The sequence below is a fragment of the Salmo trutta genome, chromosome 25, assembly GCF_901001165.1.
Source record: "Salmo trutta chromosome 25, fSalTru1.1, whole genome shotgun sequence".
NCBI lineage: Eukaryota > Metazoa > Chordata > Actinopteri > Salmoniformes > Salmonidae > Salmo > Salmo trutta.
Genome location: NC_042981.1, coordinates 13,504,928 through 13,649,106, shown reverse-complemented (window position 1 = coordinate 13,649,106; position 144,179 = coordinate 13,504,928). Strand labels below are relative to the sequence as shown.

At 43.2% G+C, this 144,179-nt stretch overlaps 2 protein-coding genes, 1 long non-coding RNA gene and 1 other non-coding gene across 4 annotated transcripts; all 4 read right to left on the bottom strand.

Annotated features, from left to right (window-relative positions):
• Positions 1-54,317: 54,317 nt before the first annotated feature.
• On the bottom strand, positions 54,318-111,770 carry LOC115161783 (endoribonuclease Dicer). The gene is made up of 35 exons (XM_029712564.1): positions 111,588-111,770; positions 99,313-99,370; positions 99,113-99,180; positions 98,281-98,469; positions 97,855-98,017; positions 97,404-97,534; positions 96,938-97,072; positions 96,446-96,606; positions 95,950-96,118; positions 95,404-95,562; positions 93,405-93,712; positions 93,062-93,194; positions 92,729-92,850; positions 92,416-92,536; positions 91,996-92,150; positions 91,699-91,831; positions 91,306-91,381; positions 90,866-91,005; positions 89,551-89,730; positions 89,106-89,319; positions 86,779-86,932; positions 86,250-86,432; positions 85,698-85,803; positions 85,322-85,497; positions 79,379-80,750; positions 78,875-79,027; positions 78,365-78,517; positions 70,859-71,008; positions 68,606-68,856; positions 62,843-63,098; positions 62,262-62,514; positions 61,766-62,034; positions 59,801-59,963; positions 59,525-59,600; positions 54,318-56,573 (listed from the first exon to the last, which is right to left on the bottom strand). Exons 4-35 carry the CDS (start codon positions 98,392-98,394, stop codon positions 56,408-56,410), a joined length of 6,495 nt encoding a protein of 2,164 aa, XP_029568424.1. The 5' UTR covers positions 98,395-98,469; positions 99,113-99,180; positions 99,313-99,370; positions 111,588-111,770; the 3' UTR covers positions 54,318-56,407.
• On the bottom strand, positions 84,434-84,506 carry trnaa-ugc (transfer RNA alanine (anticodon UGC)). Its single transcript has one exon. It is a non-coding gene; the product is annotated as a tRNA-Ala (tRNA).
• A 9,473-nt stretch (positions 111,771-121,243) lies between the features above and the next one.
• LOC115162045 (uncharacterized) lies at positions 121,244-122,629 on the bottom strand. Its single transcript, XR_003869475.1, has 2 exons — positions 122,155-122,629; positions 121,244-121,841 (listed from the first exon to the last, which is right to left on the bottom strand). It is a non-coding gene; the product is annotated as an uncharacterized LOC115162045 (long non-coding RNA).
• Positions 122,630-123,145: 516 nt separating this feature from the next.
• LOC115162044 (calmin) lies at positions 123,146-131,752 on the bottom strand. Its single transcript, XM_029712966.1, has 5 exons — positions 130,348-131,752; positions 129,433-129,629; positions 128,107-128,197; positions 127,901-127,959; positions 123,146-123,815 (listed from the first exon to the last, which is right to left on the bottom strand). The coding sequence occupies exons 1-5, from the start codon at positions 131,524-131,526 to the stop codon at positions 123,674-123,676; spliced, it is 1,668 nt and encodes a 555-aa protein (XP_029568826.1). The 5' UTR covers positions 131,527-131,752; the 3' UTR covers positions 123,146-123,673.
• Positions 131,753-144,179: the final 12,427 nt, after the last annotated feature.

The following is a 144,179-nucleotide window of genomic DNA, read 5'->3' as shown; positions in this document are numbered from 1 at the left end:
CCTATTCATACACTCCTTACAGTCGGAAAATATGCGATATGACGGGGCCGACAAAAGCTGTGTTTGTGGTGCACATCATGTTACTGAATGTAATTCTTTGATTTGAGCTGCCAAACATCCCAGACTGGCTTAATACTTTATATCAAATCCCTCTAAAAGCGGATCATTTCCAGTGATTGCTCACACTTGCGGCCTACTTACAAACACATTGACAACCAAGCCATGGCACGCGTCCATAGCACACATTCTCTCTCTGTCTGGTTCGAAGTGTTTCCTTGTGTTGCCAGCGTATTTATTTTTCACATTTTAAGTGTAGGAAAAAAAGAGCCATTCTCAAACCATGTGTAAAGTAAATATGGATGTTTTTTTCACACTGTCCCGAACAGTGCAGAGTGGGAAAGAACACTTTTAGTTTACACATATTCCATTCAGTCAGAATTGAGAAAGTGCAGACATTTTATATCATAGATTTAAAAAGATCAGACTACACCAAAGTAAGCCGTCATATTTCAGTAAAATATACGAAACCCTAATGAGCACGTTTGATCTAAAATGGCAAAGACCAATCGTAAAATAGTGAGTCAAAATCCATTGATTCCTTTAAGAAATGTAACATATGCATAGTCAAAACAACCCACAAAGCTTTCCTTCTCTCCCAAAATACCAAACAAAGGCTATCAGACCTGTTTATATTTGGACATATTTCAGTACCATATGTAATGTACTGTATACTGAACAAAAATATAAACGCAACATGCAACAATTTCAACAATTTTACTATGTTACAGTTTATGTAAGGAAATCAGTCAACGGAAATAAATTAGGCCCTAATCTATGGATTTCACATGACTGGGCGTCAGGTACACCCACTGGGGAGCCAGGCCCAGATTATCAGAATTCGTTTTTCCACACAAAAGGGCAGAAATATTCCTCAGTTTCATCAGCTGTCTGGGTGGCTGATCTCAGACAATCCGTCAGGTGATGAAGCCGGATGTGAAGGTCCTGGGATGGCGTGGTTACACGTGGTCTGCGGTTGTGAGGCTGGTTGGACGTACTGCCAAATTTTCTAAAATGAAGTTGTAGGTGGCTTATGGTAGAGATATTAACATTCAATTATCTGGCAACAACTCTGTTGGACATTCCTGCAGCCAGCATGCCAATTGCACGCTCCCTCAAAATTTGTAACATCTGTGGCATTGTGTTGTGTGACAAAACTGCACATTTTAAAATGGCCTTTTATTGTCCCCAGCACAAGGTGCACCTTTGTAATGATCATGCTGTTTAATCAGATTCTTGATATGTCACACCTGTCAGGTGGCTGGATTAAAATGCTCACTAACAGGGATGTAAACAAATCTGTGCGGGAAACATGTGCATATGGAACATTTCTGGGATCTTTTCTTTCAGCTCATGAAACATGGGACCAATACTTTACATGTTGCGTTTATATTTTTTCAGTACAGTATACATCAGAGGTAATCCTGGTAGCGTTACCAAAGGGCTTGTGTGTGTGTGTGTGTGTGTGTAGTAGGTCGAAGCTCAAGTGGAGACGGGTCACTATAGACTTCCACCAACCACATGCCCTGGCGCCCAGAGGAACCCCCCTGGAAAAGACAAGAAAGAACCCCACTTTAGAATTCGGCCCAGCCTCTTCTCATTTCTACAGTCAGGCCGGGGGAAACTAGAGGGTTATGTCCCAAGCGACACCCTGGTCGAAAGCAGTGCGCTACAGGGTGGATAGGGTAATAGGGTGCCATTTGGGACGTTCACAGAGCCTGTCGACAGTTACATTACACCAGAGAAATACTAAGTTGCCGGCCGGGAACCTGTGATTCAGAGTTCAAGTGGTGTGGGTTCATGTTGGTCCGCAGAGGGACTGAGTGAAGATGGGGCTAGCGCTAGCTAGTAGGAGATTACGCAAAGAGCTCCACCCTCCGCTCTCTGGTCGTCTTCCCACTTACTCAGGGAGGGATTAATGTGTGTTTGTTCACTATTATGCTAAGTACCAACCCATACAACAGACCCCTGTCTTTCCATGTGACACCAGTACCCCTGTTTTCATCCGCCTAATAGCCTTAGCTAATTGCTAAAGATTTGTACGCTAATGAACGCGTGATTAATTAAAGAAATGCTCTGAGCATGGTGATGTGTGGGTAAAGATGTCCAGGGGCTAGCTCGAGGTTAAAAAAGTCACTGGCAGCCAGGCTTGCTACTCCAACTCCTTCCCATTACATCATTAGAAGGCCAGCCTGCCATACCCTCTACTCACGCTGAGCAGGGAGGTCATGACAGCTTCCAGAGGGTTTGTTTTCATATCAGTCATCCTTTTGGTTTTTAATTCTGAGTATCCTTACAGTTTTACATCTTTCTAAACTCAATTAGCTTCTTGACATGCCATTTTTTTCGCTTCTTGAATTGAGAGGTAGACAAACTGTATAATCGCTCAGTTTAGTTTTTTTATAGAAGCGGTTAAACTGCTGTTTAGGATGCTTTGTTTGCACTGGAGGTCTTAATTAACAATACACCAGAATGTTCTATATGACTCCTGGCTGTCAAAGTTCAAGAGCTCCTAGGGGTTAAATCTGTCATTTTACTTTAGTTTTATAAGAGAAGCCTTGGGGGAGCTTGACACTAGTGTCCAGCCAACACACAACTCCCCAAGAAATGGGAGACTTTGGTTTTCTGGACTCCGGAGACGTAATTTCCAGAGGACAACCTTCCTCTTTCCTTGATAACTCTTCCCCCAGGGACGTTGGTAGTTAAATGGTAGATACAGTACAGATGGATTCCACGACCTTATGAGAACATAGATATCACAACCTGCCTCCAGGAATACTCCAGTAACCTCTCAGACTGGAGCCGTCTTGATGACTTAGGATGTCAAACTGATAAGATTCTGTGACAGGGGAAAATATATGCCTACCATTTGTAATAGTGAAACATCATCAGGAGGGGGGAAATAAAAAGTAGACCCTTCTCTATCATAAACCAGTTATTCTGCCTCTTAATCAGACGCCATTTTAAAGATTCTACTGGGACTTTTTTGTTGTCAATACATCAGCTTCATGCAATAAATTCTACCTACGTGCGACGCAGCTAGAGTAGTGGGGGAAAAAATAGTAAATGTTGGACCGTGTTTTATGAAGTCCAAGTTCAGTGAGAGTGCAGGATAAACTGGGGGCCCAGCACAGTCTGGGTTTCATCTGATTTGCGGTGGCAATAAAATAAAACAAAACGTAAAGATCCCGGGCCCACATGCCGGTTGTCTCAGATGTGTTTTGGATTGAAAATAGGATTAATGTGCTAAAGTGTGATTAGAATGGTTAAACACGATTAATTGGAACGGACTCCTATCGTCAGGGGAAGCTGGGGGCCCCGCTTTCTGGAAACACTCCAGCTCCACCAACCAAGTGAACAAAGCACACCAACTGTCCAGGATTTTCCATGTCTCCCTCCGCCTGTGTGTGTGCCTTTTCCCCCTTTCCTTTTGCATTTTCTCATAGCCAGCTTGTCTCAGAGCAGATTAAGTACAGCTGAGAATGTTGGTCTAGGCCTGCAGCGCGCCATCCTCTGGGAAAAGGCAGGAACCGCGAGCCTGGACTTGGCTGGGCCTGTCAGTTGAAAACTGCCATGCACCCAGGGCAGAGGTCCAGGTGGATCGTCTGGGGAGAGGGGAGTAATTTGGGGTTATTTAAAATGATCTATTAAACCCTGAACTTTAATCAGGGTTGCTACTATACTGACAGCCATGATTTACTTACAAATCAGTAGGATAGGGATGGGAGGGGACGAGAGAGGCTCAGAATAGAACACTTGATTTGAATAATTTTTGGGGCTATGGTGGGGTGGAGTGGGGTGGGGTCAGGTCGGGCAGTGCATTAAGAGGGTGGAGGACGAGACTGGTGGTATTGGCATAGTTAACATTCCTTTCCAATAGATCCGCCTGATCATCACCACTTAAAACCTACTATTAACATTAGCCCTTAGCCTTGGTTTATAGAATAGGTAGAAGTAATCACCCCCAATCACTGATACAGGGTCAGATATTTTCTATCAACCAAATGGTTAAAGCTAGGAATGAAAAATGTGCAATCTGATCCTAGATCTGTGGTTAAGGGCAACTCCAGTTCTACCTACTACATATAATACACTAGCCCCAGTAGAGTCTATAGGAACATGTGGAGTCAAACGTGGTTTCCATATGTTTGATACCGTTCCATTAATTCCATTCCAGCCATTACAATGAGCCCGTCCTCCTATAGCTCCTCCCACCAGACTTTTCTGACTAACCCCCTACTCTATATAATATATGCCCTATCGGCCCTGAATAAAAGTAGTGCACGATATAGGGAACAGGGGGTCATTTGTGACGCACTCGAGTAGGGGTACACCCAATGGGCCCTTGTTGTCAAAAGTAGTGCACTATATCTGGAAAAGGATGCCATATGAGATGCAGCTTCTAACCCACTCAGCATAGTGTAGTGTGTAGGTGGTGACCTTGGTAGTGTCACAGAGAGGGCCGGAGCACTCACTCAGGGAGCAGAACCACTTGTTTGAGTTATGTGTAAACACAGCTGCCCTCTGACAGACACCCAAAGTCAAACTGGTTTACCGTGGTTCTTCAGAGTCATAAAGCAGGACCCAGTGCTCACAGGTCATTAGTGCAGGCTGTCTGTCAGTCTGCCCTGGGTCCTGTCAATGGGCTTGGGGCAACACAGAAGTGTGTGATGTAATCCACAGTATGCAAAGATATATAAATACTGAATGTGCTGGATAACATGAATGAAGAAAACAAGTACATGTGTGGATAATGAAGGAATGATTGAACAGAAATGAATTTACACAAATATATTTTTATATTAGCATTATTGATCTGGGTAGATTATTGAGAACATATTATTTTACAATAAAGACCTGGCAAAAACATACATAAATAAGGCATCATGTAATAGTTATCTCAGCTCAATCTCTGGTAACAGTGTTCAAATTACTATATGATTATAACGATCTTTTAAGTACAATGTAACAAGGACTGTCATTTCTCATTCTTACACTGTACTTAGAGCAGTAAAAACAGTCATAAAGTAATTTTGTAAAAATGACGGTGTGTATAACATTGCTCTTAGACAGACACACAGAGAGAGAGAGAGAGAGAGAGAGAGAGAGAGAGAGAGAGAGAGAGAGAGAGAGAGAGAGAGAGAGAGAGAAGCCGTCTGTATTAGGTCTCTTTATTACATTCCAATGGATGGTTACAGTGCACCTTGAAAGGTCAGAGGTTGAGAAAAGACAAGATGACAAGTGTCCTATAAGTGTGCTGTCCTTAGCGGTTACGTAACCTATAGCTATGTCCCAAATAGTGCACTACTTTTGACCAGGACTCATAGTGCTCTGGTCAAAAGTAGTGCATTATATGGGGAACAGAGTGCCATTTGGGACACAAACAAAAGCCTTGACCCTCCTACGCATTCATCTGCTGCAGTAAGGAACTTGCTCTAAGGACAGGAGGAAGATCCTGACTATGGCATGAAAGTATATGGTGTCTGACAGCTAAGGCCAATAAACGGCTGTTGAACCCCGTAAAACCTTTATGAGTTCCTACACCGCACGGACGGGGTGAACCAACGGGAGAATGGGAGTGAAACAACCCAGAACATGAACAAGGAGAAGGCACAGACAAACCTGAGAGGATTAGGCTTGAACAAAAAGGGATCATACATTTACTGTCAGACTGAATCGGCTGTGTCCTTAGTCTTCTCTGGGCTATTTACTGTCAGACTGAATAGGCTGTGTCCTCAGTCTTCTCTGGGCTATTTACTGTCAGACTGAATAGGCTGTGTCCTCAGTCTTCTCTGGGATATTTGGTGGATGAGTGGAGATTGAAAAGTAGGGCCTACTGACCACACAGAGAAGCTGACAGACCCAACATGGGTTTTTAGAATGGCCTTTGACCCCTGATCTAAAAATAAGTGTTTCCATCAGTCAATAAGTCCATGTACGCATCCCTAATGACACCCTATAACGTGCAGAAGTGCAGTAGTGCACTATATAGGGAATAGAGCTCCATTTGGTATGCATCACGTCAAGGATCTAACCAGTTACTCGTATGAACAGTCCAAGCCAAATACTAAAACCATCTAACTTGGCAAACAACTGTCTTGGTATAAATCATGGCTTCATGAGCGTGTTAGCTGAATTAACTAATTGAAAAGAAAACGAGAAACACGCTTACAGTACAAACAAACTGAACAATCTCTGTCAGATTTCCAACGCTGACACCCCTGGATTCTCCCTCCAGCCCTAATCCTGCCGTTATCCCAAATGGCATCCTATCCTCTATATAGTGTACTACTTTTTACCAGGGCCCAAAGGGTGCCATTTGGGACACAACCCCTGACTCCACACTAAATGGACGTCGGTGCCGTATGTGTATGTGAAGGGACAAGCCACAATTTAAAGCTGAGGTGTTTCTACATATTAGATTTAAAAGGTTCTGCAGTTTCCTAAAGAGCCAAGCATTAGCAAGTTATAGGCTTTGGCCCCAAAGCCAGTGGTTGCCCTGGCTTAACAGCAGAGTAATATGCTCTGTCAGGAGAATTTAGACAGGCCCCGACTTAAAGGAAGGCTCTGTTGATGCCTGTCTGTAAATGCCTGGGTCATGGCCACGGCTCCACTACAGACGACTGAGGGACTTCAAAACCTCATAAAATGAAGTATCAAGGGTATTTCTCCCACCTCTGGATTTTGTAAAAATCAAGATCTGGTTCCTACTTTTTTTTCTTTCCTCTCTCAACAGTGGTACTTTTCATGTGAGTGAGAGCAGAGCAAGGCGAGGCTCACTCAGCACGTGGTGGGGAATGACTTTGCTAAGTATTTTTTCTGCGAGGGATCTAATGATGACCTGGCTAATGGGTCTGCTAGGGAAACATCTTGACTAAAAGCACTACAGCCTTGGGTCTGCTAGGGAAACATCTTGACTAAAAGCACTACAGCCTTGGGTCTGCTAGGGAAACATCTTGACTAAAAGCACTACAGCCTTGGGTCTGCTAGGGAAACATCTTGACTAAAAGCACTACAGCCTTGGGTCTGGGTCTGCCTGAGTGACTGAACTGAATGTCTTATGTAAGTGTTAATGCTAAAATGTCACACAAATTGGCTCATTCCAGCATAGGCCACAGTATAAAATAACACAGTACATAAGCCCGAATGAGACTGCTCACTCTCTCTCTCTCTCTCTCACACACACACACACACACACACACACACACACACACACAATGAGTTTGCTTCTTCACAGAAATAAAGTATAATGTCTGTTTCAAACAGTACTTCTCATTTTACGAAAATTGAATTAGAAAAACTGTGACAAGAACTGTGGTTTCAGGGGAAAGTCGCAGGGAACAAAACTAATTTAAAAAACATGTGAAACAAGTCAAATTATTCCAGAAACCAAGAATTTTGATGAGGTATTTGGAAATAGTCATGAAGAACATGTCTACATCGACATGATTAATGCAGGAGGTTAATGATTTTCCCCTTCCAAAGCTCAGGTTCACCAAACAACAATGCATGGGCTATGTCCCAAATGGCATATGTCCCAAATGGATTCCTATTCCCTATGTAGTGCACTACTTTTGACCAGAGCCCCTATGGGTCAAAAATAGTGCACTATAAAGGGAATAGGGTGTGATTTGGGACACAGAGAGTGGGTATGATGTACTGTCCATTAGCGATAGCTTTAGCTTGTTGTAAAGCTTTACCATTAAGAGGATAGAAAAAGCCCAGAGAGAGATATCAGATATTTTATATTTCACCTTTATTTAACCAGGCAGGCTGGTTGAGAACAAATTCTCATTTGCAATTGCGACCTGGCCAAGATAAAGCATAGAAATACGACACATACAACAACACAGAGTTACACATGGAATAAACAAAACATACAGTCAATAATACAGTAGAACAAAAGAAAACAAAAAGTCTATATACAGTGAGTGCAAATGAGGTAAGTTAAGACAATAAACAGGCCATGGTGGCGAAGTAATTACAATATAGCAATGAAACACTGGAATGGTAGATGTGCAGAAGATGAATGTGCAAGTAGAGATACTGGGGTGCAAAGGAGCAAGATAAATAAATAAATACAGTATGGGGATGAGGTAGGTAGATAGATGGGCTGTTTACAGGTGCAGTGATCTGTGAGCTGCTCTGACAGCTGGTGCTTAAAGCTAGTGAGGGAGATATGAGTCTCCAGCTTCAGAGATTTTTGCAGTTCGTTCCAGTCATTGGCAGCAGAGAACTGGAAGGAGAGACGACCAAAGGAGGAATTGGCTTTGGGGATGACCAGTGAGATATACCTGCTGGAGCGCATGCTACGAGTGGGTGCTGCTATGGTGACCAGTGAGCTGAGATAAGGCGGGGCTTTACCTAGCAGAGACTTGTAGATAACCTGTAGCCAGTGGGTTTGGCGAAGAGTATGACGCGAGGGCCAACCAACGAGAGCGTACAGGTCGCAATGGTGGGTAGTGTATGGGGCTTTGGTGACAAAACGGATGGCACTGTGATAGACTGCATCCAGTTTGTTGAGTAGAGCGTTGGAGGCTATTTTATAGATGACATCACCGAAGTCGAGGATCGGTAGGATGGTCAGTTTTACGAGGGTATGTTTGGCAGCATGAGTGGATGCTTTATTGCGATATAGGAAGCCGATTCTAGATGTAATTTTGGATTGGAGATGCTTAATGTGAGTCTGGAAGGAGAGTTTATCTGTTGGAAAAACATTTCTTTTTTAAAGCTAAGCTTTAATTCCTGTTTTTCCATTAGGCTATGGGACTACTTCATGACTCCTGCCTTGAGTTCTCTTTATGTTCTTCCTTTCTTTATTTGAGAGACAGTTTTGGTGCTAATGGTTTTAACTAACTTGTGATCAAGGATTTAAACAGAGACTGTAAAATAAGTTGCGAGCTGAGTCAGGGTTCAATGAGAGAATCCATCTAACACCTACATTGTTGCCATTCCTACAAGTTCCCTCCATATACCTTAGGCCAGGGCTCTCCAACCCTGTTCCGTCCCGTAGGTTTTCACTCCAACCCTGTTCCTGGAGAGCTACCATCCCGTAGGTTTTCACTCCAACCCTGTTCCTGGAGAGCTACCATCCCGTAGATGTTCACTCCAACCCTGTTCTTGGAGAGCTACCGTCCCGTAGGTTTTCACTCCAACCCTGTCCCTGGAGAGCTACCATCCCGTAGATGTTCACTCCAACCCTGCTCTTGGAGAGCTACCGTCCCGTAGGTTTTCACTCCAACCCTGTTCTTGGAGAGCTACCATCCCGTAGATGTTCACTCCAACCCTGTTCTTGGAGAGCTACCGTCCCGTAGATGTTCACTCCAACCCTGTTCTTGGAGAGCTACCATCCCGTAGATTTTCACTCCAACCCTGTTCCTGGAGAGCTACCATCCCGTAGGTTTTCACTCCAACCCTGTTCCTGGAGAGCTACCATCCTGTAGGTTTTCACTCCAACCCTGTTCCTGGAGAGCTACCATCCCGTAGGTTTTCACTCCAACCCTGTTCCTGGAGAGCTACCATCCCGTAGATTTTCACTCCAACCCTGTTCCTGGAGAGCTACCATCCCGTAGGTTTTCACTCCAACCCTGTTCCATCCCGTAGGTTTTCACTCCAACCCTGTTCCTGGAGAGCTACCATCCTGTAGGTTTTCACTCCAACCCTGTTCCTGGAGAGCTACCATCCCGTAGGTTTTCACTCCAACCCTGTTCCTGGAGAGCTACCATCCCGTAGATTTTCACTCCAACCCTGTTCCTGGAGAGCTACCATCCTGTAGGTTTTCACTCCAACCCTGTTCCTGGAGAGCTACCGTCCCATAGATTTTCACTCCAACCCTGTTCCTGGAGAGCTACCATCCCGTAGGTTTTCACTCCAACCCTGTTCCTGGAGAGCTACCATCCCGTAGATTTTCACTCCAACCCTGTTCCATCCCGTAGGTTTTCACTCCAACCCTGTTCCTGGAGAGCTACCGTCCCGTAGATTTTCACTCCAACCCTGTTCCTGGAGAGCTACCATCCTGTAGGTTTTCACTCCAACCCTGTTCCTGGAGAGCTACCATCCCGTAGGTTTTCACTCCAACCCTGTTCCTGGAGAGCTACTGTCCTGTAGGTTTTCACTCCAACCCTGTTCCTGGAGAGCTACCATCCTGTAGGTTTTCACTCCAACCCTGTTCCTGGAGAGCTACCATCCCGTAGATTTTCACTCCAACCCTGTTCCTGGAGAGCTACCGTCCCGTAGATTTTCACTCCAACCCTGTTCCTGGAGAGCTACCATCCTGTAGGTTTTCACTCCAACCCTGTTCTTGGAGAGCTACCATCCCGTAGATGTTCACTCCAACCCTGTTCTTGGAGAGCTACCGTCCCGTAGATGTTCACTCCAACCCTGTTCTTGGAGAGCTACCATCCCGTAGGTTTTCACTCCAACCCTGTTCCTGGAGAGCTACCATCCCGTAGGTTTTCACTCCAACCCTGTTCCTGGAGAGCTACCATCCTGTAGGTTTTCACTCCAACCCTGTTCCTGGAGAGCTACCATCCCGTAGGTTTTCACTCCAACCCTGTTCCTGGAGAGCTACCATCCCGTAGATTTTCACTCCAACCCTGTTCCTGGAGAGCTACCATCCCGTAGGTTTTCACTCCAACCCTGTTCCATCCCGTAGGTTTTCACTCCAACCCTGTTCCTGGAGAGCTACCATCCCGTAGATTTTCACTCCAACCCTGTTCCTGGAGAGCTACCGTCCCGTAGATTTTCACTCCAACCCTGTTCCTGGAGAGCTACCATCCTGTAGGTTTTCACTCCAACCCTGTTCCTGGAGAGCTACCATCCCGTAGGTTTTCACTCCAACCCTGTTCCTGGAGAGCTACTGTCCTGTAGGTTTTCACTCCAACCCTGTTCCTGGAGAGCTACCATCCTGTAGGTTTTCACTCCAACCCTGTTCCTGGAGAGCTACCATCCCGTAGATTTTCACTCCAACCCTGTTCCTGGAGAGCTACCGTCCTGTAGATTTTCACTCCAACCCTGTTCCTGGAGAGCTACCGTCCCGTAGATTTTCACTCCAACCCTGTTCCTGGAGAGCTACCGTCCCATAGGTTTTCACTCCAACCCTAAGCTAGCACACCGGATTCTAATTATTAGCTGGTTGATAAACTGAACCAGGTTGATTACACATATGGCAAAAAAAACAACATCTCTTTACATTGCAGGACATTAATGTAGGATCCCTATTTCTGGAAGATAGAAGCTAGATAAACTATGATATATGTTAAACAGTGGTGTATTCAAGTGGAGGGTAAGGTAAGCGTACATGAACACCGGTTACCCACTTTTTTTATTTTGGCACATGCGGTTAACCACCTATTGAGGAAAAATGCTTTGAAAATATAAAGACGGTTATTCACCACAAATGGCGATCAGCGTTTACCCACCAATTTTCTTTAGCACTGCATCACTGACTGTCCTTTATTTGAGGCCGATTTTGCTAGATTATGTTTGTAATTTAACGCGTCAGACACAGCAGCATCACCTTTCCAAGTGATTCTACACTAGTAGGCCTATACGTTCATCGTTCACTGTAACCACTTCCGCAGTGACACAGCCCAGTCACCTGCCTGTCGACTCCAAACTGGAAACCATCGCTTTTACAAAATGGGTTTTATTCCTCTCAGCAGGCTGCACTGTGAAAGGAGGCTTGTGACAGACACACAGGGAGATACTGTGACAGTGATGGTGAGCTGAGGGGGTAATTTCCATGACTAAAATATCAAGCCCCTTGTCAGACTTGTCATCCTATACAAACACAGATGCAAGTGCGCACGCACACGCACACACACACACACACACACACACACACACACACACACACACGAGAGAGAGAGAGCGCATGGTGGAAAGGCTCAGAGTTGCCCATGTCTCCAAGTATTCTAGAAGTTTCCGTTTTTAAATGCAGCTGTTAAAGTGGATAGGATGGTGGTCTCCCTAGCTGTTAAAGAGGATGGTGGTCTCCCTAGCTGTTAAAGGGGATAGGATGGTGGTCTCCCTAGTTGTTGAAGGGGATAGGATGGTGGTCTCCCTAGCTGTTAAAGGGTATAGGATGGTGGTCTCCCTAGCTGTTAAAGGGGATAGGATGGTGGTCTCCCTAGCTGTTAAAGGGGATAGGATGGTGGTCTCCCTAGCTGTTGAAGGGGATAGGATGGTGGTCTCCCTAGCTGTTAAAGAGGATAGGATGGTGGTCTCCCTAGTTGTTAAAGAGGATGGTGGTCTCCCTAGCTGTTAAAGGGGATAGGATGGTGGTCTCCCTAGCTGTTAAAGAGGATGGTGGTCTCCCTAGCTGTTAAAGGGGATAGGATGGTGGTCTCCCTAGCTGTTAAATGGGATAGGATGGTGGTCTCCCTAGCTGTTAAAGAGGATGGTGGTCTCCCTAGCTGTTAAAGGGGATAGGAAGGAGGTCTCCCTAGCTGTTAAAGGGATATGATGGTGGTCTCCCTAATTGTTAAAGGGGATTGGATGGTGGTCTCCCTAGTTGTTGAAGGGGATAGGATGGTGGTCTCCCTAGCTGTTAAAGGGGATAGGAAGGAGGTCTCCCTAGCTGTTAAAGGGTATAGTATGGTGGTCTCCCTAGTTGTGAAAGGGGATAGGATGGTGGTCTCCCTAGCTGTTAAAGGGGATAGGATGGTGGTCTCCCTAGCTGTTAAAGGGGATAGGATGGTGGTCTCCCTAGTTGTTAAAGAGGATGGTGGTCTCCCTAGCTGTTAAAGGGGATAGGATGGTGGTCTCCCTAGCTGTTAAAGAGGATGGTGGTCTCCCTAGCTGTTAAAGGGGATAGGATGGTGGTCTCCCTAGCTGTTAAATGGGATAGGATGGTGGTCTTCCTAGCTGTTAAAGAGGATGGTGGTCTCCCTAGCTGTTAAAGGGTATAGGATGGTGGTCTCCCTAGTTGTTAAAGAGGATGGTGGTCTCCCTAGCTGTTAGAGGGGATAGGAAGGAGGTCTCCCTAGTTGTTGAAGGGGATAGGATGGTGGTCTCCCTAGTTGTTAAAGAGGATGGTGGTCTCCCTAGCTGCTAAAGGGGATAGGATGGTGGTCTCCCTAGCTGTTAAAGGGGATAGGATGGTGGTCTCCCTAGTTGTTAAAGAGGATGGTGGTCTCCCTAGCTGTTAAAGGGGATAGGATGGTGGTCTCCCTAGCTGTTAAAGAGGATGGTGGTCTCCCTAGCTGTTAAAGGGGATAGGATGGTGGTCTCCCTAGCTGTTAAATGGGATAGGATGGTGGTCTCCCTAGCTGTTAAAGAGGATGGTGGTCTCCCTAGCTGTTAAAGGGGATAGGATGGTGGTCTCCCTAGCTGTTAAAGAGGATGGTGGTCTCCCTAGCTGTTAAAGGGGATAGGATGGTGGTCTCCCTAGTTGTTGAAGGGGATAGGATGGTGGTCTCCCTAGTTGTTAAAGAGGATGGTGGTCTCCCTAGCTGTTAAAGGGGATAGGATGGTGGTCTCCCTAGTTGTTAAAGAGGATGGTGGTCTCCCTAGCTGTTAAAGGGGATAGGAAGGAGGTCTCCCTAGCTGTTAAAGGGGATATGATGGTGGTCTCCCTAATTGTTAAAGGGGATAGGATGGTGGTCTCCCTAGCTGTTAAAGGGGATAGGATGGTGGTCTCCCTAGCTGTTAAAGGGGATAGGATGGTGGTCTCCCTAGTTGTTAAAGAGGATGGTGGTCTCCCTAGCTGTTAAAGGGGATAGGATGGTTGTCTCCCTAGCTGTTAAAGAGGATGGTGGTCTCCCTAGCTGTTAAATGGGATAGGATGGTGGTATTCCTAGCTGTTAAAGAGGATGGTGGTCTCCCTAGCTGTTAAAGGGGATAGGATGGTGGTCTCCCTAGCTGTTAAATGGGATAGGATGGTGGTCTTCCTAGCTGTTAAAGAGGATGGTGGTCTCCCTAGCTGTTAAAGGGGATAGGATGGTGGTCTCCCTAGTTTTTGAAGGGGATAGGATGGTGGTCTCCCTAGCTGTTAAAGGGTATAGGATGGTGGTCTCCCTAGTTGTTAAAGAGGATGGTGGTCTCCCTAGCTGTTAAAGGGGATAGGATGGTGGTCTCCCTAGCTGTTAAAGAGGATGGTGGTCTCCCTAGCTGTTAAATGGGATAGGATGGTGGTCTTCCTAGCTGTTAAATGGGATAGGATGGTGGTCTTCCTAGCTGTTAAAGAGGATGGTGGTCTCCCTAGCTGTTAAAGGGTATAGGATGGTGGTCTCCCTAGCTGTTAAAGGGTATAGGATGGTGGTCTCCCTAGTTGTTAAAGAGGATGGTGGTCTCCCTAGCTGTTATAGGGGATAGGAAGGAGGTCTCCCTAGCTGTTAAAGGGGATATGATGGTGGTCTCCCTAGCTGTTAAAGAGGATGGTGGTCTCCCTAGCTGTTAAAGGGGATAGGATGGTGGTCTCCCTAGCTGTTGAAGGGGATAGGATGGTGGTCTCCCTAGCTGTTAAAGGGGATAGGATGGTGGTCTCCCTAGCTGTTAAATGGGATAGGATGGTGGTCTCCCTAGCTGTTAAAGAGAATGGTGGTCTCCCTAGCTGTTAAAGGGGATAGGATGGTGGTCTCCCTAGCTGTTAAAGGGAATAGGATGGTGGTCTCCCTAGTTGTTAAAGAGGATGGTGGTCTCCCTAGTTGTTAAAGAGGATGGTGGTCTCCCTAGCTGTTAAATGGTATAGGATGGTGGTCACCCTAGTTGTTGAAGAGGATGGTGGTCTCCCTAGCTGTTAAAGGGGATATGATGGTGGTCTCCCTAGCTGTTAAAGGGGATATGATGGTGGTCTCCCTAGCTTTTAAAGCGGATATGATGGTGGTCTCAAGCGGAAAGAAAGAAAGCATTCTCTTATTCACATCTGCGACACATCAAGGAAGCAGCGGGATGCAAAGTGGACATGTCTTCACTCAGTGTCAGGTGAGGCTCGGCTGGCTGGCTGGCTGAGGGGAAGAGAGAAACGGCAGCACTTTGCTTCATTGCAAGTCATTTGGATTGCAGTTGGCACCATTTACTGACGTTGATGGCGACGTGTTAAAGTCCGCATCCCAAATAGCGCCCTGTTCCCTTTTTAGACAAAAGTAGTGCACTATGTAGGGAATAGGGTGTACTTTGGGACGCAAGCATATATGTTTGGTTAGAAAAATGTATTTGCCTATTTGTTTTTGCCTCTATTTCATCTTTCACTTTTTTTCCGTAAACATGTTTGTTTTTTGGTGTCTTAACATGCTTTTGCTCAAGTCAAGACTAACCCTCTGTCACAACCATATGAAGAATATACATTTTATATACAGGGACCCAAAACATATGAATGTTACCATCAGTGGGTCATTGTAATCACTGTTAGTCTCTACCCACAACACTGAGAAGAAGCTACTGATATGTGATAAGATTATGATTTAATGTTATACAAACAAACAATACGGATAGGTTTGCACCAACATGGTTTATAAGAAATCAGAGATCATTATCATGTGTCATAATCAATTACCATAGCATTATCATGTGTCATAATGAATGACCATAGCATTATTATGTGTCATAATGAATTACCATAGCATTGTGTTCTAATTCTAATTCTGTACACTTCTTTCTGAGGATGACCTTTGGATTTTACCAAACAAATTCATGAGTGCATCCCAATAACCTATGGGCCCTGGTCAAAAGTAGTGCACTAAATGAGGAATAGAGTGCCTGTTTGAGATGAGTGGCTTACTGAAGACAACACAGCTAATAATTGAATGACTTTCTCATGTTGTTTGGGTAATTCGACCGTTATTAAATTTCATCAGATTACATATTATCCGTTTATAAAGTCACCTTCCAAAGCAGATAGTGTGTATGCCCCAAATGGCACCCTATTCCGTAAATAGTGCACTACTTTTGACCATAGAGCTCTGGTCAAAAGTAGTGCACTATAAAGGGAATATGTTGCCGTTTGGGACAATCAATATCTGTGTACAATCCATAAAACTAGGTGTGAAGAAGGATTTAACTGTCACGTCCTAACCAGTAAAAGGGGTTATTTGTTATTGTAGTTTGGTCAGGGCGTGGCAGGGGGTGTTTGTTTTGTGTGTTTCGGGGTTTTTGATTTATGTTCTATATTTTCTATTTCTATGTTTATTCTAGTTTTCTATTTCTATGTTGTGTTTTTTCATTGACCTCCAATTAGAGGCAGCTGGTTGTTGTTGTCTCTAATTGGAGGCCATATTTAAGTGTGTTTGTTTTTCACTTGTGTTTGTGGGTGGTTGTTTCCAGTATAGTGCACCTTATTGGACTATTTTTGTTGTTTGTTTTAAGTGTTTTTCCTTTAATAAATAAGAAGATGAGCACTTTACCCGCTGCATTTTGGTCCACTCCTTTAGAGTGTGTGCTGACCACAACCATATGAATCTAAGAGCAAGCAGTGATAGTTTTACAGAATACCTATTTATTTAACACGAAAAAAGGACAGATATTCATTATGAAGAAAAGTTTTTTAATTTCTCATGCAAATACCAACTTTCTTTCCCCAGATGTTTTGACTGTCTCTACAAAACCGAAACAGATCTTGATTCATAATCACTGTCAACAGACATGATGCTTGTATACATTTCTACTGCTTGCAATCTTTGAGAAACGTTACAGATAAACCAAAGGCCTAGTCACAAAGTATACAGAGTAGTACTGACTGAGACTGCCTCTTATACAAGTAATGCATGCATTTCCTTATCCCTGACCTTTGACCTTCTCAGTCTAGTGACATATCTACTGTGTGTTCAATGTTAACGCTCCCTTAAGGCTACATAGCAGTTCCACAGAGACACGCTTTATCAGGAACATATTAGTTATTCTGATTGATTTGGAGGCTTTGCGTACCAAACATCCTCTGTTGTGACAGTGCAAGACAGCCTCATCCCAGACATGCAGACACTGTTACCCCTAAATGACATCTCCTAAGATGTCTGCAGCTGAGTTTTAGAGAGCACCGCACCCTTGACTTGAATATTAATCCAGCAGCTATGGAATGCAGATCCACATTGCCCCTCTTCCTTCCTCCCTCCATCTGTCCGTCCATCCTTCCTTCTCTCCGTCCCCCTGCTGTTCAGCTGAAGGAATTATCCATAACCTGAGATGGGGAGATTAATTAAAATGAAAAGATGCTGGGGCCCACGCTCACTATATATTTACTCTGGTGCTAGGTCCCCAACTCACAATATATTTACTCTGGTGCTGGGTCCCCAACTCACAATATATTTACTCTGGGTCCCCAACTCACTATATATTTACGCTGGGTCCCCAACTCACTATATATTTACTCTGGTGCTGGGTCGGTCCCCAACTCACTATATATTTACTCTGGTGCTGGGTCGGTCCCCAACTCAGTATATATTTACTCTGGTGCTGGGTCGGTCCCCAACTCAGTATATATTTACTCTGGTGCTGGGTCCCCTACTCACTATATATTTACTCTGGTGCTGGGTCCTCTACTCACTATATATTTACTCTGGTGCTGGGGTCCCCAACTCACTATATATTTACGCTGGGTCCCCAACTCACTATATATTTACGCTGGGTCCCCAACTCACTATATATTTACTCTGGTGCTGGGTCCCCAACTCACTATATATTTACGCTGGGTCCCCAACTCACTGTATATTTACTCTGGTGCTGGGTCCCCAACTCACTATATATTTACTCTTGTGCTGGGTCCCCTACTCACTATATATTTACTCTTGTGCTGGGTCCCCTACTCACTATATATTTACTCTGGTGCTGGATCCCCACTCACTATATATTTACTCTGGTGCTGGGTCCCCAACTCACTATATTTTCTCTGGTGCTGGGTCCTCTACTCACTATATATTTACTCTGGTGCTGGGTCCCCAACTCACTATATATTTACTCTGGTGCTGGGTCCCCAACTCACTGTATATTTACTCTGGTGCTGGGTCCCCAACTCACTATATATTTACTCTGGTGCTGGGTCCCCAACTCACTATATATTTACTCTGGTGCTGGGTCCCCAACTCACTGTATATTTACTCTGGTGCTGGGGTCCCCAACTCACTATATATTTTCTCTGGTGCTGGGGTCCCCAACTTACTATATATTTACTCTGGTGCTGGGTCCCCAACTCACTATATATTTACTCTTGTGCTGGGTCCCCTACTCACTATATATTTACTCTGGTGCTGGATCCCCACTCACTATATATTTTCTCTGGTGCTGGGGTCCCCAACTTACTATATATTTACTCTGGTGCTGGGGTCCCCAACTCACTATATATTTACTCTGGTGCTGGGTCCCCTACTCACTATATATTTACTCTGGTGCTGGGTCCCCAACTCACTATATATTTACTCTGGTGTTGGGGCCCCCACTCACTATATATTTACTCTGGTGTTGGGGCCCCCACTCACTATATATTTACTCTGGTGCTGGGTCCCCAACTCACTATATATTTACTCTGGTGTTGGGGCCCCAACTCACTTTAAATTTACTCTGCATTTGCCCCTAATAGGGAAACAAACACACATATCGCTGCTTCTTATTTTAGGACAATTGTTGCAACGGGGAGGAAATGGTGCTCGCTCCAAGCTCTTTCTCTCTTTCTCTAGACCCATGAGGAGGCTGGAGCGAGGCTCCTGGGTAAAGCTTGAATAACAAATGAGTGTTGCTGTGGATTTGGCTAATCATCCCGGCGGGGCCCTGCCTGCCTAGGTTGCAGCCCCCCGCACAATTCTCGACTTATCGCAGAGCAGAGTCCGAGCACTTGAACTGCAGACCCCTGTCCCTAATTAACGACGGCCGCAAATGAAAAGCAGCTGGCTGTAATTACATAATTAAAGTGCCTTTGGGGGGAAAGAGGCATAATTTCAGCAGCCATCGCCATAAATCTTGTGCTGTCCAAATCTATAGTTTAACATGAACTTTTCCCCAGCAGGTTAATGCATTACTCATAGAAAAAACAGTATCCCTTTGTGTTTTGGTTGGACCTGCTTAATAACAAAGAGTAGGTTGGGCAGGCGGGCGGCGGGCCGGAGAGGGAGCTCTCTTTACCCGTGAACGAATCAGAGGTTCTAACGCACGGTGCACTGACACCTTCACTTAGCTCCATGTGTGAACTTTTTTTTCTTCTGTTTTAACACAAGTCAGGTCTGCTGTTTGACTGGCTGTGCTATGTGCACCAAAGAAAACCTCACTTCTGATAATACTGAGTTGTCTGGATAAAGCATGTTCCAAAGCTGGAACATGTGAGCTTCATAAAACACACATTATATTACAGTATGCTAATAAGAATTATAGATTTTTTATATAAGAATGGAGAAATAGATAAAATATTTTAATGTTCATTGTTATTTTTCTTATTTTTACACTTTTTATTTGATTTAGGGACAGGTCCAAATTCACTGGGGGGCTAACTATAGCAACCATGTGTTTATAAGTGTGGCACAGTCGATGCCATGCAGGGCTAACGGGCCAGAAGTTTAAGGGTTCACTGACCACCACGGACAAGCTCACTTTCATTACACTACAATCAGAGCTGGCTGCAGACAATGATCAGCCAGGGGAAAAAGATTTAACATTTTGGTGCTATATTTATAATTATATAAATTATATGCAACAGATTTTCCACCAGCAGGTTTCTACACCAATACACCACACACAACCATTAAGCAACACATAACTGATAACTGATTACTGACTTCGAGCACTTATCATCATGGTTTGTGTTTTCAACACATCAAGTTTGTATGTCAATCTCAACAAACAGAAAATACATCCCTCCCTATTTAGTAGTGAAGGCTTGGTTTGACAATATCCAAATGTCATTAAACTTCTGAGTGTTTTGTAACAGATGTCTCTTTCCTTTAATCGAATGGGGGTTGCGTAGTTTGAATGCTGGAATTACTGTATATTAGAGTGGAGCGGGTCAGCAGGTAGCCCACAGGAGACTATTGAAGGAGCCTAATTAGATTAAAACATTGTGACTAGATGTGTTTATGCCACACATAAAAAGTAATACATTTTAAAACTTAAATTAGAAATATTTAGGCTATATTGAAGCGTTAGGTTCTAGGTTGAGGAATGGCCGCTCTGATCAGAAAGGAGGCAGAATGTGTGTTAAGCTTTCCTGAATAACTGGGACTGCTGGGGGCATAGGCCCATGTGGCCACACTACATAGGACAACTTGGGAGAATGATGATCAACAACAGACAGCGCATCAGTATCAGAAGCAAAACTACAGCCAGACTGGCCTGCTACTGTGCCTTTCTGTAATCTGTCCAGAGTACACCCACAACAGCCTAGAGTAGAATTGTACTCAATTGTACTTACTTGAAAACGATAATGCAATTATTCATTGGATTGCTGTGTCGCAGGCTAATCTAGGTAGGATAATTGTATTGTCCCTAAAGATCCATAGGGGAGCTTTTTGAGCTGCATGTCTTCACTGTTCTTTAACGTGTAATGACACACCTGGACTCTCATGATTGTATGTATGATATGATTGCTAGTTAACCTATTGTAGACCTGGACAAACAATCCACCGACCACTATTGTCACTAAGGATAGAGGGCAGGATGGGCAGTTGACTGGTAGACTAGTAAGTGGGTGGAAAAGCGTAGTGTATAAGGGAAGTACCAAAACACCTAGGTAGTAGAGGAGCAGGCAAGCAGTTGAGGAAATGTGGCTATATGGAAGACATTACATATACTGAACAAAAATACAAAACAATTTTTAAGATTTTACTGAGTTACACTTCATAGAAGAAAATCAGTCAATTGAAATAAATCCATTAGGCCCTAATCTATTGGTTTCACATGACTTGGTAGGGGTGCAGCCATGGGTGGGGGCCTTGGAGGACACACAGCGCATTCGGAAAGTATTCAGACCCTTGACTTTTTCCACAATTTGTTACGTTACAGCCTTATTCTAAAATGTATTAAAATGATTTTCCCCTCAATCTACACACAATACAAAAAGTTTTTTAGAAATGTTAGCAAATTTATTTAAAAAAAAGAAAAACTAATTTACACAAGTATACAGACCCTTTACTCAGTACTTTGTTGATGCACATTTGTCAGTGATTTCAGCCTCAAGTCTTCTTGGGTATGACACTACAATCTTGGCACACCTGTATTTGGTGATTTTCTCCCATTCTTCTCTGCAGATCCTCTCAAGCTCTGTCAAGTTGGATGGGGAGCATCGCTGCACAGCTATTTTCAGGTCTCTCCGGAGATGTTCGATCGGGTTCAAGTCCAGGCTCTGGCTGGGCCACTCAAGGAATTTCAGAGACTTGTCCCGTAACAACTCCTGCGTTGTCTTGGCTGTGTGCTTAGGGTCGTTGTCCTGTTGGAAGGTGAATCCTCGCCCCATTCGAAGGTCCTGAGGGCTATGGAGCAGGTTTTCATCAAGGATCTCTCTGTACTTTGCTCTATTCATCTTTCCCTCGATCCTGACTAGTCTCCCAGTCCCTGCCGTTGAAAAACATCCCCACAGCATGATGCCGCCACCACCATGTTTCACTATAGGGATGGTGCCAGGTTTCCTCCAGATGGGACACTTGGCATTCAGGGCAAAAAGTTACATCTTGATTTCATCAGACCAGAGAGTCCTTGAGAGTCCTTTAGGTGCTTTTGGCAAACTCCAAGCAGGCTATCATGTGCCTTTTATTGAGGAGTGGCTTCTGACTGGCCACTCTACCATAACTGCCTGATTGGTGGAGTGCTGCAGAGATGGTTGTCCTTCTGGAAGGTTCTCCCATCTCCACAGAGGAACTCTGGAGCTCTGTCAGAGTGACCGTCGGGTTCTTGTTCACCTCCCTGCAATTTCGAGTCTCATAGCAAAGGGTCTGAATACTCATGTAAATAAGGTATTTCTGTTTTAAATTTGTATACATTTGCAAAAATAAAATAACTTGTTTTCGCTTTGTCATTATGGGGTATTGTGTGTAGATTGATGACAATTTTTCTTTTTTTTAATCAATTTTAGAACAAGGCTGTAACGTTACAAAATGTGGAAAAAGGGAAGGGGTCTGAATACTTTCCGAATGCACTGTAAGCCCACCCACTTGGTAGCCTGGCCCACCCACTGGCCCAGCCAATCAGAATTAGTTTTTCCCCAACAAAAGGGCTTTATTACATACAGAAATAATCTTCAGCACCCCCACTCAGATGATCCCGCAGGTGAAGAAGCAGGATGTGGAGGTCTTGGGCTGGCATGGTTACATACGGTCTGCGGTTGGAGGCCGGTTAGACTTAGTGCCAAATTCTCTAAAACAACATTGGAGGCAGCTTATGGTAGAGAAATGAACATTCAATTCTCTGGCAACAGCTCTGGTGGACATTCCTGCATTCAGCATGTCAATTGCACGCTCCCTCAAAACTTGAGACATCTGTGGCATTGTGTTGTGTGGTAAAAACTGCACATTTTAAAGTGACCTTTTATTGTCCCAAATGTAATTGTCCCCAGCACAAGGTGCACCTGTGTAACCACCATGCTGTTTAATAAGCTTATTGATATGTCACATCTGTCAGGTGGATGGATTATCTTGGCAAAGGAGAAATGCTCACTAACAGGGATGTAAACAAATTTGTGCAGAACATTTTAGAGAAATAAACTTTTTGTGCATATGGAACATTTCGGGATTTTCTATTTCAGCTCATGAAACAACACTTTACATGTAGCATTTTGTTCAGTGTAGTTAATCCTGCAAAATGGCAAATATAAATCAGGGAAAAAACGAACTACCCTCCCCAAAGCAAAACACATTTGTTAGACAACTTTCCCCTATTTTGGTCCATTTCTACGTTTTGGAGAAAAAATATATAAAGATAAAAAGTTCTACCTGATGACATCATCAAAACTTAAAACATTTTAAAAGCAGTGATTTGAAAATGTAAAAAGGCACTCGCACATCTGAGCTATCTTTTTTGCAGGTGCATGGTTACAGTTGAATAGCATGAGAAAAACAGTGGTTTTCAAATAATATGAGATTCACCATGATGTGGGAAGCCAAAATATCCTCCCTTGTGCTATAAACTCGTTACATGTTTTGAAAATCACTGCTTCTACCTGTGATGTCACGAGAGAAGCATTTTTTAAAAACCTCTTATCTTTTTAACAACGGATCATAGAAACGCTCTGTTTTCACGTACTGTATATATACACTGGTTTGGTGCTGGAGATGATGAATATGACGTTGAAAAGTGGCGGATATTAAGACCATTTTACAGAATACGCTATAAACCTGGAAGTGATGTTCTGACAGCCGTCAGCCTGTGTCCTGAATGATTAATAGTTACTTTTTTCTAAATTATTTCTGCGACACAAATAATTTCATACAATGAGGGGCTACTATCTTGTAATGGACCCGTTACCATGATGAAAGCTTTCATTTGTTTTCGGAACACTTAAAGGGTTAAAAAAGCCACTCTGCTCCCCATCATCAATCATGTGTCACTTAACAGAAGGGTTATATTATGGGCGTAATGAAAATATGCTCGACTTTAAATGGATCCAGTTGGACAGGCTTTGAATCCCTGCTTACTGTTTTCAGTGTTAAGACAATTACAAGTAGTCCTCTGGTACATGACTTGTCCAGTTAGACATGAAGGATATTATTAGCACCAAGCACAACAGTTATTATGCTAGTTCTCAGACATATGTAATTGAAAAGGACAGTGTCGTTTCAAAAAAGAAAAACAGATTTATGGTGGTTCTTATAGCTTATGTTGTGATTAGCCAAGAAGTCTGAGAAGGTCCACAAATTAGACAATGTTCTTCCTCTTTTTTTATGAGTAAAAAAAAAATCTGAAAATCTATCTGGACAATATGTTTAAGGAGCAGAGTGGATAACAAAACAAATATGCAAATATTTCTGGGCAATGGTATTCCATGGCAGAAAAATATATACAGTGTGAAATGATTCACCCCCTTTATAAAGATGAGAAAAAACGACTGTATAAAATGGTAACACTTTACACATTATGACATGGTCATAACCAGCAACTTGCTGACAAGTTGTCAGAACCTGCTATAATATGGTCATAACACTGTCATGACACATATTTAGACTTGTTGTGAAATATAATTGAGTTATTTTATGGCTGGTTACGACACCTACGTTAGAGTGAAAAACTGGAAAGAAATTACCTGTTTTCAATACCTCAACCTTGTCATACACGTCGATCCAGACCATCCCAAACTTGCTCAATGGGTGACATGTCTGGTGAGTATGCAGGGCATGGAAGAAATGGGACATTTTCAACTTCCAGTAATTGTGTGCAGATCCTTGCGACGGGGTTGTGCATTATCATGCTGAAACATGAGGTGATGACGGCGGATAAATGGCACGAGAATGGGCCTCAGGATCTCGTCACGGTATCTCTATTCAAATTGCCATCGATAAAATGCAAGTTTGTTTGTTGTCCGTAGCTTATGCCTGCCCATACCATAACCCCATGGGGCACTCTGTTCAAAACCTTGACATCAGCAAACCCATGTCATACACGTGGTCTGCCATCTGCCCGGTACAGTTGAAACCGGGATTCATCCGTGAAGAGCACACTTCTCCAGCATGCCAGTTAACATCGAAGGTGAGCATTTGCCCACGGAAGTTGGTTACAACGCCAAACTGCAGTCAGGTCAAGACCCTGGTGAGGACGACGAGCACGCGGCTGAGCTTCACTGAGACGGTTTCTGACAGTTTGTGCAGAAATTCTTCGGTTGTGCAAACCCACAGTTTCATCAGCTGTCCGGGTGGCTCGTCTCAGACCACTGTATGTGGAGGTCCTGGGCTGGCGTGGTTAAACGTGGTCTGCGGTTGTGAGGCCGGTTGGACGCACTGCCAAATTCTCTAAAATGACATTGGAGGCGGCTTATGGTAGAGAAATTAACATTCAAACATTCCTGCAGTTAGCATGCCAATTGCATGCTCCCTCAAAACTGAAAAACATCTGTGACATTGTGTTGTGTGACAAAACTACACATTTTAGAGTGGCCTTTTATTGTCCCCAGCACAAGGTGCACCTGTGTAGTGATCATAATGTTTACATTTGTACATTTTCATTTTAGTCATTTACAGCCACATATCACAGGCATAGAAAATACATTTTTCCTCAATAACGTAGCTATCAGTAGAGTCAGAATTAGATGGGGGGGAAGGTCAAGTGCAAGTGCTGGTTAATTATTCTATTTTTCGGGGGGGGGGGTTTGAGGTGAGGAGGAGGATCATTTACTATACTGTTTAAAGGTAGGGTTTCAGATGTGTTCGGGAAGATGGGCAGGGACTCTGCTGTCCTAGCATCAGGTTGAAGCTGGTTCCATCATTGGGGTGCCAGGACAGAGAAGAGCTTGGACTGGGCTGAGCGGGAGCTTCCCTCATGTAGAGGTGGGAGGGCCAAGAGACTTGAGGTGGCAGAACGGAGTGCTCGGGTTGGGGTGTAGGGTTTGAGCATAGCCTGAAGGTAGGGAGGGGCAGTTCCTCTTTATGCTCCGCAGGTAAGCACCATGGTCTTATAGTGGATATGAGCTTCGACTGGAAGCCAGTGGAGTGTGCGATGGAGCGGGGTGACATGAGAGAACTTGGGAAGGTTGAAAACCAGGCGGGATGCAGCTTTCTGGATAAGTTGCAGGGGTTTGATGGCACAAGTGTGGAGCCCAGCCAACAGCGAGTTGCAGTAGTCCAGACGGGAGATGGCTTTAGCAGTCGATACAGAGGGAGAGAAGGTAGAGAGGAGGGAGTGAAAGGATGATAGGTCCTTCAGAAGTAAATGTTTTCCTCCCTTTTCGTACAGCTGCCTGCAGCCCTGTTTTGTAAGCTCGCAATGAGTCACTCAGCCACGCAGCAGGAGGGGAGGGCCGAGGTGGCCGGGAGGAAAGAGGACAATGCGAGTCATAGGATGCGGAAAGGGAGGAGAGTAGGGTCGAAGAGACATAATCAGTAGACAGGCGGGAAAAGGATTTAGCAGAAGGGAGAGATGATAGGATAGAAGAGGAGAGAGTAGTGGGAGGGTTGGAGGAAAGGGAGACAGAAAAAAAGGAAAAAAAGTTATCAGAGACCTGGAGGGGGGTTGCAGTTTAATCAGTAAGAACCCACATTTGTTATGAAATTGATATGACCGAAGAAAAGTAAGGACCCACATTTGTATTGAAATTGATATGACTGAAGAAAAGTAAGGACCCACATTTGTATTGAAATTGATACGACTGAAGAAAAGTAAGGACCCACATTTGTTATGAAATTGATACGACTGAAGAAAAGTAAGGACCCACTTGCTATGAAATTGATACAACTGAAGAAAAAAGCCAATTCCTCCTTTGGTCGTCTCTCCTTCCAGTTCTCTGCTGCCAATGACTGGAACGAACTACAAAAATCTCTGAAACTGGAAACACTTATCTCCCTCACTAGCTTTAAGCTCCAGCTGTCAGAGCAGCTCACAGATCACTGCACCTGTACATAGCCCATCTATAATTTAGCCCAAACAACTACCTCTTCCCCTACTGTATTTATTTATTTTGCTCCTTTGCACCCCATTATTTATATTTCTACTTTGCACTTTCTTCCACTGCAAATCTACCATTCCAGTGTTTTACTTGCTATATTGTATTTACTTTGCCACCATGGCCTTTTTTGCCTTTACCTCCCTTATCTCACCTCATTTTCTCACATTGTATATAGACTTATTTATCTACTGTATTATTGACTGTATGTTTGTTTTACTCCATGTGTAACTCTGTGTTGTTGTATGTGTCGAACTGCTTTGCTTTATCTTGGCCAGGTCGCAATTGTAAATGAGAACTTGTTCTCAACTTGCCTACCTGGTTAAATAAAGGACTTGTTCTCAACTTGCCTACCTGGTTAAATAAAGGACTTGTTCTCAACTTGCCTACCTGGTTAAATAAAGGACTTGTTCTCAACTTGCCTACCTGGTTAAATAAAGGTGAAATAAAGAAATAAAATAAAGAAATAAAGAAAACTAAGGACCCACTTGCTATGAAATTGATACGACTGAAGAAAAGTAGGCTACTTTTGAGGTGTAGTGTGGTGAGACTCCAGAATCATCCATTTCGCCATGTATTGATTTTTTCCTAATATTGAAAATGGCCCCATTAGCCATTTCTAAACACACAGATAAATAGGCTGAACATATTCAGAAGGAAAGTACAACTCTGGGAAAAGACGTGAGGTAAACGGTGTGCAGTTCAAGGGATTATGAGAATCGTAGCTGTTCAAGGTTTTAACTCTTCTCTCATCTATGACCAAAACAAGGGCAAATGGTGGTCCCATTTTCTGTGTTCCAATTTTTTTGTAATTTAGGAGGCTCTCTTATCCAGAGCGACTTACATGAGAAATTCAGGTTAAGTGCCTCGACAGATTTTTCACCTAGACGGTTAGGGGATTCGAGCCAGCGACCTTTCAATTACTGGGCCCAGGAATAGAGTACCTTCTGGGACAACGTCACTGATTTCCTTTGGCTCTTTGTTGAACTGTTCTCTGTGTGTTTTCTTTCCCCTCATCAGTAATACCCACAATTCTAGGTGATGTTATTTCTATTGGAAAGCAGTTCAAAAAGGTGGCTCAGTCAAGTACAATGCTATGAGGGGATCCTACATAACGGTAACCATGGTGGCAAGGGCCAAATGTGAAGCAGATTTCCACTTATTTATGTTACGTTACTTTGTGACTTTAAACAGCGCCAGCCCAATTACAAGCCCAGTGCACGTTCTCCCGTATGGAACGGCTCGGTGCTGCGCCTGAACGCCGCCCGCTCGGGTCTCTCTATCTCCTGGACTGACGGTGTATTGTAAATGTGTTTTCTCTGTTAAGGTAGAGCTGTTTTTGTAACCACGCTTGTTGACACATCAGCATGCTGCTATGCGGAGGACCTGATTGGGATCATGAGTGTTCCATCGACGGCGGTCGTTTCAGAGGCCTGAGAGACTTCAGGGAAGATGTTCTGAATTAGATTTGAATTACAACCACTAAATGCCCCTGTCACAGCTCGTTATGGTTGACACTGCCCATGTGCATTTAGCTGACTCGGGTCTTATAGGAAGGCCCACAGCTTAAACAAATTCCTACTCCAAAGGCATAGCCCCTGAAATTGTCACTGTGTAAAAGGTTAATAGAGAGGTATTTCTCAGCTCACAATCCTAATCCTCACACAGCCTTAGCTTGGAAAATAGGCCCTACAATCCTGGGTGGAACATTTTCAGAGGTTTTTTTAAAGATAAAAGCAAATGGAATTAGTTTGATTTTCGTAAAAAAAAGTCTGTTTTGATTTTAAAACCTATGTGTAAAAGAACAGTTTTTTTTTTTAAACATATGAATGTTCTTTTCCATTGAATATGAGACGAGTACTTTTCTTTTGATCTTAGTACACAAAAGAGGGGAAGAGGGGAATAACATGTCTTTAGTATAATCAAAAACATGTTAGACAATTTAATGAAAACTACACACACAAGAAAACAAGACAAAATGGCCTTCATTTGACCGATATCAACAAAGTTAAACAATTCTTTAAATTATAGATTAAATAATAATTAAATAATAACAAAAATCAGAACCATAATTTTGCCAGACTGGGACAACTTGTCCCCTTCATCTTCCTGTCCTGACATGATGAGAGACTACCTCGCTCTTTGCCACAGAGCAACACACACAACTCTCTCAAAGCGAAGATCTTTCAAGATGGAGCTAAATCACTCTGCCTCAGCTCTACTCAGCATTTAGCTACAAATGTTTAAACTCCAGCTCCATGACAACTTAATTGACCCAGGGCTATACACTAGGGGGGAAGAAGCAGGTATCCTTAAACAGTCAAAGTCTCCCAGAAAAATGAAAGGACAAATAAATACATTAAAATTCTAGTGTGAAATGGTGAAAATAAACAATGCGCCTGAGCAGGGATCAACAATCCCAGAGTGGACTCTGCAGAGTATCAGGCCTCTGGACTCCAAACAGAGACACAGTTTAGACCCGTTCTCTCACCCTCGCACTCCTCTCTCGCATTCTCTCCCTCTCCTCCCTCTCTCTCATACTCTCTCATGTTCCCTCCATCGCTAGTGACAGCCCAGGTGTTAAAGGTTCCCTTTTGGCAAGAAGTCTTCTGCTCTCTCTCCCCCGCCGCTTTTCTGTGTTGGAATGATGTGGGCGTACCCAAACAACAGAATGGTGTGGGCGTATACCGGTCATTACAAATATTAATGTGATTAAACCACTGATTGGCCTGCTCATCCTCCTCAGGAGGATGACATCATCCTCTATGAGGAAATAGGAAGCATTTTTGAAATGTCAGAATTTGAGGTGGGGTTTTTGAAGGGTTTTTCCCCCCCTACAATTTATGCTTTGGCCACAAATAAGATTATAGCATGAGTCATCAACATAATTTTTACGAGTTAACAGAATATGAACTTTTAAAAGTTACTTTACTGGACAGTTACTTTAAAGTATGCCTTTTAAAGGGGGACTGCACTTCCTGATTTGGCTCATTAAGAAATGCTAGAGGCCATGACTGATGCGAAGAGAGAGTTGTCTTGGGGTTGTGGTTTGATGTGGGTGTTATGTTCGCATATCGTACCCTGGCAGGTGCTGTTGTTTTTCCCTCGAGTCACCATAGTGACAACATAGCCACTTCCTCAAAATAGTCACTTACTTAAAGTCAGAATGAATCAAAGATAAATCAAGAAATCTGTAATATTTTTTTTAGTTTTTTGGCTGCTCGCTCAGGACTGATTTCTGAGAGCAATAACGTCTACATCAGGGGTACTCAACTCTTACCCTATGAGGTCCGGAGCCTGCTGGTTTTCTGTTCTACCTGATAATTAATTGCACACACCTGGGGTCCTAGGTCTAAATTAGTCCCCTGATTAGATGGGAATGATGAAAAAATGCAGTGAAACTGTCTTCAAGGTCCAGAGTTGAGTTTGAGGGGTCTGTTATGTCATCATCTGCAAGCTGTCAAACTATCGTAAAACAAGCACAAGTCACACGCTGTTTATCAGTGCCCAAAATCATTTGCTAGCTAGCGGAGATCCAACTCTGTGTTTGTCAATGAAGCTAGCAAGTAGTAGCTAGCAGGCACATTGAGCAGCCAGGGCACAATCAGCTTGTCAAGTCACTGGGTGGGACACAAGATGCTTGTGAATGGGTTTTGGAATATTGACAAGTTGCAGTTGGGATACAAGTGCGCTCTGATTGCCACTTTTTTTTACAAAATGAGAATTGAGACAGACTTGATTGATTGACAGCATCAAACACACCAGTAGGTTGTCACTCCATAAAGGGCTTAGGGCCAAGGCATTGCTGTAAAAAATAAAATAGACATTTTTACAAAATTATTAGCGGCCCGATATAGCCGTCTTCAGCACTGGAAAAGTAGTGCACTGGGCCTTTACTACTCCTGTATTAGCGGACCGATACAGCAGTCAGCGAAAAATTCTCAACACCCCCAAACAAGTTCCACACGGCTATGGGCCAAGGGTTATTCAACATAACACTGGCGACGTGTTGTCTTATCTAAACTAGTCTGAGGCGCAGCGTAATAGGCAGGTCTGGCTCACTGTCGGGAGGTTGTGGATGCTATGATTGGATAGAGAATGCGCAGCTGATAGAACGCAATCAGCACTGCTGCTTCTCTCGTGTTAGTGAGCACTGGGCAAGATCGCAATCCATACCCAACTGTCCAGTAAGTCATGACGAACTCACTCACAAAACTCTATCAAAATTATCGAAATTACACTTTGTAGTACAATGTTTCTGTCGATGCCACATAGGCCATTTAAAACCAGAGAAGTTGGTTTTAAGGAGCAGTTGACCTTTAAAGCGTCAGTCCTACTGGGTCACCGCTAGGACTGACAGTGTACATATGCAGTTTCATAAGGCTTTATAAGAGCTATTGGGTTCCCCTAATTCAGTTTATTTGTGTTTATAACAGCTCTTAAGAGTTCTGATGTAATTCAAGTCTAAAATACGGCTCCAGCAACACCTCGTTACTACCTCAGGTAACCCTCCGTTTAAACCTGCCCCCCCTAAACCTAACCCTGCCCCCTAACCCTGACCCTAACCCAACACCTCGTTACTACCTCAGGTAACCCTCCGTTTAAACCTGCCCCCCCTAAACCTAACCCTGCCCCCTAACCCTGACCCTACCCAACACCTCGTTACTACCTCAGGTAACCCTCCGTTTAAACCTGCCCCCCCTAAACCTAACCCTGCCCCCTAACCCTGACCCTAACCCAACACCTCGTTACTACCTCAGGTAACCCTCCATTTAAACCTGCCCCCACTAAACCTAACCCTGCCCCCTAACCCTGACCCTAACCCAACACCTCGTTACTACCTCAGGTAACCCTCCGTTTAAACCTGCCCCCCCTAAACCTAACCCTTAACCCTGCCCCCTAACCCTGACCCAACACCTCGTTACTACCTCAGGTAACCCTCCGTTTAAACCTGCCCCCACTAAACCTAACCCTGTCCCCTAACCCTGACCCTAACCCAAAACCTTGTTACTATCTCAGGTAACCCTCCCTTTAACACTAACCCCCTAACCTCCTCGAAACAAGACCTCCTCCAACACTAACCTACTCCAACCCTAAACTCCTCTAACCCTAACCTCTAACCTCCTCTAACCCTAACCCCCTATAACCTTAACCTCCTTTAATCCCAGCCTCCTCTATCCCTAAACATCACCTCTATCCTTAACCTCCTCTAATCCTGACCTCTTCTATCTCTAACCTCCTCTAACCCTAACCTACACCATCTCTAACCTCTATCCCTAACCTAGTCTAACCATAACCTCCTCTAACCCTAAACTCCTCCAAACCTAACATCCTCTATCAAAAACCCTTTCCTCATCTAACCCTAACTTCCATGAATCCTAGCCTCCTCTATCCCTAAACCTAACATCCTCTATTCCTATCCTCCTCTAACCCTAACCTGCATCAACATTAACCTCCTCTAACCCTAACCTCTTCTATCCCTAACCTAGTCTAACCCTAACCTCCTCTAACCCTAACCTCATCTAACACTAACCTCATCTAACACTAACCTCTATCCCTAATCTCCTCAAACTGTAATCTCTAACCCTAACCTCCTCTAACACAAACCTCCTCTAACACAAACCTCCTCTAACACAAACCTCCTCTAACACAAACCTCCTCTAACACAAACCTCTATCCCTTATCTCCTCAAACTGTAATCTATATCCCTAACCTCCACTAGCCCTAACCTCCTCTATCCCTAACCTCCTCCAACCCTAACTTCCTCTAACCCTAACTTCCTCTAACCCTAACCTCCTCTAACCCTAACCTCCTCTATCCCTAACCTCCTCTATCCCTAACCTCCTCTATCCCTAACCTCCTCTATCCCTAACCTCCTCTATCCCTAACCTCCTCTATCCCTAACATGCTCTATCCCTAACCTGCCCTAACCTTAAACTCCCCCAACCCTAACCTCCTCTAACCCTAACCTCCTTTAATCTGAGCCTCCTCTTTACCTAAACCTAACCTCCTCTAAACTTAACCTCTTCTAACGAGAACCTCCTCTAACCCTAACCTCCTCTAACCCTAACCCTAATCTCCTCTAACACTAACCTCTATCCATGCACTCCGCTAACAGTAACCTATATCCCTAACCTCCTCTAACCCTAACCTCCTCTAACACTAACCTGCCCTAACCCTAAACTCCTCCAATCCTAACCTCCCCTATCCGTAACACTAAACTCCTCTAACCCTAACTTCCTTTAATCCGAGCCTCCACTTTACCTAAACCTAACCTCCTCTAACCCTAACCTCCTCTAACCCTTACCTCCTCTAACCCTTACCTCCTCTAACCCTTACCTCCTCTAACCCTTACCTCCTCTAATCCTAATCTCCTATATCCCTAACCTCCTCTAACCGTAACCCTAACCTCCTCTAACACTAACCTCTATCCCTAATCTCCTGAAACTGTAATCTCTATCCCTAACCTCCTCTAAATCTAACCTCCTCTATTAGTATCCTCCTCTATCCCTAACCTCCTCAAACCCTAACCTCCTTAAACCCTAACCTCCTTAAACCCTCACTTCCTCAAACCCTCACTTCCTCAAACCCTCACTTCCTCAAACCCTCACTTCCTCAAACCCTCACTTCCTCAAACCCTAACCTCCTTAAACCCTAACCTCCTTAAACCCTAACCTCCTTAAACCCTAACCTCCTTAAACCCTAACCTCCTTAAACCCTCACTTCCTCAAACCCTAACCTCCTCAAACCCTAACCTCCTTAAACCCTAACCTCCTCAAACCCTCACTTCCTCAAACCCTCACTTCCTCAAACCCTCACTTCCTCAAACCCTCACTTCCTCAAACCCTAACCTCCTTAAACCCTAACCTCCTTAAACCCTAACCTCCTTAAACCCTAACCTCCACTAACTCTAACCTCCACTAACTCTAACCTCCACTAACTCTAACCTCCACTAACTCTAACCTCCACTAACTCTAACCTCCACTAACGCTAAACCTAACCCTAACCTTCTCTAAACCTAACCTCCTCTAACCCTAACCCTAACCTCCTCTAAACTAACCAGCTCTAGCCCTAACCTCCTCTAAACCTAACACTAACCTCGTCTGTCCATAACTTCCTCTAACCCTAACCTCCTCAAACTGTAATCTCTATCCCTACCCTAACCTCCCCTAACCCTAACATCCTCTATCCGTAACCCTATCCTCATCAAACCCTAACCTCCTCTATCCTTATCCTCCTCTAACACTAACCTCTATCCCTAATCTCCTCAAACTGTAATCTCTATCCCAACCTTCTCTACCCCTATCCTCCTCTACCCCTAACCTCCTCCAATCCTAACCTCCTCAAACCATAACTTCCTCTATCCATAACCCTAACCCACTATAACCTTAATCTCCTTTAATCCTAACCTCCTCTATCCCTAAACCTCACCTCCTCTATCTCTAACCTCCTCTAACATTAACCTCCGATAACCCTAATCTCTTCCAACTCTAATCTTTTCTATCCCTAAACTCCTCTAACCCTGACCTCTGATAACCCTGACCTCTGATAACCCTGACCTCTGATAACCCTGACCTCTGATAACCCTGACCTCTGATAACCCTGACCTCTGATAACCCTGACCTCTGATAACCCTGACCTCTGATAACCCTGACCTCTGATAACCCTGACCTCTGATAACCCTGACCTCTGATAACCCTGACCTCTTCCAACTCTAATCTCTTCAATCCCTAACCTCCTCTAACACTACCTCCGTTAATTATAACCTCCTCTATCCCTAACCTCCTCTAACCTAACCTCATCAAACCCTAACCTCATCAAACCCTAACCTCATCAAACCCTAACCTCATCAAACCCTAACCTCATCAAATCCTAACCTCATCAAACCCTAATCCTAACCTCCTCTACCCCTAACCCCCTATACCCCTAACCCCCTCCAACCCTAACCATTCTATCCCTAACCTAGTCTAATCCTAACCTCCTCTAACCCTAAACTCCTCTAACACTAACCTCCTCTAACACTAACCTCCTCTAACACTAACCTCCTCTAACACTAACCTCCTCTAACACTAACCTCTATCCCTAATCTCCTCAAACTGTAATCTCTATCCCAAACCTCCTCCAACCCTAACCTCCTCCAACCCTAACCTCCTCCAACCCTAACCTCCTCCAACCCTAACCTCCTCCAACCCTAACCTCCTCCAACCCTAACCTCCTCCAACCCTAACCTCCTCCAACCCTATCCTCCTCCAACCCTAACCTCCTCCAACCCTAACCTCCTCCAACCCTAACCTCCTCCAACCCTAACCTCCTCCAACCCTAACCTCCTCCAACCCTATCCTCCTCCAACCCTAACCTCCTCCAACCCTATCCTCCTCCAACCCTATCCTCCTCCAACCCTATCCTCCTCCAACCCTATCCTCCTCCAACCCTATCCTCCTCCAACCCTAACCTCCTCCAACCCTAACCTCCTCCAACCCTAACCTCCTCCAACCCTATCCTCCTCCAACCCTATCCTCCTCCAACCCTATCCTCCTCCAACCCTAACCTCCTCCAACCCTATCCTCCTCCAACCCTAACCTCCTCCAACCCTAACCTCCAACCCTAACCTCCTCCAACCCTAACCTCCTCTAACCCTAACCTCCTCTAACACTAACCTCTATCCCTAATCTCCTCAAACTGTAATCTCTACCCCTAAACTCCTCTAACCCTAACCTCTTCTAACCCTAACCCCAACCTCCTCTAACCCTGAGACAGCTTCCTCCCTCCATTTATAAGTATACATTAAATACAGATTGTGAAAATTAGATTACTCAGTAATAATATACACAGTGCGATGGCCTTGTTGGTTCCTCGCCAGCCCTGGTGAAACATGTTTAACAAAACAGTTACTGAATTTAACGCACAGCTGAATTATCAGGGGCAGCATTAGCCTGGGGTTGAGCCAGCCATTAATATAGCACAACTTCATTAAAACACCACGGAGGACAACACTGTACCATAACACACAGCAAAATGGACGAGACAGTCCAAGTCAAGGAAGGTGTGTGTGTGAAACACAGGGCTTAGTTAATGCTCTTATTCTGTATTTGGGGAGCAGTAGGTTGTAGAGAGTCATGAGCTGGTCCCAAAAAGCAGCCTATTCCCTATATTTTCACCTAATAGTGCACTATAATAAATAACAGGGTGCCATTTGGAGTGCAGGGGTGGTAGTAGGGGTGTTCAGTATGGGTGTTGTAGGGGAACCATTGCGTTTCAGGGCTGCAAAGCCATCCCATCTGAAAACACTTCATTAATGCCTCCCTGAGCCATGTCAGCCCTGCATCCCCCATTCCCCCCATGGCCGCTCCAAACAGGCATTAAACAGTTGAAGTCGTGAGCTGAGCCGAGAGGCCCAAGAGTCTAGTGGGGTGAGTGAATTTGCTGAAAGTGGGTCTGATTTGGCTTGTTTGTGCCTGATCATCAACTAGTGCAGTCTCAGCTTACATTGTTGTTGGTGAGCTGCGGTCGGCCAAATGAGCTTTGATACAGTTTAGGAGTATTGTATCAACAACCAATTGGGAGTTTAGAGGGATTAACTGAAAAGGCCAAACGAGGCCTGCTGTTTTGAAAACGCAAAGTTGGTTTGAGCTCTGAGGATTGAAAAAACATATAGTTTGGGGGGAAATGCATTAAATTGGTATTATGTTTTTGTTGCTGGTACCGTGTACAATATCCTTTTCAAATGAATGTTTGTAAAAATGTATTTGTAAACTCGGAATAGTATCTTCTTTCATATTCAAATCCCTGCCACTGCAGGCCCTTTTCAATCCCCCAAAAGCTCTATAATTATGATTATTATACTAAACATTTCTGCAGTACTCATTCTAAGTTCTAGTAATTCTGAACTCCACCTTGATTCATCAAATTAGCAGAAATAATGGAACAAATTCCTACCCTGAGTGATGATATAACCTGCATAGCAACAGTCAGAGACCTCACGCAACTGCTGCACCCACCCACAGCAAATCAATCCAATATCCCAATGTTATACGGGCCAACATGGAACACTCTACAGTAGGGAAAATGTAACTTTAATAATACTGTAATTTTATACATGGAAATATTTTTCTTTCAAATAATGCATCTGTGGTGTTAGGCTCCCCCAGTGAGGGTACTTGAATGTGTATCTGTGTCTGGCTGGCACACAGACACTCCTAAATCTATCCCAGGTTGGGTCTCTCTACTCTCTCCCACAAAAATGCATGGTTGTTAAAGAGAAAAATACATAGACGAGAGGCTTGGATATCAGATTAACATCAAGTAGCACCAGATCCCCTGGTATTTTGTTATTATTGAGATTTTGGTATTAAATCGCCTCTTCAAAGTAGCTAATTACACTAAGTCCTGATTTCATGGTCACAGCTGTGTTGCATTACCAATCACAACAACTATACTTAGAGAGCGGTGGTTTTCTCCCTCTGCTTGCCATGGAGGAGATGTTGTGGCTTATCACTGTGGTATCCATGTCACTGAAGCCCAGGCTCCATCCCAAATGGTAACCTATTCCATACATAGCGTACTACTTTTCCTAAAGTAGTGCCATATTTATGGAATAGGGTGTCATTTGGAATACAGTCCAAAAACCCTGGGCAGAACCATCCAGTCTAACTGATCACCCTCCCAAATGATGAACTGCCAGCTCCAGTCAAAGTCAAATAAAACAGACAAGGCAGGGCCACGTTGTTTTGTTTCATCCCTGCATGGATTGGTTTCAGAACAGGAGGATGACAATTGAAAACTGCCTTCTGGCAATTGCTTTCTATACCTCTCGAGATATTCTGAATATTGTAGAGTTCCCAGGAGCGGTTGATCATACCACCCCTGACCTTCCCTTCACACCCAAGTACCCCTCCCCCCTCTCAGATCCAATCACAATGACTTGGGCTGTATACCAAACTGCACCCTATACACTATTTTTTGACCAGAGCACTGTGTAGGGAACAGGATGCCATTTGGGATGCATCCAAGATGTGTTATGAACCTCTCTTAACCACAGAGGCTTGATGTTAGGCATTAATGCTGATCCATTCCAGTGACAGTCAAGGACACAGGTTGGTAGTTCTGTGTGTGTGAGTGTGTGTGTATATTCACTGGACACTATGAGAGAGAAGGGATGGAGGACATGAAAGGATAACATCTTCAAGAAAAAAAACTCCTTTCCATTCATTATTAATCTCAATTGGACTTCCTGGATTTAATAAAGGTTCAATTGTTCAGCTCTGTTCATACCGTTGCATCTCTCTATAGACAATCTGAGCCTTCTGTGCAGTCAGGTAGATTTTCTGGCATTGGATTTTCAACTGTGGGCTGTTCAGTGTCACAAATGATCAGACTACAAGCATTAAAATGTCTGCACTGGTTTCAAACTGTTCATTTCTCCTACAAACACAAACACCTTACAAACTATTCATGTACCCAAGTGTTAGGTGTAGCCTTGTCCTTGGATTTTCACAATTGAGCATACATAGTAAGATATGTCTGAATGGAATGCACGGTTCAAAACACACACACACCAGTGAATATGCATGCAAATCTCCATCTCCATCAGCCAAACGGATTTCATCATTTAAAACTGTGTTATTCACTAGCCAGTCAAATGAGAGAGACATGCCTGCGTACCTAAACACCCGTCATTACAGACTAGTCATCTGTGGGACGAACGGTGGGGGCAATTTACGGTCCGCTCAACTCAGGCCATCTAAAAACACTAACTGCAAATTGAAATAAGGCAACCAGGGGCAAAAGGTGTCTATTTCTTATTTTGTGCCTCTCTCTCCTTCATCTCCACTTTGTGTCCAAAACTTAATTTCAATATTTCTCAGATTGCATTTGTGCTTCATCAGAGATGGAATAAAAGGGTTGATGTGGAAGGGAGGAAGGGGAGCGAGGAAGGGAACAGGGCAGCGAGGGAAGGAAAGAGGGGAGCGAGGGAAGGGAACAGGGCAGCGAGGGAAGGGAAGAGGGGAGCGAGGGAAGGGAAGAGGGGAGCGAGGAGGGGGGAGGAAGAGGGGAGCGAGGGAAGGGAGGAAGGGGAGCGAGGAGGGGGGAGGAAGGGGAGCGAGGAAGGGGGGCGAGGGAAGGGAAGAGGGGAGCGAGGGAAGGGAACAGGGCAGCGAGGGAAGGGAAGAGGGGAGCGAGGAGGGGGAGAGGGGAGCGAGGAGGGGGGAGGAAGAGGGGAGCGAGGAAGGGGGGAAGGGAAGAGGGAAGGGAAGAGGGGAGCGAGGGAAGGGAAGAGGGGAGCGAGGAGGGGGGAGGAAGAGGGGAGCGAGGAGGGGGGAGGAAGAGGAGCGAGGAGGGGGGAGGAAGGGGAGCGAGGAAGGGGGGAAGGGGGGCGAGGGAAGGGAAGAGGGGAGCGAGGGAAGGGAAGAGGGGAGCGAGGAGGGGGGAGGAAGAGGGGAGCGAGGAGGGGGGAGGAAGAGGAGAGCGAGGGAAGGGAACAGGGCAGCGAGGGAAGGGAAGAGGGGAGCGAGGAGGGGGAGGAAGAGGAGAGCGAGGGAAGGGAACAGGGCAGCGAGGGAAGGGAAGAGGGGAGCGAGGAGGGAAGAGGGGAGTGAGGAGGGGGGAGGAAAAGGGGAGCGAGGGAAGGGAGGAAGGGCAGCGAGGGAAGGGAAGAGGGGAGCGAGGAGGGAAGAGGGGAGCGAGGAGGGGGAGAGGGGAGCGAGGAGGGGGGAGGAAGAGGGGAGCGAGGGAAGGGAACAGGGCAGCGAGGGAAGAGGGGAGCGAGGAGGGGGAGAGGGGAGCGAGGAGGGGGGAGGAAGAGGGGAGCGAGGGAAGGGAACAGGGCAGCGGGGGAAGGGAAGAGACGATGAATGAGGGAGAGATAAGGGGTATTGGTTGTCTTCAAACAAACCAACTGTGATACTAAACAAATCACCAGCAGCTGAGGCCTCATTAACAGACTACATTATCTCCTAAACAGTCAGCAACCTCATTCTCTCATTTACTAACTACACTAACAGACTACATTATCTCCTAAACACAGTCAGCAACCTCATTCCCTAACTACAGTAACAACTCATTTACTAGTTACAGTAACAACCTCATTCTCTCATTTACTAGCTAGAGTAACAACCCCATTCTCTCATTTACTGTACAGTAACAACCTCATTCTCTCATTTACTAGCTAGAGTAACAACCCCATTCTCTCATTTACTGTACAGTAACAACCTCATTCTCTCATTTACTAGCTAGAGTAACACTAATTAAGACTTATGATACATTGTTAATTCTCATACCTCAGCGTTTTAGATTAGTTGATCATTTAGGTGTGTTAGCAGAGGCTGAGGCAAAAGTGTCACCGGAGTTCCAGTGACCATCCCTGACGTAGACAGAAAGGAAGAGATGAAGCGAGAAGTTTTACTCAGCCCAAAATCTGTCAACGAAAATAAGTCCACAAAGTGAGGAAGTTTTGGTAAAGGTCAATTAGACAGTATCGAATTAGGTCAACATGTTTTCTTATTGGTCATTTGATCAAAACAGAAGTTTCGTAATGGTTAGGTTGTTATGAATGCACTGATATGTGGACGAACGCGGCATTTCGTCAACTTAAAATGTTTTCATAAAAACATAGAGTTGTGCTTGTTGTCATAGAGATAAGAGGACTCATCATGGATATAATCTGTTTTAGCATGGATATTGCCATTGAGGGCTTTCTCCATTTTAAAATAGTCAACTGGGTAGAGATTTGTATGAGTTGGGAGCAAACAGCCAATGAAGAAGAACTTTAACTACTTTAAAATGGAGATAGCATGGGCAGTGCCATTGAGGCTGTCACAGATATTAAGATGAGTCCTCTATCTATACTTGACACCTTGTAGATTCCATGCCCCGACGGACTGAGGCTGTTCCGAGGGCAAAAGAAGAACTCTTTATTTCTAAGAGTGTAGACATCCCTCCCTTCCAGTCAAAATCTAAAGCCACAATGACGCCCAATCTTCAAACACATTGGCTGTGTTCCAAACGACACCCTGGTGCACTGTAAAATAGGGTGCCGTTTGGAACACAACCATTGAAATGAAGACAATTCTATTTGCTGGCTTCAAGATTTTCTACAGACTGTAACTCACCCTCCCCCAAACACAGTACACACAGCTGCCCCTGCCCTCTGAACTGATTGGCCAACAAATGACATCTCATGGGTATCTTTTTAATTGAGGTTCTAACCAGTTATAAGTGCACAGTATGAAGCTGCTAAACACTCTCAGTTCTCCAATCCCATGTATATCTTTATTTGTCACTCAACATGAGGTTGTCTAATGATAGATCATGCTGTTATTATAGAACAACAAACAGTGTGTGTTTTTGATTGATAGGCTGATTGGTTTAGTTTGTTATTGATCCAATCACAGAGCAGATGGTGGGATGACAGTACTGTTGAGAGGCTGATCTCTGCCTGCCCCCTGGACTGTGTGTACTTGGTGTGCATGCACACACCCACGCAAACACACCCACGCAGAGAAACACACGTCTGGATGTGGTTAGCAGTGAGGAAGGCCAGACCTACTATAACTGAAGGGCCATCAGTAAGCCTGGGAATTAACAACCCATTTCTGGTATGTGCATTGTATTTGTCAGACTGCGATTTACTGTATTCCTCCAAAGAGAGGGAAACAAAGACAGAAAAATGAGCAAGGCTGTCCTGTCTGTGTTTATTTGTATCTATTTAATGTATATGCGTACAGTGTGTATGTTGGAGCCGTTCTTGCATGCAGAACGCCGGTTACTCTCAATTTGGGTTGTCGCAGCACAACCCCAGCCTTTGAGGAGAGAAAAACAAGATGCCGGGTCGGGAGGGCAAGTTGTGCAAGTGCGTGCTCGCTGAGTGACAGACAGTTCAGCACTAGCAAGGGGCCCGTGTTGCAGAGGTCAGAGCAAGGTTTTGGCAAAGGAGCGAACATAGAAACAATGTACCCCCAAACCCCCCCTGCATATTTATTCCTCATCTGTTTTTACAGCGTAAAGTATAAATGGGTCAGATGACACGGTGAGAGCCTGCACATTGTCAACACGGGTAATAAGTCACTATAACCCTCTCATTCCCACACACAGCCCCTTCAACAAATCACACTGCCCTCAGATAACGCCACAGAGTAGACTGCAGCATAGAGATGTAGCCTAAATGACACCCATAGGGCTTTGGTCAAATGTAGGGCACTATATAGGGAATAGGGTGCAATGTGGGACTCACACCTGACACAGAAAATAAACATCTACACTCCAAAAGGACAAGTATGGATGTTAAATCCACGGCAGTATTTCAGACATTTTAAAAAGCTGTGCTCCAATTCCCCTTCCAACGAACCAGGACACCCAAACGTACCTGACGAGTCTCCTCGCGCACTCCATCAACAGAGGAATATTATTTGTTCTTCCTTTCCTTCCCCCTGCCTGATACCTCATTCTGCAGTACACACCCTTCAGGCTTATGCAGAGATCAGTGAGTGCGTCTCAAATGGCACCCTATTCCCTATGGACCCTGGTTAAAAGTAGTGCACTATATAGGGAATAGGGTGCAATTTGAGACTCATTCAGTACCTTGTGGCCTCTGCCTTCCACCTCTGCTCCGAGGTTTAGGGCTGTAGTAAATAGCGTCAGCAGGCACCTCATGTAGGCCTCACGGCCCAGGAAGGGTAGACTGTACAATATACAGGGTGCTAGTGACGAGCCTCAGGCCGGTGTGCGAGAGTGAGCACAAAAAGCAGGCCAGAGGGAAGGAGAGGGAAAGGTAGAGGAGGGAGGACAGGATAAAGAGGGCCCTTTAAAAAGAGACAATCTGGAATTGGTACATACATTTTTAGCAGTTAGAATGCTTTGTTTGAAAAACCAGATTGTCCCTTTAATCGGCTGTAAACGCAGAGCATCAAGGTTAGGTGAACGAGGTCTGGATTCTGTCCTGCATAATTGCATCATGCCTCAAATAGAAGACCCTCCAATAGGGATAGACACAGGAAATGGTGGGCTTAGGAAAAGTATCTAAAGTGCCTTCAGAAAGTATTCATACCCCTTGATTTATTCCACATCTTGTTTTGTTACAGCCTGAATTAAAAATTGGTTATCTATACAAAATACCACATGATGACAAAGTGAAAAAAATGTTTGACATTTTTGCAAATGTATTGAAAATGAAATACAGAAATCTGATTTACATAAGTATTCACACCCGAGTCAGTACTTTGTAGAAGCACCTTTGGTGGTGATTATAGCTGTCTACACCTGGATTGTACAATATTCGCAGATGATTCTTCTTAAAATTATTCAAGCTCTATCAAGTTGATTGTTGATAATTGCTAGACAGACATTTACAAGTCTTGCCGTAGATTTTCAAGCCGATTTAATCAAAACTGTAGGCCTCTAAGGAACATTCAATGTCGTCTCGGTAAGCAACTCCAATGTAAATTTGACCTTGTGTTTTAGGATATTGTCATGCTAAAAGCTGAATTAGTCTCCCAGTGTCTGTTAGAAAGCAGACGAGCAGGTTTTTCTCTAGGAATTTGCCTGTGCCTATAGCTGTAATCTGTTTCTTTTTATCCCCCCCAAAAATAAAAAACTCTAGTCCTTGCCGATGACAAGCATACCCATAACATGATGCAGCCACCACCGTGCTTTAAAATATTTTGAGTGGTACTCAGTGAAGTGTTGTGTTGGATTTGCCCTAAACATCACGCTTTGTATTCAGGACAAAAAGTAAATTACACATTTTTACAGTATTGCTTAATTAACTGCCTTGTTGCAAATAAGATGCATGTTTTGGAATATTTTTATTTTGTACAGGATTCCTTCTTTTCACTCTGTCATTTAGGTTAGTATTGTGGAGTAATTACAATGTTGTTGATCCATCCTCAGTTTTTTCCTACCACAGCCATTAAACTCCAACTGTTTTAAAGTCACTATTGGCCTCATGTTGAAATCCCTGAGCGCTTTCATTCCTCTCCGGCAAATGAGTTAGGAAGGATGCCTGTATCTTTGAGGTGACTGGGTGTATTGACACACCATCCAAAGCCTAATTAGTAACTTTGCCATGCTCAAAGCGATATTGAGCGCCTTTTTAAAAAAAACACATCTACCAATTGGTGCCCTTCTTCGCGGGGCATTGAAAAACATCCCTGGACTTCGTGGTTGAATCTGTGCTTGAAATTCACTACTCGATTGAGGAATCTTAGAAATAATTGTGTGGGGTACAGAGATTGGGTAGTCATTCAAAAATTATGTTAACCACTATTACTCAACACGGAATGACTCCTTATGTGATTTGTTAAACACATTTTTATTGCTGAACTTATTTAGGCTTGCCATAGCAAAATGGTTTAATATTGACAAAACTTTTCAGCCTTAAATTTATTATTAATTTGTAATATTTTCTACAAACAAAATTCCCGACTTTATCCTCTATGGGACCGGCGGGACGAATTCGTCCCACCTACGTAACAGCCAGTGTAATCCTGTGGCGCGATTTTTAAAACGTTTGAAATGCTATTACTTCAATTTCTCAAACATATGACTATTTTACAGCTATTTAAAGACAAGACTCTCGTTAATCTAACCACACTGTCCGATTTCAAAAAGGCTTTACAACGAAAGCAAAACATTAGATTGTCAGCAGAGTACCCAGCCAGAAATAATCAGACACCCATTTTTCAAGCTAGCATATGTCACAAAAACCTAAACCACAGCTAAATGCAGCACTAACCTTTGATGATCTTCATCAGACGACACACCTAGGACATTATGTTATACAATACATGCATGTCTGTTCAATCAAGTTCATATTTATATCAAAAACCAGCTTTTTACATTAGCATGTGACGTTCAGAAAAAGCATACCCCCCGCAAACTTCCGGGGAATTTACTAACAATTTGCTAAATTACTCACGATAAACGTTCACAAAAAGCATAACAATTATTTTAAGAATTATAGATACATTACTCCTCTATGCACTCGATATGTCCGATTTTAAAATAGCTTTTCGGATGAAGCACATTTTGTAATATTCTAAGTACATAGCCCAGCCATCACGGGCTAGCTATTTAGACACCCGGCAAGTTTAGCCTTCACCAAAATCACATTTCCTATAAGAAAAATGGTCTTACCTTTCCTGTTCTTCGTCAGAATGCACTCCCAGGACTTCTACTTCAATAACAAATGTAGGTTTGGTCCCAAATAATCCATCGTTATATCCAAACAGCGGCATTTTGTTCGTGCGTTCTAGACACTATCAGAATGCTAAATCACGGTCGCCGCATGGCGCAGAACGTGACAAAAAAATTCTAAATATTCCATTACCGTACTTCGAAGCATGTCAACCGCTGTTTAAAATCAATTTTTATGCAATTTATCTCGTAGAAAAGCGATAATATTCCGACCGGGAATCTGCAATTAGCTAAACAGCCGAATGAAAATACTCCACGGGGGAGAATCACGCACGCGCCTAATTCTATTGTCCACTGATGGGACACTTGGAAAAGGGGATTCTGTGTTTCAGCCTGAGGCTGCCTCGTCATCGTTCAGGTTTTTCCCGGGTTCTGAGAGCCTATTGGAGCCCTAGGAATTGTCACGTTACAGCTAAGATCCTGACTCTTCAATAAACAGAAGCAAGAACAACAACACCTTGTCAGACAGGGTACTTCCTGCATGAAATCTTCTCAGGTTTTTGCCTGCCATAGGAGTTCTGTTATACTCACAGACACCATTCAAACAGTTTTAGAAACTTTAGGGTGTTTTCTATCCAAACCTGAACAATAATATGCATATTCTAGCTTCTGAGGTGGTGTAGGAGGCAGTTAAAAATGGGCACATATTTTTTCCAAAATTCTCAATGCTGCCCCCTAGCCCGTAGAGGTTATGGGGTATTGTGTGTAGATCAGTGACACATTTTAAATTCAGGCTGTAACACAATAAAAAATGGAAAAAGTCAAGGGGTGTGAATATTTTCTGAAGGCACTGCCTTGAAATGGGGGATCTGGCTCTTCAAGAGCCATGTTCTTAAGACAACCCTTAAACATTTGATCTGATGTGACGTTAAGCATCTGATGTTACGTTAAGCAAAAAGTGCATTGTTGTGGAGCGAGAGAAAGTAACTCCAAAGCTCAGTTAAAAATAATAAAAATACAATTCTGAGTAAACGTAAGATGTATATCTTGGATTAATACTGTGCAGGTGCAATAAAGTGTTTATCAAAATGTCTGGTGAGATGTCTGTACGAGGTCATTTCTCTCCTCACCAAGCAGGAAAAACACTTTTTTCCCGAGCTTGGCAAGCAGGATCACAACACACAACCCCATAAAGAGGCCAGAGAAAGTGTAAAAGTAAACAGAAACTCACTAGCCTGTTTATTAGGTACACCACCCCATTCACCAAAATGGATCGCTCCTACAGTGAGTCACATGGCCGTGGATGGCTACATAAAGCAGGGAGAGGCGTTCGATTGAACGTTGGAATGGGAATCCTGGGCTTTTTACACACAAGTGTCTAGGGTTTACCGATAATGACGCAACAAATAAAAAAACATCCAGTCAGTGGCAGTCCTGTTGTTGAAAACAGCTTGTTGAAGGAGAATGACAAGAATCGTGCAAGCTAACAGGCGGGCCGCAGACAGACAAATAACAGTGCAGTACAGCAGTGGTGTGCAGAACGGGCAATTGCAGCAGACGACCACACCGGGTTCCACTCCTATCAGCTAAAAACAAGAAGACGAGGCTCCAGTGGGCACACGGTCACCAACACTGGACAATTGAGGAGTGGAAACACATGGCCTGGTCAGTCCCCAGACCTGGTCAGTCCCCAGACCTGGTCAGTCCCCAGACCTGGTCAGTCCCCAGACCTGGTCAGTCCCCAGACTTCAACCCAATAGAACATGTTTGGGATGAGATGGAACGGGCTGTTCACAGCATAAATGTACCGCAGTCAAATCTGCAACTGAGTGAGCCATCACGTCGGCATGGACCAACATACCTGTGGAACGTTTGACACCTTATAGAACGCCCTGGATAATGCAGACTGTTCTGGAGGTAAAGGGGGGTCCGACCCAGTGCGAGATGGGTGTACCCAATGAACTGGCCGGTGAGTGTATAGTTAATAGCTACTTAATCTATTCCATAGGCCCTGATGTGATAAAGTGGGGAAGGTGGCGGTTTGGGAGCAGGCCTGACTGAAGCCTCACAGCATCCATAAAGAGTAGACAGAACAGTTCCCAGAGCGGGGTTGTAGTACTGATGTCAGCTGTGCCCACTAACACACAAACACAGAGCAACACGCACACATAGTCACCTGGAATGCATTTCAATTAACAGGTGTGCCTTGTTAAAATTTAATTTGTGGAATTTCTTTCCTTCTTAATGCGTTTGAGCCAATCAGTTATGTTGAGCCAATCAGGTATACAGAAGATAGCCCAATTCGGTAAAAGACCAAGTACATATTATGGCAAGAACAGCTTAAATAAGCAATAACAATAAGAAATGACAGTCCATCATTACTTTAAGACATGAAGGTCAGTCAATCTGGAAAATGTCAAGAACTTTGAAAGTTTCTTCAAGTGCAGTTGCAAAAATATCAAGCGCTATGATGAAACTGGCTCTCATGAGGACCGCCACAGGAAAGGAAGACCCAGAGTTACCTCTGCTGCAGAGGATGCGTTTCTTAGTTACCAGCCTCAGAAATTGCAGCCCAAATAAATGCTTCACTGAGTTCAAGTAACAGACACATCAACTGTTCACTACGTGAATCAGGCCTTCATGGTTGAATTGCTGCAAAGAAACCACTACTAAAGGACACCAATAAGAACAAGAGACTTGCTTGGGCCAAGAAACACGAGGAATAGACATTAGACAGGTGGAAATGTATCCTTTGATCTAATGAGTCCAAATGTGAGATTTTTGGTTGCAACTTCTGTGTCTTTGTGAGATGCAGAGTAGGTGAACAGATGATCTCCGCCTGTGTGTTTCCCACCGTAACACATGGAGGAGGGGGTGTGACGGTGCTTTGCTGGTGACACCGTCTGATTTATTTAGAATTCAAGGCACACTTAACCAGCATGGCTACCACAGCATTCTGCAGCGATACGCCATCCAATCTGGTTTGCGCTTAGTAGGACTATCATTTGTTTTCTAAAAGAACAATAACCTAACACACCTCCAGGCTATGTAAGGGCTGTTTGACCAAGGAGGAGAGTGATGGGGTGCTGCATCAGATGACCTGGCCTCCACAATAACCCGACCTCAACCCAATTGAGATGGTTTGGGATGAGTTAGACCACAGAGTTAAGGAAAAGCAGCCAACAAGTGCTCAGCATTTGTGGGAACTCCTTCAAGACTGTTGAAAAAGCATTCCAGGTGAAGCTGGTTGAGAGAATGCCAAGAGTGTGCAAAGCTGTCATCAAGGCAAATCTAAAATACAAATCAAAATATATTTATTTAACACTTTTTTGGTTACTACATGATTCCATGTGTTATTTCATAGTTTTGATGTCTTCACAATTATTGTAAAATGTAGAAAATAGTTAAAATAAAGAAAAATCCTTATCGGTGTGGCCAAGCTTGACTGGTACTGTACATATATATTTATTTACATTTCGGACTCTGACATTGCGCGTTCTGATGTCTTAATTTCTTGTTATTTTTCATGTATTTTTTAAAAACTTTTGGATTAGGTGTGTGTTATTGTATTGCTGCATTGTTGGAGCTAGAAACAAGCATTTCGCTGCAACTGTGATAACATCTGCAAAACTGTGTACGCGACCAATGAACTTATTTGATTTGAATCATGAAACTGACTTGACTTAAAGGGAAACGCCACAACTTTTTCATTAGTCCAGTGTTGATACAATCCACAAATATTTTGCATGTCAGCAGTCAAGTTTTCAAGATATTGGACTTTCAAGAAGCAAAGTGTCACCGGCAACATCATCATGATGCAAAATAAACGGGACAAAATACATCATGCAAAATACAACAAATATTTAAAGCATCACAGAGGGAAACTCACTAATAACAAAAAAAAACTGAATGAACGACCATACCATAACTTTATTGTAGATAAACTCAGCTACAATTATTACAAAAGAGAACCAAAACAAAAAATGAATGTTAAAGGTAATTGTGATCCATAAGGTGCAGACCTCAAACCACTGCAGCATGATATTACAGCATGAGTGAGAAGTTTTTATTATTTTCGACGTCCCTTAAAATTCCGCTGCAGGTTGTGATGGCCCATATTTCCCCATACTGAAATCAGTGCATCAACAAGTGTTCCACTCCATTCCGTTCCATTCTGCTGGTGTTCCGCTGTTTGGTGACAATGACATTCTCACAAGTTTTCCTAAAAGTCCCTGTCGGTCCAGACTACCCACCGGCTTCGCTAAAGCAACTTGCTGCTATAAAGAGTGCATTTGATTTTTTTCATTTCATTTAATGTATATCTTGTCATCCAAGAAGTTATATATTTTTTTCTTTAAAAGAAAACCACAACACTTTACTCCTTGTCCAATACACCAGCCCTTGTTAAAAATGTATAGGGTCTGGAAAATGTAAGTTTTTTTTTTTAGATTGAAATCATAATAGTACATTACGCAAAATAAAAAATGTGGAGTAGGGGTACCTCTTTCTATTGGACATGCACTACTCCATGTGGATCTAGTCAAACATAATCTAGCTAAAGGGGGGTAGGGGGGGATAGTGGACTAAACATAATTCAAGTCATGCCTATCAGAGGACATGGTAGTTTATGGGTTACATTACAATTCAATATTCAAATAATTACATTTAAGGTATACACAACATACATTTTAGCCCCTGATCTATTACAGATATATTTTACTACAGTGCTTTCATCAGATGGTATCCTGCTGTAGGCACATTGTATAATTCTCATCCATTGCCTCTTAAATACAATTGTAAAATACCAGCAATTGAAACAGAAGCAAAGCCTAAACCACAAGTTATCCCTCCTCTTCACACAACCATGATATATAACTTACTTAACATTTTTTTTATTCTTTCTCTGACATGAGGTAAAGTATGGCGCCCAAGTGCAATGCTCAATTGTGCTACATGTACAAAAAGAAAAAGAAAACAAAAAATGATTATCCGTTGCCAGTTCGCAATTGATTGAGGCCTACTTTATAACTACACTTCCATAAAACACCTTTACATAAAACACCTTTACTAAGACTCACATTGGAGGCAATGCATCATGCCGCAACATTTAGCTTGAATTAGCACTTCTTAAGGGTGTAAATTCATCAGTGACAAAAAAAGCAGTGTGGTTGTGGCACCATATGAGTGATTTCACATTCTTGTTAAGTAATCTCCCCCACATGAAACATTGTGTACGCACTTTGAAATTCCACATTTTGGGAACAAATTTTATAAACTAAAAAAGAGAGCTATATATATATATATGAATGTTACATTTGCTGTTGTAGTTCGGGGTCACACAACTGTTGCTTGAGCGCGTGAATCCAGATTGCACTCTATACGATGTCAAACTATATGATATAAAACAAAAACGGTCAGAATGTATACCACTGTAGTTTTAGTAAAGCCTCCCCCTTTTAGTCACACATGAGTGGAATGATGTTGTCAATAAAGTATACATTTAGCAAGTATAGTATATTTTCACCTATTTACATGGCTACACCAAAGTTCAGAAACCAAATGATGTATGGCACCAGGTTAATAGTAATGCAGACATACACATACCCACTATGAACAAACAGTGCTTGGCTCGTTGCAGCTACTGTAGGCAAGTTTTCTGAACCTTCGAGAGAATAGTTGTAGTATTCGCTTGATTAGGATACGATAAGTTGAAAGCCACCGTTTTAGTTTGCGTTATTTGTCTGTCAAAAATATACGTCATCAAATAGATACAAGTAACTGAGGGAATGTTGTATATCAGTGCAAATAATTACGATATATAGATATATATATATATATACACACCTACATACACACTATGTTCAAAAGTTTGGGGTCACTTAGAAATGTCCTTGTTTTTGAAAGAAAAGCTAATTTTTCGTCCTTTCAAATAACATCAAATTGAACAGAAATACAGTGTAGACATTGTTAATGTTGTAAATGACTATCGTAGCTGGAAACATCAGATTTTTTATGGAATATCTACATCGGTGTACAGAGACCCATTATCAGCATCCATCACTCCTGTGTTCCAATTGCATGTTGTGTTAGCTAATCCAAGTTTATAATTTTATGTTAGCACAGCTGAAACCTGTTGTCCTAATTAAATAAGCAATAAAACTGGCCTTCTTTAGACTAGTTGAGTATCTGGAGCATCAGCATTTGTGGGTTCAATTACAGGCTCAAAATGGCCAGAAACAAAGATCTCGTACAATCCTGTGTACTACTCCCTTCACAGAACAGCGCAAACTGGCTCTAACTAGAATAGAAAGAGGAGTGGGAGGCCCCGGTGCACAACTGAGCAAGAGGACAAGTACATTAGAGAGTCTAGTTTGAGAAACAGATGCCTCACAAGTCCTCAACTGGCAGCTTCATTAAATAGTACCCGCAAAACACTAGTCTCAATGTCAACAGTGAAGAGGCGACTCCGGGATGCTGGCCTTCTAGGCAGAGTTGCAAAGAAAATGCCATATCTCAGACTGGCCAATAGAAAGAAAAGATTAAGATGGGCAAAATAGCAGACATTGGAGAGAGGAACTCTGCCTAGAAGGCCATCATCCCGGAGTCATCATCCAGGCCAGTTTTATGGCTTCTTTAAATCAGTACAACAGTTTTCAGCTGTGCTAACATAATTGCAAAAGGGTTTTCTAATGATCAATTAGTCTTTTAAAATGGCAAACTTGGATTAGCTAACACAAAGTGCCATTGGAACACAGGAGTGATGGTTGCTGATAATGGGCCTCTGTACACCTATGTAGATATTCCATTACAAATCTGCCGTTTCCAACTACAATAGTCATTTACAACATTAACTATGTCTACACTGCATTTCTGATCAATTTGATGTTATCTGAAAGGGCAAAAAAAAAAACACTTTTCTTTCAAAAACAAGGACATTTATAAGTGACCCCAAACTTTTGAACGCTAGTGTATATTAGATTGTTCAAAGTACAGATGTCACAGTAAAACGACTTCAGCATGTCACTGCCATAGATATTTGTCAAATTGCAGTCTTGTCCAGAAAAAAACCCAGTTTATTTGTACTAATATATATTTAAATAAGACATAGGGGCTGGCAATGAGCAGAGTGCAGTGTCTTCTGAGGTAGTTTACCTATGGAAGGATTTTATGAGTTGCCATACTGGCGGAAAGCCTCAGAGGCATACATGAGATGTCCAGTTAGTCGGAAGTTTACATACACCTTAGCCAAATACATTTAAACTCAGTTCTTTACAATTCCTGACAGTTAATCCTAGTAAAAATTCACTGGCTTAGGTCAGTTAGTGTCACCACTTTATTTTAAGAATGTGAAATGTCAGAATAATAGTAGAGAGAATGATTTATTTCAGCTTTTACTTCTTTCATCACATTCTCAGTGGGTCAGAAGTATACATACAGTCAATTAGTATTTGGTAGCATTGCCTTTAAATTATTTAACTTGGGTAAAATGTTTTGGTGTAGCCTTCCACAAGCTTCCCACAATAAGTTGGGTGAATTTTGGCCCATTCCTCCTGACAGAGCTGGTGTAACTGAGTCAGGTTTGTAGACCTCCTTGCTTGCACACACTTTTTCAGTTCTGCCCACAAATGTTATTTTGGGTTGAGGTCAGGGCTTTGTGATGGCCACTCCAATACCTTGACTTTGTTGTGCTTAAGCCATTTTGTCACAACTTTGGAAGTATTCTTGTGGTCATTGTCCATTTGGAAGACCTATTTGCGACCAAGCTTTAACTTCCTGACTGATATCTTGAGATGTTGCTTCAATATATCCACATAATTTTCCCCCCCTCATGATGCCATCTATTTTGTGAAGTGCACCAGTCAAACCTGCAGCAAAGCACCCCCACAACATGATGCCACCCCCGTGCTTCACGGTTGGGATGGTGTTCTTCGGTTTGCAAGCCTCCCCCTTTTTCCTCCAAACATAACGATGGTCATTATGACCAAACAGTTCTATTTTTGTTTCATCAGACCAGAGGACATTTCTCCAAAAAGCATAATCTTTGCCCCCATGTGCAGTTGCAAACCGTAGTCTGGCTTTATGGCGGTTTTGGAGCAGTGGCTTCTTCCTTGCTGAGCGGCCTTTCAGGTTATGTCGATATAGGACTCGTTTTACTGTGGATATAGATACTTTTGTACCTGTTTCCTCCAGCATCTTCACAACGTCCTTTGCTGTTGTTCTGGGATTGATTTGCACTTTTCGCACCAATGTACGTTCGTCTCCTTCCTGAGTGGTATGAGGGCTGCGTGGTCCCATGGTGTTTATACTTGCGTACTATTGTTTGTACAGATGAACGTGGTACCTTCAGGCGTTTGGAAATTGATCCCAAGGAGGAATCAGACATGCGGAGGACTACAAATTTTTTTCTGATGGTTTGGCTGATTTATTTTGATTTTCCTATGATGTCAAGCAAAGAGGCACTGAATTTGAAGGTAGGCCTTGAAACGCATCCACAGGTAGACCTCCAATTGACTCAAATTATGTCAATTAGCCTATCAGAAGCTTCTAAAGCCATGACATAATCTTCTGGAATTTTCCAAGCTGTTTAAAGGCACAGTCAACTTAGTGTATGTAAACTTCTGACCCATTGGAATTGTGATAAAGTGAATTATAAGTAAAATAATCTGTCTGTAAACAATTGTTGGAAAAATTACTTGTCATGCACAATGTAGATGTCCTAACCGACTTGCCAAAACTATAGTTTGTGAACAAGAAATTTGTGGAGTGGTTGAAAAACTAGATTTAATGACTCCAACCTAAGTGTATGTAAACTTCCGACTTCAACTGTATATCTATTAAATATAACACCATACAATCCTCTTCAAACCTCCTAATTCATTCATCAACTTTGGGAACCATTAATTATTTAATTACGTTTCTTGCACACCCACAGTTTTAGGACAACACAGGTGTACAGGTTAAATAATGAAACATCTGTGAGGAATGCCATTTTCGAGTGAGAAAGAATCTTATAATTTAGAATCTTAATCCCCCCACAGACTGTACAAATTCAGCCATTTTAAGCCACAATTCTGCTGTACCAGACAACATTTTCACATCGCGGGCAAATTTGTAGGTCGTAAACGATTGTCGGACGGCTTGGCTCGTTCAGTGTGACAGGTCTGCCAATTAAGTACCACTACGTGCTGTCGATCGTAGGATCCGTGTAGAGTGGCTGGTGTTATGAGCTGATCCCGGTGACTGACCAATAGGATCACGGCTGGCACTGAGTATGCACACAATAATACGATTATTGTGAATAGTCAGATTACTATAACAGTTCCATTTAAACATGCTGTGCAAGAAGAATGATTTCCCTAATATTCTTGTTTACATGACACAGCTGAAATCGGGCTACCTGATGGGATTTTGATAAATGCACCAAATCGCCAATCAAAATAAACGGTCAACCTCAGCAACCACGTTATTTTGGGGAAGCCGATTTGATTGAGTGGAAACATATAAAGGTTGCTTGTGAAAACTATGCATACTTTCAGTTTTTACACTGCTGTAGTTGACGTAGCCTACATCGGCTGACGTAGCCTCAAGCCAAATCGCAGAATGTGACGACAGAACTGAAGAAAATCTTACAATCTGACAAGGTTGATATCAAGATTTTAATTTGGTAACATCGCACAGTGTGACATGTGACAATCGTAAAAGGCTGAATCCGACGTACAGTCTTGCAAAGGCCTTCGGCATACACTAAGACTGCGCTGGCCACACACGGTGAGAGATATAGAGTGCAATCGGTTTACTTCAACAAGCTACAGTACAGGAGGCCCCCTCCATCTGATCATGGCCAATTCATGTCTTCTTCATTTGAAGAGGACTGATGCTCAACAGAGACTAAATACATTAGTTTAGGCTTATTTATGTGCAGAAAAAGAATACCCTCTGGTTTTACCCGACCAAATCATCAAGCATTAAATTAATTGGGCAGGGAGAGAAGAAAAACAGAGAACACCGATGCAACTGAACTGCTACAGCTTGAAGGCTGCTAGAACAGGACAACCAACCCAACTGACAGATTTCAAAAAAGGTCAAAGAAAGAGGTATTATAGTTACAGTGCAAAAAGGATGAGAAATTCAAGCTTAATACAACAAAAAAACATAGCACCAAAAACAAATGCATGCAATCAACTGAGGTATTCAAGTGAAGAGGGCTTATTGATACTATTGAGAGAAAATAAAGACATTTAGTCTAAGAGGCTATTTAGTCACATAACGTGGGCGCTATGTCACAATGTGTTTGAAGTAAATAATGAAACCAAAAGGCTGGTATGCATATCCCTAGGAACTGACTTCACATGTGCAACCCTGTAGCATCACATCTGTATTAGCTTTGGTAAAGTGAAGGGATGTGTGAACCACGATTCTGTTGAAAAAGAAGAACAACCTGTGTCATAAAGACTGTACTCAAAAAGGTGCTCTGAGTCTTACAAAATGACCAACAAAATAAAGATGATCAATCTTGGTATCAAAAGACATTACTTGAGACTAAAGTTGTCGACTTATGTCATAATAATAAACATTTAATATCTCTTTCCCTCTAGATATATTGATAGATTTATAAATGTTTTTCATAAGCCATCCAGTTGCCATGGTTATTAATACATAAGCTACACGAACATGCATCCTCGAGTGCTGTTTAAAAACTATTTTTAAATTTACAGTAAGCGGGAATGTTGAATTCCTATTCTTTTTTTCAGGATACGAGGGAGGGCCTTAGTATGTAAGGCAAATAATATTTATATTTCATCATAAATGTATATATATATTTTTGTTACATATAGGATTTTGTTGTCCAATCCGACCACACAATTCTGAACATAACAGACCCTAATGGAATAAGTGCAATAATGATTGAGGGTACGTCCCAAATGGCACCCTATTCCTTATATAGTCCACTACTTTTGACCAGGGCCATAGGGTCCTATATAGGGGATAGAGTGCCATTTTAGACGCACCCTAAGAATACCATCTCAAGACAGAGTTCAGAGAGAGGTGGGCCACACTGGTTGTCTTCACTGGTGGTCTGGCCTCTGCTTGCCATTTCCTTAGCAAGAGCATTTTAAGAACCGCTTTAAAACTGGCACTAGTGCACAGACTGAGGAGTATAGCGTTTTTAGATTTACACCTTTGATTTGAACTATGTACAAATCTAATACTACTCATAATACGCATACGCCTAGCATCTCACTGACACAAAGCAAAGGTTAAACAAACAAAATTTAAAAATTTAAAAAAGTGAGAAATTAACAAAGCAACACCTGACCTTTTTTTTTCTTTTTAACACTTTGCTATACGTTAATAAAGCACTCTTGTGATTACACAAAGCAGAGAACAGAAGGAAAGATTGTGTTTGCAAAAAAATGTAAAATAAAATGTGAAATCCGTTACAACTAGATCAGCTCTCGTTGTGACTTCCCCATGTCTCCACAGAACGTTCCCTGGCTGCCTTGGTTTGCCATTGAGGGCTGAAGATACAGGACTAATGCTGGACTGTGTTGGTAGTTAGCATCAGTTGCTAGCACTGGTAGCTACTGGTTAGCGTCAGTAGTTAGCATCAGTGGCGACTAGCTAACATCAGTAGCAAGCTAGCATCAGTGGCTACTGGCTAGCAACAGTTGTAGGTAGATAGCGTCAGTTGCTAGCATCAGTAACTAGCTAGTTAGCGTGTGAAGCTCAGTTGTTTGGGACCTGAGGTTGATTGGCTTTGAGGCTGCGCAGGGCCCGGCGCGCGGCGGCAGACTTGGCTATCCGGTAGCTGCGGCCCACGCCTTTGAACTTGCCCTTGCCCACGACCTCCACTGTCACGCGGACCTTCCCGTCGTACGTCCGCTCCGCAGGGCTAAGGAAGGGGGCATTGAATTACATATAGGACAATAGTACATTGGCATCCTAGCAACACGGTCAGGAAAGCTTTCATTCTAGAAACTAATTAAATATTGTACAATGCATATAGATTCTATAATATGTGAATTATAGAATCTATATGGGGTAGGGGGTGAGTTAATAGAAAAGATAATATAATAATTGCAAAAAGTAAGCAAGCAAGCTAAAACTGTTAAAAAAAAATATACACAGTAACAGTCAAAAGTTTAGACACGTACTCATTCAATGTTTTTTTAAATTATTTTTTACTAATTTTCCACATTGTAGAATAATAGTGAAGACATCAAAACTATGAAATAAAACAAAGAATCATGTAGTAACCAAAAAAGTGCTTAATATTTTATATTTGAGACTTTTCAAATAGCCACCCTTTGCCTTGATGACAGCTTTGCACACTCTTGGCATTCTCTCAACCAGCTTCATGTCGTAGTCACATGGAATGCATTTCAAATAACAGGTGTGCCTCGTTAAAAGTTTATTTGTGGAATTTCTTTCTGAGCCAATCAGTTGTGTTGTGACAAGGTAGAGGTGGTATACAGAAGATAGCCCTATTTGGTATAAGACCAAGTCCATATTATGGCAAGAACAGCTCATATAAGCAAAGAGAAACGACATTCCATCATTACTTTAAGACATGAAGGTCAGTCAATGCGGAAAATGTAAAGAATTTGAAAGTTTCTTCAAGTGTAGTTGCAAAAACCATCAAGTGCTATGACGAAACTGGCTCTCATGGGGATCGCCACAGGAAAGGAAGACCCAGACTTACCTCTGCTGCAGAGGATAAGTTCATTAGAGTTAGCTGCACCTCAGATTGCAGCCCAAATAAATGCTTCACAGAGTTCAAGTAACAGACAGTCTCCTCTAAACAGTTGATGTTGAGATGTATGTGAATCAGGCCTTCATGGTCAAATTTCTGCAAAGACACCACTACTAAAGGACACCAATAAGAAGAAGACTTGCTTGGGCCAAGAAACACAAGTAATGGACATTAGACCGGTGGAAATCTGTCCTTTGTTCTGATGAGTCCAAATATGAGATTTTTCGTTCCAACCATGTCTTTTTGAGGAGCAGAGTAGGTGAACGGATGATCTTCACATGTGTGGTTCCCACTGTGAAGCATGGGGGAGGAAGTGTTATGGTGCTTTGCTGGTGACACTGTCAGTAATTTATTTAGAATTCAAGGCACACTTAACCAGCATGGCTACCACAGCATTCTGCAGCGATACACCATCCAATCTGGTTTGCGCTTAGCAGGACTATCATTTGTTTTTCAACAGGACAATGACCCAACACACCTCCAGGCTGTGTAAGGGTTATTTGACCAAGATGGAGAGTGATGGCGTGCTGCATCAGATGACCTGGCCTCCACAATAACCCGACCTCGACCCAAATGAGATGGTTTGGGATGAGTTGGACCGCAGAGTGAAGGAAAAGCAGCCAAGAAGAAGTGCTCAGCATATGTGGAAACTCCTTCAAAACTTTTGGGAAAACATTCCAGGTGAAGCTGGTTGAGAGAATGCCAAGAGTGTGCAAAGCTGTCATCAAGGCAAAGGGTGGCTACTTTGAAGAATATAAAATATATTAGGATTTGTTGAACGCTTTTTTGGTTACTACATGATTCCATATGTGTTATTTCATAGTTTTGATGTCTTTACTATTATTCTACAATGTAGAAAATAGTAAAAATAAAGAAAAAACATTGAATGAGTATGTGTCCAATCTTTTGACTGGTACCGCACGCACGCACGCACGCACACACGCACACAGAGAGAGAGAAAGTATTCAGATCCTTTCACATTTTGTTACTTTATAGCCTGATTCATTTGGAACCACCAAGACTCTTCCTAGAGCTGAGCAATCGGGGAAGAAGGGCCTTGTTCAAGGAGATGATCAAGAACCCAATGGTCACTCTGACAGAGCTCCAAAGTTCCTCTGTGGAGACGGGAGAACCTTCCAGAAGGACAACCATCTCTGCAGCACTCCAACAATCAGGCCTTTATGGTAGAGTGCCAGACAGAAGCCCCTCCTCAGTAAAAGGCATATGACAAACCACTTGGAGTTTGCCAAAAGGCACCTAAAGCCTCTCAGACCATGAGAAACAAGATTCTCTGGTCTGAAGAAACCAAGATTGAACTCTTTGGCCTGAATGCCAAGCGTCATGTCTAGAGGGAACATGGCACCATCTCTACGGTGAAGCATGGTGGAGGCAGCATCATGCTGTGAGGATGTTTTTCAGCGACAGGAAGGTTAGACAGGATTGAGGGAAAGATGAACAGAGCAATGTACAGAGCGATCCTTGATGAAAACCTGCTCTAGAGCACTCAGGACCTCAGACTGGGGCGAAGGTTCACCTTCCAACAGGACAACGACACTAAGCACACAGCCAAGACAGCGCAGGAGTGGCTTCGGGATAAGTCTCTGAATGTCCTTGAGTGGCCCAGCCAGAGCCCGGACTTGAACCCAATCTAACATCTCTGGGGAGACTTGAAAATAGCTGTGCAGCAACGCTCCCCATCCAACCTGACAGAGCTTGAGAGGATCTACAGGGAAGAATGGGAGAAACTCCCCAAATACAGGTGACAAGCTTGTAGCCTCATACCCAAGAAGACTCGAGGCTGTAATCGCTGCCTAAGGTGCTTCAACAAAGTACTGAGTAAAGGGTCAGAATACTTATGTAAATATTTTAGCCGTTTTTTAAATATTTTGATCAATTTGCAAAAAATTCTAAAAACCTGTTTTGCATTGTCATTATGGGGTATTGTGTGTAGATAAATGAGGAAAATTAACAATTTAATCAATTTTAGACTAAGGCTGTAACGTAACAAAATGTGGAAAAAGCCAAGGGGTCTGAATACTTCCCGAATGCACTGTATACACACACAACACACATAACAGAAATCCTCCTACCTGAACTTGGCTGTCTCAGGCTCCATCTCCAACAGCTCCCGCACCGGAGAGCGAGGGACATTAGCTGAGAATTTCTCTGCGGGGGAAAAGAAAAACGTTATAACATGAACCCTCATCTTTTAAACTCCTCAATATGATGATCACTGGGACAGACATATGAGAACACTAATATTTAGTAAATCATTGAAACTAAAAGCCTCCCTGCATGAACTGCCAAACAAACAGAAAAGAGAAAATCAAAATGTGGAAGAAGTAGTTTCTCACTCTCCTCCTTACCTATAAGTGGCCTCATCATTGGATAATACACTTGCCACACTGTCTCCAGTGACATTCTGCTATCCATGTAAATTGCTCCGGCTAGTGACTCAAATATGTCTCCCATTGCCTTGGGGACCTCAATGTCCTCCTCTTTCGCCTCGTCTTCCTCTGAGCGCCGAAGCTGAAGGAAAGCGGGAATAACAGAGATGCCGTAAAAGTAGTTTTTGTTAAGGTGGGAAAAAAATATATGTTATCACGAGTGGTCATCATTGAATGGTTGTTTTTTTGTTGGTCTGTGCTCTAGTACGGCATCTTTCTAATAACTCGGACTGAACATTGTCTCCCATGTGATATCATATTCATATCTACTATCAAATGTGCTAGGAAAAAAGTAAATGTTTGCTATAGAGTGAATTGAGCATTTTCCTTTGGAAAATGAATATCTGAGGAGAACATTTCGAGATATCCAACTGGTAGTTACAGTCCCCCGAAGAAGCCGCACTGCTTCTTGACACACTGCTCGCTTAACCCGGAAGCCAGCCGCACTAATGTGTCGGAGGAGAAACAGTCCAACTGGCGACCGTGTCAGCGTGCATGCGCCCGGCCCGCCACAGGAGTCGCTGGAGCGCGACGGGACAAGGACATCCTGGCCGGCCAAATCCTCCACCGCCTCATGGGTCTCCCGGTCGTGATACAACCCGGGATTGAACCCGGATCTGTAGTGACGCCTCTAGGACTGCGATGCAGTGCCTTAGACCGCTGCCCCACTTGGGAGGCCAAGTGTTAACTTCAAGTAATACAAGTATTGAACTGTATTAAACGTCCAATGCAACAGTTTTTACATCAATATTAAATTGTTTCTGGTTAACAATTAAGTACCTTACAGTGAATGTTTTAAATTAAAACGGTAGAAGATGAAACAAAACATAGCTTCTTAGCGAAGAGCAATTTCTCAAGAAAGGAGTGGTCTGAGTGAAGGGGGAATCTGAAAATTAGCTGTTATTGGCAGAGAGGTTTGGAACTATTTCTTATTGGTCTATTAACTAACTTACTACTGGGTGATGTCACCAGACAGGCCAAAACTCCATCTCACCAAAACACGCTGAAATTTCAGATGGTCTTTTCAAACAGCTCTTACACTAAAAGGGCATTATCGCCATTTTCAATTTCACAGTATTATTCCAAACTCAGTGTGGAAATGTATATAAAACACAGGCAAATCACATTTTTTACTGCACTGTGTCTTTAAAGTTATTACTGTATTAAGTTTAATAGCAAACACAAATTCAGCTGTACCCTCACACACACTGGAGACCCAGAGACCCCGCCGCCCAGTTGCGCTATTAAGGGGAAATATTTACACATTTCCTGAATTCGTTTTTCTTCTTTAAAATGTTTTAATGTTATCCCTTTGGCATAACACAAGCTCTGCTCAAACGAGATCCAATTCACTGCCAAGATAGGCACTTAAAAATAAATTAAATCCAACTGGATTTAATTTAAATGTAATTTTATACTGAAAATTCCAAAATCTAAATCTAAAACAGATTCATATGAACTGACAGCCTATGTTTTGGGACTTTTATGTTAGGGGCAGAAAAAACATGAGTATGTCCCACAAAACATGTTTAAATGTTAGTAATTATCAACAAGGCCAAAAGCTATCATTAGGTCTCTGCAAAGATTTCTTGGTGGAAATATACACTGGGGTATGCTGGGAAAATTTGGAACAATAGAACAAGAGAAGTACAACAGATGTACACCCACAACAACAAGCAAACAAACACCCCAGAACACACATAACTTTTGTTCCACATCCATAAAGTACCAGTAAATACACTACCACAACAAAACACCACACTTCTTCACCAAGGATGCATCCCAAATGGCACCCTGTTCCCTATATAGTGCACCACTTACAGGGAGCCATTTGAGATGCAATCAAACTTTACAATCGCGGGGATGAGACCACCCTAAACCCACCTCAGAGTCCATGCCTTGCATTTCGTTCTTCTCCAGCTGGAATTGCACAAAGTCGTCGATGACATGAAACAGCTCGGGCGACACAGCCTTGAAGTACTTGTGGAAGTCGTACTGGACGGCCAGGGAGGCGAAGATGGTGTTGTTGACCAACGCCGAGCGCAGGTCTGTGAGCACGCCGGGAGAGTGTTGGCGCGGATCTTCATAAAGGTGCTTCGTTATGAGGTAGTCTAAAATTGCATCGCCAAGAAACTCTAGTCGCTGGTAACAATCTGGGAAAGAGAGAAAATGAGGGAGGGAGGATGGAGAGGAAGTATGAGGGAGAGGAAGTGTCAATCATTCTACAATGGAACAACATTATATTAAAGGCACACTATAGAAAGTGCTGGAATCAAGTTTTTACAAAGTTTTAGAAACAATGCAATCTTATGCAATATGTGCGTTCCTTCATTAGGATTCATCCATTTTGAAATAGATTCCGTAGGAAACTCATGCTTACCTGTAATGGTGTTGTAATGATAGGAGGCGTGTGTGAAGGCTTGCAGCAGGTAGGCTTTGTTCTGGAAGGTGTAGCTGATCTTCCTCTCAAAGTTCTCAAAGCCAGAGATGAGGTGGTTGAGGGTGAGCTCGGCGTCCGGGTGGTCAAAGATGCAGCGGGGTGGGATCTTCAGCCAGCCATACTGGAGGTCAAGGTTCACGACCTCTATGACCCCGCCCTTCTCCTTCAGCCTCCTCCTCTCAACCGGTAACACCTGTTTCATGAGAGTGATAGGTTGTATTATTACGTCATACTTCATGTGATGGCTCAGGGATGTAACTTGTACATTTGATTTTCCCATAGGTCACATAGTTGCTTTGGATAAAAGCATCTGATATGTATAATAATAAACATTATCACAGGCATCAATTACCTTGAGGAACATTGTAACTAGAGTGAACATTAACACAACAGTAGAGGTAGTTTAATATATTAGTCTACATTAACACAACAGTAGAGTTAGTTTAATAGATTACAATCTACATTAACACAAGAGTAACAGCAGTAGACGATAAAGAGAGGTGGTGTATCTGAGGCCATACCTTGAGTCCCAGTGAGCAGAGGAACATCTGAGCAGCCCTCTCCCCACAGCTGGTGAGGTAGCAGCCCAGCAGTGCCTCCACACAGTCAGCAATGCTCTTGTCAGCGATGCACTGCTCCGTGTGCAGGTCATAGGAGATAGACTGTTTCCCCAACTCCGCCCCACAGTTCTCCTCCGACGGGTTCCAGAAACCCACCACGAAATCATCCTCCTCCCCTGCCTTGCTAGGGTCCAGGTAACACATGGCATCCCACGAGCTGGAATAATTCACAATCATTTGATATGTCTACTAATTAAGTGGTATGCCAAATCAGTCATTAATGCACTGTCCATACATTTAGGTAGAATATATAGCACCAGTCAAAAGTTTGAACACACCTACTCATTCAAGGGTTTTTATTTATTTCTACTATTTTATACAGTGTAGAATAATTGTGAAAACAACAAAACTATGAAATAACACATATGGAATCATGTAGTAACCACCCCTGTGGAATTTCTTTCCTTCTTAATGCGTTTGAGTCAAACAGTTGTGTTATGACAAGGTAGGGGTGGTATACAGAAGATAGCCCTATTTGGTAAAAGACCAAGTCCATATTATGGCAAGAACAGCTCAAATAAGCAAAGAGAAACGACCGTCCATCATTACTTTAAGACATGAAGGTCAGTCAATCTGGAAAATTTGTGCAGTCTCAAAAAATATCAAGCGCTATGATGAAACTGGCTCTCATGAGGAGCGCCACAGGAAAGGAAGACCCAGAGTTACCTCTGCTGCAGAGGAAAGGTTCCTTAGAGTTTCCAACCTCAGAAATTGCAGCCCAAATAAATGCTTCACAGAGTTCAAGTAATAGACACATCTCAACAACAACTGTTCAGAGGAGACTGCGTGAATCTGGCCTTCATGGTCGAATTACTGCAAAGAAACCACTACTAAAGGACAGCAAAAATAAGAAAAGACTTGCTTGGGCCACAAAACACGAGCAATGGACATTAGACCAGTGGAAATCTGTCCAAAATTGAGATTTTTGGTTCCAACCGCCGTGTCTTTGTGAGACGCAGAGTAGGTGAACAGATGATCTCCGCCTGTGTCGTTCCCACCGTGAAGCATGGAGGAGGAAGTGTAATGGTCTGTGATTTATTTAGAATTCAAGGCACACTTAGCCAGCATGGCTAGCACAGCATTCTGCAGCAATACGCCATCCCATCTGGTTTGCGCTTAGTGGGGCTATCATTTGTTTTTTAACAGGACAATGACCCAACACACACCTCCAGGCTATTTGACCAAGAAGGAGATTGATGGAGTGCTGCATCAGATGACCTGGCCTCCACAATAACCTGACCTCAACCCAATTGAGATGGTTTGGGATGAGTTGGACCGCAGAGTGAAGGAAAAGCAGCCAACAAGTGCTCAGCAAACGTGGGAACTCCTTCAAGACTGTTGGAAAAGGATTCCTCATGAAGATGGTTGAGAGAATACCAAGAGTGTGAAAAGCTGTCATCAAGGCAAAGGGTGGCTACTTTTTATTTGCAATCTCAAATAAATTTGGATTTGTTTAACACTTTTTTGGTTACTACATGATTCCATGTGCTATTTCATAGTTTTGATGTCTTCACAATTATTGTAAAATGTAGAAAATAGTTCAAATAAAGAAAAAACGTTGAATGTGTAGGTGTGTCCAATCTTTTGACTGGTACTGTATATTTTTACCTCTGTTTTATATATTGTATGAAATATAATTTTATGTATAATTCTGCATATGTACCAAGATGTTCAAATAAACAATTGATTGTATTATAATAGTTCGAGCCCTGAATGCTGATTGGCTGAAAGCCATATAACCATATACCACGGGTATGACAAAACATTTATTTTTACTGCTATAATTGCGGTGGTAATCTATGCATAGTCACCTCACATCTACCTACATGTACAAATAACCTCGACTAACCTGTTTCCCCGCACAGTGACTCGGTACCAGTACCCCCTGAATATAGCCTCGTTATTGTTACACAATTTTATTGTGTTACTTTTTATTACATTTTTTACTTCAATTTATTTAGTAAATATTTTCACAACTCTATTTCTTGAAATGCATTGTTGTTTAGGGGCTTGTAAGTTAGCGTTTCACGGTAAGGTCTACACCTGCTGCATTTGGCGCATGTGACAAATACAATTTTATTTTAACCAGTTTATAATAGCAATAAGGCACCTCGGGGGTTTGCAGTATATCGCCAATTTACCATGGCTAAGGACTGTATCCAGGCACTCTGATCTATATCATGCTTAAGAAAAAATTAAATAAAAATGTATTAGTCACATGTGCCGAATACAACAGGTGTAGACCTTACAGTGAAACACTTACTTACGAGCCCCTAACCAACAATGCAGTTTTAAAAAATATGGATAAGAATAAGAAATAAAAGTAACAAGTAATTTAAGAGCAGCAGTAAAATAACAATAGCGAGACTATACACAGGGGGTACGGTACAGAGTCAATGTGCGGGGGCACCGGTTAGTTGAGGTAATATGTACATGTAGGTAGAGTTATTAAAGTGACAATGTATAGATGATAACAACAGAGAGTAGAAGCGGTGTAAAGGGGGGGGGGGGGGCAATGAAAATAGTCTGGGTAGCCATTTGATTAGATGTTCAGAAGTATTATGGCTTGGGGGTAGAAGCTGTTTAGAAGCCTCTTGGACCTAGACTTGGCGCTCCGGTACCGCTTGCCGTGCGGTAGCAGAGAGAACAGTCTATGACTAGGGTGGCTGGAGTCTTTGACCATTTTTTGGGCCTTCCTCTGACACCGCCTGGTATAGAGGTCCTGGATGGCAGGAAGCTTGGCTTCAATGATGTACTGGGCCGTTCGCACTACCCTCTGTAATGCCCTGCGGTCGGAGGCCGAGCAGTTGCCATACCAGGCAATGACGCAACCAGTCAGGATGCTCTCGATTGTGCAGCTGTAGAACCTTTTGAGGATCTGAGGACCCATGCCAAATCTTTTCAGTCTCCTGAGGGGGAATATGTTTTATTGTGCACTCTTCACAGCTGTCTTGGTGTGCTTGGACCATGTTAGTTTGTTGGTGATGTGGACAAGGAACTTGAAGCTCTCAACCTGCTTCACTACAGCCCCGTTGATGAGAATGGGGTTGTGCTCGGTCCTCTTTTTCCTGTAGTCCACAATCATCTCCTTTGTCTTGATCACGTTAAGGGAGAGGTTGTTGTACTTGCACCATACGGTCAGGTCTCTGACCTCCTGAATATAGGCTGTCTCGGAGTTGTCGGTGATCAGGCCTACCACGATTGTGTCACCAGCAAACTTAATGATGGTGTTGGATTCGTGCCTGGACATGCAGTCATGAGTGAACAGGGAGTACAGTAGGGGACTGAGCACGCACACAAGGGGCCCCTGTGTTGCGGATCAGTGTGGCGGATGTGTTGTCATCTACCCTTACCACCTGGGGGCTGCCCATCAGGAAGTCCAGGATCCAGTTGCAGAGGGAGGTGTTTAGTCCCAGGGTTCATAGCTCATTGATGAGCTTTGAGGACATTAAGGTGTTGAACGCTGAGCTGTAATCAATGAATAACATTCTCACATAGGTGTTCCTTTTGTCCAGGTGGGAAAGGGCAGTGTAGAGTGCAATAGAGATTGCATCATCTGTGGATCTGTTGGGGCGGTATGCAAATTAGAGTGGGTCTAGGGTTTCTGGGATAATGGTGTTGATGTGAGCCATGACCAGCCTTTCAAAGAACTTCATGGCTACAGATGTGAGTGCTAAGGTCAGTAGTCATTTAGGCAGGTTACCTTCGTGTTCTTGGGCACAGACTCTATGGTGGTCTGCTTAAAACATGTTGGTATTACAGACTTGGACAGGGAGAGGTTGAAATGTCAGTAAAGACACATGCCAGTTGGTCAGCGCATGCTCATAGTACACATCCTGGTAATCCATCTGGCCCTGCTGCCTTGTGAATGTTGACCTGTTTAAAGGTCTTACTCACATCGGCTGCGGAGAGCATGATCACACAGTCTTCCGGAACAGCTGGTGCTCTCATGCATGTTTCAGTGTTATTTGCCTCGAAGCGAGCATAAAAGTAGTTCAGCTCATATGATAGGCTCGTGTCACTGGGCAACTCTCGGCTGTGCTTCCCTTTGTAGTCTGTAATGGTTTGCAAGCCCTGCCACATCCGACGAGCGTCAGAGCCGGTGTAGTACGATTCGATCTTAGTCCTGTATTGACACTTTGCCTGTTTGATGGTTCGTCGGAGGTCATAGCGGGATTTCTTATAAACTTCCGGGATGAAAGCGGCAGCTCTAGCCTTTAGCTCAGTGCGGATGCTGCCTGTAATCCATGGTTTCTGGTTGGGGTATGTACGTATGTATGGTCATTGTGGGGATGACGTCATCGATGCACTTATTGATGAAGCCCATGACTGATGTGGTGTACTCCTCAATGCCATCGGAGGAATCCCGGAACATATTCCAGTCTGTGCTAGCAAAACAGTTCTGTAGCTTAGCATCTGCTTCATCTGACCACCTTTTTATTGATCTAGTCACTGGTGCTTCCTGCTTTCATTTTTGCTTCTAAGCCGGAATCAGGAGCATAGAATTATGGTCAGATTTGCCAAATGGAGGGTGAGGGAGATTTTTGTATGCGTCTCAGTGTGTGGAGTAAAGGTGGTCCAGAGTTGTTTTCCCTCTGGTTGCACATTTAACATACTGATAGAAATTTGGTAAAACGGATTTAAGTTTCCCTGCATTAAAGTCCCCGGCTACTAGGAGCACCACCTCTGAATAAAGCTCATTCAGTGCTGTCTTAGTGCCAGCATCAGTCTGTGGTGGTATGTAAACAGCTACGAAAAATACAGATGAAAACTGTCTAGGTAGATAGTGTGGTCTACAGCTTATCATGAGATACTCTCCCTCAGGCGAGCAATAGCTCGAGACTTCCTTAGATATCGTGCACCAGCTGTTATTTACAAAAATACATAGTCTGCCGCCCCTTGTCTTACCAGACGCTGGTACAGCGTATAACCAGCCAGCTGTATGTTGATAGTGTTGTCATTCAGGCACAACTCCGTGAAGCATAAGACATTACAGTTTTGAATGTCCCGTTGGTAGTTTAATCTTCCACGTAGGTTATCAATTTTATTCTCCAAAGATTGCACGTTTGCTAGCAGAATGGAAGGAAGTGGGGGTTTATTCGATCGCCTACGAATTCGCAGAAGGCAGCCTGCCCTCTGGCCCCTTTTTCTCCTCTTCATGCAAATCAAGGGGATCTGGGCCTGTTCCCGAGAAAGCAGTATATCATTTGCGTCGGGCCCGTCAAACTCGTTAAAGGAAAAAAAGGAGTCTGCCAGTCTGTGGTGAGTAATCACAGTCCTGAAGTCCAGAAGTTATTTTCGGACATAAGAGACGGTAGCGGCAACATTATGTACAAAATAAGTAAAAAAAAAAAAGAAGTTAAACACAAATAAACAAACAAAAAAAACTATCGGTTGGGGACACGTAGAACGTCAGCCTTCTTCTCCGGCGCCATTTTGCTACTAAAACAGCCCTTAGCCATGGTATATTGGCTAAGGGCTGGTTTGGCCGGGGTAGGCCGTCATTGTAAATAAGAATTTGTTCTTAACTGACTTGCTTAGTTAAATAAAGGTTAAATAAAATAATAAAATGACCACACCCTGTCGGGGCCTTATTGCTCAAATATAGTGCTTTGCCTCCTAGGTGCTCAGGTACAACTTCACATGGGATGGGGGGAAACTCACCTGTAGTCAAACTCATCTGCTGAGCCACCACCGCTAGGCTCTGAGGGGTAGTGGGGGGTGGGGACCGGGCCAGGTTTCTTGGGGGGTTTCCACTCCCCGTAGCTGGGCTCGGCTGCAGGGGAGGAGGAGCGGGCGGAGGGGCTGGGACTTGGGCCAGGGGTGGCGGGGGCAGGGGGGAAGGTACCAAGGGAAATCTTCTTGCCGAAGGCACCTGAGCCAATGAGCATGTTGTCGATGAACTTGATGTGCTCCTGGTAGTAGGAATGAGTTAATCAATTAGTCAATCGAGGACATCCTTATCGATTAGAAATTAACACATTTAAATGACATTTTCCATAGCTGAAAATAAAAATGTGTTTAAATAAACTACATTGTGTTTTGATATAGCCTTTCCCACTGTAATTGATAAGTAAGCATGTGTCTGGTATGCAGGCATTCATACCTCTTACAATATAGAGTGCCTTCGGAAAGTATTCAGACCCCTTGACTTTTTCCACATTTTGTTACGTTACAGCCTTATTCTAAAATGGATGAAATAAAACAATTTCCTCAGCAATCTACACACAATACCCCATAATGACAAAGCAAAAACAGGTTGAGACATTTTTGCAAATTTATTAAAAACAAAAAACAAGGATACCTTATTTACATAAGTATTCATACCTTTTACTATGAGACGCGAAATTGAGCTCAGGTGTATCCTGTTTCCATTGACTATCCTTGAGATGTTTCTACAACTTGATTGGAGTCCACCTGCGGTAAATTCAATTGATTGGACATGATTTGGAAAGGCACACACCTGTCTATATAAGGTCCCACAGTTGACAGTGCATGTCAGAGCAAAAACCAAGCCATGAGGTTGAAGGAATTGTCCGTAGAGCTCCGAGACAGGATTGTGTCGAGGCACAGATCTGGGGAAGGGTACCAAAACATTTCTGCAGCATTGAAGGTCCTCTTCCTAGAGCTGGCCGCCCGGCCAAACTGAGCAATCGGGGGAGTAGGGCCTTGGTCAGGGAGGTGACCAAGAACCTGATAGTCACTCTGACAGAGCTCTAGAGTTCCTCTGTGGAGATAGGAGAACCTTCCAGAAGGACAACCATCTCTGCAGCACTCCACCAATTAGGCCTTTATGGTAGAGTGGCCAGGCGGAAGCCACACCTCAGTAAAAGGCACATGACAGCCCACTTGGAGTAAAAGGCACCCAAAGTCTCTGAGAAACAAGATTCTCTGGTCTGATGAAACCAAGATTGAACTCTTTGGCCTGAATGCCAAGAGACACGTCTGGAGGAAACCTGGAAACATCCCTACGGTGAAGCATGGTGGTGGCAGCAGCATGCTGTGGGAATGTATTTCAGCGACAGGGACTGGGAGACTAGTCAGGATCGAGGCAAAGATGAACGGAGCAAAGTACAGAGAGATCCTTGATGAAAACCTGCTCTAGAGCGCTCAGGACCTCAGACTGTGGCAATGGTTCACCTTCCAACAGGACAACGACACAAAGCACACAGCTAAGACAACGCAGGAGTGGCTTCGGGACAAGTCTCTGAATGTCCTTGAGTGGCCCAGCCAGAGCCCGGACTTGAACCCGATCTAACATGTTTGGAGACCTGAAAATAGCTGTGCAGCAACGCTTCTCATCCAACCTGACAGAGCTTGAGAGGATCTGCAGAGAAGAATGGGAAATCTCCTCAAATACAGGTGTGCCAACCTTGAAGCGTCATACCCAAGAAGACTCGAGGCTGTAATCGCTGCCAAAGGTACTCCAACAAAGTACTGCGTAATGGGTCTGAATACTTATGTAAATGTGATATTAGCAAAAACAAATTGTCATTATGGAGTATTGTGTGTAAATTGATAGTGAAAAAAACTATTTTATACATTTTAGAATAAGGCTGTAACCTAACAGAATGTGGAAAAAGTCAAGGTGTCTGAATACTGTACAGTATTTGTTGAAAAAAACCTCAAATCAAATCATATTTAGTCACATACACAGTTTACAGCAGGTATAAAAACGTGCAGCGTAATGCTTATGTGCTTGCTCCCTCAAAGCAGAACATCAATTAATATCAATATTAACACCACAAGAGTCAACTTCGATTAATCACCCCTAACAAACATCAACCAATCCCAAACGGCACCCTATTCCCTATGTAGTGCACTACTTTTGACCAGCGCTCTACGAGCCCAGGTCAAAAGTAGTGCACGATATAGGGAATAGGGTGCAATTTGTGATGGTCTTGAACTCCTCCCTACCTGGTAGTACTCAAGGTCGTCCTCCACGTTGACCTCGTCTTTAGGCTCCTTCCACATCAGATCTTCATCCTCCTCCAGAACCTCCTCCCCTAGTTCCTCCACACACAACTCCTCTCCAGCACTACCATTGGCCAGGAGCTCCTCTTTGGCCTGAGAGAGAGCAAGCGAGATGATGACAAGAGAAAGAAAGCCAAGGGAGAGGTTAGGAGGAGAGACAAAGAGGGAAAGGAGAAAAAGTGGATGGATTACTATGTGAATTGTTTTAATGTCTTATTATCCAATATCTCTTTAATCCAGTAGTGCCTCCAGGCCTGTAGTTGACTCCTGGAGCCGTGGTCAAATCCCACAATGGGATTAATACAGATTATAGTCTCAAAGTTTAACTCTCAACGCAGCATTAGATCAGCTTTGGATGTGAGATGGGAGGCAGCCCTATCCAACTCAATTTCACCCTGCACCGTTTCCTACCCTGTTGTTGGTGTTATACATAGCCTAACTCATGCTGCATTTGATTCATGAAAACAACTCATCTTCCGCTAGTGTCGCCTTCCGCTAGAGGCACCTTCCGCTAGAGGCACCTTCCGCTAGAGGCAGCTAGAGTCGCCTTCCGCTAGAGTCGCCTTCCGCTAGAGTCGCCTTCAGCTAGAGTCGCCTTCAGCTAGAGTCGCCTTCAGCTAGAGTCGCCTTCAGCTAGAGTCGCCTTCAGCTAGAGTCGCCTTCAGCTAGAGTCGCCTTCAGCTAGAGTCACCTTCAGCTAGAGTCACCTTCAGCTGTCATTTGGAGAATCTATAAGAATGTGTACATGTTCACTAAGAGAGAGCAAGCTGCCATAACAAGAGATTAGATGAGTAATTCATGTACTGTTTATCTAGCATACCCACATGCATTTATTGACAATCTCCTTCAGTATCATATTGAGGAAATGCTGCCTACCAGTTGATGTATACCAGTAAGTTGAAAGCCTACCAGTTGATGTATACCAGTAATGTACAGGTCTACCAGTTGATGTATACCAGTAATGTATAGGTCTACCAGTTGATGTATAGGTCTACCAGTTGATGTATACCAGTACGTTGAAAGCCTACCAGTTGATGAATACCAGTAATGTATAGGCCTACCAGTAATGTATAGGCCTACCAGTTGATGTATACCAGTAATGTATAGGTCTACCAGTTGATGTATACCAGTAATGTATAGGCCCACCAGTAATGTATAGGTCTACCAGTTGATGTATACCAGTAATGTATAGGTCTACCAGTTGATGTATACCAGTAATGTATAGGGCTACCAGTTGATGTATAGGTCTACCAGTTGATGTATACCAGTACGTTGAAAGCCTACCAGTTGATGAATACCAGTAATGTATAGGCCTACCAGTAATGTATAGGCCTACCAGTTGATGTATACCAGTAATGTATAGGTCTACCAGTTGATGTATACCAGTAATGTATAGGCCCACCAGTAATGTATAGGTCTAACAGTTGATGTATACCAGTAATGTATAGGTCTACCAGTTGATGTATACCAGTAATGTATAGGGCTACCAGTTGATGTATACCAGTAAGGCAGGTATTCCCAAAAATGGGTACGCCAAATAAATATGTGATTCATATTTTTTTTTCAAACGGTACATTTATATTTTCCAATGGGGCTATACATTTGGGTGAGGTTTTTTACTCACCTGAGTAGCCTCGTTTCACTGCCAAAAATAAAATTAAACCATCTAGTGTTCAGCGAAATAACAACACAATGTCAAACACAGGTAGCCTAGACAAATAATGACCATCCAATCACATTAACCGTTACTGTCTCGCCGGAATTCCACATACGGTCTGTACGTAGCCAAACGTAGCTGCTGCTCATTCCGTTTGCTCGAAAATTGATAAATGGTTAAAAAAAAGGCCCGGGTCCATAGACATATACCAGCAGTACTACACCTGCACCTGTCGATGACAAGTTGTTCTGCTTCCACGAGCACATCCAATGCTAGCATCAGTAATTCTACATTTGTTGTTAGCACAGCTAGCATGGACACTGACAGTTGTGAATCTGATGCAGCTGAAGAGCTACTGCCCCCTTACCCGGGAAAGCACAGAACAACAGACGGGGACGTTGGACCATCGAAGAAGCGCAAATATGGTGACAACTGCATTGATTTGGGGTTCACTTATATTGGGAGTAGTGCCTTTCCTCAGCCACAGTGTGTTATATGTGCAAAAGTACTCACTTTCGCACAAAGTATCTCACAACTCGATGAATTAAAACATGCCAATTAGAAAAATAAGCCAAGGTAGTTTGAGCAAGAATTAAGACGACTTTCGAGTATAAGACATTAGAGGTCGACCGATTATGATTTTTAGACGCCGATACCGATTATTGGAGACAAAAAAAAGCCGATACTGATTAAATCGGCCGATTTTTTAAATGTATTTATTTATTTGTAATAATGACAATTACAACAACACTGAATGAACACTTTTAGTTTAAGTTAATATAATACATCAATAAAATCAATTTAGCCTCAATAAATAATCAAACATGTTCAATTTGGTTTAAAAAAAACAAAAACAAAGTGTTGGAAGAGAAAGTAAAAATGCAATATATGCCATGTAAAAAAGCTAACGTTTAACCTCTCTTGGGTAGGGGGCAGTATTCATTGCACGCAGAGTCAGGGTATATGCAACAGTTTGGGCTGCCTGGCTCGTTGCGAACTAATTTGCCAGAATTTTACGTAATTATGACATAACATTGAAGGTTGTGCAATGTAACAGGAATATTTAGACTTAGGGATGCCACCCATTAGATAAAATACGGAATGGTTCCGTATTTCACTGAAAAATAAACGTTTTGTTTTCGAGATGATAGGTCATTAATATGGTCGAATCCGGAAACTAAGGCTCGTATTTCTGTGTGTTTTTTATTTTATAATTAAGTCTATGATTTCATATTTGATAGAGCAGTCTGACTGAGCAGTGGTAGGCACCAGCAGGCTCGTAAGCATTCATTCAAACAGCACTTTTGTGCGTTTTGCCAGCAGCTCTTCGCAATTCTTCAAGCATTGCACTGTTTATGACTTCAAGCCTATCAACTCCCAAGATTAGGCTGGTGTAACCGATGTGAAATGGCTAGCTACTTAGCGGGTGCGCGCTAATAGTGTTTCAAACGTCACTCGCTCTGAGACTTGGAGTAGTTGTTCCCCTTGCTCTGCATGGGTAACGCTGCTTCGAGGGTGGCTGTTATCGATGTGTTCCTGGTTTGAGCCCAGGTAGGGGCGAGGAGAGGGACAGAAGCTATACTGTTATGCTGGCAATACTAAAGTGCCTATAAGAACATCCAATAGTCAAAGGTATATGAAATACAAATCGTATAGAGAGAAATAGTCCTATAATTACTATAATAACTACAACCTAAAACTTCTTACCTGGGAATATTGAAGACTCATGTTAAAAGGAACCACCAGCTTTCATATGTTCTCATGTTCTGAGCAAGGAAATTAAACGTTAGCTTTTTTACATGGAACATATTGCACTTTTACTTTCTTCTCCAACACTTTGAACAAATTGAACATGTTTCATAATTTATTTGAGGCTAAATTGATTTTATTGATATATTATATTAAGTTAAAATAAGTGTTCATTCAGTATTGTTGTAATTGTCATTATTACAAATAAATAAATAATAATTCAAATAAAAATCGGCCGATTAATCGGCATCGGCCCTTTTCTGGTCCTCCAATAATCGGCACTGGCGTTGAAAAATCATAATCGGTCGACCTCTAGTTTTGAAACAATTACTGCTTCGCATACAAGCCAGTGAATTCTATGCGTTACAGCTGGATGAGTCAACAGACATGGCGGGCCTGGCACAGCTCCTAGTATATTACATAGTGGAGTGGTAACGCGCGCAAGCAGTTCCTCCCGACGCCACTTGAGTACACTGCAGCATCCACCGAGAGGCTCTTGCTGCCAAAATAATGCCGGACAGCTTGAAAGACATTTTGGACACTACAGTGAAAATGTTTAACTTTGGTAAGGCAAGGCCCCTGAACTCTCATGTATTTTCTGCACTATGCAATGATATGGGCAGCTACCATGTAACAATTTTACAACATACAGAAGAGCGCTGGTTATCAAGGGGCAAAGTATTGACATGTTTTTTTTTTAAATTGAGAGACGAGCTTAAAGTTTTTACTGACCATCATTTTTACTTGTCTGACGACGAGTTTCTCACACAACTGGCCCATCTGGGTGATGTTTTTTTTTCACCTGAATGATCTGAATCTAGGATTACAGGGACTCTCCGCAACTATATTCAATGTGCTATGATTAAGAAGCTGGAGCTCTTCTCTGTCTGCATTAACAAGGACAACACACAGGTGTTTCCATCATTGTATGATTTTTTTGTGTGCAAATGAACTCAAGCTTACAGACAATGTCAAATGTAATATAGCGAAGGACCTGAGGGAGTTGGGTGCGCAATTACGCAGGTACTTCCCCGAAATGGATGACAACTGGATTCGTTATCCCTTTCATGCCCTGCCTCCAGTCCACTTACCAATATCTGAACAAGAGACCCTCATCGAAATTGTAACAAGCGGTTCTGTGAAAATGTTATTTAATCAGAAGCCACTGGCAGATTTCTGGATTGGGCTGTGCTCAGAGTATCCTGCCTTGGCAAATCGCACTGTTAAGACACTGATGCCCTTTGCAACCACGCACAGTGAGGGAAAAAAGTATTTGATCCCCTGCTGATTTTGTACGTTTGTCCACTGACAAAGAAATGATCAGTCTATAATTTTAATGGTAGGTTTATTTGAACAGTGAGAGACAGAATAACAACAAAAAAATCCAGAAAAACTCATGTCAAAAATGTTATAAAATGACTTGTATTTTAATGAGGGAAATAAGTATTTGACCCCTCTGCAAAACATGACTTAGTACTTGGTGGCAAAACCCTTGTTGGCAATCAGAGGTCAGACGTTTCTTGTAGTTGGCCACCAGGTTTGCACACATCTCAGGAGGGATTTTGTCCCACTCCTCTTTGCAGATCTTCTCCAAGTCATTAAGGTTTCGAGGCTGACGTTTTGCAACTCGAACCTTCAGCTCCCTCCACAGATTTTCTATGGGATTAAGGTCTGGAGACTGGCTAGGCCACTCCAGGACCTTAATGTGCTTCTTCTTGAGCCACTCCTTTGTTGCCTTGGCCGTGTGTTTTGGGTCATTGTCATGCTGTAATACCCATCCACAACCCATTTCAATGCCCTGGCTGAGGGAAGGAGGTTCTCACCCAAGATTTGACGGTACATGGCCCCGTCCATCGTCCCTTTGATGCGGTGAAGTTGTCCTGTCCCCTTAGCAGAAAAACACCCCCATAGCATAATGTTTCCACCTCCATGTTTGACGGTGGGCATGGTGCTCTTGGGGTCATAGGCAGCATTCCTCCTCCTCCAAACACAGCGAGTTGAGTTGATGCCAAAGAGCTCCATTTTGGTCTCATCTGACCACAACACTTTCACCCAGTTGTCCTCTGAATCATTCAGATGTTCATTGGCAAACTTCAGACGGGCATGTATATGTGCTTTCTTGAGCATGGGGACCTTGCGGGCGCTGCAGGATTTCAGTCCTTCACGGCGTAGTGTGTTACCAATTGTTTTCTTGGTGACTATGGTCCCAGCTGCCTTGAGATCATTGACAAGATCCTCCCGTGTAGTTCTGGGCTGATTCCTCACCGTTCTCATGATCATTGCAACTCCACGAGGTGAGATCTTGCATGGAGCCCCAGGCCGAGGGAGATTGACAGTTCTTATGTGTTTCTTCCATTTGCACCAACTGTTGTCACCTTCTCACTAAGCTGCTTGGCGATGGTCTTGTAGCCTATTCCAGCCTTGTGTAGGTCTACAATCTTGTCCCTGACATCCTTGGAGAGCTCTTTGGTCTTGGCCATGGTGGAGAGTTTGGAATCTGATTGATTGCTTCTCTGGACAGGTGTCTTTTATACAGGTAACAAGCTGAGATTAGGAGCACTCCCTTTAAGAGTGTGCTCCTAATCTCAGCTCGTTACCTGTATAAAACACACCTGGGAGCCAGAAATCTTTCTGATTGAGAGGGGGTCAAATACTTATTTCCCTCATTAAAATGCAAATCATTTTATAACATTTTTGTCCATGCGTTTTTCAGGATGTTTTTGTTGTTATTCTGTCTCTCACCGTTAAAATAAACCTACCATTAAAATTATAGACTGATAATTTCTTTGTCAGTGGGCAAACGTACAAAATCAGCAGGGGATCAAATACTTTTTTCCCCTTACTGTACCTATGTGAGAATGGATTCTCGGCCCTCACTAGCGTGAAAACTAAATACAGGCACAGACCGTGTGTGGAAAATGATTTAAGACAGACTCTCTCCAACACAACCCAACATTGCAGAGTTATGTGTTTTTACCCCCAAGCCATAAGACTCCTGAACAGGCAATCAAATGGCTACCCGGACTATTTGCATTGTGTGCCCCCCCCCCCAAACCCCTCTTTTTGCGCTGCTGCTTCTCTCTGTTTATCATATTTGCATAGTTACTTTAACTATACATTCATGTACATACTACCTCAATTGGGCCGACCAACCAGTGCTCCCGCACATTGGTTAACCGGGCTATCTGCATTGTGTCCCACCACCCGCCAACCCCTCTTTTACACTACTGCTACTCTCTGTTCATCATATATGCATAGTCACTTTAACCATATCTGCATGTACATACTACCTCAATCAGCTTGACTAACCGTTGTCTGTATGTAGCCTCGCTACTTTTATAGCCTCGATACTGTATATAGCCTGTCGTTTTACTGTTGTTTTATTTATTTACCTACCTATTGTTCACCTAATACCTTTTTGCACTATTGATTAGAGCCTGTAAGTAAGCATTTTACTGTAAGGTCTACACCTGTTGTATTCAGCGCACGTGACAAATAAACTTTGATTTGATTTGCATCCTTTCAAGCTCACCCTTCTCATTAACCTGTGGTGAGTTATTCACAATTTTTGATGAACAAATAAGGTTTTATATGTAAGATGGCTAAATAAAGAGCAAAATTATTGATTGTTATTATATTATTATTTGTGCCCTGGTCTTATAAGAGCTCTCTGTCACTTCCCACGAGCCGGGTTGTGGCAAACTCACACTCATTGTTATGTTTAATAAATGTATCGTATAGTGTGTGAGGGGCAGGCTTACAATGATGGCAAAAAATAACATTTGAGAGTGCGCTGACCCTAGTACTAGAGGGGGTATGCAGCGGGAGGTTTAATGTTTGAAGGGGTACGGGACTATAAAAAGTTTGGGAACCACTGCAGTAAGGTATAGGCCTGCCCTCTAGTGGCCAAGTCAGGAGAGGAGCAGAGAAAATTAGACCAGTGAGTGATGAACAGGATAGGAAGGCTCATGTAAGACAAACTTCACAAGGCAAACACACACAAACACGAGCAGGTGCACAAAAACACACACAGCATCACGTACCTCATCCTCGTCCCATTTGTCTTCGCTGCTCTTGTCCTGGTTGACCACGTAGCCAGGGGGCAGCCAGTTGACCGGTGGGTCAAAGATGGACACCACCATCCTGCAAGGAAGACCTTTCTTCTTTCCCAGACGATACAGGTTACAGTTGCTCACCTGTTAAACACAAAATAACTATTTAATTCACACCATTCCACACATACATCATATGTGTACTTTCTAAGAATACATTAGGCGAAATGTAGACCTTTGTGACAAAATGTACAGTAAAACAAAGAACCACAAACAAACTCTCATACAAATAGGCAAACAAAGCATTCCACTGACAAACATTCAACCCCAACCCCTGGGATGCATACCAAATGGCACCCTGTTCCCTATTTAGTGCACCACTTTTGACCAGAGCCCTAATGTAGGCCCTGATCAAAAATAGTGCACTATAAAGGCTACAGGGTACAGTTTGGGACATACACAAAAAGTCAGTCGTTCCCCTCACCCCTCCCCTAGGCTCACCTTCTTGCTCCTCATGTAGGAGAGTCGTCCCTCGTGTGCGTCGGGGTAGGTACAGAACAGGTAGGTGGTGATGGCGTGCTTCAGGAAGGAGTCTCCCAGCATCTCCAGACGCTCCAGGTTGAAGCCGTCACTGGCGTTGGACAGGGTCAGGGCCTGCAGAATCATTAAAACGAAGATTCAGGTGAGTGCTGGTCTTTTTTTCAATTTTGACTGAAACACTTTTTGTTGAGGGCTTGAAGGTAGGAATCAAACATTGAAAACACATGTAAGTGATATTTTGAATTGCTGAACAGAGATTTAAGTTAAATAAACAAGATTATGTGTTGATTCTAAATATTTGTGGCTTTTCTCCCCCACAACCGACAAGAAAGAATATGTCTAGTATGCATGTGCATATCTAAGTATATTTTGAAAGGAAATCTGATATTAGTTAAAACAATCAAAACTTAAATTAATCGACCCAGGCAACCATCAACTAACTCTGAAAAACTTGCTGAACCATACCTGAAGGATGAGCCCAGGGTTGGGCCCCAGGGTCTTGGGGCAGGGGCCAAGGGTATCCCCCACTACAGAGCTGCTGGTGGTGATCTCCTGGGTCTCTAGGGCCTCTGAGGGGTCAGGTGAAGGTGTTGTGGTGATGGGAGCTGTGCCGGCGGGCCCCGTCATTGTTGCTGGGCTGTAGCAGTCTGAGGTAGCTTGATTCACGTGGTGTCCGTCGCCCTCACGGAGCTCTGAGGTCCTCCCTGGTCTACATTCATCGCTAGGCTGGGGCTGAGGGGGTGGAGGCTGGGTCCCTGGCTGGGGCTGAGGATGTGGAGGCTGGGTCCCTGGCTGGGGCTGAGGATGTGGAGGCTGGGTCCCTGGCTGGGGCTGAGGATGTGGAGGCTGGGTCCCTGGCTGAGGGGGTGGAGGCTGGGTCCCTGGCTGAGGGGGAGGAGGCTGGGTCCCTGGCTGGGGTTGAGGGGGTGGAGTCTGGGTCCCTGGCTGGGGCTGAGGGGGTGGAGGCTGGGTCCCTGGCTGGGGCTGAGGGGGTGGAGGCTGGGTCCCTGGCTGGGGCTGAGGGGGTGGAGGCTGGGTCGCTGGCTGGGGCTGAGGGGGTGGAGGATGGGTCCCTGGCTGGGGCTGAGGGGGTGGAGGATGGGTCCCTGGCTGAGGGCGTGGAGGCTGGGTCCCTGGCAGAGGCTGAGGGCGTGGAGACTGGGTCCCTGGCAGAGGCTGAGGGCGTGTAGGCTGGGTCCCTGGCAGAGGCTGAGGGCGTGGAGGCTGGGTCCCTGGCAGAGGCTGAGGGTGTGGAGGCTGGGTCCCTGGCAGGGGCTGAGGGGGTGGAGGCTGGGTCCCTGGCAGGGGCTGAGAGGGTGGAGGCTTGGTCCAGGGTGCTGTTGGGGTTAGATTCTGGTTCTCGATGCTAAGAGAGGGCTGCACAGAAAGAACTGAGGTAGTGGTTTGTGTTGGTGATACTTCTTTTTCATTCTCCAGTGGCAAACCAGAACCAGCCGGGAGGCATTGGCAGTTGTCACGTCCGTCGTGAAGGTGTGCATGGTCGCCGTTGTTATTGACAATGGGGGCAGTGCTGTTAGCGAGGATGCTAGTGCAGGAGGCGGAGTCTGGCTGCTGGGGCTCCTCCTCCTCTGGTCTGTCATCTTCGGGGTGTTGGCCGATGTCGCCCCCCTCAGGCCGCAAAGAGACATGACAGTCACTACAGGGTTGCTGGGAAACAGCAGCAGCAAGTCCAGGGTCCGGGGCTACAGTCTGGCCCTGTTGTTTACAGTTATCGTCACCGCTGTCCTCTTCCTCCTCCTCCTCTTCCTCATCACGCAAACAGATGAATGACTTGCTGTCGATGGACTTCTTCCATCCAAAGTCCAGGTTTGGATACCTATAAAGACCGATACGGTGTGAGATTTAGGGGCATTATGTAGTGTTGGAGTGCTATTATCCAACTGCCAAACATGAAGTAGCAATTAGATTTAAAAGGATAGTTCTAGGGCTGTCCGACAAAAAAAAATTGATTTGTCAACTGAGAGTCGTCCTGTTATTTCGGCCAATCGATTATTTTCCCATATTATAGACAGACCCCCCGTGTTTGAATAAAACCAATTACATATGCACTGAGGTTGTCTGATGCTATAAGCAAACTGCTTGATCAAAACATTAAGAAACATAAATTACTCAAGAAAGAGGCACACTGTTTTAAAACAAAATGACAGAGAGTGCCTGTGTGACTGGCGCACGTTGTCTCGCTCTCCTCCCTACCGCAGCGAAAAGTTACCACAGCACAGGAAGTGTTTATTGCGCTGTCCTTGCTGAAGCTGCAACAAAATTCAGCAATTTAGTTTCTTACTTGTTTCTGACTGAAAAGTTGTTAAAGAAATCCCTAATTTGTTTAGGAAAAACATTCCCTATTCCCTGAACCCTTTGCTCTCTTTACGTAAAACATGTAAGCATCGCATGCGTGTGACCAATAGGGCCTGAGCTATAGCCTATCATAATCACATCAATAAATTGGATATAACTAACTCCGAACATAGTAATGTCGACAGAAAAATGGATGTGAAAAAGACACTGGAAACGGGTTAATGTTTACTGGTTGCTCAGGAGGGAAAGGGGAAGTCAGATGTGTGGAAGACATTTGACTTAGTTGTGGAAGCTACTGGAGATCCAGAAAAAGGAGGGTATAGGAGCAAGCACTGCGTGAGTATTATGTGTGCCAAACAGTTGCTGTTAGATTACAATATAATTTTTACTGACCATTTGGAACAGTGTGAACACTAAATAAATAAGTGTAACAGAGAGTCTGTTCTAACACCACAAAAAGATATATAAAGTCTTTATCACAGCAGACTAAAAACAGTTGCATGCATTCTTGAATTGCAGTTCATTTCTTGTTTAGGCTAATTATTTACATTTACATTTTAGTCATTTAGCAGACGCTCTTATCCAGAGCGACTTACAGTCAAAAGCTCCCTTTGTTATTTAATTTTAAAACGAAAATGCTTGATTGCATTTCACATTATCAATGTCTCGTATGCTGTGTGATGGCATGAACTAATGAATGATTGATTGATAGATACATTAGCCTATATATTGAATTATAGGCCTAAATCAGTTATGGTATTAAGACTAAACAGGATGCGCTCTTAGGTCTACAGCTCAGTGGTGGTTATACAAGGATACTATACTAAGACTACTAATGATAACGACATTACTTATTATTATAATAATGAGGATCATAATAATAATAATAATGAGATCAAGAAGAGGAGGGTATAGGAGGGAGAGCTCAATGCATACTATGTGTGATAAACAGGTGCTGTTAGATTACAATATCATTTTTCTTCCTGTTTGGAACAGTGTAAACATTAAATATATTAAAAAGTAAAACAGTCTGTTCTAATGAAAAGAAAAGTGTAAAGCCTTTATTACAGCATAGCAAAGATTAAAAACAGCTGAATTTGTGAAATTGTTGCATCAGGCTTGGTGGTCACGGAATCAGTAGGCTATTAAACAAACACTCAGAAGCAGGATCTGTCTTATTTCTGTATACCAGTATACTACCCCTACCTTGTCACAACACAACTGACTGGTTTTAAGAATGAAAGAAATTCAACAAATTAACATGGCACATCTGTTAATTGAAATGCATTCCAGGTGACTACCTCATGAAGCTGGTTGAGAGAACGCAAAACTGTCATCAAGGCAAAGGGTGGCTACTTTGAAGAGTCTAAAATATACTTTGATTTGTTTTAACCTTCACAGGATCAGTGTCCCTATACCGGGATGGTTGTTGCTAACGTGCGCTAATGTAACATCCAACTTTCCAGGACATAGACATGTCCTAAACTCTTATTAATCGAACTTCACTGTCCAATTTACAGTAGCTATTACAGTGAAAAAATACCATGCTTTTGTTTGAGGAGAGTGCACCAACAACAAAAAACTTGTATCACGGCACTTGGTTTGATATATTCACCTCTGAAGGTATATAATGTACATACATTCAGAAATCTTGCTCTGATTTGTCATTCTGAGGGTCCCAGAGATAAAATGTAGCATAGTGTTGTTTGATAAAATCAATTTTTATATTCAAACGTAGGAAATGGGTTCTGTTTTTTTGTTTGTATTATCTTTTACCAGATCTAATGTGTTATATTCTCCTACATTAATTTCACATTTCCACAAATTGTTTATTTTCCAATGGTATCAAGAATATGCATATCCTTGCTTCAGGGCCTGAGCTACAGTTAGCTAGATTTGCGCATGTCATTTTAGGCAAAATTTGAACAAAAAGAGTACGATCTCTTAACCCTTTTTTGGTTGCTACATGATTCCATATGTGTTATTTCATAGTTTTCATGTCTTCACTATTATTCTACAATGTAGAAAATAAAGAAAACCCTTGAATGAGTAGGTGTCCAAACTTTTGACTGGTAATGTATTTGGCTAATTTATAAAGCCAGGCACATTTAACTGCTAGGATATTGATTATAGACCTAGGGTTTGCTCTCTCCTCAATTTTCTTAGACAATTAGGCTAAGTCCTATTCACATGGGACTAGTATTACTACTGGGCTACACTGATAACTCCAGCTTAGTTCCCAAGTTTCCAAACCATACCAAATCATTTTCTTATAGTGTCACCATAATATTTGAATTGAAGAAGTGTGAACATAATCATTAGGATATTTTAGCGATCCTCAGCAGACGTCCTAAATGCCCCCGGAAAGTTTACATACATACATACACACACACACACACACACACACACACACACACACACACACACACACACACACACCTTAGCAAAATACATTTAAACTCAGTTTTTCACAATTCCTGACATTTAAACCTAAAATAAATTCCCTGTCTTAGGTCAGTTAGGATCACCACTTTATTTAAAGAATGTGAAATGTCAGAGTAATAGAAGATAATTATTTCTTTCAGAATTATTTCTTCTTCTTCTTTCAGCTTTTATTTCTTTCATCACATTCCCAGTGGGTCAGAAGTTTACATACACTCAATTAGTATTTGGTAGCATTGCCTTAAACAATTTAAACTTGGGTCAAATGTTTCGGTGTAGCCTTCCACAAGCTTCCCACAATAAGTTGGGTGAATTTTGGCCCATTCCTCCTGACAGAGTCAGGTTTGGAGGCCTCCTTGCTCCCACACGCTTTTTCAGTTCTGCCCACAAATTTTCTATAGGATTGAGGTCAGGGCTTTACTTCCTTGTCCTTAAACCATTTTTCCACAACTTTGGAAGTATGCATGGGATCATTGTCCATTTGGAAGACCCATTTGCGACCAAGCTTTAACGTCCTGACTGATGTCCTGAGATGTTGCTTCAATATATCCACATAATTTCCCTTTCCTCATGATTCCATCTATTTTGTGAAGTGCACCAGTCCCTCCTGCAGCAAAGCACCCCATAACATGATGCTGCCTCCTTCCTGAGTGGTATGATGGCTGAGTGGTGCCATGGTGTTTATTTTTTTATTTTTTTTACATTTTAGTCATTTTTAGCAGACGCTCTTATCCAGAGCGACTTACAGTAGTGAATACATTTTTCCCCCCGTGGGAATCGAACCCACAACCCTGGCGTTGCAAACACCATGCTCTACCAACTGAGCTACACGGGACCCCTATTGCGTACTATTGTTTGTACAGATGAACGTGGAACCTTCAGGCGTTTGGAAATTGCTCCCAAGGATGAACCAGACTTGTGGAGGTCTACAATTAATTTTCTGAGGTCTTGGCTGATTTCTTATGATTTTCCCATGATGTCAAGCAAAGAGGCACTGAGTTTGAAGGTAGGCCTTGAAATACATCCACAGGTACACCTCCAATTGACTCAAATGATGTCAATTAGCCTATCAGAAGCTTCTAAAGACATTACATAATTTTCTGAAATTTTCCAAGCTGTTTAAAGGCACAGAAACAAGACATTTGTGGAGTGGTTGAAAAACGAGTTTTAATGACTCCAACCTAAGTGTATGTCCGACTTCAACTGTAGCAACACAGGGAAAGGTGCCAATTCTACGGCACACTGAAGATTATGTTTCAGAACCGCGGAGAGCGACCGTATCCAACATGGGAGAAAGTATACTTGTTATAAAATATTAGATTTACTCATTATTTTTGACATAATATAACCATATACAATTTCAGTATCACATGTCTTAGAGTGATGGAATGTGCCATCTCCGTGTCCTCTGCAATGGATTAGTCCACTGAGACAGGCACCAATCAGACAGGAGTCTCATGCACCATGAACCCCAAAAATGTTTTGATGACTGATCAACAAAATCTGACCAGCCTATCGACCAAACAACCGACCAGTCGACTAAATGGGGTCAGACAGATAGTTCATCCAAGTCCAGTCAGGTATATTTCACACTTTATTTACACCATTAAAAAAAGGAGTGAAATATAGGAAAATGGGGATGAGATGTACCTGAAGTCAGAGGGCAGGGTCTGGGCTCCTACTCCAGCGTCGCTGGCTGTCTGGGCCCGCAGCTCCTCGGCTGTGAGCAGGCAGTGAAGGCGATACAGGATGCTGGGGAGACACACAGCCTTCCTCCACAGAGAGGCTGGGATTGGGTGGATGGCACACAGCTCTGGGACCAGGATCTGGAGGGGAGGAAAGTGTGGAAAGTTAGACATTGGTTAAGTCCTAAATGAGACCCTGTTCCCCAACCAGTGCACTACGTTTGACCAGGGCCGTAGGAGTACAGCTGTTCTCCAACATATTCTAATCTAGTTCATTTTCAGAGCTCATCTTCAGCCATAAACCGGTATAGAGCCATGGCTCTATGTGTACACTAGATTACCTGTTTGTTCTGAAGACTCTCCCACTTGGCCTTCCTCTTCTCTGCACTGCTGAGGGGCAGGGCTTTCCCCTTCTGGTTCAGGTGGCGAGGGGTTAACAGATTCAAGCTACAGGGAGATGTCAGAGGTCAAACAATGGATGAGTTGAACAGTAGCTCTCAGATACAGTAACCTGTATAGGTGTCAAGGAACAGAAAGGGTTCTCCCCATATCTTTACTAATTTTGATGTTGGTCATGCTCGCCACACCAGCCATGGAGAGACAGAGGTCATCCTTATGATGACAGAGTTGATTAAGATACATTTTCTTCTCCCTCCCTCCCATCCTCTCCCGTCCTCTCTCTCTCCCGCTCCCTCGTCCGCTCTCCCTCGTCCTCTCTCCCTCGTCCTCTCTCCCTCGTCCTCTCTCCCTCGTCCTCTCTCCCTCGTCCTCTCTCCCTCGTCCTCTCTCCCTCGTCCTCTCTCCCTCGTCCTCTCTCCCTCGTCCTCTCTCCCTCGTCCTCTCTCCCTCGTCCTCTCTCAACCTCTCATCCCCTCTCTCTCTCGTCCTCTCACCGTGAGGAGGTATGGTCTACGTCCAGTAGTGGCTGGTTTACGTTGGACAGGTCCAGGTTGTACTTGGTTTTGTAGTACTCAGCAAATGTCTGGTACTCCGGTGATGGGAACCTGCTGAGAGGTGTGAGGTCTGTGTAAACGTCAGCCACGTAGAACCGGTGAGGCTGGTCAAAGTTACGATACCTGAGAGAGCGAGAGAGAGACAGGGGTTAGAGGTCAAAGGTTGGCATATAGGAACAGTGAAGATATACTTTAATTTCGCCGCTCAAAAATTGCGAGATGGTTATATTCAAATATGCACCATGCTATTTTCAGTTTCTAAATAATGTTATTATCGTGTGGGTCATACGAAATGTATTGGATGTTGCTTAAAAAAAGTGAAGATGTGTCCCAAATGGCATCCTATTCCCTATGGACCCTGGTCAAAGGAAGTGCACTATATAGGGAATAGGGTGTTACTTGGAACTTATCCCAAAACTTTATTAGCTCCTACGTCAGAGAGGGGTATGTAGTGAAGTGAGCAGCGTACCGTGGAATGATGACAGCGTCCTGGTAGTCTTCCAGTTTGAAAGTGAAGGGGTTCTGCTTGGTGTACAGGGTGGTAGGAATGCCAACACGAGCCTCGGACTTCTCTATGTCCTCCATGAATTTAAAATCCAAATCTAGAGTGTTGGAATCCTCAACTGAAAGAGACAGTGTGTTAGTAATCTTACATGACGCGAGCATCATTAGTTACAGCATGAAGGACTAAAGAACAAAACACACCATGCCAACGAAAGGTTAACCTCTTATGGCTAGGGGGCAGTATTTTCACAGCTGGATAAAAACGTACCCGATTTAATCTGATTATTAGTCGTGCCCAGAAACTAGAATATGCATATAATTATTAGCTTTGGAGAGAAAACACTCCAAAGTTTCTAAAACTGTTTGAATGGTGTCTGTGAGTATAACAGAACTCCTATGGCAGGCAAAAACCTGAGACGGTTCTGTTCAGGAAGTACCCTGTCTGACCATTTATTTGCTTTCTTTGACATCTCTTCCAAAAACTAAGGATCTCTGCTGTTACGTGACAATACCCACGTCTCCAATGGGCTCTCAGAGCCCAGGAAAAACAGGAATGACGTAATTCAAAGCCCTGGCTGAAACAAAGGAGAGCAAAAGCTAAGTGGTCTCTCAGTGGGGAAATGCTTACGCTCGCGACCCGCCCCGCCCCCGGCTTTCGGTTTTTCCCTCAGTTTACAGGCAGGCAGATTCCCGGTCGGAATATTATCGCTTTTCTACGAGATAAATTGCATAAAAATTGGTTTTAAACAGCGGTTGACATGCTTCGAAGTACGGTAATGGAATATTTAGAATTTTTTTGTCACTTTCTGCGCCATGCTCGTGACCGTGATATACCATTGGGATAGTGTCTAGAACACACGAACAAAACATCGTTGATGGACCATAACGATGGATTATTTGGGACCAAACCAACATTTGTTATTGAAGTAGAAGTCTTGGGAGTGCATTCTGACGAAGAACAGGAAAGGTAATAACATTTTTCTTATAGGAAATGTGATTTTGGTGAAGGCTAAACTGGTTGGGTGTCTAAATAGCTAGCCCTGTGATGCCGGGCTATGTACTTAGAATATTGCAAAATGTGCTTCATCCGAAAAGCTATTTTAAAATCGGACATATCGAGTGCATAGAGGAGTTCTGTATCTATAATTCTTAAAATAATTGTTATGCTTTTTGTGAACGTTTATCGTGAGTAATTTAGTAAATTCACCGGAAGTGTTCGGTGGGAATGCTAGTTCTGAACGTCACATGCTAATGTAAAAAGCTGGTTTTTGATATAAATATGAACTTGATTGAACAGACATGCATGTATTGTATAACATAATGTCCTAGGTGTGTCATCTGATGAAGATCATAAAAGGTTAGTGCTGCATTTAGCTGTGGTTTTGTTTTTTGTGACATTATATGCTAGCTTGAAAAATGGGTGTCTGATTATTTCTGGCTGGGTACTCTGCTGACATAATCTAATGTTTTGCTTTCGCTGTAAAGCCTTTTTGAAATCGGACAGTGTGGTTAGATAAAGGAGAGTCTTGTCTTTAAATAGCTGTAAAATAGTCATATGTTTGAAAAGTGGAAGTTTTTGGATTTTAGAGGAGTTTGTATTTCGCGCCCCGCCCATCATTGGATATTGGAGCAGACGTTCCGCTAGCGGAACATCTGAACAGCGGGTAGCAGTACTATCGACTGACAACATGGGCTGACAATTTTTGTTAATTTCCCAACAATTCTACATGTTGAACCACCACCGCTGCAGTGTGTTTTGTCCTTCAAAAACAGGGTCTACAGTATTATGTAATGTTGGGGTCTCACTGACCTACATTGAGAGGTAGAACGCATTAGGCTGAACTAACTCACCAACATTGAGAGGTAGAACGCAGTAGGCTGAACTAACTCACCAACATTGAGAGGTAGAATGCAGTAGGCTGAACTAACTCACCAACATTGAGAGGTAGAACGCAGTAGGCTGAACAAACTCACCAACATTGAGAGGTAGAACGCAGTAGGCTGAACTAACTCACCGACATTGAGAGGTAGAACGCAGTAGGCTGAACTAACTCACCGACATTGAGAGGTAGAACGTAGTAGGCTGAACTAACTCACCGACATTGAGAGGTAGAACGCAGTAGGCTGAACAAACTCACCAACATTGAGAGGTAGAACGCAGTTGGCTGACTCACCAACATTGAGAGGTAGAACGCAGTAGGCTGAACTAACTCACCAACATTGAGAGGTAGAACGCAGTAGGCTGAACAAACTCACCAACATTGAGAGGTAGAACGCAGTAGGCTGACTCACCAACATTGAGCGGTAGAACGCAGTAGGCTGAGTCGGCTTGCGTGGGATTGAACTCCAAAGCAGGTTTCTCCAGGCGGAGGATGTGAGAGAAAATGTACTGGTGTAGTCTGGTGATCAGGTCCAGCTGGACAGCACTCAGAGTGAACCCAGCCTTCTGGAGCTCCATGGAGATGGTCACCTCACCAGACCGCGTGTACACAGGAAAGTGGGGGATCTGGGGAGAGGGAGGAGGACGGGGTTAGGTGAGTATCACAGTACATTTAATAAAATGGCATACTAACTGTGGAAAAGCAAGGTGGGCCCTGCTGTCTAGCTGTTGCCTCCTAGAAAAAAATATGTTCTCTATCAGTTTCAATAGAAATGGAATTGCTTGTTTGATCTCTAAATATTTGATTTGTTTCCTGGCAGGTCCTCAACGGGAAACTGAAATAGGTGTGTTCCTTACCCGAGGTATAGGTTTGGCAGTCAGGATGCCGAAGCACCTGGTAGTGTCCTCTGGAGGGTAGAGCTTCCTGCGGCGGAAGTTGAGCTCATCAGGCAGAGGGGTGGTGAGGACCATGCCAATCACATACAGGTAGTAAGACTGCTCCGGTACAGGGTAACTGTCCCGAAGACACTCTGGTATCTGGACAGGAGAGAGACAAAGATCATCTAGCTGTTAGATGCTCCAGATGGAACAGTCAGATCTGACGGCCCGTAGGTCTCTGGTCAAAAGTAGTCCACTATTGTATCAAAGTAATAGGGTGCCATTAGGGTAGCATCCAGTGTGGTGACAACTCACAGCTTTAGGGATGCATCCAGTGTGGTGACAACTCACAGCTTTAGGGTAGCATCCAGTGTGGTGACAACTCACAGCTTTAGGGTAGCATCCAGTGTGGTGACAACTCACAGCTTTAGGGTAGCATCCAGTGAGTGTGGTGACAACTCACAGCTTTAGGGATGCATCTAGTGTGGTGACAACTCACAGCTTTAGGGTTGCATCCAGTGTGGTGACAACTCACAGCTTTAGGGATGCATCCAGTGTGGTGACAACTCACAGCTTTAGGGATGCATCCAGTGTGGTGACAACTCACAGCTTTAGGGTAGCATCCAGTGAGTGTGGTGACAACTCAGCTTTAGGGTGGCATCCAGTGTGGTGACAACTCACAGCTTTAGGGTAGCATCCAGTGTGGTGACAACTCACAGCTTTAGGGTAGCATCCAGTGAGTGTGGTGACAACTCACAGCTTTAGGGTGGCATCCAGTGAGTGTGGTGACAACTCACAGCTTTAGGGTGGCATCCAGTGAGTGTGGTGACAACTCACAGCTTTAGGGTGGCATCCAGTGAGTGTGGTGACAACTCACAGCTTTAGGGTAGCATCCAGTGTGGTGACAACTCACAGCTTTAGGGTGGCATCCAGTGTGGTGACAACTCACAGCTTTAGGGTAGCATCCAGTGTGGTGACAACTCACAGCTTTAGGGTGGCATCCAGTGTGGTGACAACTCACAGCTTTAGGGTGGCATCCGGTGTGGTGACAACTCACAGCTTTAGGGTGGCATCCAGTGTGGTGACAACTCACAGCTTTAGGGTGACATCCAGTGTGGTGACAACTCACAGCTTTAGGGTGACATCCAGTGTGGTGACAACTCACAGCTTTAGGGTGACATCCAGTGTGGTGACAACTCACAGCTTTAGGGTGACATCCAGTGTGGTGACAACTCACAGCTTTAGGGTGACAACTCACAGCTTTAGGGTGACATCCAGTGTGGTGACAACTCACAGCTTTAGGGTAGCACTGCCTCCTCTTGGTGGATCCTGGTCTGCCTGGAACACTGGTCTCCTCCTCGTCATGGAGATCCAGCTCCTCCTCATACTTCACTGTCTCTTTCCCCACAGGCATCAAGTGGTCATCCAACTCACCTGGAGAAGAGAAAGGCAGAACCATTTAACTACCGTAGAAGTATAGCAAAATAAAATGCCCAAGAAGTTAAATGTCACTGCACAGCAGTTAATACCAGGTCCCCCTCCTCTCCCAGGACAAACTGAACCCCCCTCACATCCCAGCAAATTCAGTTACATTCCCACAAGCTTGAAGAGAGAGAGATTTGAGGGAGGGTGACAGAAAGAAATGGGGAAGGAGATACACAATCAGGGACTAGCTGCAGAGAGCACTGCATGATGAAGGATATTCTAACAATCAAATAGTTTAATTTTATTGACCTTTTTTGTGAAGATTTTCACAGCAAAGTAGTGCCACTGCCTTCTCTGCCAGTCGTGCACAGTTCATGATTGGCCCCTGCCATGAAAAAAAAGTGTACATTGGTCTCAAAGACATCCATAAAACACACTGAATCTTGACGTCTCAAATGGAAAAAGTGGATGCTACAACATTGGTGGTGGATGAGGTGAGTTTCGCCCCCATGTAGCCTACTACAGCCATTTGTGCACCTGAAAGCACTGCAAGTGTCCCAAAAGGCACCCTTTTCCCTATATAGTGCAGTACTTTTGACCAGTGCTGGAATATATAGGCAATACGGCCATTTGTGAATCAGACCTACAAATCAAATCAATCAGACCAACAAATCAAATCAACGAGGAAAGCCTGAGACTCACAGCGACGGGCACCCGTAGAGGGGAATTGATGGGCAAGTAGAGGGTTGACTGGTAGCGCCCATCCTTCAGCTCCTTGGTCTTACACTTAGGTGCCAGGTGGGTAAACGGGTCACTGGGCAGACGGGCACAGTATCTGGAGAGAGGGTCATTAGCACACCAGACCATCCACAGCCAAATTAAAACAAAATCAAACATTTTGTTCTCAGTCCATTTAGAGCCTTGTTTCCAATGAGAACCCTTTTAAACCTGTATATATCTTTCACAGATTCAAAGCAGCGCTGGCGGTTCTCTCTTTACCTGTTGATGTGTCCGATAGCCGTGTTGATGGTGACGCGGGGTCCTCCTTCCTCAGAGCGGAGCACGTAGGGCGGCAGAATGTTGTCATCATCCAGCACCGGTTCCACCTCAAAGTCCCCGACCCCTGCTGCCTTGGAACACTTGTTTCTCAGGATCTGAAGACGTCAAGAGAAGACCTACAGTCATCAGTATTAGGGTTGTCACAATACTAGTAGAGAAACACCAAGGACCTCTCATATCATCCAAGAACGGGCCTTGTGGACAGACACACAAATCAATTAAAACAGGCAGATAGGGACCTATACAGTACACTACGCTATAGGGTGCCATTTGGGATGCATCCTTAAACAAATCTCTGAGAATCCCTGTGTTCCTCAGACAGACACATGGGGCCTTGAGGACAGGCTCTGAATACCACACCTTCTCTATGGCCTTGTAGGTCTTCAGGTCTTCCTCGAAGGTCTTGGTCCTCTCACTTTCAGCCAGCATGATGTAGTTGGAGACAGGAGCTCTGGCTCGGCCTTTAGACTGAACGTAGGACCTATAGTCAAGTCAAAGTTTATTGAAAGTGCATTTACCAGGGGTCACAACACACTTTACATGCTTCAAAAAAGAGGAACAAACTGTAGAACGGGATAGGGAACAATATCAACAATATAAAACATAAAAAGAGAAGCCATTAGTCCATTGAGCAAGAAGCAACAAGGTAGTGGATGGACAAGCAGTGCTGTACCTGTACTCAGTGGGCAGGTCAAACCTCACCACCAGGTTACACTTGGGAATATCTACCCCTTCCTCCACGATGCTGGTCGCTATGAGCAGGTTGGTCTCGTGGGCACGGAACTTACGCAGAACCTGACAGATAATGAGGAAATATGGTTAGGTCTGAATGGAAGGAGGGGAGAGAGGCAGAAAGAGAGAGAGGAAGAGAGTGAGAGAGAGGCAGAGCGAGACAGTGAGAGGCAGAGAGAGGCAGAGAGAGGCAGAGACACACTAATGTAGGGGTAGGTACATTTTGATGTAAACAGATGGGTTAATGTCACAATCCAAGATGTTGTGTTCCCACCTCTTCCTGTTTCCTGAACTCCACCTCCATCTGCTTGTTGCGTGGCTGGTTCTTTCCGATGCTGTGTCCTGTGATGAAGTTACTGCTGATGTAGGCCAGCTCCGGGTCCTGTTTCCCTGCCTCCTTTATTAGCCTGTCACAGAGGGACAGTAATCATGGAAATGGTATTAAGACAACCGAAATCCTCCCCCAAAAATATACTGCTAAATCACAAAGTTAACTCAATTCAATTCATTCCATTCTTCTAGTCTTTTGAGCAGTGTACAAGAAACAATCCAAGGAGACAGTGTAGCAGAGGTATCACACATTTGAGCCAAAATGGCATTGAACACCAGATGCGTACCGGTTGAGGACGACGGCCGTGTAGCGCCTCTCAACGAAGATGATCCCACACAGGATGTTGGTGAACGGCGAGGGGAAGTTAGCCTCGGGTTTCTCCTTCACCTCCTCATCCTCGTCTTCGTCTTCCGAGTCACTCCATGACACGTAGCTGTCCTCGTTGCGGTTGTTGTACCACTCCACACTCTCAAACTGTTGCCTCTCAAAGGGCTTGTACTCATGGAGGATCTCCAGGAGACGGATGACCTTCGGGGTCACAAACTTCAGGTCCAGAGAGGCCGGGGAGAAGAGTTCCTCACACAGGGCGTGGACCTAGGACACCAGGAAGAAATAACTTCATAATAAACCCTGTGGACCTATCCTGTATCAAGAGGGGAAATTCACTTGCCCTTGTACACACGCGCACACACACACACACACACACACACACACACACACACACAAAATACTAAAAGCAATCAATACCATGTATGTCATGAAGCCAAATCAAATCAAACTTTGTCACATGGGCCGATATACAACAAGTGTAGACCTTACCGTGAAATGCTTCCTTACAAGCCCTTAACCAACACTGCATTTCAAGAAGAGTTAAGAAAATATTTATCAAATAAACTAAAGTAAAAAATAATCTAAAGTAACACAATAACGAGGCTATATACAGGGGGTACCGGTACCGAGTCAGTGTGTGGGGGTACAGGTTAGTTGAGGTAATTTGTACATGTAGGCAGGGGTAAAGTGACTATGCATAGATAATAAACAGAGAGTAGCAGGCAGTGTACAAAACAAATGGGGCGGGTCAATGTAACAGTCCGGTGGCCATTTGATTAATTGTTCAGCAGCAGTCTTATGGCTTGGGGGTAGAAGCTCTGGGTTATGTACTGGGCCGTACACACTACCCTCTGTAGCGCCTTATGGTCAGATGCCGAGCAGTTGCCATACCAGGTGGTGATGCAACTGGTCAGGATGCTCTCGATGGTGCAGCTGTAGAACCTTTTGAGGATCTGGGGACCCATGACAAATCTTTTCAGTCTCCAGAAGGGGAAAAGTTTTTGTTGTGCCCTCTTCACGTCTGTCTTGGTGTGTTTAGACCATGATAGTTCGTTGGTGATGTGGACACCAAGGAACTTGAAACTCTCGACCAGCTCCACTACAGCCCTGTCGATGTTAATGGGGGCGTGTTCAGCCCGCCTTTTCCTGTAGTCCACGATCAGCTCCTTTGTCTTGATCACGTTGAGGGAAAGGTTGTTGTCCTGGCACCACACTGCCAGGTCTCTGACCTCCTCCCTATAGGCTGTCTCATCGTTGTCGGTGATCAGGCCTACCACTGTTGTGTCGTCAGCAAACTTAATGATGGTGTTGGAGTCGTGGGTGAACAGGGAGTACAGGAGGAGACTAAGTACACACCCCTGAGGGGCCCCAGTGTTGAGGATCAGCGTGGCGGATGTGTTGTTGCCTACCCTCACCACCTGGGGGCGGCCCGTCAGGAAGTCCAGGATCCAGTTGCAGAGGGAGGGGTTTAGTTCCAGGGTCCTTAGCTTCATGGGCACTATGGTGTTTAACGCTGAGCTGTAGTCAATGAATAGCATTCCGACATAGGTTTTCCTGTGTCCAGGTGGGAAAGAGCAGTTTGGAGTGCAATTGAGATTGCGTCATCTGTGGATCTGTTGGGGCGGTATGCGAATTGGAGTGGGTCTAGGGTATCTGGGAGGATGCTGTTGATGTGAGCCATGACCAGAATTTCAAAGCACTTCATGGTTACTGACGTGAGTGCTACGGGGTGGTAATCATTTAGGCAGGTTACCTTCGCTTCCTTGGGCACAGGGACTATGGTGGTCTGCTTATAACATGTAGGTACAACAATGGATGTCATGCCCTTATCACAGCAATGGATGTCACGCAAGCGCTTTACAGACCTCAGCTAGGCCTACATAGCAACACAGGAGACCAAACTCAACGGGAATCACACAAAGAACATACACAAGAGTAAGTCGTTACACACATACCTTCCTCAGGATGGTGTCGGTGAAGAGCAGGAACTTCCTGTTGATCTCTTCCTGTTCGTGTTTGATGTACTTCTGCAGCTCCCTCACCATGATGCCAGCCACCTTGTCGGCACACCACGGCCCCAGTACCAGCAGCACCGCCCGGCAGTCACTCAGCACCTGGGGAAGGAGATCATTCAATGAGGATCTTTGAGAATGTTTTCATCCTAAAAAACATGTGTGTATTAGCCTACATGTTGTTTGAGGTACAGTAGGCCAACAGAGCTCCTGTAATAGGTCAAAGCTGTGTGCCAGAAAACATTTGTGGTGCTCATGTGAATTTCCTTTCTTTTCTTAAGCTTCAGACCAGACTCACTTCTCCCTTAAAACATACTTTTGCTATTCAATACTCACGGGTTTAGATTAGGACTATGCACACATTCTCATTAGCAGACCTGTTTGGATATGAAGGTGGGGTCAGACCTGTTTGGATATGAAGGTGGGGTCAGACCTGTTTGGATATGAAGGTGGGGTCAGACCTGTTTGGATATGAAGGTGGGGTCAGACCTGTTTGGATATGAAGGTGGGGTCTCTGTCCTCTCGAGACACAGGTATGTTGCAGTCGTTGAGGAAGTGGAGAGCCTCGTCCAGCTCGCTCAGTAGATGCTCTGAGAGGCCGCTCTTGTCCAGGTAGGGTCCACAGTCCAGTACCACCTCTCTGGGCTGGGAGGCATATCTGAGACACACACAACACACACAGTTAAATATTCAATTTTCATTCATAATAAGTAAGGGCTCGATTCAATCGGTACCCAGAAGTTCAGTGCGATTTAAATCTAAAGGCAATGTTCCCGAGTTAGCCAAGATTGCATTCATGGTAAACGCTGCATATGTCGGCTCAATTGGAAATTACCTTAACATATGAATCGCGCTATACAGCTGAACTTACACAATACGGATTGAATCGAGCCCTTAGATTATGTGCACAGGAGGTACCTGATCCTAGATCAGCAGTCCCACTCTGAGACGCTTTGTGAATACAGGCCATGATGTGTAGAATTACCTGTCAAGGACAACGAGGTCAGTAGCTGTCTCTGCATTGCTCTGCAGGATCCGCTCCAGGTTCTGGATCTTCTGTTCCAGTTCAGATGGGTCACATTTACCATTCAAAATGGATGCAGTGAGGCCCAGGATCCGAGGGCTGCACGGACAGCCCTCACATAGCTGAAACGGGAGATAGACACAGCCCACACATTGCTGTCTCTTCATCTATGTTTCAGTAATCACATCGCTGGAAACAAAGAAATTGGAGACAGGAAGACTGAGCCAGCCTAAAACAAGGAAAATGCAAAAACATTGGCCAGCCTCCAATGGGGTCCAATAATGAAGGCTGACTAACCACACTATTCTCATCTACAAAATGGGGAACAATATAATGAATAATCTCCGATCTCCATAAAGCGTTGGCTTTCGCCATACAGGGAAGGAAGAGTATGTGCTTGGCTTTCAAGCGACAGTTGAATGCATAGCTACGTAGAACAGATAGTAAATGTACCTTCATTATATCCCGGTAGGGATGGTCCGTGATTGCCAGGTGACACTCATCAAACACCACCAGGTTGAGTTTCCATAGTGGCAACACTCCACTCTTCAGCACATGCAGGAAGATATGGCACGTCATAACGAGCACCTAGAACAGAAATGATTGATAGAGTGAGCAGAGGATGGCATATTGCCTCCAAGAATAGATGACAGTTGTGTGACAGTATTCTGTGATGGACACAATCAATAACTTCTCCCCATTATGAACAAGACACTGAGGGTAATCAGTGTTATTTTTCAAAGTTGTTGAAATTGAGGGGAGAAAACTTTGGTAATGTTCTATTTTGTAGAATTACCATTGGTATTTATCATGAAAGAACTCTGTAACAATTGGTACTTTATTCTGGCAATTGCTTAGAATTATATGAAAATTGATAACAATTGGTAATTTTCCAGAAAGTTTGTTCAATGAACGGCACCTGATTTTCAATCATTTCTTGGCTCCACTTTTCCCTGGACCATGATGAGGTCTTCTCCACACACATGTATTCTCCAACCTGGAGATCGGAGTGGGTCCTAACACTAGCTGCTTGCTGAATCACAGACGATGCTTTATTTACCATGGAACAGATAAGGGGAAAACAGAAGAATCATGGTCTCAATCATATTGATGTACACATATTAGAAGTTCATACTTATAAAAAGGCTGCATTGTGACTCTCCACCCTTCTCAATCCTTCCCCTTAAAGTGTGCACTTCCACTCTGCCTGAAATGGATTTAACAATGGTGAAACTCCCTCCAACCAATGCTTACACCAATCCAATGCTTTTAAATGCATGACAGGGAGTGGACGTGCACACTTTGAGAAAAGTGTGAAGAAATGGGATGCACCAAATAGTACATTTATCTGCGACTTTAAATGTAGCTACCTGCATTCACCAGGAAAACTGTCCTCTTCCCCTGTTCGACTAAGTCTCCCCGGATTTGGTGGGAGAGCTCTTTAGTTAGGAGTACTGCAATAAAGGTCTTCCCTGAGCCAGTATTTAAGCAGACAATAGTATTGTGTTCAAGAGCTGCTTCAAGAAGTTCAACCTGGCAGGGCAGATGAGGTCACAGTCATTAGTTTCAAACGTTGTGCACTATAACTGGTTACAAATAAATAAACTCTTGAAATAAAAAATAGATGCCGTACACTGACGAATGTTCGCAGTTTATTGAGCGAAAGGTCAACGGTGAAAGTACCAATGTCTACATACAACGCAATGCACTCTCCTAGTGCATAGTCAATTGTCTGTTTAAACTGTCAGTTCAGCTCAAATGTCAATTGTTAGTTAGACTACTTGCTCATTCCTCACCTGATATTTCCTAGGCGTGTAGATGTTGTCGTGGATGGCCTCCTGTTGCCACGGGAGACCAAAGAAAGGCCCCATGGGATTGGAGGCGGGGGTGACCAGCTGGAGTCCTGCCATGCTGCTTTTGGGGGATGCTGTCTTCCACTCTTCCACTTTATTTTGTATCTAATTTCATCTCTCCTCTAATGCTTACTGGTTCAGAAATAAACGGACAGCATGCAGACATGACGTTACTAATAATACAAGAATTGCTAATATTATTGAATGACATGATCAATAATTTAATCATTCTCCTCTAAAGCTAACTGGTTCAGGAAGAAACAGACAGCATGCAGGCATGATGTTGCTAATTATGGGCAATTCCACAGTAACAGAGTGATGCAGACTTAGTGCAGATGCAAACTTCGGTAACAGAATGACGGTTGGTGCTGTTTGTGCCATCATTCTGTTAGCAAACTTTGCATCTGCACTGTTCTTCAAGTAAACGTGTTTTTGTAAAAATGTCAGTGGAAATTGTTAAAAGTAGTCCTTGTGCATAGAGTTGTATGGTTTGTTAAACTTTGAAATAAATGGTTTTTGTTTGACATACATTGTATAGTGAAAAAGCTGAGTCTCAGCATCACTGTCACCATGGAATTGCCCTAATACAATAATTGCTAATATTATTGAATGACATGACCAATAATAAATCATTTAATCTTTCTCCTCTAAAGCTAACTGGTTCAGGAAGCAACAGACAGCATGATGTTACCAGTAATACAATAATTACTAATATTATTGACAAGACATGATCAATAATAAACATGATATTCGCACAAGTGAAATGTATACTTACAAGTAGCGGCATAGACTCTGTGATGGGCCAGGCAGGACTTCTTCTAGGCTTCATGTCAACTAGAGGAGCTGTACAGAGAAACACACAACACAACCCCCTTAACATCAAACCCATTGATAGACCTATTGCACAAAAGCAAATGAAACTGTTGTTTCCGAGATAACTATCATATGTCAGGCTTATGGTAAAATGTATTTTACCTCTATGCAGTTGACTGGCTGTAATGGCAGGGCTTGAGAAGCTGAAGATTCTTCCTTCCTAAACAGAAATCACAGACAGAAAGGGAAAATACATGAGAGCACAGACATCTTGATGGGAGGAAATGGGAGAGTTCTCGGGTGTGGGCCGGAGGGGAGTGGAGGAAGGAGGGCGGTGGGGTAATCTAAATTCTGGATGGACACTAGCTTTTCAACACATTGTTGCCGCCCTAAAATTAAGACCCCACGCCTGCCCTGACTACCACAGCTCAACACAGCTGCAACCAATCCCAGCAGTCATTTCTGCTCAGCCAGCACAAGCCCTCATTTTTATAGAGTGATCACATTTGCTGTTAGTTAAAAGGCGGTTGGCTCCCTCTCGCTGACTGCATCCCAAATGGCATTCTATTCCATATATAGTGCACTACTTTTGACCAGAGCCCCCATGGGCCCTGGTCAAAGGTAGTACACTACTTAGGGAATGGGATGGTGTGCCAGTGTCTCTGACGCCATGCTGAGAGAGAACATACAAGCATATATAAATAAAATACAAACAATTATATTAGGCCTAACCCCAATTAGTCTACTGGTCGATTGTTTGGTAGATTGGCTGTTGGTCGACCGAGATCTTTTTAGTCGAGCATTAGCAATATATATATATTTTAGTCGAGTAGATATAATATATATATATATATATATATATATATATATATATATATATATATATATATATATATATATATATATATATAGCTGCACCCATCTCAGTGAATTAATCTGAAAAAGGTTATGGTAATTTATGTTAATGCATTCAATATATTATTATTCCAGTCTTACCATTCTCATTCTCGGAATTGACACATTGTTCGCAGAGCGCACAAAGTTTTGTCAATTCAATTTAGTCAGTGTCTTGTTTGGAGCGCTCCTGTCAATGTTGAGTAAGGACGAGCACCTGATTACACATAAGTACACTACCAGTCAAGATTTTGTAGAACACCTACTCATTCAAGGGTTTTTCTTTATTTTTACTATTTTCTACATTGTATTCACCTCAAAAAGCAAGCAAACAAACAATGTTTTTACATCCGTTGAGAATGACAATAGTACCTCAATTTATCGGAAAAATATTTCCAGCCCTCTCCCTTTCGATAACCACTCTGTGTGATCCAGTGGAAACGTAATAAAACAGGCCTACCTGATTACTTCTTATCAGTGCTTGACTTGGGTGCTGGTACTGTTTATATATAGGTACAGGAGCTCCACAATACTTTTGTGCTAATATTCTATAAGAAGAACAGGAGTTCAAACAGTAGAACATTTGAGATGCTCCACTCTGGTGAGCTCTTGCCAAAGTCAAGCTCTGCTTCTTATCCCTTGCGCAAATAGCCTACAGCTGTGTCTGTCCCAAGCTCACTAGAGCAGGAAACTGAGGGCCCAGGATACTTTATACAATGTTGCAAGTTTGCTAGTGCAAGCTTGAGGCCAACTGAAGTTAATAGTTGATACAATGTTCCAAGTTCCTTGCAGAAAGGCCATGTGTAGCCGATGTGATTTATAGGATTTTTAAAAAGTAATAACTATCAGGATATTTCCTACCTGCAGGCTGCAATGTTTTTATTTGTTGCCTTTTTGTAGGCTATTTTTACATATTTGGCAATGGCAATAGAAGTTACTTTTTAAGTTGATAATTTTGAGTTAGATTTGGAGAGAAATTTGATTAACCACGCGACATTGATTTTGAGATAAGACGCTATTATATATGAAATGAAACTGTTCCACGAAAATGTGCGTATGAAAACCAGAACCAGCACGCAGATCGGTAGAAATGGTCATACAAATTGGCATTCCACATGAGAAAGGTTGCCAACTCCCCGTATAGCCTATTACCAGCAACTTCAGGAGAGTAATGGCAGAACCTGCGAAAGCCAGCAGGAGGAGAATGGTTGGGTCAGGGTACGTTTTTTTTCTTCTTCTTCTGGTTATCTAGATCTCTGGCTCCCTCGAGTCACGTGTGTTATTTCATCAAACAGTAAGCTGATAGAACCAAGCATCCTGTGGCGTACAGCATCAGCATCGAATAGCCCCCGCGATATGCAACCTTTCAGGGAAGTCATTAACCAATATACACAGTCAGTTAGGAAAGCTAAGGCTAGCTTTATCAAACAGAAATTTGCATCCTGGAGCACTAATTCCCAAAAGTTTTGGGACACTGTTAAGTCCTTGGAGAATAAGAGCACCTAACAGCTGCCCACTGCACTGAGGCTAGGAAACACTGTCACCACCGGTAAATCTTCGATAATCGAGAATTTCAATAAGCATTTTTCTACTGCCAGCCATGCTTTCCACCTGGCTACCCCTATGGCATGCTCTCCCTTATGTAAGGAATTAGGCACTTTCCCATGTTTACTACAGTATTTATTGTCGACTACACAGTAGCCTAATAAACAAAAACACATTTAAAAAAATAAGGATAAAAAAAAATACTCTCAAAATGAAGATGTTGATTTAGTTATGGATCCATTCTATAACGAATTACTATGGGAATAAATATCACTGATTTACAGAAATATTGGAACAAAGTTGGCTAATGAAGGCAAGCAACTTAGAATCCTCCGAGCCTGTACCCTACTCCTGACGTCACGTTGTACAGCGCCATAGAAATCGTGAGGGTTTCGTTTTTTCCTTTTTCTCTGAATAGAAACACCATAATATTAATCAAATGAATTAAGCCAAATTTCTTAAAATCAATCCCATATACTATGTTATTACAAAAAAGGTTTTAAATTCTCTGGTAATGCCAATACGGAATACAATCAAATGCTTCTCAAAGATGCCCTCTGGAGGTCAAACTAGCAATAACTTGAAGTAACAGAAAAAAATGGCTGAGAAATAAATGACGTGTCACAGAATGCTGAGGCAGCACGCAAAGTGTGCCGCAGTATGACAACTTTAAAGGAGGAACCAATTAGAAGTCGACCGATTAATCGGAATGGCCGATTAATTAGGGCCGATTTCAAGTTTTCGTAACAGTCGGAAATCGTTATTTTTGGATGCCGATTAGGCTGTTTTTTTTTTTTTTTACACCTTTATTTAACTAGGCAAGTCAGTTAAGAACACATTCTTATTTTCAATGATGGCCTAGGAACGATGGGTTAACTGCCTTGTTCAGGGGCAGAATGACACATTTTTACCTTGTCAGCTCGGGGATTCAATCTTGCAAGCTTACGGTTAACTAGTCCAACGCTCTAACCACCTGCTTTATATTGCACTCCACGAGGAGCCTGCCTGTTACGCGAATGCAGTAAGAAGCAAAGGTAAGTTGCTAGCTAGCATTAAACTTATCTTATAAAAAACAATCAATCAATCATAATCACATTAACTACACATGGTTGATGATATTACTAGTTTATCTAGCCTGTCCTGCGTTGCATATAATCGCTTAACCATAAACATCAATGCCTTTCTTAAAATCAATACACAAGTATATATTTTTAAACCTGTATATTTAGTTAATATTGCCTGCTAACATGAATTTCTTTTAACTAGGGAAAATGTGTCAGTTCCCTTGCAACAGTCAGGGTATATGCAGCAATTTGGGCCGCCTGGCTCGTTGCAAACTGTGAAGACTATTTCTTCCTAACAAAGAAAGCCGACTTCGCCAAACGGGGGATGATTCAACAAAAGCGCATTTGCAAAAAAAGCACAATCATTGCACGAATGTACAGAACCATAAACATCAATGCCTTTCTTAAAATCAATACACAGAAGTATATATTTTTAAACCTGCATATTTAGCTAAAAGAAATCCAGGTTAGCAGGCAATATTAACCAGGTGAAATTGTGTCACTTCTCTTGCGTTCATTGCACGCAGAGCCAGGGTATATGCAACAGTTTGGGCCGCCTAGCTCGTTGCGAACTAATTTGCCAGAATTTTACGTAATTATGACATAACATTGAAGGTTGTGCAATGTAACAGGAATATTTAGACTTAGGGATGCCACCCGTTAGATAAAATACGGAACGGTTCCGTATTCCACTGAAAAAAACCCGTTTTCGAGATGATAGTTTCCGGATTCGACCATATTAATGACCTAAGGCTCGTATTTCTGTGTGTTTATTATATTATAATTAAGTCTATGATTTGATAGAGCAGTCTGACTGAGCGGTGGTAGGCAGCAGCAGGCTCGTAAGCATTCATTCAAACAGCACTTTCGTACGTTTTGCCAGCAGCTCTTCGCTGTGCTTCAAGCATTGCGCCGTTTATGACTTCAAGCCCATCAACTCCCAAGGCGGACCGGTACGTGGGTCATTTGGTACCGGGCCGCAGAGAAAGAATAAATAACTTACATTTTTTCTGTTTTATTTATTATCTGAGTCTGAACGATGTTTTATTTTGAAAAATTAACGCGGAGCACAGACACCTTCTCTTATACACAGAAATAAGATGGTTAACCCGAGGGAGTTCGCTGGCCAGAGTGTTTGAATTACGAGAGCCGCTGCAGAGATCTCTCAGAAAAAAAGTCTCCGCTGGCAGCACATTTCAGTGACGAGGAATGGGTCGCAAAACTCGCTTACTTGTGCGACATATTCAACCTGCTCAATGAACTCAAATCGGTCACTTCAGGGGAAAATGACAACTGTCTTCAAGTTGGCAGATAAAGTAGCTGCATTTAAAGCCAAACTGGATTTGTGGGGACGGCGCATGAACAGAGGTATATTTGACGTTTCAAATATTTGCGGGGATTTTGGAAGAGACTGAGCCCGAGCCTTCAACATCCCAGCTGGTGCACGATCACCTGTCTTTGCATTTAAAAGAGTTTGAGCGCTACTTCCCAACCACAAAAGACCCACGAACTGTCAAGGAATGGATCCGCGACCCATTTGTCAACAAACCAGGTGAATCCAGCATGTCTATGCAAGAAGATGATCAACTGCTGGAGATCGCAAATGACGGCGGCCTTAAAAGTATGTTCGAGACAACAACTCTGCCGGTGTTCTGGATTAAATTCACGGCAGAATACCCTGAGATCACCACAACAGCATTGAAAACCCTGTTGCCATTTCTGACATCCTATTTGTGTGAAGCGGAATTTTCTGCAGTGACAGCAACCAAAACAAAATTACGGAGTAGATTGGACATAAGCAACACACTTCGGGTGTCATTGTCTCCCATTACCCCTAGATGGGACCGTCTCGTTGCAGAGAAACAAGCTCAGGGCTCCCACTGATTTAGCATTATGGTGAGTTGTATTTTTCATGCACTTTATATTTGTTTTTGTGTTGTATCTTATTTTTAAGGCATGTTTAAACGTTACCATAGCGACCAGAGAGTGTTAGGGGGCAGAGAGGAGGTTACTCATGTTATGTTGTTGGTGCCATGTTACGAGGATGCTGCTAATAAAGTTGCATACGAGTACACAGTGGATTCACGTTTATTATAATATTTTTAAAAATACCCGTTTTTATGCCGGTCGTATCATTTTATTTTGTATTTATCCGCCGGTCCGTGAAAATATTGTCTGACATTAAACCGGTCCGTGGCCCAAAAAAGGTTGGGGACCGCTGGTGTAGCTCAGTTGGTAGAGCATGGTGTTTGCAACACCAGGGTTGTGGGTTCGATTCCCACGGGGGGCCAGCACAGAAAAAAAAATAATGTATGAAATGAAATCTATGCGTTCACTACTGTAAGTCGCTCTGGATAAGGGCGTCTGCTAAATGACTAAAATGTAAATGTAATGTAAATGTAAATGAAATGGCTAGCTAGTTAGCCGGGTGTGCGCTAATAGCGTTTCAAACGTCACTCGCTCTTAGACTTGGAGTGGTTGTTCCCCTTGCTCTGCATGGGTAACGCTGCTTCGAGGGTGGCTGTTGTCGATGTGTTCCTGGTTCGAGCCCAGGTAGGAGCGAAGAGAGGGACGGAAGCTATACCGTTACACTAGCAATACTAAAGTACCTATAAGAACATCCAATATCAAAGGTATATGAAATACAAATCGTATAGAGAGAAATAGTCCTATAATTCCTATAATAACTACAACCTAAAACTTCTTACCTGGGAATATTGAAGACTCATGTTAAAAGGAACCACCAGCTTTCATATGTTTTCATGTTCTGAGCAAGGAACTTAACGTTAGCTTTCTTACATGGCACATATTGCACTTTTACTTTCTTCTCCAACACTTTGTTTTTGCATTATTTAAACCAAATTGAACATGTTTCATTATTTATTTGAGGCTAAATTGATTTTATTGAAGTATTGTATAAAGTTGAAATAAGTGTTCATTCAGTATTGTTGTAATTGTCATTATTACAAATAAATAAATTCGCCAAAAAAAATTATAAAAATCGGCACCGGCTTTTTTTTGGTCCTCCAATAATCGGTATTGAAAAATCATAATTGGTCGACCTCTAATAAATAAATAAATAAATAAATAAATATATATATAGTGGAAGTCGGAAGTTTACACACTTAGGTTGGAGTCATTAAAACTCGTTTTTCAACCACTCCACAAATTTCTTGTTAACAATCTATAGTTTTGGCAAGTTGGTTAGGACATCTACTTTGTGCATGACACAAGGAACTTTTCCAACAATTGTTTACAGACAGATTATTTCACTTATAATTCACTGTATCACAATTCCAGTGGGTCAGAAGTTTACATACACTAAATTGACTGTGCCTTTAAACTGCTTGGAAATTTCCAGAAAATTATGTAATGGCTTTAGAAGCTTCCGATAGGCTAATTGACATCACTTGAGTCAGTTGGAGGTGTACCTGTGGATGTATTTCAAGGCCTACCTTCAAACTCAGTGCCTCTTTGCTTGACATCAGGTGAAAATCAAAAGAAATCAGCCAAGACCTCAGAAAATAAATTGTAGACCTCCACAAGTCTGGTTCCTCCTTGGGAGCAATTTTCAAACGCCTGAAGGTACCACGTTCATCTGTACAAACAATAGTACGCAAGTATAAACACCATGGGACCACGCAGCCATCATACCGCTCAGGAAGGAGACGTGTTCTGTCTCCTAGAAATGAACATACATTAGTGCGAAAAGTGCAAATCAATCCCAGAACAACAGAAAAGGACCTTCTGAAGATGATGGAGGAAACAGGTACAAATCTATCTATATCCAGGGTACAACAAGTCCTATATTGACATAACCTGAAAGGCCGCTCAGCAAGGAGGAAGCCACTGCTCCAAAACCGCCATAAGAAAAGCCAGACTACAGTTAGCAACTGCACATGGGGACAAATTTTGTGCTTTTTGGAGAAATGTCCTCTGGTCTGATGAAACAAAAATAGAACTGTTTGGCCATAATGACCATCATTATGTTGGGAGGAAAAAGGGGGAGGCTTGCAAGCCAAAGAACACCATCCCAACCGTGAAGCACGGGGGTGGCAGCATCATGTTGTGGTCCCGTGTGGCTCAGTTGGAAGAGCATGGTGTTTGCAACGCCAGGGTTGCGGGTTTGATTCCCGCGGGGGACCAGTACGGAGGAAAAATGTATGAAATGTATGCATTCACTACTGTAAGTCGCTCTGGATAAGAGTGTCTGCTAAATGACTAAAAATGTAAATGTAAAATGGGATGCTTTGCTGCAGAAGGGACTGGTGCACTTCACAAAATAGATGGCATCATGAGAAGGAAAACTATGTTGATATGTTGAAGCAACATCTCAAGACATCAGTCAGGAAGTTAAAGCTTGGTCGCAAATGGGTCTTCCAAATGGACAATGACCCCAAGCATACTTCCAAAGTTGTGGCAAAATGGCTTAAGGACAACAAAGTCAAGGTATTGGAGTGGCAATCACAAAGCCCAATCCCATTGAAAAATGTAATGGCAGAACTGAAAAAGTGTGTGCAATCAAGGAGGTCTACAAAGCTGACTCAGTTACACCAGCTCTGTCAGGAGGAATGGGCCACAATTCCCCCAGCTTATTGTAGGAAGGCTACCCAACACGTTTGACACAATTTAAAGGCAATGCTACCAAATACTGATTGAGTGTATGTAAACTTCTGACCCACTGGGAATGTGATGAAAGAAATAAAAGCTGAAAAAAAATAATTCTCTACTATTATTCTGACATTTCACATTCTTAAAATAAAGTGGTGATCCTAACTGACCTAAGACAGGGAATTTTTACTAGGATTAAATGTCAGGAATTGTGAAAAACTGAGTTTAAACGTATTTGGCTAAGGTGTATGTAACCTTCCGACTTCAACTGTATATATACACACACAGACATAAGACAGATCCCGCTTCTGTGGCCTGTTTGAGTGTGTGTGTTTAATAGCCTACTGATTCCGTGTCATTTAACCTGTTTGGGATAGGGGGCAGTATTGAGAATTTTGGAAAAAATAGGTGCCCATTTTTAACTGCCTCCTACACCAACTCAGAAGCTATTGTTCAGGGTTGGATAGAAAACACTCTGAATTTTCTAAAACTGTTTGAATGGTGTCTGTGAGTATAACAGAACTCCTATGGCAGGCAAAAACCTGACAAGGTTTCATGCAGGAAGTACCCTGTCTGACAAGGAGTCGTGCGTCTTGCATCTGTTTATTGAAAAGTAAGGATCTTAGCTGTAACGTGGGCTCCGATAGGCTCTCAGAACCCGGGAAATAACTGAAGGTTGACGAGGGAGCCTCAGGCTGAAACACATTATCGGCTTTGGCAAGTGGCGGCTCAGAGGACCTTTGAATGAGGCGCGTGCACGATTCGCTCCTGAGGAGAAATTTAATTCGGCTGTTTAGGCTCAATGCATATTCCCGGTCGGAATATTATCACTTATCTACGAGATAAATGGCATAAAAATTGGTTTTAAACAGCGGTTGACATGCTTCGAAGTACGGTAATGGAATATTTAGACATTTTTGTCACGCCAATGCGCCATGCTCGAGACCGTGATGAAGCATTCTGATAGTGTCTAGAACTCACGAACAAAACGTCGCTGTTTGGATATAACGATGGATTATTTGGGACCAAACCAACATTTGTTATTGAAGTAGAAGTCCTGGCAGTGTATTCTGACGAAGAACAAGCAAGGTAAGAACATTTTTCTTATAGGAAATGTGATTTTGGTGGAGGCTGACCTGGGTGGGTATCTAAATAGCTAGCCCTGTGATGCCGGGCTATGTACTTAGATTATTGCAAAATGTGCTTCATCCGAAAAGCTATTTTAAAATCGGACATATCGAGTGCATAGAGGAGTAATGTATCTATAATTCTTAAAATAATTGTTATGCTTTTTGTGAACGTTTATCGTGAGTAATTTAGCAAACTGTTAGTAAATTCCCCGGAAGTTTGCAGGGGGTTATGCTTTTTCTGAACGTCACATGCTAATGTAAAAAGCTGTTTTTTGATATAAATATGAACTTGATTGAACAGACATGCATGTATTGTATAACACAATGTCCTAGGTGTGTCATCTGATGAAGATCATAAAAGGTTAGTGCTGCATTTAGCTGTGGTTTGGGTTTATGTGACATGATATGCTAGCTTGAAAAATGGGTGTCTGATTATTTCTGGCTGGGCACTCTGCTGACATAATCGAATGTTTTGCTTTCGTTGTAAAGCCTTTTTGAAATCGGACAGTGGGGTTAGATTAACGAGATTCTTGTCTTTAAATAGCTGTAAAATAGTCATATGTTTGAGAAATTGAAGTAATAGTATTTCTAACGATTCAAAAATCGCGCCACTGGATTTCAGTGGCTGTTACGTAGGTGGGACGAGTTCGTCCCACATGCGCCAGAGAGGTTAAACTGTTCAAAATGGTCCGAAAAATATTTCTAATAACCCTCCTTTTTATTGATCTACTTATTACAAAAATTATTTTGTTCATTGTAATAATACATGTCATTAATCGGCTTAGTACAGCATCCTAGTATAACCACCATTGAGCTGTAGAACTAAGAGCGCATCCTGTTTAGTCTTAATACCGTAACTTAGGCCTATATTTCAATACTTATATAGGCTACTGTATCAATCATTTGTTTATGTAATCACACAGCCTAATAGTCATTCATGATTTGAAATGCAATCAAGCATTTTATGTTTTAAAATAAAATAAAGCAAGCCTTGAAAAATTAGCTTACACAATAAATAAACCGTTCATTACGTAATTAATTCACGAATTAATGCGACTGTTTTAAAGTCTTTGTTGTAATAAAGGCTTAACAAAAAAACATTACAAGAGACTCTCTGGTACGCTTATAACTGATTTAGTGTTGTTTACATTGTCCCAAATGGTCAGAAAAATTATATTGTAATCTAACAGCACCTGTTTCGATTGGTCGAAAGAATAGAAGAGTCTCAATTTCGGGGCCAACCCTAAATTGGAATGAGTGCACTTCAAATGATTTAATGAGGATCCATTATTGATGTTTAGTACTGATGTTTAGAAGCATTTTTACAGTGGTCAGAAACTTCTGAAAGTGTCATTAATTATTGTTAAGCATGAGGCAGGTAACATAATACAGTATGATAATTGCTTTTTATCTAGGTTTAGTTTAATGCCTGTGAATCTTAGACAAAATGTAATTGTGAGACACTTGGTTATCATCATTATTCTCCAAGGAAATGTGTTTTTCATTTTAAATGCAAGAATATGATTAATGATATAAAAAAACATAACTAAATAATGTGTAAAAAAATATATAGTCTATTTGGGAATCATTAAAACTTGATATTGACAATTGTAGTGTCACACCAGAGTCCAAATTCAAGGCTCTAATGTATGAAATGGTTCATTAAAATGGATATAAATTCTAAATTGAAGGTGGCCATGTAATATTTTGAATTGTTTAGCCAGTTTGTGACTAAATGTAGTTTTTTTATATTTTTTTTACTTTAATTTAGAGGAAATTGTTTTTTCAATATTGTTTTGGCCATATGGTAACTACCAACATATGGTATTGGTACCTAAGTACCCTGGGAAAGCTCATCCCTACCCTATGGGTCCTGGTCAAAGGTTGTGCACTTCATAGTAGGGAATAAAGTGCCATTTGGGATGACAAAATAAAAATACATCAAAACAATGTATTAATGCTTACTCTGCCACAACTCACATTTGGGGTTAGTGACAGAGAGAACAGTTTTGTGTGAAGAAACATTTGCTACGCATATGTGGGCAAATGGTGACGTGACAACCCCCACCACCTCAAAACCCATGCACATGCTTTCACATACCATACATACACATTCGGGAACATGGGCTAATATTGAAACTGAACAGGGGTGGGTATAGGCCTGTGGTATATAAAATAGATTTGAAAAACAAGTCAAATTGACATGAGCAAGTTAACTCTTTGATCAGACAGTGAAACCAAATATACTGGTAACTAGCTCCTATCTGTGGTGAAACGACTTGATTCGGTGTTACTCAATGCCACAACCCCAGCTAGTCATATTGTGGCAATATGACTGGGGACGTTTTTAATCAATGAATGAGCCATCATAACCAGTCCGCTGATTTTCCAAAAGTTAACTGATCAACATAAGTGTACATAGCACATAATGAATTGTGCATAAATGTAGCTAACTATCTCAACAGTCTCATCACCAGCAACTGACGACTTTCGTTTAGAATCATTAACCAACACATTCCAAACTATGACATGAAATTAGGGAAATAATTTGGAAAAACACTAGCGAACTAGCTATTCTAAATTAGGCCTCAAGGCGACATTGGCCTTTCATTGAAAGGAAATAGCTAACTGGCGAGTGAATGATAACAAAACTGGCTGTTGCAGTAGCATTTAGCAAGCTAGCTAAGCACAGGTGGCTACTGGCTAACTAGCTAGCTACAACAAGCTGGTGGCAAACAACCACGTCCACGAGAACACGTGTATACCTTGGGGAAATGTCTAAATATATGACAAATCATACAATGTGTTTATTATTTGATCGTTTGATAACTAGTAAACGGGTTGATAGCTGATGCAATGGCGTTCTAGTCAAACAAAAAGTCAAAATCCCACGCGTGCAGCTAGCTAACTTAGCTACCGAACTTGACACAGGCTAGCGAAGTAGCTAGTACCTGGCGGATTGACTAGCTAGAATCAATATAGATACAGTACAGAGAAATATATATACAATTATTTTGTCTGAGACGTCTAATGGAGATGGCAAAACTACAATAATCATGTGGAAACAAAGTTAGCCATGCTAACTAGCTAGTTTGCTAGTTAACATAGTTATATTATGGATGTGACAAGGCATGGACATTGCCACCAGTAAGGAATAGCATGCATTCGGGGTGTTTCGGTTAAACTTCCTCACCTATAAAATATGTTTTATTGGACCGTCTTGATAGGAATTTGTCCTGTTATTTCGTCTGATACCCCTTTCCACCATTCCCTCCTGCTGCTGCTGTCAGGAACTAATCCACCACCGTCAAGACTTCCTTCCACCTGGGCCTTCGAAATGCAACACTTTTGCGTAAAGTAGCTATCTACGTAAAAAATGTATTTTTCATAGCCTAGATGACGTGCGTGTGGTGGTCGAGAATACAAATCCCCTCAAAACCAAAGAGTAACTACGCAAATAAAACGACCCCCCCCCCCCCACTCCCAACATTGGCCCCTCATGTTAAAGAAAATGTCAAATTCTGATTTGTGCATAACAAAGAAACAGGGAAAATAGCTATAATATTGACTCAAACTGTAAGAGCTGTCCAACTTTATTTGTGTTATTTTGTTTCCACAACTTTGTAGCCTGCTTGAAAAAAATGTTTTTAAGCAAAAGGGCAACAGCAGTGTTCCACCTAGGGGCATTCGGAGATTCTGTGTTTAATAGTCATATGTACAGGGTTGCAGGTGTGATTGCAGGATACAGTGAAAATCATGCAGGACTAAGTGAAATAAAATCATGAAAATGGTAATAAAAAAACAATAGAAATAGAAATATATACATTATAACTGTATCAGTGGTTTGACAAGACGAGATGTGTGTGACCATCAAGGCCTGAAGAGGAACTGACTTGTTATTTCTTAAACAATTTAAATATTATATCCATCAACTGAGTATCACATAAATCCTAACTTTTTTTTATTTATTTTTTACACATATACTGTATGAGTATGCCAGTCCCTGAAATAGGTAGTGTAACAGGGTAAAGGTGCCTATTAATTTAATTATATTATGGTAGCCATGCAGTTGTACAATGTGAGCTGATTGGTCCATTTGAATTAATAGTTTTTCTTCTCTGATTGGTTTCAGGTGTCACTATGGAGAATGTGCCACACATCTACCTGTTTCCACCGCCATGGTGGTTAATTTTTCAGCCAGGAGATGGACAGGACAGAGCTCCTGCTCTCCATAGTCCCACACCAATATCAGTGTGCATTCACAGTTATCTATCAAGTCTCTGTGTTGTGTTAAGGTGTTGATTGTAGGCAGGAGTGCAACTTTGGTATTAGAAGCAGGGGGGGACTTTTCCCTTTTTTTCCCCGGACAAACACTCCAAACAGCCTACCCGACCGCTCGGAGGCGTCCACATGGTCCTAAAGCACACCGTTGCCTCATTTTGTATCACATTCCAAGTATAAAACTGGGGGGATAAACATCTACTTTCAGAATGTGGGGTGTCCCCCATCACTCACCCACAGTGAAAGTTGCACCACTGATTGTAGGTATCCTCTGTACAACCACAGCCTTCTGAGTGGTCCACCTCTCAAAAGAAGGTCCAATGCACATTTAATACATTTTCATTGAGTGGTGTGATTGATAAATCTGGTCTTCTTGTTCCATTACCCCACATACTGCGACTGGCGTATTGAAACAGACAGGTGCATTTTTTTATTATTTAAACTATTTAGTTTTTGTTCACCAAGTTGTTTTCACTTACAGAAACTCACAATAATTACCATTTAGTAACTGTTCTTACCTGATTAATATGCTCATTGTTATTTTGCCATTTACTGTGTATCACAGAAGTTAGGTGGCATCTTAATTGGGGAAGACTGGCTTGTAATAATGACTAGAGCGGAATGGTATCAAATATGTCAAACATATGGTTTCCATGCGTTTGCAATTCCGTTCCAGACATTATGAGCTGTCCTCCCCTCAAAAGCCTCCACTGCTGTGTATGTATCTGTACGCACACTGCATGTTGAAGGTGACTGTTGCTGATGACCCCTAATCGATCTCTCTGAACCAGCCAGTGAATTCTGAGACGAATGGTGTCTGGAGGATTGTAAAACCCAACATGGCAAACAGTATGCCCAGGTAACTCAGACCCTTACATGTCCTGATAATAAAAAAGTTAAGATGGAAACAATATTAAGATCAGTGGTGGGCAATGTAGGTGCTTCTCCTGATGACACCACCTGTCTTAGTCTGAGGGAACCCACTTTAGGACTATGTTAGGAACAAAACATTTGAACACTCTGGTTTCTTTATTGCTCCTATAACACTAGTTGGGTTTTGGTGGGCAACTGTAGGTCCATGTACCACCTGCGTACCAAATGGCACCGTATTGTAACATGTACGCTAAGAACCGGGAAGCAAGTACAGGGAGTGAATTTAATAGATAAGGGAACATTAAAGAAAATAAGAAACACGAGTAGCGTACAGACATGAAGCACAGAAACAGACTAACACCTGGGGAAAGAATCAAAGACACTGACAGATTTAGGAGAAGTAATCAGGAAGGGATGGAGTCCAGGTGAGTCTCATGAGGTACAGGTGCAAGTAACAGTGGCAGGTGTGCATAATAATGAATAAACTGATGACGTCGAGCGCCGGGGAGGGAGTAGACTTGACACCTATATAAAGGTATTACTTTTGACGAACACTGAGTCCTGGTCAAAAGTTGTGCACTAAATGGGGAATATGGTGCCATAACCTAGTAGTAAAGTTCCTACTTTATGGTCCAGTCGAGAGCCCCAGCAGGATGGTCTGGGAGTACAACATGCATTCCATCAACCTGGAGAAAGCAGGGTCAAGCACACCTACACCCTGAGAATAAACCATCTTGAAGACATGGTATGTCCTGTAACCATGGTTAAGGTAACTTATTTCCTTTGTCGTGCTCTACGTTTGACAGGAGCCTTAGTCAAAAGTAGGTCACTACGTAGGAAATAGAATACCATTTGTGGTGCAATTTACAGTACCAGTTAACAGCTACTCATTCCAGGGTTCCTTCATTGTACAATAGTAAAACATCAAAGCTATTAAATATCACATGGAATCATGTAGTAAGTGTTAAACAAATCAATTTGAGATTCTAAGTTGCCACCTTTTGCCTTGACATGCTCTCAGCTTCATGAGGTAGTCACCTGGAATGCATTTCAATGAACAGGTGTACCTTGAAGAAATTCCCCAAATTAACCCTTTGAGCCAATCAGTTTTGACAAGGAAGGGGTGGTAGAGAAAATAGCCCTATTTGGTAAAAGACCAAGTCCATATTATGGCAAGAACAGCTCAAATAAGCAGAGAGAAAAGGCAGTCCATCATTACTTTAAGACTTGAAGGTCAGTCAATTCAGAAAATTAAGAACTTTGAAAGTTTCTTCAAGTGCAGTCACAGAATCAAAGTGCTATGATGAAACTGGCTCATGAGGATCTCTACAAGAAAGGAAGACCGAGTTAACTATGCAGAGGATAAATTAAAGTTCCCAACCTCAAATTGCAGCCCAAATAAATGCTTCCGAGTACTACTTACCCATTCTTACTACCTGGCGTACCAACCAAAATACAGGGGGTGGTCCACCCAGGTCTTACCTAGTGTGCATAGACAGAGTACATACTACGGGTATATGTATGCCTGCATGCCTTAGCACTCCCAAGGTTCCTTCCCCCCTGGGAGCAAAAACAGAATAATTACTAACATAAAATGAACAATGTCAATAATCAAAAACAGTCCTTTTGAATTAAACATACCTCTGCAGGACCAGCTACAAACTACTTCACAACAAATTATACAAAGAAGCTCTCTCCTAACAAAGGAACACTGGCTTTTCAAGCTGCAGAAGGAGTCGGTAATTGCAGACAGCTGTATCCCCTGACGAGAGGGCGGGGTCAGAGCTCCAATCTGCAATTGGACCGACCAATCAGCTGTTTAGAATCCAAGAAGCCATTTCCTGAAATACACACATACGAACCCAAAACAACACAGAAACTGGGGAATGTAACATCAAGTAACAGACGCATCTCAACAGCAACTGTTCAGAGGAGACTGTGTGAATCCGGCCCTCATGGTCGAATTGCTGCAAAAAAAACACTACTAAAGAACACCAATAAGAAGAAAAGACTTGCTTGGGCCAAGAAACACAAAAAATTGACATTTGACCAGTGGAAATCTAAATTTGAGATTTTTGGTTCCAACTTCTGTGTCTTTGTGAGACGCAGAGTAGGTGAACGGATGATCTTTATATGCGGGGTTCCCACCGTGAAGCATGGGGGAGCTTTGCTGGTGACACTGTCTGTGATTTAGTTAGAATTCAAGGCATACTTAACCAGCATGGCTACCACCGCAGCGACACTAACGGAACGGAGCGAACGGAACTGCAAACACATGGAAACCATATGTCTGCTGCATCAGACGACCTGGCCTCCACAATCACCCGACCTCAACCCAATTGAGATGGTTTGGGATGAGTTGGACCGCAGAATTAAGGAAAAGCAGCCAACAAGTGCTAAGCATTTTTGGGATCTCCTTCAAGACTGTTGGAAAAGCATTCCAGGTGAAGCTGGTTGAGAGAATGCCAAGAGTGTGCAAAGCTGTCAAGGCAAAGGGTGGCTACTTTGAACACTTTTTTGGTTACTACATGATTTCATAGTTTTGATGTCTTCACTATTATTCTACAATGTAGAAAATAGTAAAAAATAAAGAAAAGCCCTTGAATGAGTATGTGTCCAAACCTTTGACTGGTACTGTATGTACTTAGGTTGTTACACTGTAAGTACTGCATTGATTACCATGTAAATACTCAGATATTACATGTATTAGTGCCACAATTTAGAGTGGGACATATTTGAAATTATTACATCATTGTTGGCTATATTACAAACAGGCTCCTGCAAAAAAAGCATTGAAAAGAATTGTGTTTGGATAATTTCATAGTTATTCTTTGATAGTACTTTGTTTTCTCTCCCACATATTTAGACACACAGAGAGTACAATGCCATGCTGCCTGTTGTGGCTGAGGATCAGCGTGGCTTTGAGGAGATCCCCCTCTGAGTGGAACGTGACTGCCAAAGTCACATCATCATGAGACTGGCGTACACACAGACAAACATGAAGAACTAGGTTAGAAGAACACATATTTTCTTCACGGACTCACAATACTTCCTTTATATATCTTATAAAGGTAACCTTCCGAGACTCCATCCCCTTTATTTGCTCTAGCTTTAAAGGTGAGGGGGAATCAAAGATTGACCAATGCACTACAAAATGTAGTCATCCACCATGTGTGCCTCAAGAGACAGGTATAGCATGATGGAAAGGTTATGTTAAATATGTGTTTTATTTTTTTACAAGAAATTCCATGAAGTAAAATCAGTGAAAAACAAATACTATTCAGCTGATTATCGGGTAGCTTCATTGTGTTGTAATTGAAGTGTCACGTCCTGACCAGTATAAGGGTTAATTGTTATTGTAGTTTGGTCAGGATGTGGCAGAGGGTATTTGTTTTATGTGGTTCGGGGTGGTGGTTGTTGTAGAAGGGCATTTGATTTATGTATTCCGGGGTTTTTGGGCACTGGCATATTCATGTATTTCTATGTTTAGCCTAGTGAATCTGTTTCTATGTTTAGTTAATTGGGGTTGGGACTCTCAATTGAAGGCAGGTGTTGTCTCTTTGCCTTTGAGAGTCCTATATATTAGGGTGTGTTTGGGTTTGTAATTTGTGGGAGATTGTTTCTTGTTTAGCGTGAGTAAGCCTTACAAGACTGTTTCGTTGATCGTGAGTTCGTTCTTTTGGTGTTCACTTCGTTATTTCAATAAACGTAAAGATGAGCATCCACATACCTGCTGCATTTTGGTCCTCCTTTCCCAATGACAACCGTGACATGAAGTCTGTTTTGTTATCTCCTCATTGCTAGAGGGTACAACCAGTGTGGAATCGCAGGTCATTCCCTCTACCCTCTCATGTGAAAAACCTTCCTCTGCAGGGTTGGTGTCAACCCCATTTCTATTCCAAACAGTTAAATAAAGGCAAGGTTTTTCATCCTAAAAATACAATTACATGTCTGAAAAAAATTGGAAATGAAACTGGCACCAACTCCGGGAGGGTGTTCATTAGTAAAAACTATTCAACTGGTTGCATATTGACTACTTCAAAGATAGCCTGCCAATTCCTGTGGTGTTGCTGATAATGGAAGGTTGTCAACAATACGACTTAGAAGACAAAAAATAGACAAAGCATTTGATTCATACTTTGATTTTTATAATATAGTTTATAATTTAGAAAATATGTCCCCCTTTCACTAAGATTGTGACCAGTGGACCACCCTGTTTTCTTCTCTTGTGACTGTGGATTGACAATCATTTATCTGTTTAGCTTGAGAGTTCATTTTGACATTGACTATGCCACCATCCACTGGACACAATGTGTGAAGTGTTAGTCTGTCATCAGAGACATTGAATTCCTTGCATTCTTCTTATATTTCAATAAAGCATAATTCAAGACTTTTGTGTGGACCCCAGGAAGAGTAGCTGTGGCTTTCGTAACAGCTAATGGGGATCCTGATTCTGACGGTTTCAGAAGGGACATTCTGATGCCTCTATATGCAATACAAAAATATGTCATCAGCAAACAAGTGTCAGTGAGGTCCAAAAGTAAAGTATTTATACAGTAACTAATGTTTTGGTTCTGTACTAAACTATCATACCCCCCCCAAAAAAATGATAACCTCCCATGTTATTGTTAATGGTGAGTGGTTAGCATGTCTTGCGGGTATGATCTTTGTGCGTCTAACTTTCTCACTCATAATGATTCACGATTCTTTCAGGATTATTCGTAATCATGGTAGCATCCACATTAATGCAGAAGTATTCAGAAATACACTGAGTATACAAAACAATATGAAACATCTTAAAGGACCGGACCATTTTTTTCAACTTTCGCCTAAAATGACATACCCAAATCTAACTGCCTGTAGATCAGGAACTGAAGCAAGGATATGCATATTCTTGATACCATTTGAAAGGAAACTTTGAAGTTTGTGGAAATGTGAAATTAATGTAGGAGAATATAACACATTAGATCTGGTAAAAGATGATACAAAGAAAAAAACATGCTTTAAAAAAAATATTTTTTCTGTGCCATCATCTTTGAAATGCAAGAGAAAGGCCAATGTATTATTCCAGCCTAGGAGCAAATTAGATTTTCGCCACTAGATGCCAGCAGTGTGTGTGCAAAGTTTTAGACTGATCCAATGGACCATTGCATTTCTGTTCAGTATGTTATATCAAGACTGCCCAAATGTGCCTAATTGGTTTAATAAAGTTCATAACTATGCACTCTCCTCATACAATAGCATGGTATTCATTCACTGTAATAGCTACTGTAAATTGGACAGTGCAGTTAGATTAACAAGAATTTAAGCTTTCTGCCAATATAAGATATGTCTATGTCCTGGGAAATGTTCTTGTTACTTACAACCTCATGCTAATCGCATTAGCCGGCGTTAGCTCAACCGTCCCGTGGGGGACCCACTGAGCCTGTCAGTCTGTCTTTCCATGACATAGACTGACCAGGTGAATCCAGGTGAAAGCTATGATCCCTTATTGATGTCACTTGTTAAATCCACTTCAATCGGTGTAGACAATTGAGACATGGATTGTGTATGTGTGCCATTCAGAGGGTGAATGGGCAAGACAAAATATTTAAGTGCCTTTGAACAGGGTATGGTAGTAAGTTCTGGGCGCACCGGTTTGTGTCAAGAACTGCAATGCTGCCCGGTTTTTCAAGGATGGTCTACCACCCAAAGGACATCCATCCAACTTGACACAGCTGTGGGAAGCATTGCAGTCAACATGGCCAGCATCCCTGTGGACACCTTGTAGGGGTGCAAGGGGTTCCTAATGTTTGGTACACTCAGTATATTCTATTCTTATTTACAATAATAGTGACTCCAAAATGACACAATACATTATTTACCATTAATTTCTATTAGGCACAAAATAATCTGAAACACAACCAAAACAAGTTGCAAACGCATCCAACAAGTTTGTAGAGTCACAAGCAGTCACAAGCACAAGTAGTTATTTTGTGCTAGGAATATAGGACCAAATAATAAACTTTTGACTACTTTAGTACACATATAAGTGAAATTGTCAATTCTTTTGGTTCCCTAAAATGAGGGGACTATATACAATAAATTCTGTAATTTCTAAACGGTTCACCCGGAATGGATGAAAATACCCTCAAATTAAAGCACCAATCCAAAGTGCTGGAGCACAGAGCCAAAACAACAAAAAATGTGTCACTGTGAAATTACTTTTGGACCTCACTGTACATGTACACCAAAAATAATAACACCGTAGAAAAATGTAGGCTTAGTGAAACACATTCTGTTTGTGTCAAGTCATCTGATTATGCTGTCCTCTAGATGGCAGAATACACAAGGTTACTGAGGCCAGGGGCCATATGTATCAAGCATCAGAGTAGGAGTACTGATCTGGGATCAGTTCACCCCTCTCCATGTAATCCTATTCAAAGTGATCTAAAAGGCTAAACTGATCATAAATCAGCAGTCCTACTATGAGACGTGATACACACGGCCCCAGATAATTTCCTGCAACCGATGGCAAATTATTGACACCTCATCCTAGATTTACTCTGATTATATTGAATTACAAAAAGGACTTATCTGACAGCAGGAGGTTCGCAATCAGCTTCATGGGAAGGCAAAAGGCACTGTAGGCCTTTTTAAGTTCAGGGGCAGTGACTATAATGTTCCCAAACATACGCACATCGTATATCTGAACATGGGAATACACGCCATAAGCTACAATGAAATGCTGTGAGCTGTGACTTCTACTCATGCTTTACGCATTAAAAATATATTGATCAACTGATCAAATAAATCACACAACAGACAAAAGGGCAAGACGTCCTTTATTGCACTTGACAGATGTTTTTGAACACACTGGATTCCGATACAAAAGCACGATGCCCTCTCTGAGGCCTTCCCAGGTCACTTTTTTCACAAGGAAGTATGTACTGTGTCTCTTGATCATGCAGACCTCCACACAACCCATCTATATCTCTCTAAGACATGCAATGTCTGTATAGGCAACCTATTTAATCAAAATTCACATGGACGGCTGTTAAAATCCCCTTTTGTACAGGAAGTCCTATATGTACTGTATGGCTTTTACACATAGCCTACACACATTTTATAAATTCACCCTTCTGTTGGTGAACGTGTTCCTACACACTCACACAACTACACTGACACTCCAACACACACACACACACACATACACATACACACACACACTGACACAGCACACACACACACACTCACACACACACACACACTTTCACACTCTTTGCATACTTTGCCGCTACTCTGTTTATTATCTATCCTGATTGCCTTGTCACTTTTACCCCTACCTACATGTGCATAATTACCTCAGCTACCTCAAACCCTGAGTATTGAATCAGTACCGGTAGTCCTTGTTTATAGTCTCGTTATTTTATTGTTACTATTTCCTTTTTTTATTTAGCACATTTTTTTTGTCCTTTTTAACTCTGCATTGTTGGGAAAGGGCTTGTAAGTAAGCATTTCATGGTATAGTCTACACCTGTTGTATTCGGCGCATGTGACAAATAAAATCTTATTTCATAGGAATTCTGTGCTAGTTGGAGGAATTATTTTGAAGATACAGGTGGCTGTAAAAACAAAACCAGATTTAAATAAAATGTTTATCATAGTACATTACTTAATTACAGACATTGTTAAAAAAACATTTCTAAAGAAACATTTCATCATAAAGCATTCTCTTTTTATTAAAAGGACTCTTACAAGCTCAAGCACAGCTGAATCAATCACAGCAGTTTAAAATACAACCCACAGGCATACAAACATAACTATTTAACGGAATTGATCATTAAACTTAAAAAAATGCCTTAATATACTGTACTTCCAACATATCCTTAGACATTACAAAGATTGATAGGCTTCAGCATCCTTCAAATCCTTAAAATATAAGACCAACATATTATTAGTAAACCAATATTGTCACTTCATAACTAGTTCCTCTGTGTGTTAACTTATAGTGGTGAGTTGATTATTTTATATTCAGCATTCCAAACACTGTATCTTTGGCAGTTCACACACTGTGTTTCAAAAAGTTCAACTGGCACCTTCCACGCCTCACAACTGGCACCCTCCACGCCTCACAACTGGCACCCTCCACGCCTCACAACTGGCACACTCCACGCCTCACAACGGGCACACTCCACGCCTCACAAGGGGCACACTCCACGCCTCACAACGGGCACCCTCCACGCCTCACAACTGGCACCCTCCACGCCTCACAACTGGCACCCTCCACGCCTCACAACTGACACCCTCACAACTGGCACACTCCACGCCTCACAACTGGCACCCTCCACGCCTCACAACTGGCACCCTCCACGCCTCACAACTGGCACCCTCCACGCCTCACAACTGACACCCTCCAAGCCTCACAACTGACACATTCCACGCCTCACAACTGGCACCCTCCACGCCTCACAACTGACACCCTCCACGCCTCACAACTGACACCCTCCACGCCTCACAACTGACACCCTCCACGCCTCACAACTGACACCCTCCAAGCCTCACAACTGACACCCGCCAAGCCTCACAACTGGCACACTCCACGCCTCACAACTGGCACACTCCACGCCTCACAACTGGCACACTCCAAGCCTCTCAACTGACACCCTCCAAGCCTCTCAACTGACACCCTCCAAGCCTCTCAACTGACACCCTCCAAGCCTCTCAACTGACACCCTCCAAGCCTCACAACTGACACCCTCCAAGCCTCACAACTGACACCCTCCAAGGCTCACAACTGACACCCTCCCAAGCCTCTGCAGAATCCACTGAGAGATTCTTGTAAGACAAGTAGTACCTTCTAGAGGTTCATCGCCCAATGAAATTTGTGCATTATCTCAAATGTGTAAATACAGTGAGCTCCAAAAGTATTGGGACAGCGACATTTTTTGTTGTTGTTTTGGCTCTGTACTCCGGCACTTTGGATTTGAAATTATACAATGACTATGAGGTTAAATTAAAGCTGACAAATGAATCGTCAGCTTTAATTTGAGCATTTTTATCCATACTGGGTGAACCGTTTAGAAATTACAGCACTTTTTTTTTTTTTTTACATAGTACCCCCATTTTAGGGGACCAAAAGTATTGGGAAAAATGTACTTATGTGTATTAAAGTAGTCAAAAGTTTAGTATTTGGTCCCATATTCCTAGCACACAGTGATTATATCAAGCATTTTCTGTTTGTTTTGGTTTGTGTTTCAGATTATTTTGTGCCCAATAGAAATGAATGGTAAATAATGTGTTGTGTCATTTTGGAGTCACTTTTATTGTAAATAATAATATGTTTCTAAACACTTCTGCATTAATGTGGATGCTACCATGATTACAGATCATCCTGAATGAATCGTGAATAATGATGAGTGAGAAAGTTACAGACGCACAAATATCATACCGCCCCAAAAATGCTAACCTACCTTGCTATTGTAATGGTGAGAGGTTAGCATGTCTTGGGGGTATGATATAAAATGCTAACCTACCTTGCTATTGTAATGGTGAGAGGTTAGCATGTCTTGGAGGTGATATTTGTGCATCTGTGAAATACCACACATTCTCTTACTTTTCTTATCAAACGGTGTGTAAATTCAAAATGACATAAAGGGATGAATCTGAAACATACATGTTTTTCAACAACATTTACATAAATGGGCCCACTGCAAAGCTTCATAAACTCTTTGCAGAAAACAAAACATTTAAAATAATGTGTTCTGTACAATCCTACAAACTATTACAACACTTCTCTCTTTGTACATCAATAAACTCAGAGAAACATACAGAGTTGTAGCTTTGTCTTTACAATGTATGCATATCAATTCAAGCCACATTAAAAGCCAAAAAGCAGAATCTTTAAAAACCTTTAAATTATTCTGGAATAAAAAAAAGCCTTCATTTGCTGTCGTTATGAAATGTGTTGAAAGGAAAAGGGTAAGGGCCAATATGAATGAGGGACAATGTTGACTCGAGAAGATAGCAAAGTGTATGTGTGTGTGCGTGCGTGTGAGAATGAGTGTGTGTATGTGTGTACGTGCATGTGTATGTGTTGTGTGTGTGTGACATGTACGTGATGTGTGTATGGCAGTGAGTGTGTGTTCATTCGTCTAGGTTGAGCAGAAGGCGTGGCAGGTCTCTGTAGTGGATCTGTGGCAGAACCAACAGACAGTAGAGGACCAGCCACAGCAGCAGGAGAATGTAGTACTCTGTCAATGACGTTGGAATCCGCATCTCCCTCCAGCTACACACACACACACACACACACACACACACACACACACACACACACACACACACACACACACACACACACACACACACACACACACACACAGAGCAGGGTTTAGCAGAAGGTCAACAGAACTAAACAGACTTGAGAGATTATCTCTTTATGGCAATATCAACAGCAGAGCTACTATTCATGGTAGTAAAAGGGGTCAGAGGTTAAATAAAAAGGATTTAGAATATGAAAAGCTGTTCGGCTTCTTTAATGAGACCAAAACAAAAGCCCAGGATGGATTTAATTTCTCCAGCCCGTAGAACAGCTGTCCGTAACCTTTTCCTTGAAGTGTTGTTCATGTTACCCAGCTGTCTGAAATTAATACTATAAAATTGTCCGGATGTTTTGATATGACTAGGAAAAACTATGGGCCCTAGTTATAAACTACATAGCTATAACTAGGACTTGATGGTTTCTATAGTCAGGTCACATATTAAGGAAAAAGTCCTGGGTCCTCCTCATAACTACTAACATAACATCTTTGTTCCTGAGCACCAGATACCAGATACCTCTATAGCTGAATCCTAAATGGAACCCTATTACCTATGCTGAGCCTGGGCATTGGTCAAAAGTAAAGCACTACAAAAGGAATAGGGTGCCATTTGGGACGCAGCCTATGTGTCTGGCATCTCCCTCCCCAGAGGGCTGTAGATTATTTCATTATGTAAACGTTTCACACTATTACAACGGGAGGGATGATATCAGTCAAATATCACAGTGTTTTCACACCTTTTTCTATGCAGTGTGAACACTCCAAAGGAACTCAGACCCCTCAAAAGAGCCCCTAAAGCGAACCGAACTGAGACCATCTCGAGAGGTGATCTGAGCTAGGTTTGCCTGAGCTAGGTCTGGTTCCTTTTTTAGGGCAATGTGAACACAAAGCTCCCCAGGTTCCCTTGTCAATATTCCTGCACCTCACACTAGACTACTGCAACACCGTTCCCCTGACATAACCCCTCACACTAGACTATTGTAACACCGTTTCCCCTGCCATAACCCTACACACTAGACTACTGCAACACCGTTCCCCTGACATAACCCCTCACACTAGACTACTGCAACACCGTTTCCCCTGCCATAACCCCTCACACTAGACTACTGCAACACCGTTCCCCCTGACATAACCCCTCACACTAGACTACTGCAACACCGTTTCCCCTGTCAAAACCCCACACACGACTACTGCAACACCGTTTCCCCTGTCATAACCCCTCACACTAGACTACTGCAACACCGTTTCCCCTGCCATAACCCCTCACACTAGACTACTGCAACACCGTTTCCCCTGCCATAACCCCTCACACTAGACTACTGCAACACCGTTTCCCCTGTCATAACCCCTCACACTAGACTACTGTAACACCGTTTCCCCTGCCATAACCCCTCACACTAGACTACTGCAACACCGTTTCCCCTGCCATAACCCCTCACACTAGACTACTGCAACACCGTTTCCCCTGCCATAACCCCTCACACTAGACTACTGTAACACTGTTTCCCCTGACATAACCCCTCACACTAGACTACTGCAACACCGTTTCCCCTGCCATAACCCCTCACACTAGACTACTGTAGCACCGTTTCCCCTGACATAACCCCTCACACTAGACTACTGCAACACCGTTTCCCCTGCCATAACCCCTCACACTAGACTACTGCAACACCGTTTCCCCTGCCATAACCCCTCACACTAGACTACTGCAACACCGTTTCCCCTGACATAACCCCTCACACTAGACTACTGTAGCACCGTTTCCCCTGACATAACCCCTCACACTAGACTACTGTAACACCGTTTCCCCTGACATAACCCCACACACTAGACTACTGCAACACCGTTTCCCCTGCCATAACCCCTCACACTAGACTACTGTAGCACCGTTTCCCCTGACATAACCCCTCACACTAGACTACTGCAACACCGTTTCCCCTGCCATAACCCCTCACACTAGACTACTGTAGCACCGTTTCCCCTGACATAACCCCTCACACTAGACTACTGTAACACCGTTTCCCCTGACATAACCCCACACACTAGACTACTGCAACACCGTTCCCCCTGACATAACCCCTCACACTAGACTACTGCAACACCGTTTCCCCTGACATAACGCCTCACACTAGACTACTGTAGCACCGTTTCCCCTGACATAACCCCACACACTAGACTACTGCAACACCGTTTCCCCTGCCATAACCCCTCACACTAGACTACTGCAACACTGTTCCCCCTGTCATAACCCCACACACAAGACTACTGCAACACTGTTCCCCTGACATAATCCCACACACTAGACTACTGCAACACCGTTTCCCCTGCCATAACCCCTCACACTAGACTACTGCAACACCGTTTCCCCTGACATAACCCCTCACACTAGACTACTGCAACACCGTTTCCCCTGACATAACGCCTCACACTAGACTACTGTAGCACCGTTTCCCCTGACATAACCCCACACACTAGACTACTGTAGCACCGTTTCCCCTGACATAACCCCTCACACTAGACTACTGTAACACCGTTTCCCCTGACATAACCCCACACACTAGACTACTGCAACACCGTTTCCCCTGCCATAACCCCTCACACTAGACTACTGCAACACTGTTCCCCCTGTCATAACCCCACACACAAGACTACTGCAACACTGTTCCCCTGACATAATCCCACACACTAGACTACTGCAACACCGTTTCCCCTGCCATAACCCCTCACACTAGATTACTGCAACGCCGTTTCCATTGGTGCCACAAAAGAGAAAAGATAATGTGCAGAAAAAAATGTGTGCTGTTTTTTTTTTATATTGATTAGCGATTGTCAAGGATGCACAGAAATTCCTAAATATGTGTGGACTTTTTAGTTCAGATTATTTGTTTGCAATATGTGATCTATAGGCTGAGAGCACTTCAGAAGCTGTTTATTTTATTGGGCTTTGAATAGTGTGAGAAGATGATATATCTGGTGAGAACCACAACATAGGGTACAACATCTATTCTAGCTCTTAAAGGGCCAGTAGCCTAAATTGGGTGTAGAATTGTCAATTACAGCACTATTTAATCTGCAGTTATTTCTTCTTATTTATTCTGTAACCAATAATATTTACATGTTAATAGTTTCTTCTGATTACAATTATTGTCTAATATTTTAACTAAACATAATCTATCAGCTTCCAAAATGTAAGTAGGTACACTACATGACCAAAAGTATGGCATTGCGCATGGTGATCTTAGGTTTGTGTGTGGCTGCTCGGCCATGGAAACCCATTTCATGAAGCTCCCGACTAACAGTTATTGTGCTGACCTTGCTTCTAGAGGCAGTTTGGAAGTCGATAGTAAGTGTTGCGATTTGTATACTCTTCAGCACTCGGCAGTCCCGTTCTGTGAGCTTGTGTGGCTTTACACTTTGCGGCTCAGCCGTTGTTGCTCTTAGATGTTTCCACGTCAAAATAACAGCCCTTACAGTTGACTGGGGCAGCTGGTGTGGCTGAAATAGCCGAATCCACTAATTTGAAGGGGTGTCCACATACTTTTGTATATATAGTGTATATCTAGCTGTCTGATAACACATTCTGATGGAATGGCTTGTCCTGCACATGGTAAAAATCCAGAGTGCGCTGAGTGAATGTTGGGAAAAGACCTTGTTTCCTTTCTAAACATAGCAATGTGATTGCAAAGACGACTCGGATCACAAAATAGGTGAAGTGAACTGGCAAAAGAGTTGAGTCCTCAAGGGCAGTGTGAATACAAACAGAACTGAGTTCTTTCACTTTTTTTTACCCCAGAGTTCACTTTAAAGAGGACTGAGATCAGTTCTTTTAAAGAAGACTATATGTGAAAACATCCTCAGACTCCTGTGATGCCTCAACACTCACACAATAGGGTTGTCATGGCAACAACTAGATGACGAGCCACACCCCACCCAGTGACAAATGAGGAAGAGAGCAACGGTTCGTGCAACAAACTGCTGTTTTGCAGTGAAGAGCCTATAACTGCCATGCACCACCCAGCCCTTCAGGGCTAGAGACCTACTGACTTATTCATACCTGGTGTCAGACTTGGTACAGTGAGTTCGGCTGGATGCCAAACTTTTCTGATTGTCCTTCTATGGGACAGAGGGTTGAGTATTACAATCCATAACACATGAGTAATGATGATGATAAAATAACAGGTAACTCCTCGTATGGTATAATATTTATACAGGTAAGAATTCTATTTCCTTACAAAATATCTGAGATGTTTTGCAACAAACCTCATTGGAGCCATTGTTCTTCCTCTTGTGGAGAGGAGTAAAACACATAGAACACTGATCATCTAGGATTCCATCACTGTCAGCGTTCCTTCTGTTCAGAAAGAAGGAAAGAGAGAGTGACAGAGAGAACGTGACAGAGAACGTGAGAGAGAGAGAGAGTGACAGAGAGAACGTGACAGAGAGAACGTGACAGAGAACGTGAGAGAGAGAGAGAGTGACAGAGAGAACGTGACAGAGAGAACGTGACAGAGAGAACGTGACAGAGAGAACGTGACAGAGAGAACGTGAATGAGAGAACGTGAATGAGAGAGAGAGAGTGACAGAGAGAGAGTGACAGAGAGAACGTGACAGAGAGAACGTGACAGAGGGAACGTGACAGAGAGAACGTGACAGAGAGAACGTGACAGAGAGAACGTGACAGAGAACGTGAGAGAGAGAGAGAGTGACAGAGAGAACGTGACAGAGAGAACGTGACAGAGAGAACGTGACAGAGAACGTGAGAGAGAGAGAGAGTGACAGAGAGAACGTGACAGAGAGAACGTGACAGAGAGAACGTGACAGAGAGAGAACGTGACAGAGAACGTGAGAGAGAGAGAGTGACAGAGAGAACGTGACAGAGAGAACGTGACAGAGAGAACGTGACAGAGAGAACGTGACAGAGAGAGAACGTGACAGAGAGAGAGTGACAGAGAACGTGAATGAGAGAGAGTGACAGAGAGAACGTGACAGAGAGAACGTGACAGAGAGAACGTGACAGAGAGAACGTGACAGAGAGAGAACGTGACAGAGAGAGAACGTGACAGAGAGAGAACGTGACAGAGAGAGAACGTGACAGAGAGAGAACGTGACAGAGAGAAGGTGAATGAGAGTTTATTCTATGTTTATGTTTCTTCTAGATTAAAAATGTATGAACGCTCTCATTCAGAACAAAGACAACATCATGTTTCTACAGCTATTGTTTGCACAATGACATGCAGTAACATACAGTACATTTCCCTCATTAAAGCCAAGAGGAAAAAGACCCTTGAGTATTATTATACAATATTTAAGAATCAGTCATTCCTTGAATTGCTTGGAGCGTCTACTCATTTCTATGACCAGTACTTTTAAGGCAATTTGCAGCAGTGAAGGACAGTCATGTCCTTCACTGCTGTAATTTTGTTGAGTTTTTCAGGTTGTGTCCCAAATGAAACCTACTGTATTTTTATCATAGTGCACTAGTTTTGTGCAGAGCCTAGGTCAAAAGTAGTGCACAATAAGAGGGAATAGGGTGCCATTTGGGACGAAGCCTCATCTGAACCAGGGGGGCTAAGAATAGCCTCCTACCTCACGGTCTCGTTGCTTTCTCTGGCAGCAGCAGCAGCAGAGCCAGGCCTCTCCTCGTCAGTCATGGTGAGATCACTGTTCTCAGCAGGCCCACGGTGGGTCTCCACCACAGTACCGTCTCCCGCCGTCTGCTCACCCAGCATGGAGCACCGTTCCTGGAGGTCTGATCCACCAGAGCCCCCTCTCACCTCAATCTCCTGGTAATGTGGATGGTGTTGGGATAAAGGAGCCTTGTAGAGTAGCATAAACATATCACTAATTCTCTAACACCTAACTACTCTATAAGTCGTTAACTCATTGATCACGTTCTAATGATTGATTCACTGGCCCAAGCGTACAAAATGACTGCTAAATATATGAGCTTGGTACACAGACGGTGTGATCTAGATTCAGAGGGTTTATCATGGCACAGCGCTCTCTAAATACACCATCCATCTTCCTCTGCTCCTCCGGCCTATCAATCATTCATGGTGGTTGACATCTGGGTCAGAACATACAGCAACAAACATACATACAAACATACATACATCAGACCCCCAGAAAAACTAGATGACATGGTAATAACGATAATAAGTGCAGACACAGGGATGCATGCCAAATGGCATCCAGCTCCCTTTATAGTGGACTACTTTTGACCCGGGCCCCATACGTCATAATCTTTCCGCGTCTCAGATGGAAGTAGTTCACCATATAGGGAATCTGAGACAGATTATCACAATGGAATTACATGGAGGCAGTGACCTGACCTTTTGTGTATGTCATGTCGTTTTGATGTTGCTTGGATCACCATACACAAGGTCAGGTCACTACACACACACACACACACACACACACACACACACACACACACACACACACACACACACACACACACACACACACACCTGTCCTTGCCTTCCATAAACACTGGATTACCTTATCGTGCTCCTGTGTGGTTGACACCTCACAGAGTTCCTCTTGATACAGCGTGTTGTGTGTGTGTGAGTCTGTGTGTGTCTGTGTGTGTGTCTCTGGCAGTGGTTCTGGTTCTGAGGACGGTGCTGGTTTTAGAGCCGCCACACTGAAGGTTGAGGGCCAGGTCTCTACTGACTTGCTGAAGGAGGAGGACCACGGCGATGTCTCCACGTCGTTCTCTGGTTCCTCTACAGGGCCACAATCATCTGTATCCGGGTAGAACAGATCCATTGGCTCCAGAGTGTCGCTCACTGTCATTGGCTCATCAAGGGCCGATCTAGAACTCTTGTTAGCATCACTGTCTGTATGGAACAAGTCCATTGGTTCACTTTCAGACTCCAAAGCACTCCTCCTCTCAGTGTCTGTATAGGTCATATTCACAGGCTTTGTTTCACTCTGTTCTGTGTCGGCCATTTTGTCCCCTGTCTCTTCAACAGCAGAGGCCTCTGTCTCACTATGACCGCCATCAGTATGATCCCCTGTGTCCTTCTCTGAGTCTCTCTCCTCCTGGCTATGCAGTACAGCCTGGCTCTGGGTGTTTGTGTCAGAGAGAGGAGACTGAGGAACCAGCCCAGTGAGGACCGATCCAGGGTTAGGCTCCACAAAAGCCTCGATCACCTGGGAGATGGGGACGTCATAGTGGGGGTAGTACACCATGTCAAGGGGTATAATGGAAACTGGCTTGCACTGATGGGGAACCTCCACTACTGTCTCTGTGTTGTCTGTGGTCCCAGACACATCCACCCAGTCATGTTCCTTTTCTGCGACTCTCTTCTCCTCAGGAGCTACTACATTCACGTCAGCATCTCCAACACAAGAGGCTCTCTCACACTTTCCAGTCCTCTCAACCAAGCCACCTCCAGGGGGCCCACACAGGTCTTCATCCCCAGCCTCCGCTTCTATCTCTGGGCTCAGGGTCCCTTCCTTACCGGCCTCTGTTAGGAGTGTGGAACTCTGCCCACCATCTGTGCAGGCAGGAGTTGTCCCAGTATGGCTCTGCTCCACCGGGTCCAGACATTGTTCTGAGGGGCCCCCCAGGATGGTCCGACTCTGGTCCATCTCCATATACGGTTGTGGATGCGTCGACTTTGTGACATCATCAACCTGCTCACCCTCACACACACTCTCACCCCCACACATACTCTCCCCCTTCTGGTCAGAGTCAGTTTCCTGAGGCTCGTCAGAGAGCTCTAAAGATGGCCACCCCTGCTCCTTGTTAACGCTGTTACTCTGACCTGTACTTGACCTGCACTTGTTATTTCCTTCTCTTTGATCAGGCTCCTGCTTGCCTGCCTTGTCCACACTCAGGTCCAGAATGTAGTTATACTCCTCCTCTTTCCTCCCCCCGTCCTCCTCTCTCTCCCCCCCGTCCTCCTCTCTCTCCCCCCCGTCCTCCTCTTTCTCTGGGTGTGTTCTGGATCTGTCCTGTGTGCTCACCAACGAGTTTAGAGAGTAGTTTCCCTCGTCAACAAACAGCTCCGGAATCACTTCCTGTTCCTCATCCTGGGGTTTCCCTGTCAGCCCCGTAACCGAGGGCAACGGCTCCTCCAGGTCGGGCGTGACCCCGTGGGGGGTAGAGGGAGGGATGTTCATGTCCCAGGATAGCCCGCTGTCACATAGCGATCCATCGCTACGGCTCTCCACGAACCTGTCTGGAGTCACTGCCTCGTTTGGATGGCCCTCCCAGCAAGAGTCTGGTGAACCGATGACAGAGTCACTGATTGGTGAGTCGCAAGACACAGAGCCAATGACCGAGTCGACGAAGGAGGGCTGCGGGGAGCTGGAGGTGGAGACAGTGAAGACAGGGCTGGGGGTGGACCCAACCGACGAGCCCTCGTTGACCCAGGAGCGCTCCACCGCGACCGGGGAAGTGGGAGACTTGAGCTCCTCGGAGACAGAGGAGATTAAGATTTTGGGCGGGGGCTGGACCCAGTCTCTCCGGACCACGTAGGGCCTCTCTCTGTCCCGGCTCCGATGGACGCCGTTCCTCAGGTCGTGGGAGGAGTCATTGACACGACAGCTGAGTCTGCCTGACGACACACTCCTCTGTATCACATCAGATGCATTTTCCTGGGGCTGAGAGAGAGAGAGAGAGAGAGAGAGAGAGAGAGAGAGAGAGAGAGAGAGAGAGAGAGAGAGAGATAGAGAGAGGAGAGAGAGAGAGAGAGGAGAGAGAGAGAGAGAGAGAGAGAGAGAGAGAGAGAGAGAGAGAGAGAGAGAGAGAGAGAGAGAGAGAGAGAGAGAGAGAGAGAGAGAGAGAGAGAGAGAGAGAGAGAGAGAGAGAGAAGAGAGAGAGAGAGAGAGAGAGAAGAGAGAGAGAGAGAGAGAGGAGAGAGAGAGAGAGAGAGGAGAGAGAGGAGAGAGAGAGAGAGAGAGAGAGAGAGAGATGAGAGAGAGAGAGAGAGAGAGAGAGAGAGAGAGAGAGAGAGAGAGAGAGAGAGAGAGAGAGAGAGAACGTGTCAGAGAGAGTCATCTGTGGTTTGTTTATACTACATATCCCTATATGGTGCACTACTTTTGGCCAGACCTCTATGCAGCCTCTCTCACCTCCTCCATCCCAGGAAAGTGCTCGAGGAACTGGGACACATAGGTCATGATGGACTGCTCATCTGGAGGGTTGATGGTCACGTCTATGCAAATATTAAAGTGAGAATTATAACAGAAGGACAGACTAGTGGAAAATGTCCACTGCTTGTCCAGCATAATTGTAGCCCGGATCCAGATCTGCTTGTGCTGTCTTGTCAACTGCTATCTATGACCACTGTCATGTCAAATAGTTTGGCATGACAACAGCCATATGAGTTGGCTATACAGCACAAACTGATCTGAGACCAGGCTAGCATATTTGCCCCTTGTGGGAATGAATAAAGTCTTATTTAATTGAACTGAGTTGGAATTGAATTGAATAGTTTACCCTCTGGGTCCAGGAGTCTGGGTATGCCCAGGCTGTAGTGAGCTGTCCTGAAGGCATCCTCTAGGTTCTCCCTGGCTGTCCTCAGCAGAGCTCTCCTCATGTCCACCAGGCTGGGGTCTATAGACTTAATGACAGCCAGGAAGGCCAGCCCACTGGTCCAGCTCTTCCCAAAGTCCTGCACCGCCACACCGTACCTGACAGACAGACAGACAGACAGACAGACAGACAGACAGACAGACAGACAGACAGACAGACAGACAGACAGACAGACAGACAGACAGGACTCAGCAAGTCAGCAACAACTGACAACACTTAAACACGATGTCTGGCAAAACTGCATTGCAATCAAACTTTCAAACTTGTGTGTATGTATATTATTGTATTTACTGTTGCCTGTACTGGATTTTCAGGCTAATCAAATAAACCATCCAATTTGTGAGATCATCTCTTATGAATTTGATATATGATTGCTGTCCAATCACCACTCACTTCCTGGTTCGTCTCTGGACCCACTGCAGGAGCGTCTTAATGGGCTTCCCATGATCCCTCATGGCGATGGAGCGCGGTCTCTCGAAGGAGGGTCTGCTGGAGTGGGAGGTGTCGGAGTCTGAGCTGGTAGGGAGCGAGGAGAGGCTGGAGGACGAGGGAAACTGACTCTTAATGTTCCCTGTCAGCTCCTTGATCTGAGAGACAGAGGAGGCCCTTATTTCATGATTTGCATATCTTCTAGAGAGAGCGAGAGAGCGAGAGAGCAAGAGAGAGAGCAGTGGAAAGACAGACGTAAGAAGAGAAAGCGAAAGCGAAGGAAAGAGAGAGAGAGTTTACCTGGAAAAACAGGATGATATTCCAGATGAGTCCAAGAACGATGGAAGAGTTGCCATCGGCAACATCTGCAGCGTCAATACTGACCAGCTTCACCTGTGCAGGTAAACACACCCAGGTAAACAATCCAACCAATCAACAGGATGTTTAGACAGTTATGGTATGCTAGTCAGTCCCTTCAGGATTTCGCAATTCTGCGATCGCACATTTTTGGGGAAAATCAACAATTCCCACATATTATGCGAGGGCTTACACATTTTACCTATCACCGCACTGTTTCTGCATAAAACAGTAAAATCATCACAATATTATCGCATCACCGCCGTACAAAAAGAGGGCTCACAATGTCAACCAATCACCGCACATTGACCTCATAATATGGTTCAATGAAGCCACACATCAACTAACCTTTTCACTCGTCAGCGCATTTTCGCGACAAATTGGACAACACCATTTCATATTGCCATGCAAAATGTCAGAATTGCCACAGCAATATCAAGCATAATTGCCCACAAATATCACAAAAAATCCATGCGAAATTCTGGTGGGACTGGCTAGTGCTCTAAGCAAGATTTCAAAAATTCCACATCAGTAACCAAGGGTATTAAGCTGCTGTTCTAAATCTTCTTTTACAATTTCAAGATATTTATATTAGACACATCCAGTCTTGGCTGTGATATTCATAGGTGATTGGCTGTGATATTCATAGTTGATTGGCTGCGATATTCATAGGTGATTGGCTGCGATATTCATATGTGATTGGCTGTGATATTCATAGTTGATTGGCTGTGATATTCATAGGTGATTGGCTGTGATATTCATAGTTGATTGGCTGTGATATTCATAGGTGATTGGCTGCGATATTCATAGGTGATTGGCTGTGATATTCATAGTTGATTGGCTGTGATATTCATAGGTGATTGGCTGTGATATTCATAGTTGATTGGCTGTGATATTCATAGGTGATTGGCTGTGATATTCATAGGTGATTGGCTGCGATATTCATAGGTGATTGGCTGCGATATTCATAGGTGATTGGCTGCGATATTCATAGGTGATTGGCTGCGATATTCATAGGTGATTGGCTGTGATATTCATAGGTGATTGGCTGCGATATTCATAGGTGATTGGCTGTGATATTCATAGGTGATTGGCTGTGATATTCATAGGTGATTGGCTGTGATACTCACATTTCTCTCCTCCAGGAAGGTAAGGACCTTAGCGATGTTGTTCAGTCTGAAGATACGATGTGAGGACTGCTTCCATCCATGAAGCTGGCGGAGGACATCAACCATACAATGATCAACAGGTGTGTTGTTAGTTAGCTACTGATAATAAACTCAAACACAATCTTTAACACATGACTTCTCCATATCTAGCATGGCTTGCCTCACAAATGGCACCCTATTCCCTATTTAGTGCACTACTTTTAACCATGGCCCATAGGGCTTTGGTCAAAAGTAGTGTACTACATAGGTAATAGGGTGCCATTTGTGACACAACCCCAGTCATTAATCAGCACTACATAGTGCCCATAGGGAATAGGGTGCAATTTGGAATGCATACACATGAATCAACAAACCACCACTAACATCTGAATACACTGTGGATGGTGTAATATTGTTTAAAAGGGAAATCTCACCAGCTTGCATCCAGAGAGTTCCTCCAGCAGAGCCATGAGTATCCTTCCATCCTGGATATCTCTGAACAGGTCATTCACCTCCATCGGAGGAGTGCACTGAGGAGAGGAGAGGAGAGTTCATCTTTCAACAGCCCTGATGATGTACAAATGTAAACACATTTCAGTCTTCCTTTGATGATGCTAAACAGCTAAAGTGAGTTTGTCTGATGGCTGATGTCTGATGACTGATGTATGATGACTAATGTATGATGACTGATGTCTGATGACTGATGTCTGATGACTGATGTCTGATGACTGATGTCTGACGACTGATGTATGACGACTGATGTCTGACGACTGATGTATGATGACTAATGTATGATGACTGATGTCTGATGACTGATGTCTGATGACTGATGTCTGACGACTGATGTCTGACGACTGATGTATGATGACTGATCACTGATGTCTGATGTATGATGACTGATGTCTGATGACTGATCACTGATGTCTGACGTCTGACGACTGATGTATGATGACTGATGTATGATGACTGATGTCTGATGACTGATCACTGATGTCTGACGTCTGATGTATGATGACTAATGTATGATGACTGATGTCTGATGACTGATGTCTGATGACTGATGTCTGACGACTGATGTCTGACGACTGATGTATGATGACTGATCACTGATGTCTGATGTATGATGACTGATGTCTGATGACTGATCACTGATGTCTGACGTCTGACGACTGATGTATGATGACTGATGTATGATGACTGATGTCTGATGACTGATCACTGATGTCTGACGTCTGATGTATGATGACTAATGTATGATGACTGATGTCTGATGACTGATGTCTGATGACTGATGTCTGACGACTGATGTCTGACGACTGATGTATGATGACTGATCACTGATGTCTGATGTATGATGACTGATGTCTGATGACTGATCACTGATGTCTGACGTCTGACGACTGATGTATGATGACTGATGTCTGATGACTGATGACTGATGACTGATGACTGATGTCTGATGTATGATGACTGATGTATGATGTCTGATGACTGATGACTGATGACTGATGTCTGATGTATGATGACTGATGTCTGATGTATGATGACTGATGTCTGATGTATGATGACTGATGACTGATGTCTGATGTATGATGACTGATGTCTGCGGCACCCTATTCCCTTTATAGTGCCCTACTTTTGACCAGAGCCCTATGGGCCCTACATAAGGAAAAGGCTGCCATTTTGAGATGCAGCCACAGTACCACCTGTACAGCATTAGGGGAAAGTAAATCCATCTCTATTATAGACAGATAGCATCTACACATTCTATCAGATTAGCATTTACTGACTAATTAATTTGTTATGTTGTCTCTCTCTGCACTAGCAGTTCCTCTGCATCCATATATCATTTATACGGCAGAGGGAAAGGCAACAACTATTTGTTTGTGTGAGGGATAGACTCAAAGTGTTGTCAGAGAGAAGGTAGTAAAATACAAATGAGGTGCTTCTGACACCTTAAATAACCCTAGGTTCAGGAATTAGTCTGCGTACTCCAGTTTGTGGTGAGATATACTTAATTCTAGGGATTTTGTTGTTGTTGAAAGAGAAATCCCTAAAATTAAGCTTATCTCGTCACAAACTGGAGTACGCAGACTATTTTACGTGTAGCAGGTAGAGGTCGACCGATTATGATTTTTCAATGCCGATACTGTCACGCCCTGACCAGGTGAACTCTTCTATTTTGGTCAGGGTGTGGCATTTTCTATAGTTTATTTTCTATGTTTTGGTATAGCCTTGCTTTGGGGCGTATTTCTATGTTGGGTTCTGTCGATTCCCAATCAGAGACAGCTGTCGCTAGTTGCCTCTGATTGGGGAATCATATTTAAGTTCCTTTTCCCCCCACGATGTTTGTGGGTTGTTGTCTCTTTTTGTTTGAGCAGTAGCGATACGTTTATTCTCTGTTTTGACCGTGTTATTTCAGTCTGAAATAAATAACATGTGTTCGCTCCCAGCTGCGCCTTGGTCCACTTCTTCCTTCATGCACGACGATCGCTACAGATACCGATTATTGGAGGACCAAAAAAGCCGGTACCGATTATTCGGCCGATTTCCCCCCCCACCCATTTTTAGAAACACTTTTTAAAAATTGTTTTATTTGTAATAATGACAATTACAACAATACTGAATGAACACTTACTTTAACTTAATATAATACATCAATAAAATCAATTTAGCCTCAAATAAATAATGAAACATGTTCAATTTGGTTTAAATAATGCAAAAACAAAGTGTTGGAGAAGAAAGTAAAAGTGCAATATGTGCCATGTAAAAAAGCTAACGCTTAAGTTCCTTGCTCAGAACATGAGAACATATGAAAGCTGGTGGTTCCTTTTAACATGAGTCTTCAATATTCCCAGGTAAGATGTTTTAGGTTGTAGTTATTATAGGAATTATAGGACTATTTCTCTCTATACGATTTTTATTTCAGATACCTTTGACTATTGGATGTTTTTATAGGCACTTTAGTATTGCCAGTGTAACAGTATAGCTTCCGTCCCTCTCCTCGCTCCTACCTGGGCTCGAACCAGGAACACATTGACAACAGCCACCCTCGAAGCAGCGTTACCCATGTAGAGCAAGGGAAAAAACTACTCCAAGTCTCAGAGCGAGTGACGTTTGAAACGCTATTAGCGCACACCTGTCTAACTAGCTAGCCATTTCACATCGGTTACACCAGCCTCATCTTGGGAGTTGATAGGCTTGAAGTCATAAACAGCGCAATGCATTGCGAAGGGCTGCTGGCAAAACGCACGAAAGTGCTGTTTGAATGAATGCTTACGAGCCTGCTGCTGCCTACCACCGCTCAGTCAGACTGCTCTATCAAATCATAGACTTAATTATAACATAATAACACAGAAATAACGAGCCTTAGGTCATTAATATGGTCGAATCCAGAAACTATCATCTCGAAAACAAAACGTTACATTGCACAACCTTCAGTGTTATGTGATAATTACATAAAAGTCTGACAAATTACCCAAAGTGTTGCATATACCCTGACTGCGTGCAATGAACGCAAAATGACACAATTTCACCTGGTTAATATTACCTGCTAACCTGGATTTCATTTAGCTAAATATGCAGGTTTAAAAATATATACTTCTGTGTACTGATTTTAAGAAAGGCATTGATGTTTATGGTTAGGTACAGTCGTGCAACAATTGTGCTTTTTCGCAAATGCGCTTTTGTTAAATCATCCCCGTTTGGCGAAGTCGGCTGTCTTTGTTATGAAGAAATAGTCTTCACAGTTCGCAACGAGCCAGGCGGCCCAAACTGCTGCATATACCCTGACTCTGTTTGCAAGAGAAGTGACACATTTTCCCTAGTTAAAAGAAATTCATGTTAGCAGGCAATATTAACTAAATATGCAGGTTTAAAAATATATACTTGTGTATTGATTTTAAGAAAGGCATTGATGTTTATGGTTAGAGCAACGTGTACCTAAGCGATTATATGCAACGCAGGACAGGCTAGATAAACTAGTAATATCATCAACCATGTGTAGTTAACTAGTGATTATGATTGATTGATTGTTTTTCATAAGATAAGTTTAATGCTAGCTAGCAACTTACCTTGGCTTCTTACTGCATTCACGTAACCTCGTGGAGTGCAATGTAAAGCAGGTGGTTAGAGTGTTGGACTAGTTAACCGTAAGATTGCAAGATTGAATCCTTGAGCTGACAAGGCAAAAATCTGTCGTTCTGCCCCTGAACAAGGCAGTTAACCCACCGTTCCTAGGCCGTCATTGAAAATAAGAATGTGTTCTTAACTGACTTGCCTAGTTAAATAAAGGTCTAAAAATAAAAAATAAAATAAAATAAACGGACAAATCGATGTCCAAAAATACCGATTTCCGATTGTTATGAAAACTTGAAATCGGCCCTAATTAATCGGCCATTCCGATTAATCGGTCGACCTCTAGTAGCAGGGTTGGGGTCAATTCCATTTCAATTTAGTCAATTCAGGAAGTTAACTGAAATTCCAATTCAAATTATTTCTCATAAAGAAAAGCATTGTAGGAAATTTCAGTTTCAATTGAAATGGAATTGATCCAAATCCTGATCTGTAGACTGACTTACCTTCTCCAAATGCAGATTCATCCATCGTGTGAACGTCCTCTTCTGAACGACTTCTCTTTCAACTGAAACAGAAAAACAACAGAAACACAGAGGAAGAAGTGAACATGGTGGCTGTGGATAAAAGATGGGAATAAATAGAAGAGACTAGCAGCATCAATACTGACGACTCATGTAAGACAACAGCCTCTACTACCAGACTACTGTACGTCCCAAATGGCACCCTATTCCCTATACTACTTTTGACCGGGACCTGGTCCCAGATCTGTTCGTGCTTCTGCCTACTCCACTGTCATTGTCAAGCCAAACATGACGATTCCATTAGGAGTTATAGAGAGCAGAAACAGACTGACCCAGGCTAGAATAATGTGCTATATCAACAAACCAAAAATTGCCAGCAGCCAATGAAATCATCCTTTTTCATTCTCTAAATACCATTTATTTCATGACAACCTAATTTTCCCTGGCCAGCCACCAGGCAATTCCCACATGGGGTGATCTCTTCCTTCCTCTGGTGTGAGTTTGTTGTAAATTAGGCATTTGTTCACACATGTAAGAGCTCCTTCACGACTTCATGGCATTGAGCCAAACATAAGCAGCTGACCCAGAGTACTGCTGGTCCTAATCTCTAAACAAAGTTTCATCTGGATTTTAGACACGGTTCCTTTTGCTGCTATGACTGGACCCTGAGTAGGCCTCACTCTAAGCCTCTGCTCCCCCCCACACACTCTCTTTACTCTCTCTCACTCTCTCCCTCTCTGTCACAGCTGAGTGCTCAAAGCTGTCGCCAAGCCCCAGACCAGCCCCAGCCCCTGGCCCAGACCAGCCAGGCTCTTTGTGTCTTTAAGGTTGCTGGCTGGTTTGTGGCTAGTTGTTGGCTGGTTTCCGTCTGGTTGCTGGCACTGGGAGTGGAACGCTGGGAAATGGCCCCTTCATTATAGAGACATGCACTACACACACACACACACACACACACACACACACACACACACACACACACACACACACACACACACACACACACACACACACACACACACACACACACACACACACACACACACTTTCAGACAGAGACATGCAGAAACAGAGAGAGAGGGAGACACACACACACAGCCACACACACACAGTCACACTGCAGTAAAAGCAGGCTCCTGCTTTTGCTCTGGGAAAGAGAATCAGTCGCAGGCAGGAGGAAAGAACCCCCAGGAGATTACATAAGAAAGCTTAGTAATTAACACTGAGCTCTTCATGTATTTCTGTTTCTAGTGTCACACTAAGCTTATAAGACTATTAATCATCATAAACTGATGTTTACATTCTATCAGACGGTTCTATTCTATTGTATCCTCTTTGCTCATAGCCTAAGAACATGATGAGCTCATAGTCTAAGAACATGATGAGCTCATAGCCTAAGAACATGATGAGCTCATAGCCTAAGAACATGATGAGCTCATAGCCTAAGAACATGATGAGCTCATAGCCTAAGAACATGATGAGCTCATAGATAATGTGCTGTGTAATTGATACTTATTTAGCTGCTTGTGTGACACTGTCATACACTGTTATTCACAGTAATACACAGTACATTACGTACACCTCCTCTCTGATGAGGGCAGTGATTTGTGTGTCAATTAGCCACTGTGAGAAAACACCCATGTCATGACAGGCTAGTGAAATAAAACACACCGATACTTTAATAACCATGGCCATCCATAACTCACTGTTGATCTAATTGTACAGGTACATGATCCAAATTACTGCTCCGCTCAAGGAATAACATACTCTGGGCCAAATAGGAAGGTCCTCTGCAGAGAGCCTTACTGTAGCGTTTGTGTTTGGCGGTATTATGAAATATTATGTCACGCTGTTTCTGGACCCACTTGAATACCTCAGTCTGTTAGAGTGTGTGTGTGTGTGTGTGTGTGTGTGTGTGTGTGTGTGTGTGTGTGTGTGTGTGTGTGTGTGTGTGTGTGTGTGTGTGTGTGTGTGTGTGTGTGTGACTGTGAATGTATATCATTGTACGCTGGTGGTGATTTATAGGATGTGTGACTGTGAATGTGTATCATTGTACGATGGTGTTGATTTATAGGATGTGTGACTGTGAATGTGTATCATTGTACGATGGTGTTGATTTATAGGATGTGTGACTGTGAATGTGTATCATTGTACGATGGTGTTGATTTATAGGATGTGTGACTGTGAATGTGTATCATTGTACGATGGTGTTGATTTATAGGATGTGTGACTGTGAATGTGTATCATTGTACGCTGGTGGTGATTTATAGGATGTGTGACTGAATGTGTATCATTGTACGCTGGTGGTGATTTATAGGATGTGTGACTGTGAATGTATATCATTGTACGATGGTGGTGATTTATAGGATGTGTGACTGTCTGATTACACACACCTGGTTCCCATTTCCCCTGATTAGTATGTTATAAACTCAGCATAAAAAGAAACGTCCTCTCACTATCAACTGCGTTTATTTTCAGCAAACTTAACATGTGTAAATATTTGTCTGAACATAACAAGATTCAACAACTGAGACAAACTGAACAAGTTCCACAGACATGTGACTAAAATAAATGGAATAATGTGTCCCTGAACAAAGGGGGGGGGTCAAAATCAAAAGTAACAGTCAGTATCTGGTGTGTCCACCAGCTGCATTAAGTACTGCAGTGCATCTCCTCCTCATGGACTGCACCAGATTTGCCAGTTCTTGCTGTGAGATGTTACCCCACTCTTCCACCAAGGCACCTGCAAGTTCCTGGACATTTCTGGGGGGAATGGCCCGAGCCCTCACCCTCCGATCCAACAGGTCCCAGACGTGCTCAATGGGATTGAGATCCGGGCTCTTCGCTGGCCATGGCAGAACACTGACATTCCTGTCTTGCAGGAAATCACGCACAGAACGAGCAGTATGGCTGGTGGCATTGTCATGCTGGAGGGTCATGTCAGGATGAGTCTGCAGGAAGGGTACCACATAAGGGAGGAGGATGTCTTCCCTGTAACGCACAGCGTTGAGATTGCCTGCAATGACAACAAGCTCAGTCCGATGATGCTGTGACACACCGCCCCAGACCATGACGAACCCTCCACCTCCAAATCGATCCCGCTGCAGAGTACAGGCCTCGGTGTAACGCTCATTCCTTTGACGATAAACGTGAATCAGACCATCACCCCTGGTAAGACAAAACCGCGACTCGTCAGTGAAGAGCACTTTTTGCCAATTCTGTCTGGTCCAGCAACGGTGGGTTTGTGCCCATAGGCGACGTTGTTGCCGGTGATGTCTGGTGTGGACTTGCCTTACAACAGGCCTACAAGCCCTCAGTCCAGCCTCTCTCAGCCTATTGCGGACAGTCTGAGCACTGATGGAGGGATTGTGCGTTCCTGGTGTAACTCGGACAGTTGTTGTTGCCATCCTGTACCTGTCCCGCAGGTGTGATGTTCAGATGTACCGATCCTGTGCAGGTGTTGTTACACGTGGTCTGCCACTGCGAGGACGATGAACTGTCCATCCTGTCTCCCTGTAGCGCTGTCTTAGGCGTCTCACAATACGGACATTGCAATTTATTGCCCAGGCCACATTTGCAGTCCTCATGCCTCCTTGCAGCATGCCTAAGGCACGTTCACGCAGATGAGCAGGGACCCTGGGCATCTTTCTTTTGGTGTTTTTCAGAGTCAGTAGAAAGGCCTCTTTAGTGTCCTAAGTTTTCATAACTGTGACCTTAATTGCCTACCATCTGTAAGCTTTTAGTGTCTTAACGACCGATCCACAGGTGCATGTTCATTAATTGTTTATGGTTCATTGAACAAGCATGGGAAACAGTGTTAAAACCCTTTACAATGAAGATCTGTGAAGTTATTTGGATTTTTACGAATTATCTTTGAAAGACAGGGTCCTGAAAAAGGGATGTTTATTTTTTTGCGGCGTTTATATGTGCCCTCTGTTCCCCATTGTCCTTGCCGGTTATTGTTCTCATGTCCATTGGTCGTGTGAGTACCGATGCGTTGTTATAGCTTCCGTGCTGCGTGTTTTGTTCATTGTGTATTACGGGTACCACGTTGTTCTATGAGGTTTACCCTCGTTCTTTGGTTTAGGTACATCCCAGTGTTTTGTATACGTGTTTGTTTTGGGTGTATTAAAAAACCCTATTATGTATTCGTGCGCCTGTCTCCAAATCCTTTATACCAGCGTGACATCTATTTTCTATATGCTGTATCCCAAAGCCCTGATGTCACATCTTGAGAGCAGTGACATTATTCCA

Coding starts and splice junctions, on each gene's coding strand:
- LOC115161783 (XM_029712564.1), bottom strand. CDS start 98,394: ATGGCAGGACTCCAGCTGGTCACCCCCGCCTCCAATCCCATGGGGCCT. Junction 71,009..78,364: donor ACAAATGGGACGAGGATGAG/GTACGTGATGCT, acceptor GCTCTCTCTCAG/GCCAAAGAGGAGCTCCTGGC. Junction 62,035..62,261: donor TCATTACAACACCATTACAG/GTAAGCATGAGT, acceptor TCTCTTTCCCAG/ATTGTTACCAGCGACTAGAG.
- LOC115162044 (XM_029712966.1), bottom strand. CDS start 131,526: ATGTGTGGGGGTGAGAGTGTGTGTGAGGGTGAGCAGGTTGATGATGTC. Junction 128,198..129,432: donor GAAAGCAACGAGACCGTGAG/GTAGGAGGCTAT, acceptor CTTTCTGAACAG/AAGGAACGCTGACAGTGATG. Junction 127,960..128,106: donor AGAACAATGGCTCCAATGAG/GTTTGTTGCAAA, acceptor TCTGTCCCATAG/AAGGACAATCAGAAAAGTTT.